The sequence below is a fragment of the Bos grunniens genome, chromosome 22 (genome assembly GCF_055505025.1).
Source record: "Bos grunniens cultivar Pamir isolate PY7600 chromosome 22, Bosgru_T2T1.0, whole genome shotgun sequence".
NCBI lineage: Eukaryota > Metazoa > Chordata > Mammalia > Artiodactyla > Bovidae > Bos > Bos grunniens.
The window spans coordinates 58,185,017-58,325,680 of NC_141186.1; the positions used below are offsets into that span (position 1 = coordinate 58,185,017).

Below are 140,664 nucleotides of genomic sequence, written 5' to 3' on the forward strand. Positions count from 1 at the left end.
ATACCCCAAACATCCACCACAGAACAAGATCTCAGCATCCCTAATTACTGTAGGAATGTCAATCAAAGAGCAAAGAGAAATCACATCCCACCTGTGATAACGGACATCCTCAAAACCTACAAACATTAAATGCGGGAGACAGCCGGGAGGAAAGGGAACTTCCCTAAGCTGTGGGTAACAGTGTACATTGGCCAGGTCCATTGTAATGGACAGCATCGAAATGCCACACACACAGAAATACTATTAAGAGAGGCTAACCTTAGGATCTGACCTTCCCATACATGGGCCTGTATCTTGAGAAACCGTCATTCAAAAAGACACTTGCCCCCGATCCTTCACACTCATACTACGTACAGTATGAAAACACAGAATCAGCAAATTCTCTGACAGATTAAAGCTTAAAGGACGGAGGTGCATAGAGATGACGGGGTGCCCTTAATCACAGCTGCCCTCAGGACATGCCCTGGCGTGAGTACTGCAGAAATAATTTCCAAACACAAGTGACTCAAGACACCAACTGGCACAGGTAAATTTTCTTCACACACTTGAAGGAAAAAAAAAAAAAAATCAACCGAAAACTCCACCACAGGGCCAGGTGCTCAGTATCCTTAATCCGTGCAGGCGAGCCAATCAAAACAATGAGAAGTCAAATCCCACCAGTCAGAATGGCCATCCTCACAAGTCTGCAGACAGTAAATGGGGAAGAGAGTCTGGAGGAAGGGGAACTCCCCCTCCACTCTTGGCAGGAATGTACACGGGCAACGCCAGTCTAATGGACAGTTTCCCAATGCCTGAAAAAAATATCAAGAGGGGCTAAGCCTAGGATGTGACACACCCACAGCGGGGCCTGTACCCCCCAAAATCCATCATTCAAAAATACACACGCACCCCAACACTCACTGCAGCACTGCTTACAATAGCCACGACAGAGAAACGCAGAATACGCACCGACAGATAAAGCTTTGGGACGCCGTGGCACACGTGTGTGGTGAACGATCACTCAGCCATGAGAAATGCCCCTGAAACTGTGAAATGCTAGCCGCTGGATGGAGTCTGAAGGCTCGAAGTGAAGTCAGCGAGACAGAGGGTGACAAGACCGTATCATGTCCCTTTGGGGAGACATGTAATTTACAACCAAAAACATGTAATTTACAACCAAAAAGAGTCCCTGAGAATCCAAAGGGCTCCCCCCCAAAATTGAAGGGTCCGATATTAATCAGGGTGTCGCAACAACGTAGACACAGCAGTCTGCAATCGTAATAGATAATCAAAAGGATTATCTCCTTCCTTCCATGTATACACAGACATCTGTGTCTCTAACAAACAGAAATCTGAAACTCTAAGAGATAATCCGCGGGATTAGCTCATTCCTTCCTTCCTTCCGCCCCGTTTTTGTAGTGCTCTACAAGGACCTGTGGCCAGCACTCTGCCCCACTTTCTGCAATGATCTCTGTGGTAAAAGAATCCAAACAAGAACAGAATCGATATACTCATGGATACATAATACCTCAGTCAGGCGGCTCTGCACTGACAAGGAGCACAGCTCTGCAAGTCGGCTGTCCTCTGATGGAGCGCTGGCATCAGGGAATGAAAGGCAAGCGAAGACAAGCAGTGGCTGCCTCACAGCCTCGGCCTTTTGACTCACGATCCTGTCCTGTCCTTGGCCCTGGCCAGGGTTTGGTGCCACAGCTGGATTGGGGTGGGGTCCAGACAGCCGGGCAGGGTGCCCTCAGTTGAGTCCCCTCTTAAACCTGTACAGCCTGGTTGGCTCTGGCTGGGACCAGAGTCCCCAGGGCACCTAAAGGGTGCTGGTCCAAACCCCTGGTCTCGAGGAGTTTGGGAAGCTCCACGGTTCCGGGCGTCAATTTCAGGAGGTAGTTGGCTCAGTCTTTTTGTATAAGTAGAAAGTCCATGACGATATGCTCAACACTGCAAATGATCAGAGTCATTGAAGTCAGATCTAAAATAAGGTATCAGTTGGCAGCAGTCAGAATGGGTTTCATAATAATGTCTACTACATATACCTGTAAAAACCGTGATTCCAAAAGATAGAGGCGCTGCAACGTTCACATAACTCTATTTAAAATAACCAGGACACGGAAGCAGCCTAGATATTCAGCAACAGAGTGATGGACAAACACGACGTGTGTCATACGTACAGTGGAATATTGTTCCTAAGATGAACCAAATCGTGCCATCTGCAGAGTTGTGAATGGGCTCAGAGACTGTCAAACAGAGTATAGTCACTCAGAAAGAGTAAAACCTACATTGCATAATGTTGTTCCTATGTGGAACCCCCCAAAATGATAAAGATGAGCTTTTATGTTAAGGAGAAATAGAGACACAGACACAGAGAACATGTGCAAGGCTGGGGCTGAGGGAACTGGGGCATTGGCACTTAAAGACATACACTCGCAGGAGTGAAGCTGCTTGGTCGTGTCCGACTCTTTGCAACCCTGTGGACTGTAGCCCGCCAGGCTCTTCTGTCCATGGGATTCTCCAGGCAAGGATACTGGAGTGGGTAGCCATTCCCTTCTCCAAAGGATCTTCCCGTCCCAGGAATCAAACCCGGGTCTCCTGTGTTGCAGGCAGATTCTTCACCGTTTGAGCTACAGAAAAATCCACCTGCAGTGCGGGAGACCAGGGTTCGATCCCTGGGTTGGGAAGATCCCCTGGAGAAGGGAACAGCTACCCGCTCCAGTATTCTGGCCTGGAGAATTCCATGGACTGTATAGTCCCTGGGGTTGCAAAGAGTCGGACATGACTGAGTGACTTTCACTTTACTTTTGGGCTTCCCTGTGGCTCAGCTGGTAAAGAATCCTCCTGCAGTGTGGGAGACCTGGGTTCGATCCCTGGGTTGGGGAGATCCCCTGGAGAAGGGAAAGGCTACCCACTCCAGTGTTCTGGCCTGGAGAATCCCGTGGACTGTATACTAAAGATATACACTGCTATGTATGAAAGTGGAATGAAAGTGAAGTTGCTCAGTCGTGTCCAACTCTTCGCAGCAAGGCCATGGACAGTAGCCTGCCAGGCGCCTCCAGCCATGGGATTTTCCAGGCAAGAATACTGGTTGGGTTGCTATTTCCTTCTCCAGGGGATCTTATAACACAGGTAACTAATGAGAACCTACTGTATAGCACCGTGAAGTCTACTCAATCTGTTCTGGTGGCATAACTGGGAAGGAAATCCAAAAATAGGGCATATATGGCCAATTCACTCTGCTATGCAGCAGAGACTGACATAGCATAAAGCGGCTATACTGCAATAAAAATAATTTTTATAAATGTCTACAAACAATAGTTGTGAGTGAGGACCTGGATAAAAGGGAACCCTCCTATACTGTTGGTGGGAATGTGCACTGGTAACCACCACTTTGGAGCAAAATATTTGGGTTTTTATGGAAAAACTAAAAAGACATCTACCCTATGATCTGGCAATCCCACTCTTGGGCATATAACCAGAGAAAACCGTAATTTGAAAAGACACTTGCTCCCCAACATGCATTGCAACACTACCTATAAACAGCCAAGACCCAAATGCCTCCTACGTGTCCACTGACAGCTGAATGGCAAGGAAGACGCCACGCACTCGCGCACACACACACACACACACACACACACACACACACACAGTTGAATATTACTAGCCAGAAAAGAATGAAATGATGCCGCTTGCGGCAACATGCACGGACCTGTGGATTACTATGCTAGGTGAAGTAAGTCAGACAAAGACAAATATTATGTGACATCAATTAAATGTAAAATCTAGAAAAATTGATACAAATGAACTTATTTACGAAACAGAAATAGGCAACAAACTTATGATCACCAAAGGAGAAATATGGGGTGAAGGGATAAAATAGGAGCTTGGGATTAACAGAAGAGCTAGAAAAACATCTGCTTCATGGACTACGCTAAAGACTTTGACTGTGGATCACAACAGACTGTGGAAATTTCTTTAAGAGATGGGAATCCAGACCACTTAACCTGCTTCCTGAGAAACCTGTATGCAAATCAAGAAGCAATAATTTGAACTGGACATGGAACAACGGACTGGTTCCAAATAGGAAAGGGAGTACGTCAAGGCTGTATATTGTCACCCTGCTTATTTAACTTATATGCAGAGTTCTGTTCAAGTTCAGTCACTCAGTCGTATCCAACTCTTTGTGACCCCATGGAGTGCAGCACGCCAGGCCTCCCTGTCCATCACCAACTACCAGAGTTTACTCAAACTCATGTCCGCTGAGTCAGTGATACCATCCAACCATCTCATCCTCTGTCGTCCCCTTCTCCTCCTGCCCTCAATCTTTCCCAGCAGAAGGGTCTTTTCAAATGAGTCAGTTCTGTGCATCAGGTGGCCAAAGTACTGCAGTTTCAGCTTCAGCATCAGTCCTTCCAATGAATATTCAGGACTGATTTCCTTTAGGATGGACTGGTTTGATCTTCTTGCTGTCCAAGGGACTCTCAAGAGTCTTCTCCAACACCACAGTTCAAAAGCATCAATTCTTCAGCCCCCAGCCTTCTTTATGGTCCAACTCTCACATCCATACATGACTACGGAAAAACCATAGCTTTGACTAGACGGACCTTTGTTGGCAAAGTCATATCTCTGCTTTTTAATATGCTGTTTAGGTTGGTCATAACTTTTCTTCCAAGGAGCAAGTGTCTTTTAATTTCATGGCCGCAGTCACCATCTTCAGTGATTTTGGAGCCCAAGAAAATAAAGTCTCTCACTGTTTCCATCGTTTCTGCATCTATTTGCCATGAAGTGATGGGACTGGATGCCATGATCTTAGTTTTCTGAATGTTGAACTTTAAGCCAACTTTTTCACTCTCCTCTTTCACTTTCATCAAGAGGCTTTTGAGTTCCTCTTCACTTTCTGCCATAAGGGTGGTGTCATCTGCATATCTGAGGTTATTAATACTTCTCCCAGCAACCTTGATTCCAGCTTGTGCTTCCTCCAGCCCAGCGTTTCACATGATGTGCTCTGCATATAAGTTAAATAAGCAGGGTGACAATATACAGCCTTGACGTATTCCTTTTCTGATTTGGAACCAGTCTGTTGTTCCATGTCCAGTTCTAACTGTTGGCTCCTGACCTGCATACATGGTATACAGAGTACATCATGCAAAATGCTGGGCTGGATGAAGCACAAGTTGGAATCAAGATTGCCAGGAGAAATAGCAATAACCTCGGATATGCAGATGATACCACCCTAATGGCAGAAAGCAAAGAATTAAGGAGTCTCTTGGTGAAGGTGAAAAAGGAGAGTGAAAAAGCTGGCTTAAAACTCAGCATTCAAAAAACTAAGAGCATGGCATCCAGTCCCATCACTTGATTGCAAATAGATGGGGACACAATGGAAATAGTGACAGACTATTTTTGGGGGCTCCAAAATCACTACAGATGGTAACTACAGCCATGAAATTAAGATGTTTGCTCCTTGGAAGAAAAGCTATGATCAAGCTAAACAGCATATTAAAAAGCAGAGATGTTACTTTGCCAAAAAAGGTCCATCTAGTGAAAGCTATGGTTTTTCCAGTGGTCATGTATGGATGTGAGAGTTGGACCATAAAGAAGGCTGAGAGCCAAAGAATTGATGCTGTTTAACTGTGGTGTTGGAGAAGACTCTTGAGAGTCCCTTGGACTGCAAGATCATCAACCCTGAATATTCACCGGAAGGACTGACGCTGAAGTTGAAGCTCCAACCCTTTGGCCACCTGCTGCAAAGAGCCAACTCAACGGAAAAGACTCTGATGCTGGGAAAGATTGAAGGCAGGAGGAGAAGGGGACGACAGAGGATGAGATGGTTGGATGGCATCACTGACTCAATGGACTTGAGTTTGAGTGAACTTTGGGAGATAGTGAAGGACAGGGAAGCCTGGCGTGCTGCTGTCCATGGGGTAACAAAGAGTCGGGCCCGACTGAGCGACTGAACACCAACACTATACATATAACAGATAATCAACAGTGTTCTAGTAAATAATTCTAGGAATTAAATTCAGTATCATGTAATAACCTATAATGAAATGAATCTAAAGAATATCTGTATCTATTGTATATATATCTGAATTAGTCTGTGTACCTCAGAAACTCACATAATGTTGTAAGCGAAGTATACGTCGGCTTAAATAAGAGGGACTCACCTGGCGGTCCAGTGGTTAAGACTCCACCTTCCGGTGTAGGGCCTGCCAGTTCTGTCCGTGGTCGTGGAGGTAAGATCCCACAGGGCTCACAGTCAAAGGAGCAAAACATAAAACGGAAACAAAATTGTAACAAACTCAGTAAAGACTTTAAAAATGGTCCACATCAAAAAAAAAAATATCTTCAAGAAAAAAATGAAGAAGGAACATCCCAGCCTGGCAAGAGTCATCTTTATTTTGGATCTTGTCACAGCTCACCTGCTCTTGAGTAATTCATGAACTCAAAAAGTAGAAAAGTACTTGAGCTTCCTGGGTGGCTCAGCAGGTGAGGAGTCCGCCTGCAATGCAGGAGACACAGGAGACCTGGGTTCGATCCCTGAGTCTGGAAGATCCCCTGGAGGCGGGCATGGCAACCTATTCTTGCCTGGAGAATCCCATGGACAGAGGAGCCTGGTGGGCTACAGTCCATGGGGTCACAAAGACTCAGACACAGATAGCAACTAAGCTTACACACACAGCCTCATTCTCCCACCTGGGCAGACAGCACAGACGAGACAGACGAAGGCCTGTGTGCATGCGGGGGCTCATATCCTCATGGAAGACAGTTTACCAGTGAGTGGGCCACCAATGATTCCAAGAGGGACAGGGGGCCCTGGAGGCTGGAACAACAGAGGGTCAAGGGTAAAGTGACCAGGGGGGTTTTAGCTCAGGGGGCAGGAAGGTGACACTTATGCTCAGATCTGGAGGAACAGTGTCCAGGCAGAGGACACAGCAAGTGCAAGGACCCCCAGGTGGACGGAGCCCGGTGGGCCAGGAAGAGAAAGCAGGCCAGGGAGGGGTGCGGGGCTGGAGGTGGCAGGGCGCGGTAGTGAGGCTTGGCTGGGGACTGCGGATTTTACCCTGGGTGCAGGGGGAGCCACTGATGTGGGTGAGCAGTGGGTCTGCTGTACGGAGCCCCTTTCGCCTGGGGGTGGGGGCCCAGGGACGCCCCTGAGTCTCTCCCGGGCCTCCAGGGCAGGAGGAGCCCAGGGGGCAGTGTGGACCTGGCTGGGGGAACCACGGCTCTGCGTGGGCAGAGCAAGTGCCGCCATGCCATCGGCTCCACAGGATGGTGTGAGCCCCATCTCTGGGAGGGGTGCAGGCAGGCCCTGGGTCACATCAGGCGCGTTTGCGTGGCTGGACCGGCGTGGCTGGGGGGCCAGACGTGTGCTCAGAGCACTGCTGTTCTCCTTAGTGCTGGGGGGGGACAGGCGAGGGGCACATCTGAGATGGGAAGGAGGTGTGGATTGGACCGGCAAGACGGAGAGGGGGCACTGGTCCTACAGCCTGGCTGTGAGCCCAGCACCGTCTGAGTGCTCTGCAAGGCTCCTTCTAACAGATGGAGAGGTCTACCTCGTTCTCGGACTGGAAGACTCAGTTTTGTTAAGATGACCACACCGCCCAGGGCAATCTGCAGAGGCAGGGCGGTTCAGTTCAGTTGCTCAGTCGTGTCTGACTCTTTGTGACCCCATGGACTGCAGCACGTCAGGCCTGCCTGTCCATCACCAACACCCAGAGTCCACCCAAACCCATGTCCATTGAGTTGGTGATGCCATCCAACCATCTCATCCTCTGTCGTCCCCTTCTCCTCCTGCCCTCAATCTTTCCCAGCATCAGGGTCTTTTCAAATGAGTCAGCTCTTTGCATCAGGTGCCCAAAGTATTGGAGTTTCAGCTTCAACATCAGTCCTTCCAATGAACACCCAGGACTGGTCTCCTTTAAGATGGACTGGTTGGATCTCCTTGCAGTCCAAGGGACTCGCAAGAGTTTTCTCCAATGCCACAGTTCAAAAGAGTTAGGGCAATCCCTTTCAAATTCCCAATGGCGTTTTTCACAGAACAAGAACAACCGCTTTTTTTTCTTTTTTTCCAGTTTGTATAGAAACACAAAAGACCCACAAAAGTTAGCCAGAGCAATCTTGGGAAAGCACGGGTCAGGAGGGAGGAATCAAGCTCTCTGACCTCAGGCAGTTCTACAAAGCTACAGTCTCAAAGCACAAGAGCACTGGCACAGAAAACACGCCTGACGATCAACGGGACAGGCTGGAAAGCCCAGCGATAAACCCGCACACTTGTGGCCAGCCAACGCACACCAGAGGAGGCAAGAACGCATAGAGTTAGAGCATTCTCTAACATCATATATAGAAATAAACTCAAAATGGAGTAAAGACCTAAAAATAAGATCATAAACTATAAAACTCCTAGAGGAAAACATCAGCCTAACACTCTGACATAAACCGCAGCAGTGTAGTTTTGGATCCATCTCCTAGAGTAATAGAGATAAAAACGAACATAAATAATGAGACCTAATCCAACTTAAGAGCTTTCGTATGGCAAAGGAAATTGTAAACAAACAAACAAAGACAACCTATGGACCGGGAGAAAATATTTGCAAACGATGTGACTGACAAGGAATTAATTAATTAATTTCCAAAATATACAAACAGCTCATACAGTTTAATATGGGGGAAAAAACACATCCAATCAATCTTAGCATAAAACATAGTTATTTCTCCAAAGAAGACAGATGGCCAACAGGCATATGAAAAGATGGTCAACATCCTTAATTGTCAGACAGAAATGCAAATCAAAACTACGGTGAGCTATCACCTTACACCAATCAAAGTGGCCGTCGTTCAAAAGTCCAGGGACTTCCTGGTGGTTCAGTGACTGGGAATCTGCCTTGCAATGCAGCGGATGCAGGTTCCATCCCTGATCAGGAAACTAAGACCCCGCAGGCCACAGGGCACCTGAGCCCACGCAACTCCAGAGCCTGTGCGACCAGCCAACTACGGAGCTTGTGCAGTGTGGACCCCACGTGCCTCAGCCTCCGTGCCTGTGTCCCGCCAAGCACCGGGCCTGCAGGCTCTGCAGCCCACGCACCGCAAAGAAAGATCCCACAGGATGCAACTAAGACTCCCAAAAATGGTTTGTTTTTTTAAAGTCTACAGATAATAAATGCGGGGAAGTGTGTGGAGAAAAGGGAACCTTCCATAAGAAGAATGAAATAGTATCATTGGCGACAACGTGAATGGACCTAGAGACCAGAGAAAGACAAACAGCTGATGATATCACTTACTTGTGGAATAATGAGCATACAAATGAAGTTATTTACAGAACGGAAATCCACTCAGACGCAGAAAACAAAGTGAATGCTTACAAAAGGGGATGAGGGGATGAATTAGGAGTTTGAGATTAACAAATAACATACACACCGATATATAAAATAAACAGGGACCTACTGTATAGAACTGGAGAAGGGAATGGCTACCCACCCCAGTATTCTTGCCTGGAGAATCCCAGGGACGGGGGAGCCTGACGAGCTGCAGTCCATGGGGCCATGGAGAGTCGGACACACCTGAATGACTAACACGCATTGCATAGCACAGGGAGCTGTACTCAGTACCTTGTAATAACCTGCAATGGAAAAGAATCAGAAAAGGCAAGCACGTGTGCATAACTGAATCACATTGCTTTATACTTGACACACAACGCTGCAAATTAACGATTTGTTGTTGTTGAGTCGCTAAGTCGTGGCCAACTCTTTTGCGACACCTCTGTCCGTGGGATTTCCCAGGCAAGAATACTGGAGCGGGTTGCCATGTCCTCCTCCAGGGGATCCTCCCCACCCAGGGATGGAACCTCTGTCTCCTGCATTGCAGATGGACTCTTTACCATACCATTGAACCACCTAAAGAAAACAAAAAATTCCCTTCCAGATTCTCCCAACGGCCTTGGAGGCGGCTGCATCGTCACGCCAGCAACAGAAAGGGGTGATTGGAGGCAGAGAGGTTACAGAGTTTACACAGGTAGTCAGGGATGGACCAGGACACAAACACAGGCCACGTGGTTAGGTGCCCAGAAGGGGCGGGGAGGGAGGTTTTACTCCAGCCTCGTGTCTGTGTCAGGAGTTAGGGAGAAGGGCTGTTTTTTGGGTTTCGCTTTTTGTTTTGGTCTCACGAGTGGGAGGAAAGACCCCTCAAGCCCCCTGACCTCGCACACTCACAAAGGTGGCTGGGCCAGTGGGCGTGAATGCTGCCCAGACGTCCCCTGCCCCGTGACCCCAGGGCAGCCAGCCGGTCTCCCTGTCTCAGTTCTCCCATCTGTACCAGCGGGCTGGGCTCACAGTTCCTGAGCCCAAACGCGGCGGCGCCAACCCTGACCTCGGGGTCCTGATGGCTGTCCCTTCTGAGGGCCCAGTGTCCGGGGCCCTTCCTGGCGGGGCTGGTCTCTCACCAGCCGCCCTGTGTTCAGCGCCCCCGGGCCGTGGCGATCAGAGCCCGACCAGGGTGTTAGTGTGGGGTGGTGCCTGGTGCCAGCGCGTGGTGGGCAGCACCTCCGATGGGCCCAAGGCGCTTTCGATCAGATGACCCCGCCCGGGCCCAGGTGATTGGCCCAGCCCTATTATTAGAAGCTGCTGAAGCCGACCAGGGATTCAGGGACTTGAGTTCCACTGCCCACACTTTCAGGGACTTCTGCGTCCTGAGGCAAACTGTCCCCTCTTGACTCTTTACTGCGGAATCTTGCCCCACGGCCACAGAAGCAGAGCCCAGAACCAAGGTCACCTCCGAAGCGGGCGGAGCCCCTTCGTCACAATTGCCAAAAGCCCCCCTGGGTATCACCAGCAGGCCCCCTGAGTGCAAACTAGGCAGAAACGCTCACCCTGGCACTCAGCCTGTGTTGCTCTAAAGGGTTTGTCGCTCAGTCGTGTCTGACTCTTCTGTGACCCCATGGACTGTAGCCCCCAGGCTCCTCCATCCATGGGATTCTCCAGGCAAGAACACTGGAGTGGGCAGCCCTGCCCTCCTCCAGGGGATCTTCCCAACCCAGGGATAGAACCCGCATCTTCTGCATCACAGGCAGTCTGTACCGTCTGAGCCACCAGGGAAGCCCCAACTAATCACCTAATGCCAGGAATTTTCTGTCTTGAGACTAAGAATTGGCTGCTAACCTTGCACGGGCTCTCCCTGGTCTGCTGGGGGGTCAGCCCTCTGCAGGTGCTTGCGGCGCCTTCATTATCTCTGCTGTCTGTTCTTAATAAACCCACTCCTTTCTGAAATACTCCGTGTCTGGAAATTCTTTTCCAACCAGAGCTGGGACTCCACGACATTCACCTCAGTGTCTCCAATCTGAGCGAATAACACGGCGCTCTGAGGAATGTCCCCGGGGCAGGGCTGAAAGCCCTCTGCAAACAGTAAAGAGCTTGCTAAACATACAGAGAAACGGCTGCGTCAGAATGGAAACCACACATTTCAGATTTTAAAAGGAAATTTTATTTTCATGTTATAAGGTGATTACAAACTCCTCTAAAAAAAAAAGCAAAGATGAATTTAAAATATTGATATACATATTTATCTAAAAAGCCAAAGAGGAAAAGAAACACCCTGCAAAATACAGGGGTTCGTATCAGAAAACATTTATACACAAAAGCTTGTATACAGCGAGACTGAATTACACACCAAGGATCTCATTCAAATACAAATGCTCCTCAGAAGAGTCTCTTGTTGCTTGATATATTTTTTTTCTTTTACAAAAGTTTAAAATATCTTAAAAATAGTTTGAAGTTTCAAAAAAAGTCCTGATGAACCAGACATTTCTGGAAGGAGGCAAGGACCCACGTTCTCAGCTTTCTCTTGTGCTAAATACAGTCACAGTTGCTAGGGATTTGAAAATTAATTGGTTAAAAAAAAAAAAATGAAGCGGACATCTCAATTTGAAGCCACATATATAATAAGATGCTTCAGCAGCCCCCCGCCCAGGGAACGCAGCAGAAGGTGTCTTCAGCGACACCCCTGGAGAGGGCGCCCCTCCGGGGACCAGGGCTGCTCCTGGCTGCTGGTGTGCACGCCGCTCTCCGAGTTTTGATGCCTGAGCTTTGTTGTATTGTGCTTGTTGGGTTTTTTGCACAGTGATATTCACGGCGTCCACGTGGATGGCCTGGCCCCCCGACCTTGGGTCTGAGAGCTGGATGGGACCTCTGGCCACCTCGACGGGGTTCCCTTGGATTCTTTCCTGGCCAGTCTTTGAGGCCTGGGGGTGGGGAGGGATGGGGGGTGTGGGGAGGGCTGGGAGATGCTGGCTGTGCCGCTGACCACTGTGTGGCACCTGGGGACATGGGGCAGTCTGGGTCAGGCTGAGAAGAACCCCCTCTCCCCTTACACTGCCCTCCTCCACCGTCTGGGGGACCTGGGGTGAGAATGGGGGACCAGAGGCTTTGCAGAGGGAGCTGCCCAGGGCCCAGAAACTATCCAAGGCTCTGTGATGGCTACGAATGTCCCACGTGGCCTCAGGCTAGATCCTGCCATCTCCAGCAGGATCTCCCAGGCTCCCAACGCCTGGCTCCTAGAGGCCTGCTGGGTGGGGGGCCAAGGAGGCCGGGGCTGCCTGTCCCACTGAACTGCAGCTTGGGGTCCAGCTGGCCCCTGAGGACGCTCACAGGGTCCCCGGACTCTGGGGACGGAGCATGCCCTTTGCCGTAAGGCTGGTCTTTGGTCTTCAAGGCGAACGTGCCCCTTTGCCAATGAGGGCGCTGACTGGGGGACCCAGGAAGCCCCTCCATCACTGGGGACCACAGCAATGAACAGGGCCCAGGCAGGCCCAGTTCCACGGAGCATCTCCCCGGGTGAGACTGTCCTGGGGCCCTTCCCCATTTCTGCACCCCTAGAAACATCCTTTAAGCCTCCCTCTTGCCTGCCTTCCAGATCTGGCTGCAAACATCAGAATTCCGTCCCAGGTAGAGCACGGCTGGGGGTGAAGGGGGGCTGCCCAGAGACGGGCGAACCAGACTCATGAGCCCCACGACAAGTCTCCTTTATGCGGAGACGTCAGAGGCACGCGTCATTACACCAGGTACTCACAGAGCTGAGTTCTACGGGAACACAAGAGCTAAGCGGTCAGGCAGGAGGCTCGAGGCTGGGGCCAGGTGCCCCGGACCTGGTTTGGGAGAGTGGCTGACCTTCCTTCCAGGTGGGGCCTGGGGACTTGGTCTGCGTGTGTCTTTGGTCTAGAATTTGGTCTGGGAATCGTAGAAGAAGGGGCCTTTTTCTGGCCATTTCCAGAATGTTGCGATTTGCCAACCATCCCAAAACGCTGTGGCCTTTCACCGGGGTCCGAGGCCCCCAAGCCCCTGCACATGACCTGTCCCCAGTCTCTGACAGTGGTTAGTTTACTAAGGTTCCATAAGACAAAGAAGAGGTCACATTGCTACTCGATAAAACCAGGAAAAAACAAAAACCACACCATCGACTTAGACACGGTGGCAACCATAAGTACACAGTGAGATGGGAACACAGACTTGCCTACGGTTTGGAACAGGATGGGGTGCTGTTTGGCAGAGTATACGCCGTGGACACAGGGGACTGCGACCACACGCCAAAGATGGGAGGTTCAGAGTCCCCTCTGCCCCCTGGGAGGGTGGCACCTGAGGCCCCAGCCCTGCCCGGGGTTGGGGAGGGGGGTCCCAGGACTCATAGAGCCCTGCTCTGAACGCTGACCCAGACGGCGCTCCACGGCCCCCGAGGCGATCACTGCCCTCGTGCGTGACGCTGTTCCGGTTTACTTTAGACTCTGGGCTTGGAAGTGTCTGTTTAAATGGCACAGCTTAGGTCCAGATGCGAGCTGGGCGGGATTCTAAAGGTGGGGTGCCTTTCGTCCTGGTTCAGAGTGGGCTGCCCGCCTGAGGGTGCCTGCCCTGACTCAGCTTCTGCCGCGGTCCCACCCACTGCACGCCTGACCCCGGCTTCTGCAGGGGAGGGGAGAAAGCGCTGCGTTGGCGCTTCCTCACACAGGTGATCCGCGTGGGCTGCACCTGTGCCTGAGCTCACAGGAGAGTGTGGGGAGCACCTCGCCCCGATGACAGCTTGCTCCCGGTGCTCCCTGCTAGGCGCCAGGGTGGCCCCGGGCCGGGGTCTTTAACAAGAGCCTCTGGGAGACGAGGACGAGCTGAGGGTGGAGAGAGGAGGGGAGGAGCACTCCCTCCCCCGACACCAGGCCCCCTCCCGGGCACCTGGGCGCACATCCTTCGGTCCGCTGGCTCACCCCGCACCCCTCACCAATCACGCTTCTCCTACAGGCAGCTTTGAGAGATGCCAGCTGGGGGGTCAGCCGGAAGCTGATAGGAGCCCCCTTCTAAGGCAACAGACCCATCCGTGTGAGGTCTGGAGCCTTGAGACCCCCCAGTTCCTGCGGGGCCAGCCTCCACTCGCTCCAGGGGACGCCCCGGGGAAGGATGCCTCTCCCTCTCGCCCTGACTGTCCACCCTCAATCCTGAAATAGAAGGGACCCTCCTGACGCAGGGGCTCCCGGCGCTCTCAGCATCAGACGTTGGCCTCTGGGCCCCTTCTGTGGACTCTGAGTCCCTTTACTTGAGGGGTTGGTTTACGGTTTGGGCACCTCTCTTGTTGGCTACGATAAGCGTCACTAGGCACCTTCCTCTGTCCAGCCCCCCGGGGTCTGGCCAGACAGCTGTTTGCTTCACTTGAACCAGGTCTGTGGGTACGACACCTTTAAAATCCCACCCAGTGTTCTGGTGGGGTGTGGGGGGCAGAACTTTCTGCCAGCTGCACAAGCACCGAAGAACTGCTTTTAAAAATGAGATCTATTGCTGGCAAGATCTATTCAAGTGGTAAAAGTGTTTGACAATCTCTATGTGTCTACATAAAAAAAAATACAAAGAAAATTTTACCAAGTCCCCATAAAATACATCTAATTCCGTATGAAAGTTCTGCCTTGCCCCGGACAGCTGCCCGTGGGTTTGCTTTTTTTGTACAAAACATCCCCAAATCAAAATGAAATACCCATACACCCAACACCGCACACGCATACACACACGTGCACACGCTCACACACACACACACACACAGAGTAACATTTTCTGTGACAATTGAAAAAATAAACAAAACCCTAGTGCAAATATAAAGCTCTGTAAACCTGGTCCTACGAGAATCTAATGTTAGTAAACAGCAGGAGAGCAGCCTGTCCACGGAGAGAGCTCACATCATGGTCTCCACGATGATGTGCGTGGGTTTCCTGAGCGTGTTGTTGACGGCCATGCGGGAGCTGTAGGGCATGGCCCCCTCGCGCTCCACGGCCCAGCGGTTGGGTTCCCTCGGGGTCAGCAGGTACTTGAGTCTCTGCAGAAGGAAGGGGCCGGTGTGGGGAGGCGGGCCAGGCCCTGCGGTTTCCCTCTTCACCCCGCGTCCCGCCGGTGTGCTTGACCTCCGCCAAACCCCTGCGCTCTCTGCACCTCCCATTTTTCATCCACTGGCAAACAGAGGCCTTGAACCAAGGCGCCCCAGGCCCTGAACGAGGGCAGAGCTCCCGGCGGGTAGCTTCCTTGGCCAGGTCCTGCTTTACACAGCTGAGCGCCAGGGGACTCATGCCTCCACACTCTTTCCCCCACAGAGCTGAAGCACGCCTCCTCGGGATTCTGGCCCTGCTGTCTCCCTGACTTGCAAAGCAGCTGAGTTTCTACAGTTTGTATGCCCGAGGCTGGGTGACTCTCTTGAACCTCCCACGGCTCCTTCCCAAATTCCCCCATCTCCACAAGCTACAGGTCCTGCCCTCTCCACGTCCCCGCTGGGGGCCTGGAGACCACGCTGCCTGTATTTGCGCTGCCCTGCCCATCAGAGAGGCCAGAGGCTGGACCCCCACCTGACGCAGGGCAGCTGGTCCTTCCCCAGGTTGCCCGATCACAGGATGGGTGAGGGGGAAAAAAAGCCCCTCTCAGGGCACCCAGAAAACCAAAGCAGAGCTGAGACTTGACCCAGGGCTCCCACCACCCAGCCCACCTCCTGCCAGGTGGCCATTCAGAGGCTTCAAGAGGAAGCAGGGTTAACAGGAAACCCTCTGTCTCGGCATTCACGTTCACTTCAGGTTTACAACAAGGCTCCAAAGCTGCTTGGTAAAAGCTACACTATTTCATTTGAAAATCCAGATTTCCACCTGCTCTTTAAAAACCACAAGATGTGGCAAGCCAAGGCCCACATCTCTTTGATAACCCGGGGTGGGGGGTGCACCAGAATTGGGAGCCTGACCACCTCCTGGGATGGTGCCTGAGACCCCGCCCCTGGCCCCCCCGACACCCCAGCTGGGACGGCTGCCTTCAGAGGAGGGGGCTTCGGGGAACAGTCAGGTCGGGTCTGGGGCATGAGGATCGGATGTGACCTGGGGGGTGGCCTCGAATTCCTTCTCGACACCAACCCCGCTCTGCCCAAACCTCTAAACTTGAGATGGAGCAGGATTTTAAAATTAGGCTTCCAAGGGACAGAAGGCAGTGATCTCTTGGGGCAGCTGTGAGCGCTGAGCACTCAGCACTGCCATCCAATGCCTCCAAATAACCCTCAGCCTCTGGGTGGCAAGAGAAATTCCTGGAAATTCCTGGGGGAGGGGCTGGATCTGTCCCAGGCACATTATGTCGGTGCTTTGATAAATGAGAGGGCTATTCAGCATTCTGGCTGAATCCTGGGGTCCTTCCTTGTGGCCTCTGAGGAAACACAATGGACCCAGTGCGGCAGGAACACCCCAGAGGCTTTCCTGGCCCAGACAGACCCCAGCCTCATGGCTTCCTCCCTGGCACACCCCTGCCTACTTCCTCTGTCTCGGGAAGGCCTGTCCCCTCCTCCACCCCCCGCCCCCGCCCCCGCCAACCCCCAACCAACGACATCTCCCCCACAACCAGTCCCCTGCCCACAAGGAAACTGCCCAGCCCAGGAGGGAGCCAGGGCCCCCGGACATCCTGGCTCCAGATTTTTAAGAGAATAACAATAAAAACAGCCCAGAACAAAACAGGGCCGTCCTGGAGCCAGCCCAAGCCCAAAGGTTAAGGGAAAGTCTAAGAAAAGGATTTCTTGGAAAGAGCCAGGGCCTGCAATCTCCAGGACTATTGGAGGAATTTCAGAGAGGATGGCGGCAGGATCCGGGGGGGTGGGCGGGGGAGTGGGGGGAGGAGACCCGCGGGGGCAGAGACCCCGGAGCCAGAGCTTCTGCGCGGTGCAGAGGGGGCTTCTTTCCGAGGGTCCGGCAGCAATCAGGGCCACCGGTCTGGGAAGGGGGACACCAGCGTGGGCTGGGCTCAGCCCTCCCCCCAGCTCCTGTCTCAGAAACAGCCCGGCCCCCCTGCCCTGGGGGTGAAGCCCTGGCTCTCATCTTGGCATCTGAAGCCGCTGCCCCCTGGCCTGCTGCCTGGCCCGCAAAGGTGCCGCTGCTGCCCCATCTTCCCACCACGCAATCTCCTGCCCGCAGCTTCAGCCACGCCGCAGGGCCAGGGAGGGGCCTGGGGCTCAGAGAGGGCCAGCGCGGCACCCCAGGGCACATAGCAAACCGACAGCTGTCTGGCCTTCAGCATCCTGCCCCTGGCCCAAATCCCCCAGGCTGGGGGGCCCTGGGTGCTTACCACGAGGAACGGCCCTTCGGTCTGGGCGAGACGGATGACCATGACCAATGGGACACACACCATGGAGGAGAGGGCCAGGCACCAGCCCAGCCCGATGGCCCAGGCAGGGTACGTGTAGACTTTGTTGTAGGTCAGGGGTACGTACTTGACAAGAGAGAAGATAAAACATCCCTGTGGGGAGACAAGCGGCGGTCAGGGGCTTCTGGGGCCAGGGTAGGGCCCACCCGAGGGGCCCACACTCTTCCCCGTCTGCTGACGGAGCAGTTGCCCTGCTCAGAACCCCCTGCCGCTCCCCAGGGCCTTCTGGACGCAAGCCCCTCCTCTGGCCAGCAATGCCTGGCCCCCTGCCCACTGCCCCCTCCTGCACGGCTACGCTCCGGCTCCCCTGATTCCTCCCAGCGTCTCAGCCCCCCCCCACCCCCCGCCCCCTGGGACCTCTGGGCAGGCTGCTCCCACCCATGGGACCACCTTCCCGCATCTTCTCTGCATCCCGTCTGCCCACATGGCTCGAGTGGTAGAGAGACCGCCTGCCGTGCCCCTGACCACCCGGGCGGAGCTGGGCAGGACCCTCAGGGTGCCCTTAGGATGAACCACAAACATGCACACGTGTGCGTATGCCCAGGTGCCAAGTCGCTTCACTTGCACCGACCCTGTGCGACCCCACGGGCTGCAGCCCGCCAGGCTCCTCCGTCCACGGGGACTCTGCAGGCAAGGATGCTGGAGTGGTGGCTGTGCCCTCCTCCAGGGGATTTTCCCGACCCAGGGGAAAATCGAACCCACCTCTCTTACGTCTCCTGCGTCGGCAGGCGGGTTCTTTACCACTGGCGCCATCTGGGAATCCCGCTGGCTGCTACAGTGGCTGGCATTTTGTGAGGGGCAGTTTGTAGCTCAGATGAAAAGAGGGCACAGCCGCTCTTGGGGGTAAAGTGACGGCCTACACAGTCACCGCTTCTCAGCCCCACATCGGTCGGCCTCCTTGTTTAACAAATGGGGACACGGGGGCCCCACAAAAAGGGACACAGTGGCCTGGAGACAGAGATCCCTGGGGGGGATCCCCCGGCACCCGGTTCCTAAACACGGGGGACAGTCTGCCCCCTGAGCTCCCCATGGTCTGAGTGGACAGTGGCAGCCCGGCCCTGGCCCTGAGGCCCTGCTGACACGGGTTTGTCGGAGGCCAGCACTGAACTGACGCCGAGTTCCCGATGGGCGGGCGGGTGAAACCGTCGAGCCCTGGGGTAGGGACGGCTGCCCACGGCCGTGTGGAAGGACACTCACAGTACAGAGAAGCGGGGTGACCACGGCCCAGCAGTACTTCATCCAGGGCCCCGGCCGGTAGCCGATCATGTCCTCAATACCATCGTAGAAGTTATCGCTGCCTGCAAGAGTCAGAGGCAGACGGACGGTGATCCGGCGTCCCAGACACAGCATCCGCCCTGGGAACCTCACGGCAGGGGCTCAAGGGCTGTGGGGTCAGCGTGGGGCGAGGAGGGGGTGTCTCCAGGGCCTCACCCAGCTGTGTGCACCTCCACAGCGCACAGACCCAGCACATGTTTATCTGAAAGGATCTGATATTCATGGGTCATTGGGTAGATACCGGCCACCTCAGGCAGAGTCCCAAATCCTGCTGTGGCCATCCCAAGGACTCAAGAAGGTCAGAATGGACCATTCCTGGACTCCAGGGGTGCTTCATCAAAGACAGACCCCTCAAAGGCCAAGCTCTGTGTCTGTCAAGGCATCCGGTCACACCTTGAACCTTCAGCCTGGGGAGAAGCTTCCACATGGCTACGGTCATATTTGTGGTGAAAGGGGAGCCTGGAGAGGAAGGGTCCAGGCAGGGAACAGCCTTTGTGTTTGACTCAAAATGAAATTCCCACGAGAATTCTGTTTCTGGAGCTTCTAAAGAAAGAAGCCCAAAGGGGAGACTCAAGAAAAGTAGGCAAACGTCTCTACTCACCATATATCCAGGCAATAGCAAAACATTCAAAGAACGCCACCCACAAAAGGCAGACACCGCTAGCTGCGTAGTAGTCAAAGAGCTGAAACACGTACATGCCACCCTGCGGAGAGAAAGCCAGAGGAGAACTTGCTACTTGGCCTCTAAGTCCCTCCATATATAAAGAGTTCTAGTCTGTCAACAAGAAATAGAAAGCCCAAGGCGGGGGGTAGAAATTGGGCAGAGGCCGTGAGGACCAGATAACTGTGTTAAAAGATGCCAGAAAGTGAAGTCACTCAGTCGTGTCCGACTCTTGGCGACCCCATAGACTGTAGCCTACCAGGCTCCTCCATCTATGGGATTTTCCAGGCATGACAAATTTAATTCAAAAAGTAAAAACTTAATTTAAAAACACACACAGAAAGAAACGGAAGCAAAACATGTCTTTCCTAGCATAAAAACAAATGGGTTCGCTGAAGCCTGTTTCCAACGGAGGGGCTTAAAACCCCCGGTGGCCGACAGAGAAGACTTCAGTGAGACCGAGCTGCTCGGCGTGTGAACCTGTGATCTGCCTTTCAGGGGGTGTTTCTTACAGACACTTAGAGAAACGCATTTGTTTTGAGTTCCGGGAAGGAAGACTGGGGACGTGAAAACCTGATCTGGGGGTCGAATGCGACCCTGTGCTGGAGAGTAAGGAGAGATGGGTGGTGAGCGCTGGGGGAGATGAGCCCGCGGCCCCAGCTAGGCTCACAGGCTCGGCTCCCCTGCAGGCGGGTGGGAGAAGGGCCACTGCCCACAGCAGTGAGGACAGAGCTGCTGTCAAAGGGGATTTCAGCCGGAGCGCCCCTTCCCTTCTCGGGAGGAGGAGGGCCGGGGGGGCAGCAGGTGGCCACGGTGTTGCCAGGGTAACAGGGCAGTGGTGCGGGGCGTCTGGCTGGAGGGCGGGGTCGTGAGTCACCGCCTGCTGCCCCTGGGTGGGGTGGGACCCCCAAAGGAGGGACGACCTCAGTCGGCCGGGCCCTCTCACACAGCCGCTGGGTGGGGCGGCAGGGGGGCGGCAGGGAGGCGGTGTGGTCCCCTCGTGCCAGGCGGGAGCCACCTACCTCCGTCACCATGGTCAGCCCCAGCAGGTAGCTGACGCAGCATATGGAGGCGATGAAGATCTCCCGGTGAAAGCCCTTCCTTAGCAAGGACGGGTGCAGGTCAACCAAGGACGTGATCTGTCCTTCCACTTCCACAAACTGGGGAGGGAAGGAGAGCCATGAGCAGCAGGCCAGCATCCCTGGGCTCAGAGAGGGGCGGGGTCGCGTCCAGGCCGAGGAGGGGCTCCGCGTGCTGCGTCCTGCCCCTGGGCGGGGCCTGGCGGGCTCCGCAGGGCTCTGTCCACGCGCCTGAGGCCCCTCCGCCCGGCACACTTGCTGACCGGTGTGTCAGCGCGGGCAGCCTCCCGCTTGGTCTGGCTTTTCCTGGAAGCCGAAGGTGTGCACCCCCATCTGGGCCTTGGGCACCCAGCCGGGCCAGGTACACAGCAGCACGTGACCTGTGGGTGGTGACCCAGGCAGGTCTGGGCTTCAGTTCCCAGACTGAAGACACTCGGTGGTCTTTAACCCTGCGGGGCCCGTGGGCTCCACGGGGGGATTCTGTACACGTTGTGTGCGCGCCCACAGGCCCATGTGTGTGAGTCCAGGGTTGCCCGCGACCCCCGGAACTCATCCCTGGGCTCCCAGAGGTGATGGAAAGGCCAGTCCATAGGTAACCTTCGAGGGTGACCCTCGGTCTTTCTAAACCTTCCCATCGTTGCACCCAGCGATTTATCCCGGGGTGGGGGACGTTCCACATCGGTCCACAGAGCCGCCTCGGCTCTCAGACAGGGGCGTTAACCCCATCCTGTGGATGTAGATCACAAGGATCTTTGTGGCTTCATGACCTCAAGTGAAGGTGCCCCGCAGACGGATTCCAGCCCCCGTGGCGGCCGACCTGGGCAGGACCATGTCTGTCTGTAGGCACCGCCATCCGCAGCCCAGTAGTCTAGAGGTACAGTTTGGGGTGAAAGGGCACGCTGACGCATTTTAATTGGAGTGGCCACAGCCAAACGGCTCGGCCAGGCAACACGCCCTCTGAGGCCATCAGAGTCCACTCGACATCCAAACGCTGAAACCTCAACCTGTCGGCTCTTCCCTCTGGGGCAGACACTGGGAGGTTTGCTTCCACAGCCTTCCTGCAAGACATGACCAACCGCCGACTTCTCTGGAAGCATCAAGAGAGGATCAGGGAACACACACACACGTGGGAGCAGGTCCCTCCCGTGAGCTCAACGGGGCCGGGAGTTCAGAGAAACAACGACCAAGAAGCTCTTGGAAGGGGTCCCAAGAGAACAGGGGGCAGGGGCTTAGACCTCTGATTGATGCCTCAGCCAAAGGGGTGCTGAGTCTAAACTGCCAGTGAACTAGAGCAGACCGGCAGCTTTGACGTTAACCTTGTAAAGGAGTCAGAGACAAAGGTTCTTTCCCTTTTTGAGATTTGAAAATCAAAGACGGCAGATCCAGGGTCACTGAGAGTCAGGGCCAATACCGGCATAAGCCCCTCGTTGCCGAGTCCGCTGCGGCCCTGGGGGGCACCACGGCCCCTCCACCAACCTCTCCAGACCTGACTCACTTAATAGGGACACAGCCCTGCCTTCTCAGAGCCTCCGCTTCCTTCGCTCTAACGTGAGAGCATCCTGCTGATGCTTAAAAGCCGGGTGGCGGCGGGAGGAAAAGGGGGTTTTGGTGGGGACAGACTTCCGTTTGGGAAGATGAGAAAGCTCTGGAGATGATGCTGGTGATGGCTACGACAACGTGAGTGTCCTTAATGCACTGAGCAAACACTTAGAAATGGGTGCTCAGTCGCTCAGTCGTGTCTGAATCTTTGCGACCCTATGGACTGTAGCCCGCCAGCCTCCTCTGTCCAGTGGGATTTTTCCAGGCAAGAATACTGGAGGGGTTTGCCATTCCCTTCTTCAGACAATCTTCCCGACGCGGGGATCAAACCAGCATCTCCTCCTTTACAGGTAGGTTCTTTACCTCTGAGCCGCTGGGGAAGCCCTAAACTTGGCTAAGAGGGTCAGTCTCACGTTATGGGATTTTCCCACACGTGACACGTGAAGCCTGGTCCGAGTGGACACCTCACAGGGTAGGGCCCTTATCACGGCTGGTGCTGGTGTATCTATAAAACCTTCCCCCACGTCTCCGAGTTCACACAGGCGCAGCGGAGGGATCCCAGGGCTCAAATCCCACCACGCCCCTTCCTGGTGCATCAATTAGGCAGGTCGTCTGGTGCTGCGAGCTCCACGCTCTGAACCAGAAGAGCTCGCTCAGGGCGACGCTGCCCTGGAGAGCTTCAGGCTTCCCGAAGTGAAGGGCCGTGGGGGGCCCGGCTCCGAGGCGCACAGCCTCCACCAGGCCCCACCTGCCTCCCAGGGGAAAGCTAATGAATACCCACCCATGCCCCTTCCACCGCCCAAGAGGCCAGTCTGGAGATGGCCTGCTTTGTCATTTATTAACCTCTTTCTGTTTTCTTTTTTGGGTTTTGCTGAGAGCTCTGGAAGAGGTTATAAAAGCTGGCTGCCGGGGGCCTCCGAAGGCCAAGCTCATTAACCAGGGGTGATGGATGGAGTTCTCTTGCTGTTTACACAGCTCAAGTTCATCAACAACCACTCCAGTTATTTTTGTTCCCGTCTCCCAGTTGTTTTCCTTCGGTCTTATCTGCTAATCCTGGTCTTCTTTCTGGCAAACCCTCCGCTCTGCTCTGGACCTTGCTAGCAGACCGCCCTCTCTCCCCTGCCTGACCTTCTGAGACTTCCCACCTCCCAGGTCCTGAGTCCCCGGGGGCCCATCTGTTCACTGGCTTCGAGGCCACTGCCTGAGAGATGGACGGTGGGCAAGGTTCTCTCCTGAAGGGGTGCAGCCCCCACTGCTCGCAGGGTCCCAGCTGACCAGACTTTTGTGAGGCATCCGGACCCCCAGCTGGCACACGAGGCTGCCTGTCAGTGACTGACCTCGGATAGAGGCCCCTGGGTGGCCCTGGGCACAGGACTAGCCCGCCCTGCACACCCCAACCATCCCCTCTTGGAGCCACACCTGTGTTCTCGATAAGGCCTCAGTGAAAACATGCCTATTTCCAGGGAAAGGTGTCCCAGGGGCTTGCTCTAATGTTCTCCGGGCTGACTGCTCCCTATCAGGAAACGCGCCCGGCGTTTCACATAAGGCAAGGAAGATTCAATCATACCCATTTACTGGATGAGGAAACTGAGGCGAGGGTGGAAGAAACGTGTTCAACAAAGCAACACCATGGGGGCAAGTGGGCCTGGGACTGAGTTACTCCAAAGGCAGACGCAGCCCCGGCTGACACACACAGACACACCCTGGGGAGAGGGGAGGCTTAAGCCCTGGAGGGCTGGGACATGGGGGTTAAGAGGTGCAGGGAATGACGACAGGGTAGCGGGGGGTCCTGCTTGTGTGGGGATGGCGGGGGGGGTGGTTAAGCGAGGTTCTGGGGGCTCGGTTTCCCTGTGGGGGTCAAGCTCGCTGACCCACGTGCCCCAGGAGGTGGCAAGCACAGCCCGGTTCCAGCTTCCGTGGCCACACTCAGGACTGTCAGTGGCCACTCGCACCCCAGACAGCCGTGTCGGGCGCCTGCCCGAACGGCCCGTGTGCTGGGTCCCGCCGGGGTCTGCCCGGGGGCTCCGTGCTCCGCGGCGCGTGCCACCAGCTGTGGTCTCACTTTCTCCTTGTACCCCTGGGCCTGCACCCGAGGCTGTCTCTCCCCCGCTGAGGTCAAAGGCTCGGGCTTTGGCGCAGATGACGTCCTGCTGCCGCCCTGGGCTGTTCCCTCCCCCGGGGTCCAGGAACCCTCGCTGGCTGCAGCTGCTGCAGGCGCGACGTGAGGTGCTGTGTGTGTATGTGTGTGTGTGTGTGTTGGGGGTTACAACCAGCTCATCACAGCGCAGAGGGAGGCTCTGCCAGAACCAGGTGTCCGAGGAGGGAGGCCTTTCCTCCCTCGCCCAGGGGCAGACCCGCCTGGGGACCATCCCCTCACCCTGCACATACCTGGCTATCCAGTCCAAGCAAGAGAAGCATAATGAAAAAAAGGATGGACCAAAATGTGGGCAGCGGCATCATTGTCACGGCTTTCGGGTAGGCGATGAAGGCCAGGCCAGGACCTAAGGGGAGAGAAGATGGGGGGGTGGGCAGAGGGGTCATCAGTGCCCGAGTTGCCCCGAGCCCCGGAGCCACACAAGACACTCGGGGTCTGGGGCGGGTCTCCCCAGTCCCCGATGCAGGGGCCCGCCTGGGGTGAGAGACCAGGCCTGTTCTCACTTGGGGTGGGACGCGCCGGGGCTCAGGCGGGGGCCCGTTTTAGCATCTGTCTCCTACGCAGCAGCACCGCTGGCCTTCCCAGGTGCCACGTTCCGAGTGGACACCGGTTATGGGGGTGGGAGACGGGACCAAGCTGGGACTCGGTCTGCCAGCTGGGGAAAGGAGGGGCTCCCCCCCAAAACCAGATACCCACACCAATGTTTGCTGGAAGGAAGCAAAACCAGGGAGCGCTCCGGTTATCTGACCACCAATCCCGGTTTGCAGAGAAAAGCTTTCCACTGAATCAATGAACGCGTGGCCAGAAAAAAGAAGCCAGAACCATGCCCTGCGGGGCCCACGTGTCTTCAGGATGCATCTGTGCACCCACCCGAGCACCATGACAGCTGAGGCCCAAAGCTGAGGGAGGGGTGAGCAGGGTAAGACGCCAGGCGGGCAGCCCCCTGGCCGCTGTGCAGTCCTCCGCCCAGCACCTCCTCTCTCCACATCACCACATGCCCTCAGGGGGCGGTCTCCCCGCAGGGGTGGGGGGCAGGCTCCCATAAGTGAACCCCAAGGAGGCTTCTCCTGCTCAGATTATCGGGTGCTGGGGCCACTTCCTTGGCAAAGGGCTCTGGTCTCCAGGGGGTGTTCTGACATATATGCAGGGAGAATTCCTACCAGCTCTGGGGGTGCCTCCAATTGCAAACATCCCCTCCCGCCTCCAGCTGGGCCTCAAAGAAGACAACCAGGGGAAGGGCTGAGTTGTAACCGAGACCTGTGGGTCCCCCAGAGGGTCGGGAGCCGCAAAAGAGAGAAGGGCTTGGGCTAAAGAAAAAATATAAAGTAAAATCCAAAACTAAAAAAAAAAAAAAAGTCAAGAAATGTGAAACAAGCAGGGCTGGAGGACAGGATATTTAAAACAGTAAAACGGGGTCGGGAACAAAATGAATGGTCTAAGAAAGAAAAACAAAAAACAACTTTGAAATGAATTGCAGCCAGAAACCTCATCGCACTGCGTTGACCACACGCGTGGTGGCGAGGGTGAGTCGCTTTACGCCCAGAGTCCACCCCGATGTAAGCAAAGTCCAACCATAATCATGACCGTGTCCTCAGAGGCGATGGTGGAAAACCCCCAGGAGGGGTGCGAGGGCGCTCGTCCCAGCCCCAAAGCCCTAGCTGCAGTAGGACCCTCGTCTCCACGGGGCTGGGGCCCCCTGGGACCCCCGCGTCAGCTCCGGCCTGACCGTAGGCGGCACTGGGAGGGGTCGACCCAGCCGCGTCGAGACAGATGTAAAATGGGGCCCCCACCCCAGCCCACCCCCGCCCGCCCGCCCGCTGGGCCCCGAAGCTTCTCAACAGCTACTTCTGTATCTCAGTGTGTTGCCTTTCTCGAGCCAGCCTCGGGGAGAGGGTGTGAGCACCCTTCTCGGAAAGCAAGGGGACTGAAGAGAGAGGACAGGGGATGTGGCAGCCGCTGGAGCCCCTGGGGCAGCAGAGACGCCCACGCTACGCTTCATTCGCAATGTCCACACCTCATGGCTAAAAGATTATCTTGTTCCAATGCACTTTGCTCAACGTGGCGCTTGATAAAAAGCTTATTAGCGAAATAATCACCCTTAATGTGTCGGCTGTTCAGACATCACCGTGGGGAATAAACGACAAGGTCTTTGAAGTGGACGGGAATAAGACACAACTCAGCTTGACGGTGAAGACTAGGTTACAGTACCTAGCTGTCCGCAGACAAGGATCTGTTTCATGTACCGACAGATGACCTCCCACCACTCAACTCCCTCCACGCTCCTGGCCATTCCCCACCAATCAGAATTGGTTGGCAAGCCCTCAGCTGAAGAAAAGCCATGTGCAAAGGGGTGTCAACTGTCTCCTCTCGGTCACTCTGCCAAACTCCCACACAGGCATGGCTTCTGCACTTCTGCAACTACTTCCTGTGTCCCTCAGTCTCTGGCCTGCCTCTGGGGGCTCCCAGGGAAGGAAACTCTGTCTAAAGGTCTGATCTGGGGCCCGGGACAGGGCAGAGGAGCATGGGACCAAAGCGTGGGCTTGCCAGGACTGCCCTGCGGCACCAGGTGCAGGAGGAGGGGGCCGGGGTGGGGGGAAGTGGGGCCTGGGGCTCTGAGAGGCTCACACACCATGGGCCAGAGGCCGTCACACACATGCAGGGTAGGACGGGGAGGCCGGAGGGGGCACCTCCTCACATGAGAGGGGCCTGTCCAGCCTCTGGTGGGCACCCTGCCCAGGACACCGCAGATCCGACCTTGAGCAGCCCTTGCTCTCAAGCTGCTGGTGGCAGGGGTGAAGCTGACCTCTGAATACACGATGGCGAGGTCCCGAAGCCCCAGTACTAGGGGCTCCGGCTGGGGAACCAGGACAGCATCCTGTGTTTCCAACAAGGGCAAGGACTCCAGTCTGGGCCCCGACAGTCAGGACCTCGCAGTCTCCTCTTGGCCCTGAGAGAAGCCTCAGCCCAGGGCCCTCACCTGCCCCTCGGTGACCCCTGAGGGGTCCTGGCAAGTCGGGAGGTCAGGCTGGGCACAAGAGCAACAGCCGCCCTCTGGGTGACCTGGGCAGGAGGGGAGGAGGGCAGAGGAGCAGGAAAGGCGGACCCTGGGGGTCCTGGGAGTGAGGTTCTCAGCACCACACGGAAGCCCAGCAGCTCAAAGCCGCGGGCCCAGGACCCGGAGCTCGTGGGGGGCACCTCTTAGAACTGGGCACCTAGGCTTCTGAGGCTCTGGGGTCCTGGCAGCTGAAGCCCTCACAGTTCTCAGGTTCCAGAACTATCTTGCTGGAACCCCAGGATCCCAGCCTCAGCCTCCAGGCTCTGCAGACTCTGACCCTAAGACTATCTGCACTTGCAGCTGTCTTGCGGGGGCGGGGGGTGTCCCACCCATGGAGCCCACACCCCCGAGGGGTGGAGGGGTCCCCACAACGTACCCCCAGACTGAATCTGTCACCGTCCCAGAGGGTGGCCTGTCACACCCGGTCCTTCCCCAGCCCGGGCAAAAACGGTGGGTGCTTGACACAGGGCAGAGACCGACCCAGTCAAACAGGAGACGGTGGTGGGGTGAATGAAGGGGTCGCTTAGGGCAAAGTGCAAAATACAGAAACCCAAGCTGAGAAGGTGGCGACGGGCTGCCGACAGGTGGCTGCCCTGCCCCTGAGCTAGGAAAGTGCTTTCTGTTGCTGAAACCAGGAGTTTGCTATAGGGAAGGAGAGGGAGTGGGTGGTGTAGGGCAAAGACCACTTGAGAAGTGCTGAATGTTCCCCAACTTGACCAGCCCCCGTGTTTCTGCCGTCCCTGGGGCAAAACCGCAGTGACGATGTTCCCAATTTAGCTTTTGAACTCTTTGAAACCTGGGGGACATCGTGGTGCGAGAAGGGGGTGGGGTGGGGGTTCATTTCAGAAACCAGGTTCATCCCCCCCCGCAAAGCCCCCTGGGCGGGGGTCTGGCTTCATGCCTGCAGTACTCGGCTCACACACTAGGTGGCAGCGCCCACCACCACTGCCACCAACACCACCATACCTGACTCAGCCACATCAGCAATGTCCACCCCTTGCTCTTGTGCCATGAAGCCCAGGATGGAAAAAATTGCGAAGCCAGACACAAAACTGGTACCACTGTTCAGGCATCCCAGCAGCATACAGTCCCTATGTTACACATATGTCAGGGAGCAAGTTAATTCACAACACAAGGAAGCCACGCTCCCTAACTTCTCTTTTTTCTTTTCTTTAAACATCATCACTTCTAAGGCCCACCAGGCCTGCCGGCGCAACACTTGCCTGTATGAGTTGTACTTGTACTCGTTGTAGCTCCCCAGCGAGGTCATGGCCCCCAGGCAGATGGCGTAGGAGAAGAATATTTGGGTCCCAGCATCGATCCATACCTGGAAGGGTGCGGGGGCGGGGGAGGGTGGCGAAGAAAAGACAAGAAGCGTCGTCAGAGCCGGCTTCCTGGAGGCGGCGGCGTGGGTCCCAAGGACTCCGCCTAGAGGTGTGCAGATTCTCCATGCGATTGGAGCATCTGTGCTGGAATCCAGGGTGCAAGCAGAACCCCAGAAGTCTAAGAGCCCCCCAACCCCAGTTCACTGAGCATCAGGGTTAAGAGGCCCTGCTTTTGAAGCAGAGGCACCTGGAGTCCAACCACGGAATCATCGTGGGGAAGTAAATATGACTCCCGGAGCCTCGGTTTTCACACCTGTACTGTGGGCTCCGCTCCTCTGCCCCACAGTGCTTTTTTTTTTTTTTGGAGGTTCAAAGAGTTAAGATTTAGCCTAGCGCCAGACACACGGTAAGGCTGCCATCCTTATGGTCACTGCTATTGTCTGGGGATCCCCGCCCAAGTTGGAAGTGGGAGGAATTCCCGGATGGATTATGCAGGCAAAGCCGTTCTCCAGAACCTTCGGCAGGCAGCCCCTGACGGCCGCCCAGCCGTCTCCCAGCTGTCCTCTGATGATGGCTGAGCCCTTGCCCCCAACCTCCCACCCAGGGCGAGAGGACCGTGGGGAAGAGACCCAAAGCGGCACAGGCCCTTGGGGACAACATAAAGGCTGAGAACCCTGGGGACAAAAGGTCCCGAAATGGGCCAGTGAGATCTCCGACCCCTGCGGCCACGTGGCTGAGTGCCTCGGTGGGGGGACCGTTAGTGTTTATCCCCTGACCTTCTAAGAGGTCACAACTCTGAACTCCACCCTCAGCCCAGGGCACCCCCACGATGCAGCCTCAAGGCTGCCGTGGGCAGAGGAGGAGACCAGCTTCCGGAGACGTCTCTGCCTTACCTGGCGCCGTGCCTAAAGCAGCCTCTATAATTGGCCCGCCTCGGGAGGCCTCATCACGAAAAGATACACACCACCGGGACAGCCAGCGGGCACCATGAACAACCCACCGGGGCCCAGTGGAAAAGTACCAGGGCTGAGTGCTCCCCGGCTCCATCTGGGCCAGAAGCACAGGCTTCAGTTTCCTCCCCGCATGCCGGCCCCGGGGGTGGGGGTGGGGGGTAGGGAGGCCACGCTGCCCCGCGGTACCTGTGGGTCCTCCAGGCGGCTGATGTCGGGGTACAGATAGAACTTGATGCCTGCGCCCGCGCCGGGCAGCGTCAGCCCACGGACCAGCAGTACCAGCAGCATAGCGAATGGGAACGTGGCCGTGAAGTAGACAACCTGCAAGGGGCGGGAGCCATTCAGCCACTCAGCAGACCCTCCTGCTGCTGGTCGAGCCCCAGCATCCGTTCCGAGGCAGGCGCTCCGGAGCCAGGCTCGGTCCGCCCTTGCTGAGGGACCTGGGGCGTGACGCTCACCCTCTCTGGGCTGCAGGCACCTCACCGGCAACCTAGGTGTAAAGCAAGTACCCACCTCACACACAGACTTACTGACACTCGAATCCTGCAAATATTTACGGGGCCCTGGAAATACAGAGAACCAGTCCCTGCCCTCATGGAACTGACATTCCAGTGGGTGGAAAAAGGGAAATGCACAATAAGAGTAAACGATCGTGGGTGAATGCCCAGGGGTTGGCCCACAGCGTGTAGTACGCATCAGCTAAGGTTCGCAGGGAGGCCTGGAGGGCTGCAGTCCACCGGGTCTCAGAGTCGGCACGAATGAGCGACTAAACATTCGCAGCGTTAGTATGACTTGTGGTTCAGAACCAGGTAAGTGTGGGTTCGAATCCTCGCTCCATCCCCTCGTGTGCTGTGTGACCTCGGCCGTGATGCTTACCCTCTCTGGGCCTGGGGCCTCGTGTGTAAAATGGGGATAAGAGAAACAAAAGGCCCTCACTAATGGGCAAGGCGAGGATGCAACGGAATGGCGCTCACAACGTGGTCAGAACAGCACAAGGCAGGTGGCTGCTTAGACGTGCAGAAAAGGGGGTCTTTTGTTGGCCGGGTGGTTGAGCAGGAAGCATCGGGGAACTTCTGGAGAGGAAACCAGGATGGGTCGTGCCTCACGTCCCCGGCAGGGTGAGGTCAACACCAGGCGGGGACCACAGATGACCCAGGCCACGCCTTTCCATCCCCGAGGGCCCTGCCCTACTTCCTCTCCCAGCCTGTCCCCAAAGCACCGGCCTTCAAACCTCCTGTGGCCTCCGTTTACAGATTGGATTTTCCCAACTTTCACTCCAGCACAAGAAGTCCTCAGGAGGGGGCATGTGCCTGAGCGGGGCTCAAAGGTGTCCGGGGGCACGGACAGTGAAATCCTGCTATTTTAGCCAGGCGCTGGCTGAGCCAGGTCTCCTGAGCAGCAGCCCACTCCATGCTCAGCACGTCCCCAAATCAGTGTGTGCTGGCCGCCTTGCTGACGAAGGACAAACAGGAGCCGGGCGGGGCTCCCAGACATCTTCAAACCACCACTGCGCACAGGGCATCTTGGTGTGTGGTGGAGGACATGCGAAAGTCCATAGTGACCATCAGAAATGCTGAGACTAGCTCACGGAGCTCCCAACTCCTTCTGAGGGGGCCGGGGGACCAGGGAGGAGCCGCTGCATGGCCAATGCACCCATTTTCCAGGTGTGGAAACTGAGGCCCAGAGAACAGGATGAAGGTTCGCGGCACTGGGGGAGAGGACAGTGCCAGGACAGTATGGGGCATCCCGGGACCCAGATAACAGACAGAGGCGGAGGGTGACAGAGCCCCAAACCTTGCCCAGCTGCCGCGGGAAGCCTGGGTGGAGCCAGTTCTCGGATGGAGCTGCCATCCCTTTGAGTAGAAACAACTAGAAGTGGGCTTTGAAAGGGCGCGAAGGAAGCTCTCAGGGCTTGCTGGGCTCAGCCGCCCTGGGCCAGTGCCAGCAGCCAGGGTTTACCGAGCGCTTCCTGTGTGCCAGCTACAGATGCCCGTGCAGTAACTGCGCTCAGTGGGTCTTGCCCTGACCCCATCCTGTAGATGGGGAAACTGCGGCCCACAGAGCCAGCCCTTGCCCACGGGTCACCCAGCACTCAGGCGGCAGAGCTGGATGGTCCAGAACCTGCTTCAGCGGCAAGAGCACAGCAGGAAAGAGCCCCTCGATGTCTGGCAGTTTGTCTGGTCTTCCCCAAGAGCAGGATCCCGAGGCTCCAGGGCTCAGGTCGGAGATCGGGCTCTGGGGCAGGCTGGCTGTCAGACCCTGGGCAAGCTACAGCCCCTCTCTGGGCTCCACGTCCCCATCTGAACCAGCCGGGCTCTGAAGTTCCCTCCAGCTCTGCTGAGGAGTCCGTATCCGGGGCCCTCCCAGAGGGGCGGCTCGGCCTCCGCGTCCTGGGTCGCCCGGCGGTGGGCCCCCCAGAGGACCGGGGTAGAAGGGCCGCCCTCCTTCCGCCCCCACCATGCCCTCCCTGGACGCCCCTCTCCCTGACTGCCCTACAGGCCGCTCCAGAAGACAGGAGAGCCCTCCAAGTCCCGGGAACCAGCGGGCATACGTGCAGGGCGGGGCTGGCCAGGAAGCCACAGAAGGGGCGAAAGAAAGATGGCTGGCCCGCAGGCTGCTCGGGCCCTGGCCCCGGCCCACGCGGAGAACAATGATGCCGACAGCGGTGGGCGAGGGCGGAGGGCAGAGGCTGCCGCTTCAAAGCGCACGGGGGCCCCGGGCTGGGCAGGCGGGCGGGGGCCGGGGGGCTTTGTGTCAGGGACGCAGGACGCCTCCCAGGGTGGAGGTGGGGGTGGGGGTGGGTTCCCTTGTTTCCACACGTTCGTTTCCCTAGCACTTCTGCAGCGCCTGCTGTGTGCCAGGCGCTGTATAACTCACTCATCCTGACGACTGCAAGGAGCAGACTGTCACCTACATTTTCTAGATGAGGAAACAGAGGCATCAGGGGCCCAGGGCCAGCCGGCGGCAGAGGAGGCATTTGGGCCAGGCCGGCTGGCGTGTGCGAGTGTGTCTGTATGTGTGTCTGTGTCTGAGTGTGTGTCTGTGTGTGTCTGTGTGTATGTCTGTGTCTGAGTGTGTGTCTGTGTGTACATCTGTGTCCGACTGTGTGTCTCTGTGTGTGTCTGTGTGTGCACGCTTTCTCCCCACGCCCAGGGCAGCACAGCCCACCTGCTCACGCCGCCGTGGCAGCCTCTCTGGCAGGACACCCTTGTTTTGCAGAATCTGCTGAGGCCCAGCCCCTGAGCGCCATCCTCTCAGCCTCCCGGTGACTCTCGGGATCCCCGTGGGAGCGGCTCTGCCAGCCGCCACCAGTGGGTCTCTGGCAGGGGCCCTGTGCCAGGATGCGGTATTTTTCCACTCTTGCTGGCAAACTTCCGTGGCTGCTCTGAGCCCGCGACCCAAAAGCCCTGCAGCCCAAGTGCGCTGGAAACTTACAAAGCCAGCGCCTCCTCCCCACCCCTGTGACGGTGGGGAGAGGGTGGCCGGCCAGGCACCAGGGGGACGCGCTGGTCTCTGCCGCCCTGGGCTTCCTCTGGGGAGGTCGTCTGGGCAGCGCGGGTTGCTCACCCCAGAGGCCCAGGGCCGTGGGTCTGCATCCAGGGCCTGGCAGGCCCCAAGCACCTCGTGTGTGTTTGGGGGGGGGCACCACTCATTTCACACAGGGGGAAAATGAGGCTCCTGGGGGAAGGGACTGGCCCCTGGTCATGCTGGCTATGGGCGCAGAGCCGAGACCCCACACCAGGTCTGGAGAGGCTGGCCTGTGCTTGCGTCTGGGATTTGAACTGCCGGTGGGGTTCATGGGGCCGCCCTTCCTGTGGGAGGGTCTGGATCCCTGTCACCCCCTGCGACCTAACGTGCTGTGAGAGCAGCAGCCACAGGAGGCGGGAGAACGCAGGGCCCCGAGGCTGGGCGCCGGGCTGCCCGAGCTCAAATGCCACCCGGGCTACCGACAAGCTGTGTAGACGTGAACAAGTCAACCTCTCTGCCCCGCCGTTTCCCCCAAGACATCTCCTCTTACCACTACTCCACTTAAAGCGGAGTAGGAGCCACGCATACATCAGACGTCAGGAGATTAACAGAGCTGATAATCAGAGCTGGGAACGGTGCCTGGCCCACAAGCAAGGCGCAGAGCGTTTGCACCACCATCGCAATTTCTTGGATGAATTGAGCAGCAGTGAACTCTGGGCCAAGTGTCAGACCCTCAGAAGGACGAGTGCTGTTACACACAAGGGGACTGACATCCAGAGATGCCAAGTGACCTGAACTCAGGTCTTGAGCCTCCCAGGCCGGGGAGCTCCCTCCTCCCCACCCCGGCCACGCTGGGGTCAGCCACTGAGCAAGGCCACAGCCAGGATGAGGCCATCCGGCCCCCACGGCGGCCACAAACCTGGTCTATGGCCAGGGCTGGAAGTCACGGCCAGCGGCGGCCGCTGAGGAGCTCGAGGAAGTCCTCGGATCCTCCCTGTGTTTGTCCTGGCTTCCCTGGGGGCTGGCCCCAGCCCTGCTATTGTTCTGGGGGCCACGCCTGCCCCTGGGGGCCCAGAGCCTCTTCTCTGGGGCGGCAGGGGGACCTCCAGCCAGTCACGTCCGTCAGCCGCCGAGGGACAGCTCTGCGTCCTCTCCATTTCGTTTGGACTCTGGGCTCCTGCCTCTGCACGTGTCTCGAGGGAGGCTCACGGTTCCTGGTGGACATCAGCTCCTCCATTGGACTGGGGGCTCCCCGGGGGTCTACCCCTCACTTCCAACAGATCTACGCCTCTAAGAGCCCTTCTTGGTGAGCCTTGCCTAAAACCGAACCCAACGCGCCTGTCTTCCTCCACCATGTTGTGCGCCCCCTTTAGCTCTTGTCTCTAGATCGTGACTTTACCTAAGACGCCCTTCATCCAGGGAGAACTCGCAGGGACTGTCCCTTCTCCCAGTGACGTCACCCGCTGCCCATCACTGTCCTTCAAATGCCACCTTAACTCAACTCTTTTGACCTTTGAGGACTTCTCTTAAAGAGACTGTCCCGGATGCAGATGCAAATGATGGGGGTCGGGGGATGGCAGACAGGGGGGCACGTGAGGGTAGACCAGCCAACACTTACGCTGTGGCTCAGTTAGTGCCCTGGGTTCACCCCGGCGAGCCCAAGGGAACCCTCTGTGGGGTCTTTCGCCACCAGGACGACTATGGTATTATATTGGCCGGTGTTCTGCTTACCAGGTCATCCATCACCCGGCTCTCACAACAGGTAATATTTCAGTTACAGGCTAACAGTTTCATTATTGACAATATACCAGCTACACCTAAAACCTGCGTCAATACGGTAACACGAATTTTCAGCTTCCACCTTTGACAACAGCTAGCGTCTTGGTCACTATGTAACATGTTAACCAGCAGCAGGTACCTCAGCGACAGCCAGCACTTCGGCTATGAGCAAACGACTTAACGATCGGTGAGAGTTCTCCTTACTAACTAACATCCTAGTTAACAGCTGAAATGTAAGGCCAAAATAATTCAGTTAATCTGGCTTAGCGGCAAAAATGCCAGTTGAGAAGTTTTGCTTCTCAAACCTCGGTGCACGTTTGTATTATCTGGGGGAAAAGTGTTCAAATGCAGCTTCTGATTCTGCAGGTCTGGGGTCAGCCCGTGGGTCTACATTTGTAAAGAGTCGATAGGGGATGTTGAGGTCGCAAGGGTCCCTGTGGCCGGTGAGCAGCTGGTAGCTAACAACACCGTTACCAGTTAACTTTGCAGTAGCATCTCAGGGTTTGTTATCCGCTAACATCCACACAACCCACCACTCCCTACTGGGGTACCAGTGGTGTGTCGGTGCTTGGAGAGCAGACTACTCCATTTCAGGAATCTTGCAGGCTGATTGTCAAACCATCAATAACTGAAATTGGACCCGCTGGGCCGGATTTGCTTCACGAAATGGGCAAACGCCACAACCAAGGGGGCTCCGGGTTTGCTAGGAGAACTGGTTAATTAGGACCAGTTTCGAGCAGGAGGGCCCTGGGGGCGCGGGAGCCGAGCCGACCCTGCAGAGGGCCAGGCTCCACGAGGCGGGAGGGGAGGGGAGCACCACTGGCTCCACGAGGCGGGAGGGGAGGGGAGCACAACTCACTTTGCCCGTGGACTTGACGCCCTTCCAGATGCAGAAGAAACAGACCAGCCAGACGAGGAGGAGGCAGAGAGCAAGGTCCCACTTCAGAGCGCCCGGTTCGTCAATTCCAGAAGACAAGCTCAGCACCTTCCGCCTTCAAGCAAACAGAGCCCCAAGTCAGACGGGCTGGCCTGGGGCTGGGAGAGCCGGCACCGGGATTCCAGCAGGCTGGGGCTCAACCCTGCCTCCAAGCTGCGGAATACCGCTGGTCTTGGGAAATCTTAGGTAACACCAGTCATGGGGAAGCCAACCAGGGGATGGGTTAGTCAGGTGCACAGGGATTCTATCCAGCCAGGCCTTGGGCAAATTAAGTTAAACCCCTAAGCCTCAGTTTCCTCATCTGTGAACTAGGTACTGATTCCCATGTGATCGATTCTCACAGACCCTTGCAGTGCTCCCCGTGGGCAGACACTGGGTTCCAACTGGGCTCCAGCGTGTAACCACTGACTTAACCACTTAACTTAACCACTGGGGGCTAGTTACCCAACTGCCTGCCTCAGTCTCCTCGTCTCTAAAATGGGAATAACCACCTGCCTGCCCCCACCCCGCCAGCCCACACGCTCTGTCCTGTCCCTTTTTTTGGATTTGCCCCCATTCCTTATCTGGGTCTCTCACTGAAGGATGCGTCTCCAGGGTTTTGGTTCTCTCTGCGGCTGCAGGACACCCACACGCCTCTCTGTAGGGGAGGAGGAAAGCCGCACAAAGTGCAGACGACCGGCCCTGGACGCTGCCAGCAGCCAGCGGACCGCAGCGGCCATCGCTGTCTCGGGGCTGAGACCCCAGGGCAGCTCCGGGCACCCAGGGAGTGCTGCTTCCTCCCATGCCCCCGGCCGGGGTTGTGACGGGCTTGGGAGGTGAGTGAATCGTCTGAAGGACAGTCATCACAGCCAGCAGCCCTACTCGGTCCAGAGCCTTGCTGACCAGGGGAGACGCCCACAGTGCTACTCAGACACGCCCCGAGGGGCAGACACCTCCTGGAATTGGGCTGGGGCCCCCAGGCTGTTGAGAGACCATGAAACTTAACTCCCAGAAACTGACCCCATGGTCCCGGAGCTCTGACTGCTGTGGCAGTGACCCAGGGCAGCCAGGCTGAGCACAGGGACACTGGTCCCCAGGGCTCTGCTGTCACAGGCTCATGTTCCCTAGGAGAAGCTGGCTCCCCCAGAGACCCAGCTCCCTGTTCAAGGGCCACAGTCTTGGGCAGGAGCGGCAAGAGGGGCGTTTGAAGCCACCCTCTGTCTCCTCTTCTGCAGAACACAAGCTCCCGCCCCCAGACCACCCGCAGCTCTCAGCCAGTCCGCAAGCAGGCCGATCCCCAGGCTCAGGGCTCAGAGGGCCCACTGGCCCAGGACACATCCTCACTGCTTCTAAGTTTTTTCCAAAGATGTTTCAAAGCGAGGACCTTGAATAAATCCAAGGTTCCCACCTCAACTAGCACTTGGGTGAGGCCTTTCTGCGGGTCACCCCAACATCCAGGGGCTCCCCCAGGTACTGAGGTCACATCAACGAGGCTTCTCTAATTTATCTCATCTGGTCCAAGGGCTGGAAGTCACTGGCCCCGTTTTACAGATGGGAAAAACTGAGGCTTGGAGATCAAATCACCCATGGACACACGGCCAACAGGTGGCAGAGCTGCCAACCTACACGGGGCTGTCCGAGCCTCAGCGCATGCTCTCGCGGTGCCACTACCTTTTTTGATTAACACAGAAAACAGAGCCTTCACTATAACAAGAATCGCTCCAGGCCTTGCTTCAGCAGGGCTCACTGGACCCTCAGGGCCAGGGGCCTCCTCACGAGGCAGGCTGTGCAGCTGGTCGAGTACAAGCACACAGGCCTGGCCCTGCGGTGGCTTTAGAACCAGGCCCTTCCCGGCGCCACCTCCAGGGCTCGGCTCCTTCCATGAAGCCGGGGCCTGCTGGGCAGCGGCCAAGGTCCATGTGAATGGGCAGCCTCAGGGAGGCCCCCCTCCGCCGCCAGGCTTCCAGGGAGGTCTCCCGCGATGCTCTGGATGCCTAGTGTCCTTCAGGCTCGCCGGCCGCCCCCTCACCCTGGACGTTGCCCTCGGGGGAGTCTGTCTTGCCTACCAGACCCCAGACACCCCGCAGAGGAGGCACACAGCAGGTGCTCAGCCACTGCCATGGGGTGTCCAGTCAAAAGAGGCCTTTCCTTTCTCCTCATGTGCGAGCTGACCAAGGGGACCGAGACCTCAGAGCCCCGATCCTGACCACACCCGATCCTGACCACACCCGCCCCCCGCTCAGGTCACAGGCACCCTCCTGCCGGCTCTCACTGCTGTGCTGGGCAAACCCACGGTGCCCACTACGGATGGGAGGGGGCCGCGTGGCCTTGCTTTGGCAGCCGCCCAGCCACGGAGGCCACAATGGGGAAACCGAGTCACGCACTTGCTTCTCCACTGCTGGTGGCAAAGCCCCTCCGAGGCGCCAGCAGTAAGCATTGAAGGCACCTTTCCTGTGATCCAGCAATTCTATCTCAAGACTCTCCTGGATGATATGACCAATGACAGGGTCCACCCCAAGCTGTTCAGGCTTCCCAGGTAGCCCTAGACCCCGCCTGCCAATGCAAGAGATGTAAGAGACATGGGTTCGATCCCTGGGCTGGGAAGATCCCCTGGAGGAGGGCATGGCAACCCACTCCAGTATTCTTGCCTGGAGAATCCCATGGACATAGGATCCTGGAGGGCTACAGTCCATGGAGTCCCAAAGAGTTAGACACAACTGAAATGACTCAGCACACACCTCAAGCTGTTCACCTCAGCTCTGTCTGCAGGCGCAAATACAGGAAAGCAACCATCCAGAGGGCCGTGGGAGGGGCCCGAGCAGGCGTGCAGCAGGCGCGTGGAGGAGCGTCACGCAGCCTGCGAGGCCTCAGGAATCTCCCTGCGCGCTGATAAGGGGCGATGTCCCAGGGGTGACCCAAGTGACCAGGACACACGAGACAACGGAGCAGTCGCTGGCCCGGGGGTGCAGGGGAGGGGGCTCCCTTACCAGGGAATGTGTTTCTCAAACCATCTGAATGCTGTTAATGGGCGCATATCACCTTCACGAAAATTAAGGTTCTTACAAAGGCTTGCAAGGGGCCGGCTGTGCAGACGTTCTAGGAACGGAATGAACGTCCTCTCGTCAATCAGGGGTTGTCATAACAGAACCCAATGTGGGCTCCCGGCCAAAGTAACCAACATCCTTTCCAAAGTCACCTCGGGGGTAGCTGGGAGGCTGAAGAGCGTGCAGGCCTATCGGAATCCCTCCTGAAGTGACACAGTTTGAAGGACCTTTTCCTGTCAGACGCCCACGAGGCACAGCCCAGGATCTGTTGGGTCTTCCCGCTCTGGTGCACGGGACTGCTCGGTAAACTGCAGAGTGCCGGGCCCCAGGGGCAGGGAGGGCCTGCTGTGGTGCTCTGGCCCTCGCCAGTGCCTCCAACCTCCCCGGAGGCTGCACAAGTTCCCCCAAATCCGGCTGTATCGCCCCAACCCTGCCCCCACCCCTGTCCCGGCCCCCACTGCTCCCGAGCGCTGTTTCAGCAGCCTCTTCGGTGACATTCCGGCCTCCACTCTCGCCCAGTCTGTTCTTATCAAGACAGAATCTGGCAACACCCAAGGCAGGTGACGACTGGCCTCTGCTCCACACCTCCCGTGGCTCCCACCTGCCTGCCCCATTCCTTCCTGCCTCCCTGAACAGGCTGGCCAAACACTCTGACAGACAGCTGCAGACATCTTAAAGAGACAGGGTGGTGCCTGTTAAGAAGAGGCTGGGACCACGGGCATACAGGGAACCCGTCCAGGACACGTTCCAGGCACAACCTCCTCATCCCCAGAGCCCCCGCCCCTCCTCCCTGAGCCGCACTGGCTTCTGGTGTGTGCCCTGAACAGGTCCAGCCCCGCCGGCCTCGGGACCTTTGAACTGGCTGCGCCCCAGCCCTTCACCAAGGCAGCCTTTCCTGGCCACCAGATGGAAAAAGCACTCCTGGCCACTCTCTTTCCCTCCCTCTCTAGGCTTTATCTTCCTTCATTTATCATTGCTTGTCTATTACAATGTTACTTGCACTGTCTGTCTGTCCCATGTCTATCTGTCCTATTAAAGCGTCATCTTCGTGGAGGCAGGGCCTGTGTCTGTCCTGACCGTTGCTGGATCCAGAACAGCGCCTGCACATAGTGAGTGCTCAACAGACATGAGTGGAGTCGATTAATTACACCCATTTGGTTGATGGGGAAACTGAGGCTCAGAGAGGTTCAGGAATTCACCTGAAATTACCCAGATTAAAAAAAAATAAAAACAGTCAACCCTAGGCCTGGTTCTTTTTCTCTGATGCCACCCTGGGGACCACTGGGTATGATGCTATCCTCGGTGAGAGGCCTCAGCACCCCAGGCTTCTCTGCACCCCTCACACAGAGAGGAGGTGAGCTGCATTCTTGTCCGAGAATAGGACTGATTCATTCCAGGGTGGGATCCAAAAAAGAATCGCCTGGACGTCTGTTTGGAGTCGGCTGCCCCGCTGCCGTCCAGCCGGCACTCAGAGATGTAAATACGTCCTCCGAGTGGGCCAAATCGTTTCCTTTTGAATGCCGGCCAGCCATTTATTGGCGATAGCTCTTCCCTGGAGACTGGCGGAGGCAACAATTATAAAACAGCCCGTCCGCCCCGAGAAGGAGGCCGCACCGGGCTCTCTCCATGCCGCCTCCGCCTTCTGACAGCTGCAGGGGGAGATTGGCTGAGCAGGGCTTGTTTGCAAATATGACTCATTTCTTTGATTCTAATAAAGTCTAATGATATGTGCTGAGCTCCCAGGGGACCCTGGAGGAACTGGGGAGGAAGGCATGGCTCCAGGCTGATGGAGGGCATCAGGCCAGATCTGACCCCGCCTGTCCTCCAGGGCCGGGGGGCAACAAACAGGACCCCCGGGACAGAGGTGACCTCAGCGCAGGGGCGAGCAGGATGGGGCGGGCTGCGGGCAGAGGCTCTGCCTGCCTATCTCTGAGCGACTCAAGGGTTCAATTCTAAAGCTGGCGTGAAATGACCATCTCAGGGTCCCAGGCACCCTTCAAGGGAGAAGGGCATCTCAGCGGCTCCCACCAAGGTTGGTGCCACAGTGAGCTGCAGACAGGGTGGGCTTGGGGATCTAGGCCAAGAGGAGACCCCAGGCGTCACACACACACACGCGGCACAACGTTACCTGTGCCCGTGGACTTGCCCTGGACTCACGGCCAGTGGGGACGCAGTCACGAGAGGTGGTGTTCAGGGATGAGCTCTCTGCTACACCGAGCTGCCTGTGTGACCTTGGGCAAGTTGCTTAACCACTCTGATCCTCAGCGTCCCACCTAATAAACCAGGCCCGAGGCCCGTGCTCTTTAACCCTCAGCCAGGCGATGAGGTGATGGGGACCTCGCTACCTCTGAGAACCCTAGGAGACGGGTGACTGCCCTGAGGCCAGGCAGCTGGGCCCCCGGGCTAGAATTATGGTCCCTGCTCTAGGATCAAGGGGACAGCAGAATGGCCCGCGGCTGTCCACTAGCTCCTCATGGAAAACCGGAGGCGGGGGGGGGCCTGGCAGGGATGAGCGTCCAGGCTCTTCCCTGTCCGGGACCAGGAGGAAGGCTCGGCTCCACGGCGCCTTGTTATCTAGAAGCCCAGGTGGCTCCCGAGCACTGTCAGGCCTCATGTGCAGAAGGAGCGGCCAGCTCAGGGTCCCACGTGTCTGGTGCAGCCGAGAGGGTGAAGGAAGCTAAGGCCAGGGCTGGGCTTTGGCTCCAAGGACCGGGAGACCGGCCTTGAGAAGATGCTCACAGCTCAGCAGCCCAGTGGGTACCAGCCAGCGACACCTCAGTCCCGTCCCAGCAAGCCTCTCTCTGTAAACACCCCAGAGCTAGTCACTACAAGGCCGGTGGCTATTCTGAGGGGAAATCGTACAAGCAGAGCTTCACCCTAAAGGCAAACCCATCTTCTGATGGCCGAGCCCCCTGAGTCCCTGCATACAGTCAGTGCTTAATATATGTGTCCCAGCCTGTCTCTCCCCAGTATGTTCCTTGAGCAAGTCCAGAGAATGCAGATGCAATCACGTGATTCTCCGCCCCTCCTCTAGCTTCTGTGGCTCCTCCTCCTAGAAAATGAAGTCCAACCTTCTCTGCCTAGCATCTAAGGCTCCATCCTTCTCCCTGGCTGCACACGTCCTGTATTCGGGCCAAACCAAGGACGTGCTGCTACTCACGAGCTTTACGACTGCCGCGCCTCAGCATGGCTGCTCCTTCTGTCTAGGCTGTCTTTTCCTCTTTTTTTGGCCTAGTGAACTCCTACTCATCCCCCAAAGCCCAGCTCACCTGGCCCCTGTTTGCTGACAGGGAAATGAGGCTGGGGCAAGCCTACGAGCACAGAAAAGCCAGGAGAGGCTTCTGAGCTGAGAGATGACGTGTCTGCTTCACAGCTGACTGCAGAGATGCACCCGTAACGGGGGAGGGAAGATGGGGGTCTTCCAGCGGGGCAGGGAGGACGGCCATCTGGTTATACTTTACCCAGAGAGCCTAGAGGACCAGACGAGGGTGGGGTCTGAGGCTGAAGCTGAAAGGAGTTTGGGATGACTCCTAGATGTGTTCCCTCCATAAAAGGCCAAGAGGGGACGAAATGCCGAGAGCAAGTCGCTGGGACGATGCTCACGGGCGTTCTCTCTCCTTCGCCCTCTTCACACCCAAGAGAAGGGGAGGCCCTTGAAGGCAGGCGGCCTCGGCCCCTCCGGTGGCAGGCAGGTCCTCTCGGCCAAGCCTCCTCCTCCAGGGACTACAGTCCTCCCTGGGGTATCCGTGGACGTTCGGCCAGGGCCCGTGGGAGGCTGCAAAGGCCGGCAGGGCGGGGAAGCCTGGTGGGTGGTGGGCAGCCTCTGGACAGAGCTGCTCTCTGTGGACCATGAGGGCCAGGGAAGGGAGCTAGGGTGCTCAGGATGGGGGTTCTGGAAGGCAGGAGCCCTGGAGTCCCCCAGCAGGGCCCAGGCTGGGGGACAGGCAGGGGAGAAGGCACGGGAGAGGACCTCACGGTTCACAAGGGCTCAGGCCTGAGACAGAGGGAACAGCCCCTCTGCGATGGGGGGTCACATGGGCATTGGGAAGGGGCCAGTCTTAGTACCCCCGAAGTTGAGCTTCAGGTGTCCCTGGGCGGGGGGCAGTTTCATCCACAATGGGGACACTAAGTAGACAGGGATGGCTCCCATTCATCAAGCAGGCTCTTAGGGCTGGCCATGCAGGGTCTCATTCTGTTGGTGGGCGGGGGGGTGTCCTACCACCCTGGGAGGGCAAGATTATGACCTCCCCAAGTACAGCTCAGGATACTGAGGCACAGAGAGGAAGAGGCACCAGCCTGAGCCAGTACTGGCAGAGCGAGGGCTCCCTCCCAGGCGGCCAATCTGTGCCTGAGGCAGCGAGGCCCTGGCGGGCACCGGAGGGGCTGGGTGGAGTGCCGGCGTCCTGGGTGGGGCAGGCCCTGGGTGGTCAGGCTATGCCAGGCACATCAGAAAATGGACAGGGTCCTGGCCTCTGGCCCCATTCAAGTGAGAAGAAAGAAATGCCTGCATTTCTTTATCTGCAAACTCAGCTGTCCAGGGTGTGAGGAGCAACGGATGGCGGGGGGATGTGCCTGTAGAGGTCTTTGTCTGCAAGTAGAAAACACCTCCGTGGAAAGAACCCATTTGCAGGAGTCCCGGGACGTGAGCACATCCTGAAAGCCTGAGGTCAGGAGGGGCAGGTGGATTACCTGGGCCAGTGGCTGAGTGACCCTTTCCAGCCTGAGTCCCCCACACTGGCCCTGACGATCGGCTGGGACCAGCCAGCGCTTAGCTCCCTCTTCTGTGGGCCGGCGCCGGGGCCAGATTCTAAGAGAGGGAGAGGCTCCTCAATGCAGCAAATAACACACACGAAGGAGAGGGAGTCTTGGCTGGCGGCGACGAGGCCATCCCTTAACACTGTTCCCTGCCCTGGCTCTCACACGACACAAGGCCTTGCCTGCTCCTTCCAGGGTCGGAGGGGCTGCTGAGCACCTGTTTAACAGCTCGTGGAGATCAGGGAAAGCAAGGCACTCACCCATTTTTGACGGGTTCCCAGCACTGGGTTAGAAGGACGACCCCGTACGTCAGCAAAGAGCTACCCGACCGCAGGCCTCCGTACTCCACCCTCCCCAAGCCTGGCCCCTGCGTACGTGTCTGCCGTCACTGGCTGTAGTGTGGGCAACTTCAAAACATGCCCGTAATTCTCCTTCCTCTCCTAACGAGTCGGAGCCTATTCCCCCACTTCTTGAGTCTGGGTTAGTCTCAGGCCTCTTTTTGGCCAATGGGACCTTTTCCAGCTGGTGCTCCCACACTGGGGCTTTCTGTGTGTTGTTTTGGGATGCTGAGCCGCCTAGGAACAAGCCCAGGCTACCCTACAGGGTGATGAGACCATAGGGACCAGCTGCCTGTGGCACCCCAGCCAAGAGCCAGCCAGTCTCCAGAAGAGCGACCCCATGCCATACAGCTGACCTACCAGGTGGGAGCCCAGCAAAGCCCAGAAGAACTGCCCAGCCAAGCTTCGCCCCCAACTGCCAAGCAGAAGGACCACGAGCCAAAGAAAACAAATGGCTGCTCCCATTTGGGGATGGGTGTCACACAGCAAATGCTAACTGATACATATGTCTCACTCTATCTACTCACCTGTGCACTTGAGTAACCACTTCAAGCTTCTATATGCTTTTTTCCCCTCCCTCTGGGCAATAACAGGTTTGATGTGCTAACTATATATTTTTTCTAAAATACATTAAGAAAACTATATCATTTTCAGACAACATAAGTACATATACCTGCCTTTGGGAAACAATCCTCACAGAGGTCCCATGGGTGTAGGAACGATTCATTGCCCTCATTTGACAGTTAAGGGAACTGAGGCTCAGAAAGGGGCAGTGACTTGCTGGAGGTCAAACAGCCAGTAAAATGGCAGAACTGAGATTCGAGTCCAGGCCTGTCTGAGACCAAAGGCATGGATTTATCTCCAAATCTGTACCCCCTCTTCCACCCACCCCACCCCAAGGGAGTGGCTCCCACACCCCTAGGGAGAAGACGAGGGCAAGGGTTGTCCTCTGCCCCCACCCCCACCCGCTCCTTCCTCCGCGAGGCCAGCCTTACTCCCAGAACTCGGTGACGGGGGAGGTGAAGTTGGTGGTGCTGTTGGAGATCCAGAGGCTCCGGTTCCTCCGCAGGGTGTCCTCCAGGCAATGGGGCGTGTTCCAGCTGTGGTTGCATTTTGCCCAGGGGAGCTCCGACTGGAAGGACTGGAATAGGTAGTACATGGCCCAGGCGAGGATGATGATGTAGTAAATGTTCAGGAGGGACACGATCACGATGGAGGCATAGCCGATGCCTACGAGTGGGGGCGAGCGAGACGGGACTCAGAGGGAGGCCAGACCTGCTAGGCCACACCCTCAGCCAGAAATCCCTGGGATCTGCAGGCCTGGGGCCAGGAGGGGCCCTTCACCAGGGACCAGCAAATAAGTGCAAGAGGCACGCATGACTGTATGGACGGATAGGTAAAATAATGGATGGTCAGGTGAGTCAGAGAGCTGAACAAACTGACGGATGTATGGAGGAGGGACAGACCAATGACTGGATGAATGGATGGATAGATGGATGGATGGATGGAGGGATGGATGGATAGAGGGATGGACAGATCAGTGGATGAACGGATGGATAGAAGGATGGATGGATGGACGGATGGATAGACGGATGGATAGAGGGATGGACAGATCAATGAACGAATGGATGGATGCCTAGACGGATGGCTGGATGGACTCAGGTGAATGGATGGATGTTGGAATGACGGATGGACACTCACTTTGTTGGATGGATGGTGGTTGATTGGAAGGTTAGGTAGATGGATGGATGGATGGATAAGTAGATAGAGCATGGTTGAATGGATACATGGATTGTGTAACTATTGACTAGTTTAATAAAAGAAAGGGTTAATGGATAGACAGATGGGTAGGTTTACACGGATGACTGAGTGAACAGACTCGCACATTCTCCCACCCCTGCCAATTATAATCATGACAGTATTATCTTATGAGGACATAGTAGGAACTAGGCACAGGACTAAATGCTACAACAATAACAAGTGTTAATCGCTCAGCTGTGTCTGACTCTTTGCGACCCCATGGACTGTAGTCCGCCAGGCTCCTCTGTCCATGGGGATTCTCCAGGCAAGAATACTGGAGTGGGTTGCCATTCCCTTCTCCAGGGGATCTTCCCGACCCAGGGATCGAACCTGGGTCTCCCGCATTGCAGGCAGGTTCTCTACGATCTGAGCCCCCAGGGAAGCCACTCTTTGGGCTTCCTCTGTGTACAAAGCACTTTTATGAGGCTGTGTCGTTTCCCTAGAAGTATGTGTATAGTGGGAAGCTGAGGCACAGAGAGATGACGTGACTTTCCCCCAAGTCACGAGAGTCAGCATAACGAGGGAGTGGGACTTGAAGGCAGACAGTCGGGCTCCTGAAAGCCTTCTCTTCTACACCCTACTGCTCAGCGGCTACTGGGCCTCCCATCCTTTGACAACCCAGGGAGGCGTGAGCAGCAGCAGCCGCCGTGTGCCAAGCTGGCCTGCGTGAGGCTGCAGTGTACCTGGCAAATAGTAGGTGCACAATAAGCGTTTGCTGAGCCGAGGAACACCAGGCCCCGGCTGACCTCTGTCCCGTACTCACCGGCAAACAAGGGGCAGATCTTTTCCCAGCAGGTGATGCCCCCTTCAGAGGTGTACTGGCCTATGATTACCTCCAGGAAAAACACGGGCAGGCCGCCCCCAAACAGGAAGATGAAGTATGGTATGAGAAATGCGCCTGCAGAGAGAGAAGAGCGGGTGAGGCTCAGGCTGGCCCAGGCCGGCACATTCTCCGTCCCAAACCCTCCCAGCCAGCCTGCTGGGCGTCTCTGTCCATGGGATTCTTCAGGCAAGAATACTGGAGTGGGTTGCCATTTCCTTCTCCAGGGGATCTTCCCGACCTGCGGATGCGAGGGTGAAGGGCAGACTCCTGGACCTGGCTGAAAAGTCTCGTCCAGCCAGCACCACCCTTCCAGGGTGCCATCTTGTCTCCTTCCAACCTACCCGGTTGCGTGAAGCCTCCGAGCCTCTGCTGAAGCTCTGTGCCTGCCTGTCTTCCCCAGGTCCGTCCCTCTGAAGAAGGGCCGCCCAGCCCTTCACACCCGGCTCAGATGAGCCTCCTGACTGCAGCCTTCAGCTGGCCTGCCATGGCCCGGCCAGGGCAGGAAGCTGAGAACCAGCTGGGAAGGGTGCTGGGAAGCGAGAGATGGGCCTTTCCAGCTGGGGGTGGGAGCCAGGGTGGGGAGGGGGGCAAAGAGTCGGGCGAGGGCTCCTACCTGGTGTCCGCTACTGGCTTCAGCGGGTCCGGACACCCTTTGAAAGTGTGGGTGACTTGGGCCTATGGGTACGTGCTTTGTTCCGGAGCATCTAGGGCACTCATCGGAGTCCCAGAGGCACCTGAGACCTCCCAAAGGTTAACAAACCAGGCTCAAGGGCAGGGTCTCCTGCAAGTCGGTTCTGATGCGGGCGGGCGGGCGGCACACACACGCCCGGCTCTGCTGGCTACCAGCCGGATCATGGGCCGCCACGAGGAGCAGGGAGGGAGTTCTCACTGCTGAGCTCCTACTGACCAGCAGGCCTCCGGGATGTGCCGCCCAGCCTGAACTCCTCTGACGTCAGAGGATGCTAATTCAGGGCCTCCAGCAAGTAAAAAAACACCAACAAACTAAAACCGAGAGAACAGACCAACCAACTAACCAACTGACGAAACAGAGAACTTACTTTAGAAAATACCATCGCTAAGCGAAAGGGTCAAAAAGGCACAAACTTCCGATTAGAAGATAAATTCGTCCTGGGCGTGGCGTGCACAGCATGGTTGCACACCAGTCACGACGCACTGGATGGTGTGTTTGAAGGTTGCTAAGGGGCTTCCCTGGCAGTCCCGCGGCAAAGGCTCTGTACTCACAATGCAAGGGGCATAGGTTTGATGCCTGGTTGGTGAACTAAGATCCCACATGCGGTGGGGGGAAAAAAAAAGAAGTTGCTAAGTGTCAAACTTTACCAGTTCTGATCACAAGAAGAAAAAAATACATGTGACTATATGAGGTGATGGATGTCGACAAGACTCACCGTGATCATTTCACAGTAAAGACATCAATCATCTGGTATGCCTTAAACTAAAACAATGCTATATGTCAATTCTAACTCAATAAAACTGAAAAAATTAAAATTAAAAACATCCTCGTTGTACTTTTTTTTTTTGGTCCTGGATACCCGTCCATTACCGCAAAAGACACTGGTTTTCTATTTAACGTGGGAAACATGAGACTTGTCTTTGAACTACAACTGGTTTAAGTTAGAAAAGCAAAAGCAAAGGGTAAAAACGTTCTGAAGTCAGGCAGAGTGGGGAGGTGCGGAGCTACAAGGCTTCGGAGGCTCGGGCCTGGCCCTGTGGCGGCCTTCAGAGAGGTAAACTGGAGGACCAGAGAGGGTGAGGAATCCGCTCAAGCTCACACAGGAAGGCTCTGATAGACCACCATCGGGTTCCCGGTCATGCTCTTCTCCCGCCTCTGAGGATCGCGGTGGGAGCGGAGGCGGGCTGACCTGGGGGAGGTCGAGGCCTGAAACGCTGGGCGTGGGCAGCCCCCTCGCTCTGCCCCTGCGACCCCTCCAGCCTGCCCTCTGCCCAGCCCAGGCTCACCTCCGCCGTTTTTGTAGCAGAGGTAGGGGAAGCGCCAGACGTTGCCCAAGCCGACGAAGCCACCGGCCACGGAGAGCACGAAGTCGATCCTGCTGGCCCACTTCTCCCGCTGCGGGGGCTTTCCCTCGGCCTCGTCCTCCGGCCGGGTGCCCGGGCTCTTCCCGGGGGACGGCTTCAGGATGTCCTTGTGGAAGTCTTTCAGACACTGCAGCTTCTCCTTGGTGGCCATGTCCTCCTCCTCGCTTTCTATGGCGGAAAGAGCAGACCCCGACATGCATCAGTAAGGGGCGGGCTGTGCGTCCTGGCACGACCCCGCGGGCCACCTCTGACCTGCCAGGCCTGAGGCAGAGGGCCGGCCACCCCCTTGTCCGTCCACTCCTCGGACCCCCCACCCCAGGTGATCGGGGGCCTGAGGACCTGGGGACCGACAGCTGCCATCCCCTAGGCACCCGTCCAACAGAAGCACCGTATCCACCAGCCCCGAATGCCACCCCCCTAGTCTGCACCCGCAGGGAGATGAACACGAAACCACCCAGCCCTGGCAGCGCCTCCACAGAACACACCCTCCACGCAGGTCTAGCACCGCTTCCAAACCACAGCCTGCCTGTATCCTCTGGAAATCGTCTCCGAATCTCAGGTTTGCAGAGAAACCGGTGCTGCGGGGCAGGCCCTGGCCCAGCGGAGGTGTCATCCCTCACGGTTTTAAAGAACAGAGCTTCAGGCTGGCATGTTTTCACGCTCCAGTGTTTCCAAGTATGTGTTTCAATATTTGGAAACACGGTTTCCGTCAAATACAGAACACGGGTACTTATAAAATACACTGGCAGCTTCTTAGCCAGTCGCATGTCTGCAGAATCAGGACAGGGATTTGCGCCGGCACAGGACTCTGGAAGGACTCTTGGCAGTTCCCACAACTCCAGCCCTCGATATCGGTGCTCGGGTCCACCCTGACCCCTGGACCATCCAGGCCCCGGCCCGCTGACTGCCCTGTGGGTTCGGCAAGGGGGCGCTGCAGGGTTATCAAACCTCTAAGCTGCTCACGCTCACCCTCAGCGCCCCCTGGCTCGGACCCCATCCCAGAGGAGGTCTACCACCAGCCAGTGCGGCAGCCCCCTCTCTGTACTGCGTCTGGTCCCCGAATCCTCAGTGTTCCCAGCAGCTTGACCTTGAGGGCAAGAGCATCCGGGTCCCGCCCAGCAGGAGAAGGCGTCTCCTACCCCCATGTGCCAGAGGACCACGAAGACCGGGGAGCCTCAGTCTCCCCAACTTCAGAATGAAAAGGAAGGCAGAGGCTGTTGATGCAGAGCCAGCTGCTTGTCTTTACAAGCCAAATGGGTGGCCAGTGCTGAACTCTCAGATTCCGGGGTAAAGTCAAGATTTCTAGGTTTCCTGGAAAAACTGGAAGGTGGACCCCAAGTTGGACTCACTCCTACAACGGTCATCCGCTGGACTAGAGGGGGCCATCGCCCTGGTGCTCCAGGGCCAGCTCGCCACCTGGACCTGTCCAGGGGCATCTGAGTCTGCACTGAGTTAGGGTGGCACTAGCTGAAAATGCCTCGGTTGCTTCCTTGCTAACAGTCTCCTCTCAACTAGAACAGGGGCTGCAGGGCATCGGGACCTGCCTGGCCCATGGCTGGGTGTCCCGAGCTGGTGCACAGTAGGTCGTCAGCTAAGGACGGCTGGGTCGATGGCTCCCAGAGTAGGTACGCAGGTAGCTGGGGCCCAGAGCCCCACCCCCCAACTCTGCTGCTTTCCAACCCTGTGATACCGCGGGGTCTGAAGGAGGTCCGGCCGGGCCAGGTGACAGTTGCCAAGGACCAGGGGAGGCGAGCAGGGCACGCTGGCCTGCCCCTGGCCCCGGCCCCTGCAGCCAGGCCCTCCGGGGCCATGCTCGGAGGAGGAGAGGCACGCAAGCAAAACAGAATCCCCGCTTCCCCCATGCCTCCTTCCTCTCCCTGGCTCGGGGTGGGGGACCCCGATTGTTTCGCTATCTGGCAGTGAGCAGACCAAGAAAAGGCTTCCTGGAGCCGCCGGGCGGCTCACTGGGCCTTCCTCTGTCTCCCGGAGCGCAGACGGCGGGGCATCCGCAGGCCTTTCTTCGCCTGCTCCCCTGGGGCGACGCGGGGTTCTGCCGAGCGCACGGCTACTGTAAAAATAGCCCGAGCGGCCAGCATTGTTCCAGCACGGAGCTCTGCAGCCCCCGATGGTTATCTCTGGGCCCATTGTGGCCCGGCTGGACGGCAGCATAATTGGAGGATGTGGGACTCCACTCCCTCCTGGTAGACATGTTTTCCAGGGAATGACCCTGGAGTCTCCTCATCAAGACGGGCCGGTGCCGCCCTTTTGGGCTCTCCTTGGATCTTGGGGCCGGAAGGCGCTTCACCAGGTCAGCCAGGCGGAGGGGGTGGTGACCGGCGGCTGCTCATACAGCCTGTGGGCGCTTGCGAAAGCCACCCTGAGTCCTGGCTCTGCGCTCTGGGCCCAGGCCCAGGGCCCCCTCTGGCTCTAGAGAACCCTCGGGAAACGTGTGTGTGCAAAGTCGGTTCAGTCGTGTTCAACTCTTTGCAACCCTCTGGACCCGTAGCCCGCCAGGCTCCTCTGTCCATGGGATTTCCCAGGCAAGAATACTGGAGTGGGTTGCCGTGCCCTCCTCCAGGGATCTTCCCGACCCAGGGATCAAACCCGCGTCTCTGGTGTCTCCTGCATTGGCAGGCGGGTTCTTTACCACTAGCGCACCCTGGGAAGGCCTGAAACGTGAGGCAGGGGGCAAAAAACCAAGTTCCCTGAGCCACTCGGCTCCAGGCTCTCTGGTTCCACGTAAGATAAGACTCCAACCCCTCTTTTCCACACTCAGGAAGGCATCTTACTGACGCCTGTAGCTGAGCCAGGAGCAGGGGAAAGGCCCATCACGTCCTGGTGTTCTGGGGTCCCCCCACTCCTCATTTCTAAGGTGTCCCCGGAGACGTACTTCAGGGACCGCCCCCCACCTGTGGCTGCCCCCATCACAAGCTCGCTGGCCTTCAGGAACACACAGCCCAGCCCTGCCCATGCTTTACTCGAGACGCACGCATGCCCGAATGAGGTCAGACCCGCGGGCAGGCAACCCCGACTCCCCCTCGGAGAGGGGCTCTCTCCAAGCCCCTCTGGAGCGTCCGACCAGCCCCGAGCCCGTGGAAGCCCACAGCAGCACGACCCGCAGATGTGGCCTCCTGTATGTTCCTGGCATCCACCCACGTGTCTCCATCACCCTGGCAACCAGCGGGCGCAGGCCCCACAGCCCTCCACGGGCATCCCCTGCAGCCTCTGCCCAGGTCCCCCCTGCTGCTACTCTGCCCACCCCACCCCTACACTCTGTTCTCAAAACGCAGCTGGAAGCAACTCACAAAGCACTTTCAGATCCCAATGCCCTCCTACCCAACGCTCTGTCTCTCCTAGCAGGAGACACACGTTCCCCACCACAGCCTTTCTTTGGGATGCTGGCCCCACGGAACCGCTTTGTGTTCAGCCCACTCCTCAGCCTCAGACTCCCTGCATGGAGGCCTCAGGCCTCTGCAGGCAGCCTGGCCCTGCAGGAATCAAAGCATGAGCCTCGGCCTGGAAGCTGAGGGCCATTTCCCAGCTGAGTGACCTTAGGCAAGTTGCTCAACCCCTCTGGGTCAGTGTGTTCAAGTGTGAAGAGGGATAACTGTGGCACCTCACAGGGATGCTGTGGGGGTGCCCGCGGCAGACACCCCTCCACTGGTTATCTGCCAGTATTCCTGGGCTTCCCAGGTGGCTCAGTGGTGAAGAATTTGCCTGCCAACGCAGCAGACATCAGACACGCAGGTTTGATCCCTGGGTCAGGAAGAGCCCCTAGAGGAGAACACGGCAAATCGCTCCAGTATTCTTGCCTGGAGACCCCCCACGGACAGAGGAGCCGGGTGGGCTACAGTCCACATGGCCGCAAAGCGGCAGACAGCACCGAGTGACTGAGCACAAGCATGCACGCCAGTATTACCGCCATCGTCCCCACTATAACTATCACAGGGTCCACTCTGCCCCTGGGGTAGGGAGGGCCCTGGTCCTACACAGGGCAAGATCAGCAGGGCCCAGAGAGGCCAAGTGACGCTCCTGAAGTCACGAAGCCGGGCGCGACGGCGATCGTGGTGTTCCGGGGCCCCCAGCTCTGCCCTCAGCGTCCCTCGGCCAGTCCAGCCCATCCATCTCGGCAGACTCTCCGTGCGGCTCGCTCACTGCTGCCCATCACCCGCCAAGCGCGCGCCCCCTGCTGCAGGAAGCACTTGGGGGCGAGCCCGCCCTGCGGGCGGCCCAGCGGCCCGCCGCCTTGCCGGCCAAGTGCTGTTTCCCTTGGCGCCAGGCCCAGGGCTACTCTGCAGCGACTGTGATACATGATTCCCCATTTTAAGAACTTCCTCTTTGCTTATTACAGCTACAAGTGATCAGAGAATCCACTTGAACACAGAGGCTTTGGGACCAGACTCCCACACGAGGCTCCTAGTGCCCCGTTGCCTGGGTGGAGGCCAGAACCAGCTGTACCTGAAGACGGATTTGCACGTCACCTCGTCCGCTGAGGCACGCACTCAGATTTCACCTTGCACCAGCAACGCTGTGGGGTTCCAAGACACTCCTTGGCTTCCTCCTAATTTCAAGCTACCAGAGTTTGGAGTCCTTAAAATCTGGGCTGAGCTGCCTATAAACAGTTTTCTATTCCTTCCTCAAACACCCTCAGCACTGCAGCAGGAATTTTTAGGGCCGTTTTCCAAACGGGGAGTCGAGGCGCAAGCAGGGAAGTGAGTGGAAGGAGGCTGGCGGCAGAGTGCCCAGCTGCTGTGCCCAGTGCTAGAGGCAGCAGGGCGAAGGTTATGGGGGCCTCTGCAGGGTTTGCCAACGGGGACAGTGAAGCCAGGGGGAAAGGTCTGCGGAGCTGGCGGGGGCTGGGGACCGCGAGTGCCCCTGCGCTAGCCAGCTGTGTCTTGCTGTGGGCCCTCCCCTCAACTGCGCTCAGAAGCTGGGGTGCTCTCTGCCTCGCCCTTCCCTGCAGAATCGGAACCTTCTCAAGTAAACAGTGTCCCACCCAGCTCTCTCCTCAAGGACAGTGAGCCAGGTCACAGACCTGACCCCGCTGTCACAGACTTAACCCCTCAGGAATCCCTACAAGTTTTTAAAGTAAGAGGGCAGGGACTTCTTCTGTTTCCTTTTTGGGGTACTTCCCCCACCCTAAAAGGGCCTAGCGCACAGCCAGGCTATTCGATCCATCTCTGGGCCTGACCTCTGGGGGGTTAGGCCAGCGACTCCCAGGATCCCAGAACGAGGTGGGGAGCTGGACACAGAGCCACTCATCTCCCAGGTCGGGAGCCTGCCAGCTGCACGGCCCCCAGCCCACTGGGAATCCATGGAAATAAGCGCACGACCGGACCCCTTGCCGGCCCTTTCCAGAGCAGGGGTCCCGCCTCCTCTCTCCCTTCCTCGTTCCATCGACCGCTTCAGAGCCGGTGTTCTGGACTCACAGAGGCCGCGACTCAGCCATGTGACCTGGGGCAACTAACAGCCTTCTCTGTGCCTCAGTTTCCGCACTGGTTAAAACACGGGGTTAAACCCAAAAGTCGCCTCATAGCGATCAAACAGAACGACGCCTGTAAGACGTGGGCGCGCGGTGCCTGGACATACGAGTGACTAATAAACATTAGCTATTATTGAAGAAAACACTGGCCACACTGGGACATTATTCCCTTACTGGCACCCTGAGTGTTTAAAGGAAAGGAAAAGAGAGGGCGCTCCGCTGACGGTGCTGGCGGCATGCACGCTCACCCAGCGTGCACGATCACCCAGCATCTTCGGAGTTAACCCCATCCATGGGTGCCTCTCGCTGACCAGGCGCAGAGTGGTGAACTTACTTGCCTGGGGTCACACAGCAAGTGAAAGGCGGCCTGAGCCTCCCATGGCTCCCAGGTCTCTTTTGGCCTCTCAAGTCCACGTTCTCAACCGCTCAGCTGTTTCGGATCCCTCGCTCTAGATTGGTCACAAGGGAAATCAGGTCTGGTGCTTTTATGGTCGGCTTCAAGCTACTGGGCCAGGCTGACAGATTAGGGAAGTAGGTGAAGACAAACGGGGAAGTGAGGGCCACAGGGCAGAGACTGAAGGGGCCGGGCCTGGGGACTGGGGCAACAGTCAGCACCCAGGGTCACAGGGCTCGGCTCAAAGGCTGGGGCAGGGGGAGCGGAGCCACGGACTGCAGGCTTCCTCTGGCAGACAGGAAGAGTCTCCTGAACTTCTCTGATAAGCTCTGAAGGGGCTCTTCTGAGCACTGACCCCACGGGCTCAGTGATGAGGCTGCCTAGGATCAGTTAAAGTACTGTCTGCCCCAGCACACAGCATACATACCATCCTGGCCCTGGAGAATGTTTACAACTAAGCACCAGAACAAACAAAGAAGAGGCGTGCTGAGAGCACTATTTCAATACTAGGGATAGCTGTTTTTGAAAAGAAAGCGAAAATTAATTTTACAGGGTTTTTAAAAATTCTTTTCCATGAAGAGGTATACCTTTTAAAGATCCAATCATTTGTTTGAAGCCTGTGGTCTGGATCCTTCTGTCTTGGTTATCCATTCCTAACTCAGGCTAACTCGAGCATGACAGGGGCTCAAAGGCCTCCGGGGATCTGGCAGGGACGGGGTTCCGGGGGGAAAGGGCCTGCAGAATACGGGAGTCTGGGCTCCAGGTGGCAGTTCTCAAGTCCAGCCACCGTGGTCGAGGCCTTTGGGATTGAGGCCACTGGGGTCAGACCCTCCAAATTCTCAAGAGGTAGTGAATCGGAGGCGTTTGTGCACATACAGCTCCCAACGGCTACAACACGCCGTTGTGGGCCAGGCACCCAGCCTGTCCTCTCTGTTCAGACCACTGTTCCTGGTCACCCAAGGCAGCCGTGGCGAAGGGCAGGACAGGCTCGGCTGGAGACGCTGACCGGCCCGGCCTCCGAGGTCCGATGGCTCGCCCCCATGAGGTCATCCAGGAAGCCCAGCATTGTTCTGCCAGGAACCAGGTCGAAACAATGAGCGAGGACTCTGCGGTCCTAGTGAAAGTGAGTTCTGCCCAGAGAATTGTTCTCCGCACGGCAGCTCCCGGGGACAGGGTTTGTGACCTCCTGGGCTCAGCGTCTGTGGGCGCGGCCCTCCCCACCCCCCATGGAGGCTCACGTCTACCCCCCCGGAGAGCCCCCACGCTGCTGAGAGCACCCCGAGACTGGCTCAGCCTCAGCCTTCAACCTGCAGGAGCGCTGACTTCGCCCCCAGCCTCGCGGAGCCTCCCCATTTCACAGATTGGGAAACTGAGGCTCAGAACAGGGCAGGGGGGTGGGGAGGGGGTGGGGAGGTGGCCCGGGGCGCAGGCCACCAGGCCAGGCCGAGACTCGCCCCTGATTCCAGGCGGGCGGTGCCACCTCAGGACAAGGCGGCCTCTGCACAGAGTAGAGGCCTGTGGGTAGAACGGGTAGTGTTTCTCCACCTGTGCTTTGCAGAGGAAAAAGTGGGCGAGGGTGAGCTGGTTCTGCAGAGGGCTGGCCTCCAGGACAACGCGGGGGTGGTGGGGGGGCAGGATGTGGGCCCGAGGTACAGCCTTCTTCCCCATCACCAGGCCTGCTGGGGGCAGGGCGGAAGGCGCGGTGGGCAGGCCGCTCTCTGTGGCCAGGCGGGCGGGGGTGGGACAGCCAGCGCTGCCCTCGAGGGGAAGGGCCGCTGGGCACCCAACATGCCGCAAACACGGGCCCTCAGGCGCTGGCCCTGGAGGCCGCTGAGTCAGGGCGCAGGGCAGTAGGCGAGGAGTCAGGAGGGCTGGGGCTGGTTCTAGGTCCAGCTCTGCGGGCCAACAGTGTCTGGGGAGGAGGGAAGCGTGGGCAGCTCTGGCGAGCAGGGAGGAAACTGACCCAGCGCCTCCTCCACTGGGTGCCAGGCGCTGCTCAGGGCCCGGGCCCAGAGGTGAGCCCTGGAGCTGACATTCCAGAAGGGGACCCAGACGCTAAACACACACATACACACACATGAGTAAATATTTACCACAGGACCTGGGCTGCCGAAGACAAGATAAATAAGCAGGAGGATGAGGACATGGGGAGTCAGGGCCCGCCCCCCTGCCCCACCGAGCGCCCCAACCCCGCTCCCCCTGCCCCCCCCAACCCCGAGTAGGTAAGGTTTTGTAACAGCAGACGCTCCCTGAAGCCTGCCTCTCTCTGGGCAGGCCCTATGCTAAGCCCTTTCTGGAACCAAGGCATCTATTCCTCTTACGAGCCTGGATGAAGGTATGAGGCTCAGAGAGAATTGCTTGCCCAAAGTCACACAGCAACGGGCTTCAGGGTCTGCGCTTCCCACCGCACGGCAAACATCCGGGGAGTGAGCGGGGTTCTCTGGGCAGGGATGGTGTGTGTGGAGAGGGCCACACGGGCTGTGGCGAAGGCCAGCTCGGAATGTGGAACTGCCCGGGGCAGAGAGCCTTGGGCTGCCCTAGGGACACAGGCTGGCTCCCTTCCACCCTGAGAGGGATTCAAGCTTGTGCTGGGCTTTGCTCTGTAAGATGCTCCCAGGAGGGAATTTCTAGTGGGGCCCTGAGTCCCGAGCCCTCAAGCCCCAGAGCCGCCAGTATCCTCAGGGCGAGTGGAGCACCGCTGAGACGGGCTGACACTGTCTTCGGCAAACAGGGGCTGACCAAGGGTGGGCGGCTGGAACTGCCACCCCGTGGCCAAGGGCCGTAACGCGGGGGACCCAGGGGAGAACTCGCCCTTGTGAGGCTGGACCCCTGTCCCCTCCGTGGCAGGTAAAGCCCACAGGACTGGCAAGAACCAGGGTTAGCCTGGACCCTACACCATCTGTAGGTTCCAGGGACATGTCACTTCCCCGGGACCCCTTCCAGGAAGGGCCCCGCCTGGACTGAGCCTGACCACCTCTCCTGCCCTCAGGATGCTAGTCTCCAGGGAGGCGGGGGCTCATTTTGTCACGATGTCGCAGAAACAGTCGTCAGTTCAGGAGGAGGACACAGTCAGGTGTCTGCTACGAGTGAGCCTCCGAGGACCCGCGGCCGGCCGGGCGGACTGGACCCCCTGGGGGAAGGTGCGGCTCCAGGAACAGCCAGGCTGCAGGGATCTGTCTCGGGGGGGAGCCGGGGCTCGGGCCCCAGTGCCACCCTGGAGACTGCCAGGACGGGCCATGACCGCCACTCGGGTGAAGCGGAGGGCGCTGCCGCTGCGGGGGCTCAGGGGCCTGTCCTGGCGCCTGGGGGCGGTGAATCAGCAGGCAACGGCCTCCTGGCCCTGACTCACCCGCCACAAGCCTGTCACTCTTTCCCCCGCCTGCCTCCCCGGCTCCCCCTGCACCCCGCCCCAGGCTCTGCCGGAAGTCCGGGTGTAGCGGATCAACCACGATCCGTAGATGGGTGCTGCTGAACCAGGCATCCTTGCTGGAGGCCACGGAAAAGGAGATGTCAGAAAACAAAGAAAGGCTCGGCTTCCATTTTCTCAAAAAACTTCCCCTTTCAAGCTGGAAGAACCCCTAAAGCCGCCTGCATCTCGCCCTGCCGGCTAAGAGAGCACACAGGGCGGCCGCTCCCCGGCTCTGCACAGATGCGGGGACAGACAGACAGATCAGGGCCAGCTAAGGGCTCACCTGTGGCCCCCCGCCCGCTCGGAGCCGGCCACTCCGACCCTGTCCCCGGGGTTCTGCCGGAAGTCACAGCCCCGGGAACACCCGCCGGGGCCGTGTGTTTGCAGCAAGGCCTTAAGCAAGTCACGGCCATCAGCCTCGGCGTCATCACGTGCCGTCTGCGGGGGAGGACAACTCCCAGTTCACCCGTGTTTGTAAACAAGCTCCCCGTCCTCACTGTTCCTCTTTTAACCATGTTTCTCCTCCTCACCCAGCTCCACATTTCACCTCTGCCTCGCTTCAAGGAGAGGTTGCTGCCTGGGGAATCAAACAGCCCGCGATTCAGCACAGCAGAGGGGGTGCCCACTAGCACGGCCGCCCCCACCGCAGAGGGAAGGGCTGGCTGCCTGCGCTTTCGCTTTCTGGGCCTGGAAGTTATGTTTCAAGTATCCTCCACCACCCAGGGCTTCCCTGGGGGCTCAGATGGTAAAAAATCTGCCTGCAGGGCAGGGGACCTGAGTTTGGACCCTGGGTCGGGAAGATCCCCTGGAGAAGGAAATGGCCACCCACTCCAGAATGCCTTGCCTGGAGAAGCCCATGGACAGAGGAGCCTGGTGGGCTTCATACAATCCATGGGGTTGCAAAGAGTTGGACACGACTGAGCAGCTGACACTTCCACTTTCCAACACCCAGAGTCCCCACCAAGATGCCCAGGGCCTCTGAACCACACAGCCCAAGCCTTCCCACACTTCCACACCTTGGCTGCTGCTGTTCCCTTGGCCCAGCACACTTTTCCCTGCGTAACCCACAGGCAACCTCCCCAGACGGCGGCCTGGCGGATCCCCGGTCTCCCCCTGGCGCTTTCCCGGACGGCACAGGCTACACCGCCTCTGCCCCACACTCCCTGGGCTTGCTCCCCCACTCACAGCACGAGGCTCGACAAACACGGATATCTGTCAGATGGAACATCTGGGGCTCAGGACGTGGGGGACCCTCGGCGGGGGAGTAAAGCTCTCCCACCTTGCAGCTGTGTGGCCGCCTTGACGAGGGTGAGGGAGCAAAGACGGAGCAAAGGGCAAGAGCAGACGTTCAGGGACATCCCTGGTGGTGAGGTGGACAGGAATCTGCCTGGCAAGGCAGGGACACGGGTTCGATCCCCGGTCCGGGAAGATCCCACGCGCCCAGGAGCAACAGAGGCCCGGGTGTCACCTCTACCCAAGCCCGTGCTCCCAGAGCCCGTGCTCTGCAGACAGAGATGCCACCAGGATGAGAAACCCGGGAGCCGCAACAGAGAGTAGTCCCCGCTCGCCACGGCTGGAGAGAAGCCCACACAGCAACGAAGACCCAGCGTGACCAAAATAAATAAAGCTAAAAAAAAAAGGAGCAGGTGTTCAGGACACGGGCAGGGCCGTGGACAGGGGAGGACGGGCCACACGCACCCTCCGCTAGGGACAGAGTAGGGTGTGTGTCCCCAGCGTCTGAGCACAGGACCCCCCAAAGGGTCAGAACCCCACAAAGCTTTGCCTTACACTGAGGGATGAGCCCCAAGCCTGCAGGATATCGATTTTCATTAAATGGTATGTTCTCTGAGCATCTTCTGAAGAGGATCTGAAGTGAGTTCTCCCTGGTCCCCCTGAGGGTCTGCCCCAGTGCTGGGGGTCCCACGGGAGGACCCTGCACACATGTCGAAGACTCCAGGTGGGGCCTTAGGGGTCGTGGCAGGCGTGAACGCGAGCCCACTTTCTAGATGGAAAAACTGAGGCCCCGGACCCACAGCGGATCAGCCGCAGGAGACACAGACGGGCTCCTCACACCCCCAACCCAGTGGAGGCCAGAGGCGGAGGGCGAGGGCCTTATTCCAAACCTGGGTGGACCGCGTTCGTGTCTAACACCGTCAGGTTGGCGAATGTTGGTGCAGCGGCGGCGGCGGTGGCGGCTTCCAGGGCTACAAGGTGGTGACTAAGAGCAGCTACTGCTGGGCTACAAGAGAAGGTCAGCATTAAAATCCACTCCGGCGCGGGCTCCAGGGAGGCCTGACCCTCCCCTGTGGCCTTCCCACATGCACAGACCATCTCCCAGGCAGCCCGGACAGATGGCTGCCACAGCCCCGACCTTTTCACTGCGATCCCCTTAGGCCTCCGCTCACACAGCGCCCCAAGACAAGGCCCCCCGCCGGCCACTGGGAGCTCCCCAGAGGTGTATCCGGAGCTCTGTTCCCACCGGCTTAGCCAAGCTTGTTTCTGGCAGACCACCCCCTACCCCCTGCAACCTGGCCTGCCATGTCGCCCTCAGCTCAAGAACCATCGGTGGCTCCCAGCTGCTTGGAGAACAAAGTCCCCTTGCCTGTGAAGGAGTTCAGCTCCGAGAGTGCATTCCCAAGTCCAGTTTGTTCTTGAGTCCCACCAGGTTAGCCTAGGAACACAGCTGACATAATGGGCCATACAGAACTACACTGCAACAGGCGTGTGAGACTCTTCACACGAATACTGCATAGAAACAACGCGAAAAGTAAAGGAGAGGTTTCTCATCTTACGGTACAGCACCCTGAAAGGCACAGTAGCCCAGGGCAACAGCTGGCACAGAGCGGTGGGCACCGGGCCAGCAGGCGAGAAGAGCTATGGGTGGGGGAGGGGGCGAAGGCGGCCTGGTCTGTGCAGGGCCGTAAAGGGCACAGGAGCCCATCCTCTTGTGGAGGAAGCACGCCCGTGCCAGCGTCCACCAGACGCGAGAACTCAACGCACGCGGCTGGACGTGCACACGCACGTTTGCCTCTGTGGAGGTCTGCAGCCGGAAGGTTGGAACGTAGGGGACTCACTGTCATCCACGCTTCCCCACCGGGACCCAAGGCCCGTTATACGTGCCCCATCCCCAGTCTCTGACACCTTCCCCCTCTGGTCCTGCATGGATCCTGGGGCCGCCTCGTTCTCCCCAGCAATACCCGCTTCCACTCTGTGCTTTGCTTGTGGGTTCCCTCGTGTTCAGGTGGATCCCACCTACCTTGAAAGACCTGGCTTAAGTGTCACCTCCTCCAGGAAGCCGTTCATGCCCGTCCCACTCTTTCCCTCCCCTCCTCTGGCCAGAGTCACCCTCCCCCGCCCCCCACACCCACATTCCCCAGGCCCTGGGCTCTTGTTCAGAGCTGTGCAGCTGTGGACAAAGTTCAAAGGTCTACTCGGGAAACCTCAGTTTCTTCTCCTGTAAAATGGGCCTCCTAATCTGTGCAGCCGTCCCTGGGAGATGTCTCTGGGCTCTTGGGCAGGGCTAGCAGATGCCCGGGACCCTCATGGGTGTTTGAACATCGGCATCACCCGGAGCGCTGGCTGAACAGGCAGGCACCTCCCCGGCCCCCCTAGTGACTGAACCTTCAACGCTGGTAAAGCAGCCCCCAGGTGAATCTTAGCATCATGTGAGGCCAGGGACAGCGGAGCTAATGGATTGGGAGGCTCTTGGGAAAATGCAGAAGAAAACCAGCCTATGAAATGGACTCAGCGATGACAACGCACGTGAGCGTGTGTGTTTCTGCACACGTATGTGGTCTCCTCTGCCCGACTGAGCAGCGGGGGGCTGGGTTTCATCTCTGCCAGCCCTGGGCCACCCCCAAAAACCATCTGGCCCAGACCTGATATTTCGTACTGTCACTGCTCCTTACTGTGTTCTGGGGGACGGGTACTTCTGCCCCGTTCTGCAGAGGAGGAAACGGAGGCTCTGAGAGGAGCCAGGACTGGCCCAAGATTACCCAGTGAGTGGCAGGCGGCCGGGCCTGAGCCCAGGGCGAGGCCAGCGCTTCGTGTTACCCGCTTGCTCAGTGAAAAGGGGCCTGAGCTGCAGGTGAGAGCCGGCGGTCATCACTGGGGCCTCTGGGGCAGGGAGCTGAGTGGGCACGTGGGATCCTGGGGGGCACGAGCCTCCGAGAGCCCCTCACATGGGCGAGGGGCACACACAGGAAGCTGGGAGCTGGCTTTGAAGCCTGGTGAAGGGCAGGGTCCAGCCAAGCAGACCTCGGGCCGCTTCTCCGAGGACAGGGCGTGCAAGGCACACCACCTGGGACTTGGGGACCCCTCTGGCCGTCGCCAGGCCAGTCACTGTTTTCCAAGGTGGAGGCAGCAGGTGGGGCCCGCCTGAAAGAAACCTGGGTCCCTCAGGTACCTGTCCCCTCTCCCCCCGATCAAGCCCAGAGCCTTGCGGGGCCAGTCTGGCCTATGACAGATGCTTGATCAAGGCAAGGCCTGCCCTCTCCAGGGTGTGGCTTAGACCCTCTGACCAGGAGACCCCGCCCGGAGGGGCAGTGTCCTATCCCTCCCGTGCACACACACAGCCCTATTGCCCTCAGGGAAGTAGAAAGTGGACAGCGTCAACACACCCTCTGTGCCTCAGTTTACCCACATGTAGAATGGGGGCAGGGGCGGGGCCTGCCTGTTAGGGCCGCTGAGATGGAACGACAGGTATGTACAGACCGCTTAGAGCAGCACCTGGACCACGTGCCTGCTGGGCGCGGTCAGGACGGTGAGCAGAGTCATCTACAGCCTCCCTGAGACCCGAGGCAGCCTAGACTCACGGCCAGGGCCCTGTGGGCTGTCTCCCAGGCCTGCTGGGGATTTGACAGATACGCCGAGGAGCCAGGCCCAGCGCCAGCCAGCTCTGAGGCTCGGGGCATCACCTACCACCCCGCCTTCAACTTCTTCTCCCATTCCATAGGTGGAAGGCGGGACTGAGGGGCCCTGTGTGGGTGCTCCCTGGGATCTGAGCTTGGCTGTGGACACCTCCTCACCTCCCTGGCCTAGTACTGGGGTGGGATTGGAGTGCATCTCAGGCGGCACCCTTTGGACCCTGGGGTGGGGGCACCGGCCAAGCAGGGGAGGCGGACGTTCCAGGGGAGGGGTCTGAACTTGACGGAGAGCAGACACGGCCTTTGCTGCTGAAAAGAAAGGGGCTGCAGCGTCACCCGACCACCACGTCAGGAACTGCAGACCAAGCTACTCAAACGGGGGCCGAGCAGCCCCCTCCACACCCCGATCACGGCCGGAGACCCTGGGCAGCTGAGAAGAAAATCTTCTCAAGGGAGAGGTGGCCTCGCCCATGTCCCCCAGGACGGCTGAACCTGCAGAAATCAGATTCTGTGATCCCTCAGCTCCTGAGAACCTAGAAACCTGAAGGGTCCTAGCTGGAGGTCCCTGGGTATCCAAGACCCTGCTTCTGGCCAACATTGGGTGACAGGTTAGCCCGGGAGCCGCTGCCCAGAGATTACAGACGAGGAGACCGAGGCCAGAAGGGGAGGGGGCTGGTCTCAAGGAAGGGCCCGGCAGCAGGAAGGTGAGGCAGGGCGCGGGCCTGGGTGCGGTCCCGAGCTCCTACTGTGAGCTGCCCAATGCCGGGCCCAGGCAGCCGGGGCAGAGCCGCCTGCAGCCCATGGCACGGTGGGAGGCCAGGCTTGCAACAGAAGGCACCCAGGACTCGCTCTCAGACACAGTACCTTCTGACACTACAGCCTTGCTGTCTGGAGGTGGGGATTAAAAGCATGTTTCTTTCACAACATTATGGTGAGAGCAGATGGTCACTTCCACAGAACTGCCCTGAAGTGAAGTAAGTGTGCTAGCCCGAGGGTGGGCCACTCCTATCCTTAGTGCCAATCCGGCTCCTGGCACGTACTAGTTCGTGAAACTCAGCGGCAGCATCTGACCCAGCGTGCCATTTTACAGGTGGGGAAACTGAGGCCCAGGAGGCACCAGCTTCAGGCTCCCAGGTTCAGCGCTGCACTCTGCATGACTAGCACCCTTTCCCTCCAGCCCTTACTGTTTGGGGGACCTGGACCAGCTTCTCTCCTTACTGATTCGGGGACCCCTTTCCCAGGCTCAGGAATTTCAGAGCCCAAGTCCCACAGAGACACCTGACCCCAAGGGAAGGCCCTGCTTCTTCACCCAGCGACCTACCTGTGGTCAGCTCAGGGGCCAAGAGGCTCCATCAGGCAAGGATTTGGGCTGAGGAAGTGGGTAAACAGAGGGTCCCACTGGTGGTCTGGGGTGGGTGACCTGGGTGAGCAGTCCCAGCCAGGGGAGCCATGGCCTGCTCCAAGCTGGACGCCTCTGAGGAAGACCCTGCTCCCACCAGGCCCCCAGTGGGACCACCGGGCTGGAACCTGGAAGCACCCGGAGGGCTCCCACATTCGTCCCTTGCTCCCCCTCCGAGGCAGTCTCCCTGAACACCGTCTCCGAGGCAACCGCCGCTGCTGGAGCCCTCACAAGCCTGGATCACAGAAGGCAGCCCAGCGTGGCTCTACGGGGACAGAGGCTCTGTGAGCAAACAGAGACGCAGGCGGAAACGTGTGGGTGACTCACCCAAGGCACTGGGAAAGGGGACACATCGGCGATCTGAGATGGTACAGATGTCAGGCACCTTGGCTCTGGGCCTCAGAATATCTGCTCGTGAGGTCACAATGGCCCTTCCAGCACCATCGAGGTGCCCGGAGACTATGTCTTCCAGAAAAATGCCACCAGTTGGGAACATCTCTTGGCAAAACTAGGGTCAGAGGGGTCTCCTTTCTCCCAGCGCTCACCATCTCTGTACAGCATCACCTGCGAGGCCCTGGACTGTCAGAGCTTGGTGCATTTCTATAGCTCATTCCAGGCCCTGGAACGCACATCACCGCTTCTTCTCCATCCTCAAAATGCCACCTCCTCCGGGAAGACTTCCCTGACCATCCCCTCCCTGCCCATCTCCAGTGGAATAAGGTGGTCATTCCTCAGCTGTAATCCTGGCCTCTTCCTCCCCTCCTCTGGGTGCTCTAGGGCAAGTGACCCGCCTCCTTCCAGGCAGCAGCGAATGAGGACCCTGGAAAAGCACTGTCATAGCAACCCTTTGTGCTAATTCCAACTGTTATTACATCCTGGAAACAATAATTGTGGCTGATATTATGTGTCAAGATCTACAAGACCTTCTAGAACTAACACACCCAAAAGATTTTGGGGACTGGAATGCAGAAGTAGGAAGTCAAGAGATACCTGGAGAAACAGGCAAGTTTGGCTTGGAGTACAACATGAAGCAGGGCAAAGGCTAACAAAGTTTTGCCAAGAGAACGCACTGGTCATAGCAAACACCCTCTTCCAACGACACAAGAGAAGACTCTACACATGGACTTCACCAGATGGTCAATACCAAAATCAGATTGATTATATTCTTTGCAGCCAAAGATAGAGAAGCTCTATACAGTTAGCAAAAACAAGACTGGGAGCTGATTGTGGCTCAGATCATGAACTCCGTATTGCCAAATTCAGACTTAAATTGAAGAAAGTGGGGAAAACCACTAGACCATTCAGGTATAACCTAAATCAAATCCCTTACGGTTATATAGTGGAAGTGACAAATAGATTCAAGGGATTAGATCTGATAGACCGAGTGCCTGAAGAACTATAGACGGAGGTCCGTGACATTGTACAGGAGGCAGTGATCAAGACCATCCCCAATAAAAAGAAATGCAAAAGGCAAAATGGTTGTCTGAGGAGGCCTTACAAATAGCTGAGAAAAGAAGAGAAGCTAAAGGCAAAGGAGAAAAGGAATGATACACCCATCTGAATGCAGAGTTCCAAAGAATAGAAAGGAGAGATAAGAAAGGCTTCCTCAGTGATCAATGTAAAGAAATAAAGGAAAACAATAGAATGGGAAAGACTGGAGATCTCTTCAAGAGAATTAGAGATACCAAGGGAACATTTCATGCAAAGATGGGCTCAATAAAGGACATAAACCGTATGGACCTAATAGAAGCAGACATACTAAGAAGAGGTGGCAAGAACACACAGAAAAACTATACAAAAAAGATCTTCATGACCCAGATAACAACAGTGGTGTGATCACTCACCTAGAGCCAGACATCCTGGAATGCGAAGTCTACTGGGCCTTAGGAAGCATCCCTATGAACAAAGTTAGTGGGGGTGATGGAATTCCAGCTGAGCTATTTCAAAGCCTAAAAGATGATGCTGTGAAAGTGCTGCACTCAATATGCCAGCAAATTTGGAAAATGTGGCAATGGCCACAGGACTGGAAAAGGGCAGTTTTCATTCCAATCCCAAAGAAAGGCAATGCCAAAGAGTGCTCAAACTACCACACAATTGCACTCATCTCACCCACTAGTAAAGTAATGCTCAAAATGCTCCAAGCCAGGCTTCGATAGTATGTGAACCCTGAACTTCAGATGTTCAAGCTGGATTTAGAAAAGGCAGAGGAACCAGAGATCAAATTGCCAACATCTGCTGGATCATGCAAAAAGCAAGAGAGTGCCAGAAAAACATCTATTTCTGCTTTATTGACTATGCCAAAGCCTTTGTGTAGATCATAACAAACTGTGGAAAATTCTGAAAGAGATGGGACTATCAGACCACCTGACCTGCCTCCTGAGAAATCTGTATGCAAGTCAAGAAGCAATAGTTAGAACCGGACATGGAACAACAGACTGGTTCCAAATTGGGAAAGGAGTATGTCAAGGCTGTATATTGTCACCCTGCTTATTTAACTTACATGCAGAATACATCATGAGAAACCTTGGGCTGGATGAAGCGCAAGCTGGAATCAAGATTGCCGGGAGAAATATCAATAACCTCAGATATGCAGATGACACCACCCTTATGGCAGAAAGTGAAGAAGAACTAAAAAGCCTCATAATGAAAATGACAGAGGAGAGAGAAAAAGCTGCCTTAAAACTCAACATTCAAAAACTACAATCATGGTATCTGGTCCCATCGCTTCATGGCAAATAGATGGAGAAACAATGGAGACAGTGAGAGCCTTTATTTTTGGGGCTCCAAAATCACTGCAGATGGTGACTGCAGCCATGAAATTAAAAGACTCCTGCTCCTTGGAAGAAAAGCTATGACCAACCTAGACAGCATATTCAAAAGCAGAGACATGACTTTGCTGACAAGGTCCGTCCAGTCAAAGCTATGGTTTTTCCAGTGACCATGTTTGGATGTGGGAGTTGGACTAAAGAAAACTGAGTGCCGAAGAATTGATGCTTTTGAACTGTGGTGTTGGAGAAGACTCTTGAGAGTCCCTTGGACTGCAAGGAGATCCAACTAGTCCATCCTAAAGGAGATCAGTCCTGGGTGTTCTTTGGAAAGACTGATGTTGAAGCTGAAACTCTAATACTTTGGCCACCTGATGCAAAGACCTGACTCACTAGAAAAAACCCTGATGCTGGGAAAGACTGAAGGCAGGAGGAGAAGGGGATGACAGAGGATGAGGTGGTTGGATGGCATCACTGACTCAATGGACACGAGTTTGAGCAAGCTCCGGGATTTGGTGATGGACAGGGAAGCCTGGTGTGCTGCAGTCCATGGGGTCACAAAGAGTCGGACACGACTGAGTGATTGAACTGAACTGAACTGATTATGTGTCTGGCACTGTTGGGCACTTGATATGATTCTAGCTAACAGTAACTTTAAAAAATCATGCTAAATATTTTACTTCTTTAAATCACTTTTCACTGATTATTGCTGCTCACTTTTCTTCTATAGCCAGTCCAAAGGTAATGGGACTTTAAAGCATTTTCAGAGAGCCTAAGAGAAGAAAATGCACTGTTGAAATGCCTCAAATGTATGGAAAAAGTCCTCCAGCTGCACAGTCAGTTCCAGAGAGAAATACCAGCTCCCTGGGCTGAGCTCACGGGTACCTGGGGTGTCACCTGGCACCTGAGTTCCATATTTTATCTGGTCCTTACCAACCACCCTATGGGATGAAGGATCTTACCCACCTCTGTGGCTCAGAGAGATGGATCGATTTCACCAGGTTGCCCAGACAGGAAAGGCAGGACTGGGGGCCCCGAGTCCTCAACCACAGGGCTCTGGGGCATCTCCTGGCCATGATCTTGAATTTTAGGAGGGACCCCTCTTCACCTGACACAGAAGGAAACTGAGGCCAGTAGGAGGTAGGGATGTCATTTTGAAAATTCACCAGCTAGGATTAGAACTAGGATTAGACTCTTGAGAGTCCCTTGGGCTGCAAGGAGCTCAAACCAGTCAATCCTAAAGGAACCTGAATATTCAATGGAAGAAATGATGCTTAAGCGGAAGCTCCAATACTTTGGTCACCTGATGCAAAGAGCTGACTCATTGGAAAAGACCCTGATGCTGGGAAAGACTGAAGGCAGGAGGAAAAGGGGGCGACAGAGGATGAGATGGTTGGATGGCATCACCAACTCGATGGACATGAGTTTGAGCTAACTCTGAGAGATAGTGAAGGACAGGGAAGCCTGGCGTGCTGCAGTCCACGGGTCACAAAGAGTCAGACACAACTGAGCGACTGAACAACAGGATTAAAATCCAGGTCTCCTGAGCTGGCCCAGGTCACACATGTCTTCACGACTAGGACCCAGTGGCCTCAACCACAGGACCGCAGTGACTACAACCTCGCACCATGGCGCTGAGCCTGGACCTTCCCATTTAATCCTGTACACCTGCTGGGCTGGGGAAATACCAGCCCCTCAGGCCAGCAACGGCTTTTAACCCTTTAAACTCAGACTGTCCCGATCTAAGGTCTGCGGACGGGCTAATCTCAGTGAACTGACGAGAGGAAGAGGAGGGTGTGCAGGGGCGCTGTCTGCTAGCCTGCACCCTTCCTGCATGTGGTGCCCCCGCCTGCCTGCATCTCAGCCCTGAGAGCACCCCACCACCTCCTCCGAGAGGGCTCACCCTCCCCGCTCCCCCGCAAGGCGTCCCAGGCACTGCAGTCTGGGACTCAGCTTATTCACCCTGCGCAGAGCCTGGGCCATCTGACAAAGACTCCTTTTCCTCCTGGAGGGGCAAGGATACCCGAGATCAGGGCCACAGCTATTAATACCTGAGAAACCTGTTGACCCCTTTCATTGACTCATCTCTCTGTTCGGTCAGTCGGTTCCTGTTGACCCCCAGGTGGCCGAGGTGTATATAAGGTCAGTGGAGAGGAAGGACCCACCTGGCCTCTCCAGCTTTGTTCTCTGAATTCTCCGAAAGTGAGCCTCCTGCCTCCTCCCCCAGCCCCGCCCATAAGACTGTGTTCCCCAAACACCCTTTGCCTCGTTCTACTTCTGCCTATTGTAAGCCACTGTCAGAGACTTCAGCTGGAGCCTAACTCTGTCCCTTATCAGCTGCAAGTCTGGTGCATCTCTTCCCCTCAGGGCCTCAGCTGTACCATCTGTAAAATGGGCCACCTCACGTTACCCAAGGGCAGGTACCAGGAAGTGCCTCAGTGTGTGCCTGGCTGTGCTCGCAGGAGAAACAGTCTGTCCCTGCATTGCGCGCAGCTAATCAGCAAACACGGACTGCACCCCTCGTTAGCATCATCCCGTGAAATGCTGGGAAAGGTAGAAGTGAACACCCAGGACTGGTCTGTCAGGCAGAGAAAATACCAAATAAACACTTTCTCCATCCGGTGTCCTACGTCCAGCCAGCAGCCGAGCCCCCCGGCACCACCATCCCCTCCCAAAACCCCGTGAGTCAGCAGGACGAGGTTAGACGTCTCATCAGAGTGGTCTCCTCTTGGGACCTCTGACCATGCCCGTGATGCTCCTACAAGCGGGTCTGGGTGAGGGCTGGGCTTGTCTGTTTCTCTTCCTGTGCAGAAGCCTGCTGTGAAAACAACTCCACAGTCACCACCTTGAAGGGCCATCGGGGAACACTAAGTAAGGACTCGGATCCAGGCTGGTCCCCAAAGTGAGCAAAGAGCTAGCAGGGCCCTTGGGGTCACCAGGCGAGACCATCACCCATGCAGCTCCTTGCCCGCCCCCGAACACGCAGCCCAGCCGCCCAGCCCCCTAGGACCCTGGGGGCCCGAATTCCATGTCACGCTTGGCCGGCCCTTCCATGGGAGGCTTCCTCACCCGGCACACCCTTCCCGTCTTGTGCCCACCTGGCATGGCTTTGTCACTCAAGGCCTCTGGGAAAGCGCTTTGAACTTTGGGTGCCCGAGCATCTTCAAGAGACCCCACCAATGGACGCCCGACTTGCAGCATCTCCCCGCTGGCCAGGCGGTTCCTAAGCTAGACAAAGCGAGGCTCATCTCTGGGGACCCAAGGCCCACCATGATCCCTGACCCACAGGAAAAGTCCATCACTTCCTGACAACTGAACGAGCAGACTTTCAATTCTCGGTTTTCAGATGCTTACAGGTTTTCCCCAAACTTTCCCTGACATCAAACGTTCTTACCTGGGCCTTCCCCTGACTCGACAGGGCTGGAACGGGTTTGCAAAGCATGCAAATTTCTTAAATGGACGGGAAGGACTAAAGAGAAGACAAAGGTCTGCCCCCCTCTGAGCCCTTAAGTTGGGAGCTGATACTCATAAGCAGCATGACACAAAGTAACGGACGTTAAGAGAACCAATCTTTGTAATTGTTTCATAATGCGTGTGAATCAAGCCACGACGCCGGACGTCTGAAACTCATACGCTGTCATTTAGTCTCAATAGAACTGGGAGAAAAACCCACCAAAATTTAATGCAATTTACATGTTCACACAGGCTCATCTACTAGACTGTAAAATTCTAAAACACTGACGCTATGTCTTCCTTATATTTGTATCACCAGCACTTGTCATGATGCTTATGAATATGACATAAAAGTAATTTATTTAATAAAGTCAGGGGGACCCTTCTCCCCAGAAGCCCTACAGGCTGGGTCCCCAGCCATGGCGCGCTCAGGCCCGGCCACGTGGGGGTCCAGGGTGTTGGGAATCAGTGCCTGGAAGCAGCCACCTGAGACACTCCAAGCATTTCCACTTCTGTCTCTTTTAGAGCAAGAGACTTCACCGGGTGTCTGCTCCGTTTAGTGTGACTAACCCCATCCTGAAAGCACTCTATCACAGCCGGTATTCAGAAGTCACGCTGATAAGAAATCATCGCCTCAACTTTTTAACACCCCAGGCTGCTTTCTCCTGTGTGCGCCGGTTCACCCAGTGGGCATCCTCACCTCAGTCCCCATTTGACAGATGGGGCAACGGAGGCTCACAAGGGGGATGGGACACTCCTGAGGTCGCACAGCCAGGAAGCAGCGGGGTGCGGGGGAGATGCCAACATCAATGTGCTGTGTGACCTCGGGCAGGGTGCCGCGCCTCTCAGATGCACCTGCGTTTTATCTGGCGACCTCATCTGGAAGGTCTTGATGTATGATCGCCCGCCCCCACTCATTACGCAGCACAGGACATGAGACCCAGTAAATACAGAATCAAACACTCTGGGTGCCTGGTCGGAAAACGTGAAAAGCGAAAATGTGAGTCGCTCAGTTGTGTCGGACTCTTTGTGATCCCGTGGACTGTAGCCCGCCAGGCTCCTGTGTCCATGGGCTTCTCCAGGCAAGAATACTGGAATGGGTGGCCATTCCCTTCTCCAGGGGATCTTCCCGACCCAGGGATCGAACCTGGGTCTCCTGCATTGCAGGTGGATTCTTCACTGTCTGAGCCACCAGGGGAGCCTGCCTGGTCTGAAAACCTCCACCCAAACATGAATGGCGTCACTCGGGACTCAGCGGCCACCACCTTCCTTAGTCCTGGCCCTTTCTCCCTGCCCAGAGGAAGCCTCCTGTCTGGTGGCTGCAGAGACCTTTCCCAGTCTTCGCAGCTTCCCATTTTTTCCCCTAGTTTTTCCAAAGCAGGTGTCTGCTCCCAAAGCGGGTCTGGAAGGCCCACACACACACCTTCTCCTCCCCCGCCCCCGACAGACATTACTAACCCATCACGGCCTCCTTCCCACCGAGCAGGACTCAGCCTGTGATTCCTCATCGGAACCAGGTGTCTCTGGGCCTCAGGAACTTAACAGAGGAGAGAAAGACGGGGTAAGGAGGTGGTCAGGGGCGGGCAGGTGCCCAGAAAAGACAAGGATGGCGGCGAGACAAGCAGAAGCTCACGGTACTTGACTCTGAAAACAGACCTAAGAGCCACATTCCCTTCACTGTGGCAGGACTGAGAGAGGGAGCCTGAGTCTCGGGTGGACTCTCAGAGCTGGGGAGAGGGGAGGGGGAGAGGAAGGGGGTGGGGGGAGACCTGGGGGGTGAAGAGGGGAGGGGTCCCCACGTGAGGCCCCACGGAGGCTGGGCCAGGCTGCCGTGGGGGCGGCCCCCTTCCTAAGGATGCAGACCCCGAGGGGCAGCGTGCTTTCAGCTCTCACAGAGAACACCCCGCTCACAGACGGGGACCCCTCACACTCGGACACCGCTCTGAAACGGCAGAGCTGACCTCCACGGGCAAAGCTCAGCACAGCCACCCCAGGGAGGTGATTCCAGACCCCCAGTCTTACAGGGCAGGCCCAGGGCCCAGAGAAGGGGAGGGATTTGTCTGAGGTGCCCAGCAAATGGGTAAATAAAGGAGGTACTGGAGGGGACGGCCCAGGGGCTGGGAGGTGCCCATTTTGCTTTAGGAGCCTGGGTTTCTGGACCTGCTGTCTGCTGCCTGAGCACAGACTAACAGATGACAATGTCTTCCAGAAACCGCTCAGGTTTTACTTCGGTGAGAGGCTCTGGTGTTTGAAAGGCCCCGTCAGCTTCTGTGATCTTGCGATGTATAATCAGAAAGATAAAGTTGGTCTTCATCCCAGGTTCCAGCACAGACTTCCTAAAACCCTAGGAATTTCCTAAGTGGCGAGAGCAAGCAAGGTGTCTTTTGTTATGTTAATGAGGCGACTTTGGAGGCGGCTAAGGAAGGGGGCCTGGTTGCCAGGAGAACTCGCCTGTGATTAGAGGGCTGGAATTTTCAGTCCCACGACCCCCCAGCTCTGGGGAGGGGAGAGGGGAGGTGGAATCAATCAGGCCTAGGTGATGAAGCCTCCAGAAAATCCCAAAAGGACAGGGTTTGGGGAGCTTCTGGTTGGTGAACTCAGGGAGATTCGGGGACACAGAGAGGGCACGGAGAGGACATGGAAGCCCCGAGCTTTCCCCACTCCTTGCCTGTGGGTCTCCCTTATCTGCTTCCTGTGTTACACCTTCAATCTGAAACCAGTGATTCTCTGAGGTCACTGAGCTGTTGGAGCCAATTAACCCAACTCAAGGACGGGTCATAGGAGCCTTGGAGTCCTAGCCATTCAGGCTGAAGGGTGTGGCGGGGGGCGCGTCTGGTGGGACTGAGCCCTTCCCCTGGGGAGTCTGAGCGTCTACCACAGGAGTTTGAGCAAAGTCCAAGAGACAGTGAGGGACAGGGGAGCCTGGCGTGCTGCAGTCCATGGGGCCACAAAGAGTCGGACATGACTGAGCGACTGAACCAGCACCACAGGAACAGCGTGAGTACTAACTCAGGCTGTGGGACACTCAGCCGGCGCTGAACTGCTTTGTGCTGTCGGGGGAAGAACCGCACACGTTATAGGAATCAGCTCTCTCCTGGAAGAAATCCCGGTGTGATCCCTGGTGGGGCTCACAACTGAGACGGGAAGATGCATCCAAGGACTCTCCTCTCAGCCTGAGACCCCGAGGTACGGAGGCTTCCCAGCAGCTCTGACTTCAACTAGAAAGCCGTGGCTCACCCCAGGCTCCGTCCCGAAATGAGCTGACCTCAAGCTGGCCACCGCCGCCTTCAGCCCCACGTCTCTCCCCTGCCGCACGGGGACAGTAAGAACTACGCGGTATGACACTGCGAGTATTACAGGTGGGAGGCCTTTTTGAGAACTGCAAACGGCTGCACACGCGATTGTCCACGTGCTCAGCCTACCCTGATGGAGGCATCAAAAGTATTAGCAATAATAGCAAGAGGAAGACCAGTTATAGTAAGTACCACGTGCAGTCACTGCCGTGCGCTGGCTGCTGTACTGAGAACTTTCACAGTTTTTCTCCCCTGATCCTCCCAACAACCGGAGAAGGGAGATTCTACATCACGTCTATTTTGACTGAAGACCCTGGGGCCCAGAGAGGTTAAACGACAGGCCCTGGGTAACACACAGCAAGGCAGAGGCCAAAAGACATTTACAAGTGCTCCGGTGGTTAAGAATCCATCTTGCAATGCAGTGGACATGCGTTAGATCCCTGATCCAGGAAAATTCCATACGCTGCTGTGCACCTAAGCCTGACCGCCATGACTGAGACCCATGCAGCCAAATAAAACAAATAGTTTAAAATACACGCGTGCTATGTGTGCTAAGCCGCTTCAGTCGTGTCCGCTCTTTGCAGCTTTATGGATGGTAGCCTGCCAGGCTCCTCTGTCCATGGGATAATCCAGGCAAGAACACTGGAATAGGCTGCTGTGCCCTCCTCCAGGGCATATTCCCAACCCAGGGACTGAACCCATGGTTCTTATGTCTCCTAGCATTGGCAGGCAGGTTCTTTACCACTAGTTGAGTTCAGTTCAGTTCAGTCGCTCAGTCACGGCCGATTCTTTGTGACCCCATAGACTGCAGCACGCCAGGCCTCCCCGTCCAGAGTCTACTCAAACTCATGTCTGTTGAGTCGGTGATGCCATCCAACGATCTCCTCCTCTATTGTCCCCTTCTCCCGCCTTCAATCTTTTCCAGCATCAGGGTCTTTTCCAATGAGTCAGTTCTTTGCATCAGGTGACCAAAGTACCGGAGTTTCAGCGTCAACACCAGTCCTTCCAATGAATATTCAGGACTGAGCTCCTTTAGGATGGACGAGTTGGATTCCCTTACCACAATGCCATCTCATATATATAAATACACTTACACTCAGCCTCACTGTGAGAACAGGTCTTAAACATACCTCTGCTCTCTCTAAAGAGTGTATTTATCAGCCTTGGAGGAGGAGGTCTAGGATTCACAGCATTTTTATTTCCTGAGTTCTTATGTTCTTCCCCCAAAAAGGAAGGCTGGTAGACAAGGAGCAGTGCCTTTGGGATTAAAGAGTGAAAGTGAAAGTCGCTCAGTTGTATCCAACTCTTTGGGACCCCCATGGACTATAGAGTCCATGGAATTCTCCAGGCCAGGATACTGGAGTGGGTAGCCGGTCCCTTCTCCAGGGGAGATTTCCAACCAGGGGTCGAACCCAGGTCTCCTACATTGCAGGCAGACTCTTTACTAGCTGAGCCAGCAGGGAAGCCTGGGAATACTGGAGTAGGCAGCCTGTCCCTTCTCCAGGGGATCTTCCTGACCCAGGAATCGAACCAGGGTCTCCTGCATTGCAGGTGGATTGTTTACCAGCTGAGCTACCAGGGAAGCCCCCTCCTCTGGGAAGAACTGGTCTAAATCTTCTGCCCTCTGAGACCCTGAAGGTACATTCCCCAGGGACGCGCCACCTCTCAGGGACTGCGGCTGTCACTGATGACAGCAGGGCAATTTCTGGAGGGTCAGTAATCTGGCATCGAGTGCCAGCATCTTAAAAATGCACGGCCCCTTCAGGCTAGACATTCCGATTCCTGACCAGACCAACGTGCACTGCTGCCTACAGTCTCGCGAGATGAAAAGTTCCGGAGATTGCCCGACAACGTGAACACACTCAGCAGACTGAGATGTAGACGTAAAGCGTAAAGACGTAAAGACGTAAAGCGGTCAGGACTGCAGGCTTTATGTTACGTGTATTTTACCACAATTAAAGATGGAAGGAAAAGAAAAAGATGTTCACAGCAGAGCAGTTTTCAAGAAAGAAACTGCACACGGCCCATCTCTCCTCACGAGGGGGTTACTTAAAGAAATGGTAGTTTGCCCAAACAAATGAAAACAAACTAGAACAGGGGATGTGCAAACGGCACCACCCCTGCCCCGCCAGATTCAGCACGGCTTTTGTAAATAAAGTTTTATTGGCACAGAGCTCCACCCATCCTGTGCCTGTTGTGTTGGCTGGGTTCTAGCTGCAACAGCAGAGGGGAGAGCACACGGCCCCCAAGCCCACAGTACATACTGGCCAACCCTTTAAGAAGTTTGCCAACCCTGGAGATAGAAGATCCAAGACCCCAAAAGACTCCTAGAAATAGTTTGGGGTGTGTGTGTGTGTGGTAGGAGAAACTGGCTCCTAAAAGCCATGTTATGAGTTCGGTTTGGAAAATTTTAAATAAGGCACATTACCCAAACGCTGATACATGCATGCACTCAATATGCCAGCAAATTTGGAAAACTCAGCAGTGGCCACAGGACTGGAAAAGGTCAGTTTTCATTCCAATCCCAAAGAAAGGCAATGCCAAAGAATGCTCAAACTACCGCACAATTGCATTCATCTCACATGCTAGTAAAGTAATGCTCAAAATTCTCCAAGCCAGGCTTCAGCAATATGTGAACCGTGAACTTCCTGATGTTCAAGCTGGTTTTAGAAAAGGCAGAGGAACCAGAGATCAAATTGCCAACATCCGCTGGATCATGGAAAAAGCAAGAGAGTTCCAGAAAAACATCTATTTCTGCTTTATTGACTATGCCAAAGCCTTTGACTGTGTGGATCACAATAAACTGTGGAAAATTCTGAAAGAGATGGGAATCCCAGACCACCTGACCTGCCTCTTGAGAAATCTGTATGCAGGTCAGAAAGCCACAATTAGAACTGGACATGGAACAACAGACTGGTTCCAGATAGGAAAAGGAGTACGTCAAGGCTGTATAATGTCACCCTGCTTATTTAACTTATATGCAGAGTACATCATGAGAAACGCTGGACTGGAAGAAGCACAAGCTGGAATTAAGATTGCCGGGAGAAATATCAATCACCTCAGATATGCAGATGACACCACCCTTATGGTAGAAAGTGAAGAGGAACTCAAAAGCCTCTTGATGAAATTGAAAGTGGAGAGTGAAAAAGTTGGCTTAAAGCTCAACATTCAGAAAATGAAGATCATGGCATCCGGTCCCATCACTTCATGGGAAATAGATGGGGAAACAGTGGAAACAGTGTCAGACTTTATTTTTGGGGCTCCAAAATCACTGCAAGATGGTGACTGCAGCATGAAATTAAAAGACGCTTACTCCTTGGAAGGAAAGTTATGACCAATCTAGATAGCATATTGAAAAGCAGAGACATTACTTTGCCAACAAAGGTCCATCTAGTCAAGGCTATGGTTTTTCCTGTGGTCATGTATGGATGTGAGAGTTGGACTGTGAAGAAGGCTGAGCACTGAAGAATCGATGCTTTTGAACTGTGGTGTTGGAGAAGACTCTTGAGAGTCCCTTGGACTGCAAGGAGATCCAACCACTCCATTCTGAAGGAGATCAGCCCTGGGATTTCTTTGGAAGGAATGATGCTAAAGCTGAAACTCCAGTACTTTAGCCACCTCATGCGGAGAGTTGACTCGTTGGAAAAGACCCTGATGCTGGGAGGGATTGGGGGCAGGAGGAGAAGGGGACGACAGAGGATGAGATGGCTGGATGGCATCACTGACTCGATGGACGTGAGTCTGAGTGAACTCCGGCAGTTGGTGATGGACAGGGAGGCCTGGCTTGCTGCAATTCATGGGGTCACAAAGAGTCAGACACGACTGAGCGACTGAACTGAACTGAACTGAGGTTGGTTATCTCTGGATGGCAGGACTAGAGACGAACTTGATTTTCTTCTTACGAGTTTTCTGTGCTCTCCGAACTTCTGTATGAAAAGCGTGTAACGTCTCCACACCAGAAGAAATCATTCAGTGATGGAGTGGAGGTGTTAAGTAAATGCTACAGTGACGCTCGTACCGCAACAGCAGTGGACAAAATCAAGACACTGCGCATCTTAAATTTACACTACCGTTGTATGTCAAAGGTGTCTCTGTTTTTAAAAAATCGTATAACATAATCAGGGAACAAAGACGTTTCTGTCTAGGCCCTTCGAAGCAGCAAGTTTGGTGGGTGGTCGCCGGTTGCCTGTACTGACACCCCTACCTCCGTCAGAGTTTACAAGCTGGGGTGGGGTGGGTGGGGATGGTTGAGGAGGCGCAGATGGAGAAGGCCCACAGGAACTCTTACGATAAGCCCAAAGAGACTCCCCCTTCCTCAGATTCCGGGGCACCCAAGAGGGTGGATCTGATTTTCAGGTCGGCGGGGTGGGGGCTGTTGTTCAGGGATCCCACCTGGGAGAGGAGATAAGAAATGCTACTTGGTTCTGGCACCAACTTTGTTACGAGCTCCAGCCCTCCCAAACCCCCTGGGAGGACCAGTCATTACCACTGACTCTCCACTGTCTCCCCCTCCCGGGGCTCTCACTGCTCCATTTCACAGCTGGGTAGGGAAGAGGAAGCTTTGAGAGGCTCGGCCAGTGACCGCCCTCGAGGTCACACAGCTGGCCAGGGTTGGAGCTGGCATTTGAGCCCGGCCTGGCTGACTCTCCAGCTCCATGGACTTTCCACTACATGGGTTGCCCTCCGGGTCAGGAATACTGCTTTTGGCGGGTTCATTAGTAACCCAGGGTCTGCTGACCAGCTGACAGACACACACACATTGGTCAGATCCTCGACTCTGTGGGGGCCCCTGAGTGATCATCGTGCCCTTTCTCAGGTGGGAACTTAAGTCCAGACACCCAGCGGAGCCGAGACGTCAGAGAAGGCAACTGTTCTCTAAAGACACCGCCCTCCAGACCCTGTTCCCTGCCAGTTCGCGGCCAGGGAGACCCAGCAGGAAGACTAAACCGGAAGGGCTGCTTGGAGGAGGCGTCAGATAAGCCTCTCTTGTCAAATGGGCTCCCACCAAGTGTGGACGGATCAGCAAGCCTTGGAAGAGAGGAACGTGTGGCCTGCCTCTGTGGATCGCCTCTAAGGGCCAAGCCCCTTGCACAAGAGTGTCTTTATCTGGAGCAGAACGCACATTCCAGCTTCAGGGCGGTAGGCACCTGGCTTCCAGGCTGCCCTGGGCTACTCATTAACCAGTGAGAGGCCTCGGGGCGGCGGGAAGGGCTGGACCAGAGTCTGCTCCAGCCTGGGGGAGCGGGCGGGGGAGGGCCCTGCTGGGTGGTGTTGGCACCAGTCAGATCGACCAGAGTTCATGTCCTGTGTGACCCGGGGGTGAACGGGCGGTCGGATCACCACTCTGAGCCTCAGTTTCCGCATCTGTGGGGTGGAGCACCACCATGGCACGGATGGTTACTGCGAGGGCAGCAGGCACCTGCGGTGCCAGCAGAGTCTGACACAGAGACGGCATGCAGGGCTTGGTGGTCGTCCCTACACAGGGCAGCACCGTGCCCGTCCCAGGGCCACAGCGGGAGAAAATCCACTATCGTGCAAACCCTCAGAGGCACAGTGGACGTTGCTAAAGAGCTCCGTCCATGTTCGAGATGATTCCTCTCGCTATTTATGGCAGTGATGACTCCGGAGGCTGACCCAGAGCGGGGGCAACTCCGTGCCACTTGGCAGCTGGTCAGGGAGGTGTCCAGAGCCACCAGGGATGTGCCAGCCTGGCTCTCTGCACCTGAAGTCAAGCCACGAAGGACAGGTCTTGGGTGGGGCCAGGGCCCGTGGCTGCTGGTGACAGAGACTCAGGGCTGGTGGCTTGATGGCGGGATGGAATCGGATCCACCAAGGGTCTTCGGGCATTTCTCCCAGTCCTGGCTTCCCAGGTGACCCCAGTCAACCAAACCCAGCCCTGGGAAGCTCGAACCGCAGGAGAAATTTCTGCCTAGGAAGCCAGGTTTTCAAATTCCAGACGAAGATGTACTAGTGGGTCATGAAATCAACCGAGGGGGTCAGGGTGATGGTTGATAAGAAGGCGAACAGGAGAGAAGAGAGTCCTACAGACGACAAGGCTGCGTGCATCACTTTGTGAAACTTTGGTTTCAGTCTCATGCGTGTGTAAGTACTCGCCGCAACCTGTCATGAAGTGTGCTTCTTACTGAACACACGACTCAAAGACTTCTTTGAAAACCCCTAGGGGCTTCCCTGGTGGCTTAGATGGTGAAGAATCTGCCTGCAATGTGGGAGACCCGGGTTCTGGGTAGGGAAGATCCCCTGGAGAAGGGCATGGCAACCCACCCCAGTATTCTTGCCTGGAGAATCCCATGGACAGAGGAGGCTGGCGGGGTCCAGTCTGTGGGGTCACAGCGAGTCAGACACAGCTGAGCATACACACACACACAGTGGGGATGTTTAAATCAAGGCTTAGAAGGCAACTGCAGAAAAGTGGCTTGAGTCAGGTTCCTGCCCCCACCAAACCCTTTTAACAAACACATTAAAAGCACTACTAAAGTCAGTCAGAAAGAGAAAGACAAATATCGTACATTAATGCACACATGTGGAATCTAGAAAGATAGTACTGGTGAACCTTTTGCAGGACAGCAATGGAGATGCAGGCATAGAAAACAGACTTGTGGAAACAGTGGAGGAAGGAGAAACAGTGAAAGTGAAAGTCGCTAAGTCGTGTCTGACTCTCTGTGACCCCCATGGACTACACAGTCCATGGAATTCTCTAGGAATTCTCCAAGCTTTCTCCAGGCCAGAGTACTGGAGTGGGTAGCCTTTCCCTTCTCCAGGGGATCTTCCCAACCCAGGGATCGAACCCAGGTCTCCCGCATTGCAGGCAGATTCTTCACCAGCTGAGCCACAGGGGAAGCCCAGAGGAAGGAGAGGGTAGGACAAATTGAGAGAATAGCATGGAAAATGCACCTCACCGTATGCAAAATAAACAGCAAGTGGGAATGCCCTGCGTGACACGGGGCGCTCAAGCCCGCACTCTGTGACAACGAGAGGGGTGGGGTGGGGTGGGAGATGGGAGGCTGACTCCGGAGGGACGGGACATAAGTGTACCTGTGGCTGACTCATGCTGGAATGCGGCAGAGACCAATACAACACCGTAAAGCAATCATCCAATAAAAAAAAGAAAAAAAGCATATTGTGATCCTAAACTGGGGTGGAGGCAGGGGGAAGTTCTGCACACACGAGACAATCAGCAAAACTCAAAACGCTATTAATGTCGATTAGATAACAGAACCGTGTCAACGTTAGATGTCCCAGGGCTGATCACTGTGGGCTTGCACGAGAACGAAAGTCCTTGCACTCACGAAGGGCAGGTGGAAGGATTAGAGGTAAAAGGCATCACGCCCAAAACTCCCCGCAGAGGCAACCGCAGTAAACGCAAACATGGCTGTTTTCACAGCTCGTGGTAAAGCCGTGAAGCCAAGGACGACGCTGCTCCCAGTGGGAAGATCCGACGGAAGGACACACAGGGCTTCACGGTAACAGTCTTGCAACTTCCCTGAAGGTTTTCCTCTTTTTTTAATAAAGAGAAAATGCAATGAAAAGATGACTGGGACGGCAGCCCGATTCCTCGAGCATCCCATCAGCTGGGAGCCCCTTTCACATGCGCCTGACCCCGAACCTCAGCATCGACCCTGCGAGGGCCCCCTCCGTGCCCAATGCAGAGCCAGGCGGGGAGCCGGGCCAGGACTCCAGAATCAGTGTACGCAGCTTTGCAGGGCTGTCTCCCTGCCGCCAACGCGCACAGGTGGCCAAGCCGGACCATGGACCCGCCATCCCCAGGTAACCTGTGGACAGGGTCCTGGACATCCGGAGGTGACCTGCAGACAGCGTCCTGGCACTTCGATCTGGGATCTTGCAACACATCACCCCCCCACCCCCATGGGTCCCTGCCACCCACGGCGAGACACGGCGACCGCGGGGAGGTCAGATGCCACTTACGTTTTGGAGGCTTCTCACAAAGCGCTGTTGCTCTGGACCTGTGGTGAGGGGAGGCAGCAGAGAAGGGAAGAAGAGGTCTGGTCGGCCGTGAGGCACGTAGGACCCTGGGGTCTGTTCCCCACGTGACCACCCAGCCCGCAACGCTGGGGGCAGCAACGCTGAGTCAGTCCCTTATTGAGCGTCTACTATGTCAGACACTGCTCTGGGCCCTGGGAACCCGTCCACATCCGGGGGGCACTTGATACTTCCACACACACTCACACACGAGTGCACACACACACTCACACACGAGTGCACACACACACTCACACACGAGTGCACACACACACACACACCACATGTTCACGCACGGGCACACGCTCACACACCCCCTGCCCGGGTGCAGGGTCCCTAAAATAGTCAGGGGCGAGAAGCAGAGCTGGGAGGGGCAGTCAGGAGGGGGAAAGCCTCTTCTTGCTGTCTGAGAATGGGTAAGGGACGCCCACCCCCAGCTCGAACCCCAAAACCTGCGCTCCTATGAGCTGCCCCCTGGCTCAGCCATGTGCCCAGGGCTGTGAGTGACTGTCTAGATGAAGAATGTATTAATAACACTCATCTCCTGGTTAGAGGCTAAGCTTCAGTGCTCCAGGGACACCTGTTGAACTGGGCTGAGTCAAGTGGTCCCCGGATGTGACTGACCCTCAAAACCTTTTTTTTGTTTTTTAAATAGACCACTTCGGTTCTTTGGGACTTGGTTTGAGAAACAAGGCAAGTGGGGGTGGATCACGTCTGCCTCTCATTTCACCTGCAGAGCTGTGCTGAAAGGCTCTCCAGGTTTCCTGAAAAAAATGCAGAAAACCAGGAAGTGCTTCCTTATCAAGGAAGGCGTCACGCTTCGATAAACAGTTAAATGGATTAGTGGGGGCGGTGGGTGGGGGGAGGGGTTGTTAGAGCAGAGAGGCCTCCAGGACTGGGCACTTACTTCCTCTTTGTACCTGCAGCCCTGCCTGTAGGGCCTCTTCCCCAGACTCAGAGCTGGGTTCCAGCAGTCTATGGGGCCCCCGTCCCCGCAGGCTCACACGGCCACCCGCTGTCCTGGACGCTGGGCGTAGGAAGGCTGAGTCAGTTATTTATCGAGTATCGACTACATGGGAGGCAGTGTTGGAGGCCCTGGGAGCCCAGTAGTGAATAAGACAGCTGAGGGCCTCGCTCTCTTGGAGCCTGGAATCCAGTGGCGGAGGCTTCCTCCTCTGGGTGGACACGTGGCTCTGTGAACTCTGGGTGGATTAGTAATGTCTGCAGTGGGTGCAGGCGGTGGAAACGGCATGGATGTTATCCAGGACCACGCCCAGGGAAGAGACACAAAGAGGGTGAGGAAGCTAGCATGTTCAGTGCACAATTACAGGTGCAGTGCTCAAGGAACCAGACACGGGGGAGGAAAATTTGGTCCAAAATGAGACCTTAGCAGGTACATGAGGCCGGCCCAGCTCGGAGAAGAGGGAAAAATGGCACCAAGTCCCTTTGCATCAAGCTAGCGTGCAGGCACCTGGACCCCTTTTTCTGGGGCTATTCCCCGCATCTGTTCTCCCTGGAGACCACCCCCGCTCCTCTCAGCCCACGGGGTTCTGGGTGGGCTAAGCCCATCTCCTACTTCCAGGGGTGGGCATGCGAGCTGGACTGAGCCCATCAGAGGGCTGTCATGACTGGCTCCAGGACAGGCACGTGACCAAGACTGGAGACTGAGAAGGATGACAGGCACTTGTGTGCAAAATCCTGGGAAAAAAGGAAAGCTCTCTCTAGGCTGAGGTGGCTCTGCTGGGGGTGGGGGTGGGTAACACGCTGTATAGCTGGGGGCACCCCAGGGAGAGTGGGGCCACCAGAGGAGCGACACGGAGCACAGGAACAAGAAAGAAACGGGGCCCCGAGACCTCTCTCAGCACCTCGATCCAGCCACACCTGAAGTGCGACTCTGGGCTCTTCCCTTAACGGAGTCAGAATATGTTTGAACTGATTCCTGCCACTTGCAGCCCTAGGACCCCAGACCCCATCTGCCTTGAATCTGCAGTGTGAGTTTATGCATGTCCCTTTCTCTCTCTGCCACCCGGGCCATCAGAAAAGGGAGCCACAGAGGAAATGACGTCTGAGGTCCCCTGGCAGCCTTGGTACTCTAGCCAGTTGCAGAGGTTAGAACTGACCCTCCCCCACCCCTGGATACTTGGCTGGAGATGGAGAAATCAGCCCTTCTCCTGAGTGAAGCCTGGAGGGTTTGTTAAAACCCAGAGGACTGGGCACTCCCGCCAGGGTCTGAGTCAGCAGGGCTGGGGTGGAGATGCTTGGGGCAGGGTCCCAGGTTCTGCATTCTAACAGGCTCCCCTCGAAATTCAGATTGCTCCCGCCAGTGACCACATTTCGAGGACCCAGACCCTAAATCTATTCCACTCTTCCCAGTTGTTTGGGGCAGGTGCCCAGCGCAAAAGTGAAGGCCCAGCCAGGTGGGAGAACATAGCCCTTCAGTCCCCAAAGCAGACCCCCAGTTAAGGAAAAGCGCCCTTGCGACTATGAGGAGAGGCCAGCCTTTAAACAACACACCGGGTCTCAGCTTCGGCCTGTCCCACTGCTGACCCTTCCAGCCAGCTCTCCACCCGGGGATTTATCTAAACAGCGGGGAGGCAGGCCCCACGCTGGTCTGCCAGGAGCTGTGAGCACCCCGTCTCCAGCTTCTCCCCCTACCAGGCCACACGCCAGCACCCCATCCCGCGCAGCCTAGCTGGCCTTGGCTCTCCCTGACTTACATCCGACTTGGCTGCCTTGAAAAGCCTCCTGGGGCTTTTGGACTAGGGACACCGTTCAACAGAAAACGGCTTCCCCGCTAACCGCCTTTCCAAGGTGGCACTGGCCCAGAGGGCCTGGCCTGGCTCACAGCTCCCAGCTTCGGGACCTCGGGCAAGTTACCTGCGCTCTCTGGGGCCTGCGCTTTCCATCTGCAAAGGGGAAGGAAGCTGCCTCTGGTGATTAGGGAGACGGATTCTCATAAGGTTCAGGACCTGGCTTACAGAGCATGCCCACCCCACCCACCCCAGACCAGCAGCCTTGCCAGCACCCGGGAGCTGGTGAGAAATGCAGATTCTCAGGCCCCACCTTCATCCTCCTGCCAGGGAAGGGGCGTTCTAACAAGATCCCAAGTGAAGCCTCCGCCTTCCGGGTCTGAGCGTTGGCACAGGGCTCAGCTACCACCCCCGGTTGTTGCAACATCCCAGGGCAGAGGCGACAACCCCCAGAGGCCTGGGGGACAGTGGGCAGGGGTCAGAGGTCATGAAAGGGTAAGCAAGGGGAGAAAAATCCTCCAGGTTCTCCCAGCCTCCCAACGAACGACAAGCCCCTGGATGGCTCAGGAGAGGGGAGGGGACATGAGGCTTAGCGAGTGGACCACTGGCCTTAACTCATGGTTCAGCCTAGGTAATAAAACAGCAACAACATTCCAGGTCTCAGCGTGGGGGCTTTCAGCAGAGGCTGGTTGTCTGGTCCTCTCTGCAGGTTGAACCTTTTACATTTAAGGAGGCGGATCAGCCTCAGTCAGAGCAGAGGTTGGCAGGGGGGCTGCCCTGAGAGGTGCCCACTGCAGCCAGGCCCAGCCCTGCCCCCTGGGCCCATGGAGCGGGGCCCAGGTGGAAGTGGGCAGGTGGGTGGGGGTGGCTGGATTCCTCCAGTTCCAGCCTTGAAACACCCCCTTGAAAGCACGAAGGGGCCCCTGAAAGGGCTGGGGGTTCCTCTACCCTTTCCACCCTGTCAGCCTGCTGAAGGAATCCAGCAGGAAGGCTCCCACCCGCCTGGGATCCACCAGCAGCTGGACTATACCTAAGAAGGGGTGGTGGGCTGGGCAGGCTTCAGAGTCCCAGGGGTGTGCTGGGTGAGGCGGAGGGGCTCTTCAGAGAAACTGAGCCGCCAGAGGTAATAAAAACATATCCACCTTGAAAAAAAATACTGGCTCGATTTTATAAAACCAAGTGGACAACTTAAAATACGCGGGCGGCCCAGAGCTGCCCCTTGGAGACTATTTTGCAGTGACTTCAGCAATACGTGAACTGTGAACTTCCTGATGTTCAAGCTGGATTTGGAAAAGGCAGAGGAACCAGAGATCAAATTGCCAACATCTGCTGGATCATGGAAAAAGCAAGAGTTCCAAAAAAACATCTATTTCTGCTTTATTGACTATGCCAAAGCCTTTGACTGTGTGGATCACAATGAACTGTGGAAAATTCTGAAAGAGATGGGAATACCTGACCACCTGACCTGCCTCTTGAGAAATCTGTGTGCAGGTCAGGAAGCAACAGTTAGAACTGGACATGGAACAACAGACTGGTTCCAGATAGGAAAAGGAGTACGTCAAGGCTGTATAATGTCACCCTGCTTATTTAACTTATATGCAGAGTACATCATGAGAAACGCTGGACTGGAAGAAGCACAAGCTGGAATCAAGATTGCCGGGAGAAATATCAATCACCTCAGAAATGCAGATGACACCACCCTTATGGCAGAAAGTGAAGAGGAACTCAAAAGCTTCTTGATGAAAGTGAAAGTGGAGAGTGAAAAAGTTGGCTTAAAGCTCAACATTCAGAAAATGAAGATCATGGCATCCGGTCCCATCACTTCATGGGAAATAGATGGGGAAACAGTGGAAACAGTGTCAGACTTTATTTTTTTGGACTCCAAAATCACTGCAAGATGGTGACTGCAGCATGAAATTAAAAGACGCTTACTCCTTGGAAGGAAAGTTATGACCAACCTAGATAGCATATTCAAAAGCAGAGACATTACTTTGCCAACAAAGGTCCATCTAGTCAAGGCTATGGTTTTTCCTGTGGTCATGTATGGATGTGAGAGTTGCACTGTGAAGAAGGCTGAGCGCGGAAGAATTGATGCTTTTGAACTGTGGTGTTGGAGAAGACTCTTGAGAGTCCCTTGGATTGCAAGGAGATCCAACCAGTCCAGTCTGAAGGAGATCAGCCCTGGGATTTCTTTGGAAGGAATGATGCTAAAGCTGAAACTCCAGTACTTTGGCCACCTCATGTGAAGAGTTGACTCATTGGAAAAGACCCTGATGCTGGGAGGGATTGGGGGCAGGAGGAGAAGGGGACGACAGAGGATGAGATGGCTGGATGGCATCACTGACTCGATGGACGTGAGTCTGAGTGAACTCCGGCAGTTGGTGATGGACAGGGAGGCCTGGCGTGCTGCGATTCATGGGGTCGCAAAGAGTCGGACACGACTGAGTGACTGAACTGAACTGTACCCTTTTCTTCAGGCCTAGGATGCAATCTTTGCAAACTCACCACTTCTACCGATGAGAAGTGGAAGCAGCAACAAATTCTGCTCAGTCCTCACTGACAGAGGCTGGAAGGGCAGGTCTTTTTTTTTTTTTTTTTTTTTTTTTAAGATTCATTCTAAGCTATATTCTTCTACCAAGAATACTGAGGGTTGATTTCCTTTAGGATTGACTGGTTTGATCTCTTCGCTGTCCAACGGACTCTCAAGACTGATGCTGAAGCTGAAGCTCCAATACTTTGGCCACCTGATGCGAAGAGCCAACTCGTTGGAAGAGACCCTGATGCTGGGAAAGATTGAGGGCAGGAGGAGAAGGGGACGACAGAGGATGAGATGGCTGGATGGCATCACTCCATCCAGTGGACTCAGTGGACGTGAGTTTGAGCAAGCTCCCGGAGACAGTGAAGGACAGGGAAGCCTGGTGGGCTGCAGTCCATGGGGTTGCAAAGAGTCGGACACGACTTAGCAACTGAACACTAACATACCTTCTATCAATGATGGAATAAAAACCCACTTTCTTCCCCCAAGGAAGAGTTTTTCATTAAAGACCTGTTCGACAGCTCTGAACAGAGCATCTCTGAACTCTAACTCCCGGATCAGGTGGCCCCTTGTAGAGCAAGGGCTCGGACATGCTGAAAACCGACGGGACCACAGCTGAATCCTTAAAGGGGGCCCCAGAGGCCCATCACCCCTATGCTGATGGTGTGTGCTCCCCAACAGAAAGAAAAAGGGTCCTTCCCAGCTTCACTCAGCAGGCATTTCCCTTGGAAGTGACGCTTCCTTACAGGTTAGGACCAGAGAGGGGGAAGGGCTTGCCTAGGTCACACAGCAAGCCAGGGCCAAGGGCTCCCAAACCCTGATGCCGTGGTGCCCTTTAACAAGTCCTTTAACTCTTGTGGTCAGCCCCATGAGGGCTCGAGCTGGTCTGCCCTGTCCACCTGCCACATGCCTGGGGCCCAGGACAGGGTCTGGAACTAACATTTGTTGGAGGGATGTATGGAGATGGGTGGATGTAATTTCCAAGGACCTACTCAGACGGTCAAACTGCAGGCTCTTATTTCAGGACAAAGGGACTCAGGCAGCACGGATGGCCACTGCGGCCTGCCATGCCCTCGGCCAGGTGACTGGACAAAAGGCAAGACCTCACAGGTCTGGGTTCCAGGCAGAGAAGAGGTCCTCCGGGGCTCAGAGGAAGGCGAGATTAAGCCCACCTGGATGCAGATCATCTCTGGGGGGGCTTATGATGTGCCAGCATCATTAAGGGGCTGCAAGAAGCCTTCATGAAGCAGGCGGCCTCAAGCTGGCCTGGGGGAGTGGGACTTAGGAGGGAAGGAAGGAAGGAAGGGGCTTTGGGGTTGAGGTATGGGGTGGGCTGAGAGCTGGAGGCTGGGCCTAGGAGCAGAAACCAGCCGGATCATAGGGCGGGGCGCTGAGATGTGGGAGCAGGAGAGAATATGCCCTGGGTGGGAGCCAGATCAGGTGAGGCCCTGAACACCAGGCTGGGGAGTTTGGACCTGATTTCACGAAGCATTAGGGAGCCCCTGCCGGCTTGGGAGCCAGACAGTGACGAGCTGCTGAGAGCCAACACCCCCATTTCCCAGCCCCCTCTTTCCTGGCAACCCCACAAACGAAAGCGAAGCCCAGGAGGCATGAGGCTGGGTGAGCAGGCTGTGGTCTTGGGCTGGGATAGCATTCGCCCCGAGAGAAGTCACCAGGTGCCATCGGGTAACAGAACGGCTGTTCTGAAGACCAAGGCCTGAGTCCACCACCAGGCACGAGCGGCCCTGGGTCTCCAGGTGCTGACTGGCCCTGGGGCGGAAGGGCAGAGCCTTTAAGACCGCCCCCTTCCTGAGCCCTGCCCCAAAGGAGCATGACTCGGCTGAAACCCAAGGCCAGCCGCACCCTGCACCCCCAGCGGGCAGCAGCACCCTGGCGGTGTTAAGGACTTTCTGCGCGAACCCCGCTGCAGCTCTTCCGTCCTGTATGGAGGGGAGAGTGGTGGGAAGGGGAAGACTCGCAGAATGTCCCCACCAGGGAGCCCGCAGAGACGTGGTCCCAGCCTCTGCTCAGGGAGGGCGGGCTGAGGGCCGAGCTGGTGAGGGGGGCGGGCAGAACCACAAGTTTGTGAACAAGGGTCTCTTGTCGATGGAGCCTTCCTTCAGACCTCAGTCTCCCCATCCATTAAATGGGTGGGTGGGGTCCGCTTAACTCCGTGACCCCAAAGTCTGCACACCCCCAGCCACCTTCCCTAGCGTTCCCTGCCCCTGGCGTGATGCCCTGGGATTGTTCATTAACTCCTTCCTGATACAGATCTTCTTTCCCCAGACTGGGAGCGCCTTCAGCCCAGGGGCTGGTCTATCCACCATCCCTCCCTCTGGCTTTTGTCCTAGGCCAGAAGCCTTGAAGACGCTCAGTGAAAAAAGCACATGCAGCAGGAGGAGGAGGGGCAGAGACACTGGTTGTCCTTCTGGTACCAACTGTGTGGTGGGCGAGAAGGCTCTTTTCTGAGGGTGGATGAAGTCTTCCAGAAGATGGAGGTGAGAACCCCCGAGTCAGGCACAGGGCTTAAACGCAGGAAGGGATTTAAGAGACCCGTCGGGGCTGAATAAGCATCGGTTCCGGCCCTCGGCGGCTTCTCTGCCCACTTTCAGGGTAAGTTCCAAGCCGTCGGGTGGGGGCATTTCATTCATTGAGCTGGCGGCTCTCGGGGTGAATAAGACAGGCCAGGCTCAGTCGATGACTCCCAAATGCAGACTAGCTGTTCAGAATGGCTGGGAGACCTGTACGTTCTGACGAACGTCGGCTCCACAGCGGTCTGCTCTTTGAACAGTGAAACTGGCAGAACTGAGAACAGGATGACGCCCCTGTCGTTAACAACAAAACAGAACCACAGCTCGCTCGCTGGACAGATCCTAACGAACCCTGGGTCCAAGGGGAAACCAGAACTGAAATGAAAACTGATCTAAAAGGGAATTAGAAGGAATACATGTCCATCTAGACATCTGAGGGGTAGAGCCAAAGCTGCATGCAGAGGGCAACGTGTACTCTTAAAGGCCTCACTGTTACTATAGGAAGGGGCAGACGGCAGGGACGAGAGAACAGAATGTCAGCCAGACGCACAGGCTGAAGCCCAGACTGCGCTTCTTAAAAAATCCTCTTCAAGAACCACTTTTACTTGGTACAGTGTTGTATTGCTTGAGGTCTACTGTTTCTGTAATTAAAAGCCACTCTTGACAGTTTCTCATAAAGTTAACAAATATCTACCCTATGCCCCAGCCGCTCCACTCTTAGAGAAATGAAAATATATGCCCACAAAGAGACTTGTACACAAGGGCCCATAAAAGCTTCATTCATAACCACCCCAGACTGGAGACAAGCCAAAGGTCCATCCACAGGAGAGTGGACACAGCAAACCGAGGGGCGTCCACCCATCCGTCCACTCCTCAGCAATCAAAGGAACCAACCACTGACACCCTCAACAGCGTGGATGGATCTTAAATCATCCAGCGGAAAGGAGCCAGACACAGAAGGGTATGTACCATATAAATCCACCCAGTTCTAGGCCTGGCAAACCTAACGGTGATAGAAATCAGAAACAGGTTGTCTCTGGGAGCAGGAGGGCACAAGTCCACTTGCCAGGGGAGCTGCAAACGTTCTCCAGCTTGACCTGAATGGTGGCTACACAGGTGTAGCGATCCGACAAGACTCAACAAACTGTAACAGAATCTTTGCATTTCACTGAATGCAAATCATATCTCGATTTTAATATATTTTTTTAAACAGTCACAGTTGAAAACTTGGAAACATACCGATGCCCAGGCTCCATCCCCTGGGGATTTGGGTCCTGTAAGTCCAAGCCTGGGAACCGGAATGTGTACCAAGTCACTCAGGTTAATTCTGCTACCAGACTCCGGTTGGGGTGACCTGCCCCCACTGCCTGCACACCCCCTCCCCTTTGCTTATGTTGGGTGAGTTCTCATCTGCAAGTCGGTGTTTAGAGACAGAAGAGCAATTTCCATCCTCTCTGCCCTCTCCCTGCCCCCCCACCCCTGCCCCTCAGCCGTGGTCTCCAAACGAAGCCTCTGAGCAGGTGAGGTGGGCAGGGACGCCCTGATCCACGCCTTGTCCAGGGCAGATGCACTCCAGCTCAGGCGCCAGGGCTACCTGCTCTGGGGAGGCCAGAGGCACGGTTAATGGCCTGTGTATCTGTTAAACAGCATGTCCGGGCCTTCACCCCGTGTTTACAAGAGCTCAGGGCAAGATTCGCTGGCATGGAAAATGCTTTTATGCCCTGACGAGCAGTAGCCTGGCCGCCTTGGATCCCGGACCTCTGCCTGGTCCCCCCACTCCCCGTGAGGGCCTCCTGCCCCCTCAGGTTGACCTGGCTTCTACGCCGCTGCCCCTAAACCCGGCCTGATGCTATTTCTATCTCCACGGCCCATGTGCCCAGTGCTCCACCACCTGGTTCCTACTCCTCTCTCCAGCTGGGTCCCCTGCGAGGCTTGTTCGACACACAAGCTTGTCTACTGCCTGCGCCATGCCTCTGCGCCCGCTATGCCCCCCTGCCTGGAATGCCAGCCCGCCCTGTCCCTCTGCCAGCTCCAGCATCACCTCCTCTGAGAAGCTGGAACGTCTCCTGCCTACACCCTTGGCATCTCACACCCAGTGAGAGCAGTCACGGGCGGCGGGGTCACCAGGGGCAGTCATCCTGCCAAGCTCCCTCCCTCTCTTTGGGCTGCGAACTCTTCGAAGGCCAATATTCTACTCCAAATCCAGAGCCCGGTGAGAACAGACCAGAGCAAAGAAATGAGGCACGTTTAAGAAAAAAAAAAGAGCTCCCACTCACACTTGAAAGCATCCCCCCCGCCCCCCGCCGGGAATTTCCGCACACAAGGCTCCTCCCCAGAGAACCTGTAAGTTCACTTTGGCAGAGATAAGTTGGCCATCACGGAGGAGCGAGACGTGACCCTGAAGACCCTCATTGATGACCTTTGGCAGAGGTCAGGAGGCAGCCCACACCCGCCCACTGACCCTGGGGTTCCGACCCTCACTGATGACCTTTGGCAGAGGTCGGGAGGCAGCCCACACCCGCCCGCTGACCCTGGGGTTCCGACCCTCACTGATGACCTTTGGCAGAGGTCGGGAGGCAGCCCACACCCGCCCGCTGACCCTGGGGTTCCGACCCTCACTGATGACCTTTGGCAGAGGTCGGGAGGCAGCCCACACCCGCCCGCTGACCCTGGGGTTCCGACCCTCACTGATGACCTTTGGCAGAGGTCGGGAGGCAGCCCACACCCGCCCGCTGACCCTGGGGTTCCAAGGCCAGCCTGAATTCCCACTCAGACCCCTCCCAGCTATAGCCTGGCTGCACCCCAGGTGTCCTCAGTCATTTATTTTCCAGCTCTTTCCTGTATACAGGAACGTGCTAAATGACTTGCGAGTGTCTTATCATTTCGGGACCTTTGGAAAGACCTTCAGATAAAGCCTGACAGGGTCCTGAATCCCTTGACAAGCTGACAGGTGGAGAGTGAGCCAACACCACCCTCAGAGCCTGCCAGCGGGGGTGGAGGGGCAGGGGGTGCTGACACTGGGGTAGGCAGGGCCCCCGGAGAGGCACAGAGAAGGCCGAATGAGTGACTAGGGGCAGAATCAAGGTGCTGAGGGGCCCACACACTCGCCCTCCAACCCTGGGGACCTTTGTCCTTCATGCTCCCCAGGTGCTGGTACAATTACAACTCTGCAGTGACGAAAGCTCCGCAGAGCCCAGACTCAAGGCTGGCTGAGGCAACGCTCCTGAAGCCTGACCCTGGTGCTGTCCAATCGAGGCCAAGTCCTCTGGGTAGCCCTCAGTTTGCCCATCTGTAAAATGGGCGCTACCCGCTCACCGGGGCCTGCCAACTACACAGCTGGTGCCGGGTCTCCCGAGGGTGAGATGGGCAGGACGGGGCAGGGCAGGGCGCCCGCAGCTGCACCACAGGTCGTCCAAGGGCAGCCCCAGAGGACACGAGCCCGAGGCTGCGCCTTGGCCCTTGCCCACACCACAGTGACCCGGGACCTCGTGACACCCTCTAATCGGCAGCTCCGAAGCCGAGCCCGGCTTTACAGCTTACCACAGGCTTATTCAGCCTCATCTCCCTCAATCCCCTCAAGGACGCCGTGAGGCTGGCTTGGCGTCCTTGCTGCCTGGACTGCGAAGCTGAGGTTCAGAGTGGACAGGGGAAATCACCCAAGGTCATCTGCCAGCTAAGACAGAGGCGCAGTCCTTGGTCTTGGCTCCCTGGGGACAAGCTCCTGCCTCTCATTCTCCAATAACCCCTTAACCAGTTTACTCCACCCATTTTACAGATGAGAAAACTGAGGCCCCCCCAAAAGGCTGCCCAAGGTCAACGGGGGCAGGGGTTGCTGAGCCAGGCCCAAGACCTCCAGCCAGTTCCCTACTCTTACCCTATGGGGGGTTCTCCTCCAGGGCCCGCCAGCCCCTCCATGCCATTCTGATGGAATTCCTCCCCCACTGCACCCCCCATAGCACCCCGCTCGCCGTGTGCCCACCCCACACTCCCCGGATGCCTCCCTGGTCGAGAGGGAGGCAGGCGGTTGCTAAGCGCTCACCACCCGCTCGCTCTCATAAAAATAAACTCCTTCTGGCTGGGATTCTCTGGATGAGATTCCCCTCCTTTCCAGCCAAGAAAAAATTAAAAAGAAATTAAAAAAAGATCTCCCCCATGACATTTATTTGAATGGCAGCAGTACCAAAGCAGGGGCCAATTCTCCCAAGTCCAAGGGAGCCACGCACCACTCAACCTCAGCCCCAAGACCCTCTGTTCAAGTGGCCGGGCAGTTACTGAGCTGATTTATTTCCCCAGGCAGGAAACGGGGGCCAGGGCTACCTCCCAAGCCTCTGGGGCTGGTCCTGGGGGAGGCCAGGATCTGGCAGAGCCTGAGCAGTGACCAAAATAGCCCGGCCCAGCACACACCTCCCTCCAAGTGCCCGGGAGGGCAGCCCACAGGTTCCCCTCTGGTCCAGGACGAAGCCTCAGCCGCCGGCGGAGGCCCCTGCGAGCCTCTCTCTGACTTCCCCAGGTGGGAGGGGGACCAGAGCCTCCAGTGCAAAAGAGGAACCCCCAGCAGGAAGGGAGAGATCTCGAGAAGGATGTGTCTCACTGTCCCTGCCGGCTGTCCCTGGGGGCCTCCGTCCTGCCGCTCCAGGTGGCTGGATGTTGGCACTGCCACCTGCCCGCCGCACCCTCAGAGCCGCGCCGCCCTGTCACCTCCACCTGCTCAGCTCTGCCCTGGAGAACCAGCTCTGGGCGCTTGGTCCTTCAGGCACCCGGGGACACTCCCTCAGGTACAGTAGAGGACACGCGAGTGTCCGCAACGGGGAGCCAGAGACAGAAGCCCCACTTGGGGACACACACGTGCACAGACAGGTAATCGGAGATACAGTCACACACACACACACACAGAGGTTCACACAGATGCACTCCAGGCGGCACAAGGGCACGCATCCCAAGACACGGACACACAGGTATCACAGACACACACACCAGAACCTCACACGCACTGCCCAGAGCACAGAACAGCAGACACACACGGGGACACCCGAGTGCTGGGAGAAACAGCCACCCCTAGAAACACACAGACACCCCGGGGACACGGAGATATCTGCAGACCCCCAGTGAGATGGAGACACCGGAACACACACACACACACACTCGCACACACACACACCTGGCTCCTTGCTCGAGATGCCCCAGCCCTTTCGCCAGGGGAACAATAACAGCCCCGCTGGGGGACGGAGCGAACGACCCTCCGTCCCGCCCTTGGTGGAACTGGGGGCCCCCCGGGGCGGGGAGGAGGTTGGGGCTGGCGGGGGCGCGGGGACTAGGCGGGGGCTCCGCGCGCCCGGCTCCGTCTCCCTCGGTACCTGGGGCGGCCACGGCGCTGCGCTCAACCGCGCTCGGTTCCGCGCGCCGAGGGACTGCCCGCCGGCGCGATCTCTGGCCCGCGGGGTCCGCGCTTCGGGCTCCCTCTCGGCGGGGCTCGACCTCAGAGCTCGCGGTCCTTGGGGCTCGGCGCTGACTAGTGAGCCGGGCTGCGGCCAGGACCCGGAGCTCGGCGCTGGTGGCGGCGCGGAGGAAGCAGTAATTTATAAGCGGCTTCTTCCTGACCTCGCGTGTCTGTTGTCTGAGCAGGCAGCTCTCAGCATCACCCATCCTGCTGGGTGGAAAAATACCAGCTTGGCCGGGCCGGGGGCGGGGCCCGGGGGCGGGCCCGGGGCGGGTCTGGGGCGCCGGCCACGCCCCCACGGGGGACACGCGCGCGCGCTCACTCTCTCACACACACACACACACGCACAGGCACACACCGCACACGCACGCGCGCTGGGGCTCGGACACAAAGAGCCCCGGGCTCGCCGAGCGCGCGCACTCGTGCGGCGGGCGAGCGCTCGGTCCCCGCTGCCCCAAGTGGCACGCGCCTTTCGAGGCACCCAGTTACCGCCTGGCGCCAAGGAGGGCGGGGCGGGGGTGCGGGTTGGAGGGCCAAGAAGGGGGGTCTTCAGCCCCCTCCTCCGGTCTTCCGATGAGGAGCGGGAGAGCCCAACCCAGCGCGAGGCACCAAGCCCACAGCTAGCACTCCACCTGGCTCAGGGGGTGCGGCCGGGGCTCCCCGAGACCTGTGGGGTCCAAACCACGCCTCTGCTTCCTCCCAGGTTCTCTGAGCCTCTGGATGCCCCCCACTCCCCAGTAAAGCCCCGCCCGACCACTTTGCCCTCCCACATCCTCCCCGGGGGCCTTAGCCTGACCCTGGGACAGAGCGCCCTGGCTTCTGGGCTTTGCCCCGCTCGGTGACCTTAGGCCACTGCTGGGGCTCCCTCCCTTGACTCAGTTTCCTCAGCTCTCAAATGGAAACACGGGGAAGAGGGACGGGGATAAATTTTCCCTGGCTGCGAGGAAGCCCCGAGGTGAAGAGTGCAGACAGCTCAGAACAGCAGCTCCCTGGCACTGAAGTGCCAAGCAAGTGTCTATTTTTAAATGAAAATGGGGAATGTGCCATTATTCTTGTCCTTATTTGCATGGATGGGCTGCAGAGACCACGTGCCCAGCCTGAGGGCCGCGCTGTGTGGCTTCCAGCCCGCCCTTCCTCTCTCTGAGCCCAGCGCTGACCTCTCAACTTCTCTCAGGCCGCCTCCTCAGCTGAGCAGCCCTGTGCAGAGAACCTTTTAGACTGAGGTTTAGAGAAGAGATACCCAACAGGGGTAGAGCCACCCCTGATGGCAGACCTGGCCCAGCCCGAATCCAGCGCCTGGAAGCACTCTGGAGCGCCCTCCAGAAAGCAGATGGTGGGAGTGACCCTCCAACTCTCCCCGGTCTGCTCTTTGAGGCCCCTGCTGTCCATCTTGAGTTTCTAGAGGCTGCCCCCACCCCCCAGCTCCAGCCCAGCCAGCCCCTGGCCCCTGCCTTCCCGCACCTTTCTCCAGGCCTTGCCTGACCCCCTCTGCTGACCCAGGTGCCCCTTCCTCCAGGAAGCCCCCAGGGGCTGGCAGTGCCTGCAGCATGGCAGCCGCCCCGGGTGGTGCCCACTCTTGGCCCCCTCAGCTCCCTCCTTTGAGTTCAGAGCACCTGTACCCCTTTTACAGGTGAGGAGACCAAAGTCTGGAGGCTGGGCGGCTGAGTGCCCACCCTGCTCCCCTCCTGGGGCGCATGGGGCTTGAGTTGAAGGAAGGAGCAGACACCCCGCAAAACCTCCCTGCAGCCCTGTGCATCACTGCACACAGCGCGGAGCAGCTGGTCCCCACGCGGGGAGGTGACTGTGGCGTTGAGGATTGAGCTGCAAGGAGGCTTGGACTGAGCCAGCGAGCATGGGCTGGGGGGGCCATTGACGCTGAGCTGGGCAGTGTCCTGTCTGGGGCTTCAGTTTGGAAAGGCTGTTGGGACAGCTGACCTCTGGGCGGGTCAGTGTAGCGCAGCCCGTATGGGCACAGGACTGCGGATGGGGCGCTTTCAACCGCCTGCTTTCTTCCTCCGGCCCACCCGCTCCCCGAGGGACAGGACCTTGTCCTGTGTGCCTTGGTCAAGCCCTGGGCCCGGCACAGTGTGCATTCAACAAATGCTTGTTGCATTTATCTAAGGAACCCTTGAGTGGCACTGAGCTACACCGCTGCCCACGGGGCACTGTAGATACATTTAAATGCCTTAACTTGCCGACTCCTGAGACCACACTGTCAGGGTGGCGTTAGTGATCTCCCCCATTTTTCAGAAAGGAAAACTGAGCCACAGAGAAATGAAGTCGCTTGCCAAGGGGCTAGTGGCAGAGCTGGAATTCAAACCCAGGCCACCTAGTTCCAGAGGCCACACTCTTAACTGAAAGGTTTGGGGGGGGTGGGGGCTGCTTCAGTGGCTGCTGGACAAAACCCAGCCCCAGAGGGCAGAAGGGGGAGACGGGGAGGAGAGCGGAGGCGGAAAGGTGATGGGAAGTGCTCCGACCTCCACCCAGGGCGAAGCAGAGCCACCCGGAGCCTGGAGACCCCCAGGGTCCATCCCTCAGCTTCCCCCCTCACCCCACCACCGCATTCTGTGGGCCGCGGGCCTGCGGGCCTGCGGGACTGCTTGCTGGGCCTGAGTGGATGATCAGAGTCCGGCCTCATTGTGACAACAGGTCTCAAACTTGGTTGGGGGTGGGGAGGTCTGCACTGACTTGGCCTCCACTGGACTTCAAAATATTTTGGGTTAATTGCTGTAAACGAAAAGTTGCAAGAGTTTTACGAACTGGAACATCTGCCTTCTCTGGAAATGGTGGCAAGATGGAGCCACCTCTGGCCCCTGATCTACGGTGGCTTGGAGCTCAGAGGTGTCTGCCTTCCCCTCACAGGGGGTGTGGCTCCCCAGGGGGCCAGTCCCCACCCGGCCAGTTCCCTGCGGAGGGCTGAGTGTGAGGCTGGGGCTTTGGGGGAGGCTGAGGCTCCGGGATCCGGCTGTGAGCACCAAGGAAGCGGACGTGTTGGCAGGAGGAGGGACCTTCAAGGAAACCTGGACAGAGGTTCCCTTTGGAAGCCCCATTCTGGCCTGAAATTCCCTGGGGAGTAACTTCCTATTCCAGGAACGGAAGGAAATCGACTGGGGAGGGCTCACGGAAGGCCCTGGACTCCAAGGGACTGGATGAGATTTTGAAAAGGCTGTTCTCCAATGCTTCCCTCTCAGCAGCTGGCAATAATAAGGCCAAATCGATCCAGGCCTTTGAACAAAACCCTTCGTCCCTGGCCAGGGAATGGTCCGTCTCATCCGTGTATCAGGCTGAGTTGTTGAGATACTGCTGGGGTCCAGCCATGCCGGGCATCAGGCCGGCGCGAGGGTTGTGTGGTGGGCTGCCGTGGCCCTCATTCCTTAGGAGAGGAAGGGATGGTGGGGCAGCAGCCGGGCGGCCCCCAACCTGGTCCCTCTCTCTCGGGCACAGCCGTGTCCACGTCTCTGGATGTGGATGGACAGATGGTGGCACCACGGAGGCTTCCTCAGCACATCGCAGCCTCGGGAATTGGCTTCCCGCCCGCCCACCCTCCTCCGGCCCACAGTCAAGCCCCGGCTCCGTCTCTCACAGGCTGCAGGACCCCAAAGGAATCGTATCACCTCTCTGCTTCAGCTTCCTGATCCGTCAGAGCAGACTGGGCAGAACCCCTGTGCCTGGTTGTCTTGAAGAGTAAGTGAAGACTTGAGCGTGCAGGGAGATGATGGCACAGAGCCCAGCCTTTGGTTAATCAGACGCTCGCCGACCCTTTCCACCTGCGTGCTCTGGGCTTCTCTATAGCCTGGACTTTGCCCAAGCAGTTCCCTGCCCCATGCTGTTCCTTCCCCCAGAGCGCTTTGCCCTTTGCCCTCCCGCCGCCAGGATCTCAGCCAGACTGGGAGCACCCAGAAAGAAGGCAAAGGTGCCCAGCCATGCCCGGCACATCCCGGGAAGCCCTTGCTGTGGGCTGTGGGCTGTGGGTGGCAGGCCTCCAGGGCACCCTTCCTTGTCTCCCTTGGTGGGAACAGCAGGTCTGCCCCAGGGAGGGGAGGGTGATGGTGCGGCAGACAGACCTGCGGGGGAGGGGGCAGTGCGCCCCTGTTCGCTCACCCGGCAGCTCGGCTGTCCAGCCCCCCAGGCCAGGCCACCCTTCCCCTTCATGCTGGTGACTTCAGGCTTCCTCCCCCATCGCCCTCCCGCTCAGCCCTTCTCCGCTGAGCAGCCGGAGGGGTCCGGGACTCCCCTCGCTGCATGGTGGGGAGCAGGAATGCCACAGAGGCTGCAGAGAACTGTTCAGCGATGCCTCAGAAGGTGAAACATCCGTTTAACTGAACCGCCAGTGCTGCCAGCGGCACCGACCGGAGAGAGAGAGGAAAACAGAGGCCCGCACGGGACTGTACAAGCTGTGAACGGCAGCGTTATTTCCGAGAGAGCCGAAGGCTGGGACACGCACAGGAGGATGCGAGACGGACAACCTGGCTGGGGCCCTCCTGACACCCCCAGACTAGAGGGGGCGTCGCAGAGACACCGGGCACCACAGACCACTGTTTAAATGGCCACCCATGTGGCCTCTAGGTCAGTGCTGTGAAGCTGTGGTCTTGGAAATAGGAGCAGTGGTGGCCCTTGGAGTGAGGGAGGGGTGGCCAGAAAGACCACCTCCTGGGCTGGAAGGCTGCCCTCTCCCCATCTGGTGATGCCCTTCCCCCCACCCCAGGGGACGTGTGCCTCTGCAGACACCCATGCTGTACATGTAGGGTCTGAATTTATCCCTCAGTGTGATGAATATTCCAATAAAAATCAAAAAGAAGGGCTTCCCTGGTGGCTCGGTGGTGAAGAATCGCGCCCGCCGATGCAGGAGACACCAGTTTGATCCCCGATCTGGGAAGATTCCACTAGCAGCAGAGCCAGCGAGCCTGGGCGCCACGACTGTTGAGGGTGTGCTCTGCAGCCCGCGAGCCGTGAACCCGCAACGAGAGAAACGCCCGCGCTGCAGTGAGGACCCAGCACAGCAAAAACAAATAAGTAGATAACTTCACCAGCTCCCTGCACATGAGTTTGAGTGAACTCCAGGAGTTGGTGATGGACAGGGAGGCCTGGAGTGCTGCAAAGAGTTGGACACGACTGAGCCACTGAACTGATCTAAGTATGTATTTTTTTTAAATCAGAAGTTAGAGCCACTGATGCACTGAGTTCCTCCTCCCTTGAAGCAGCCCATGCGTGGCCGGCTGGCCCAGCACCACAGTCTCCGCGGCCTCTAAGACCCCCAGCTCTGTCTCGCGCCTCTTCCTCCCCCTCCAGCCACACAGCCCTCCAGGCCTCCTGCAAACCCTAAGCGAAGGCTCAGGGTCTTTGCTGGCTGTTCCTCCCCGCAGAGAGCTTTGGCCCCAGCCCTCCGCAAGCTGGCTCCTTCCTGTCCTTTCGTCCAGCGTCTCCTCCCTCAAGACCGGGTCATAGGTCCACCCTAACTTGGCGAACCATGTCGGTGCCCCTCGACGGTTTTTATGTCCATCTGCTCATATCCACTTCCATGTCTAGGCTGCCAGCCTCTCATGGCAGAGCTAAGTCTGCCAAGTCTCAGGCCTAGAGCGGGACCCGGCCCTCGGGGTGTGCCCCTAGGCCTCTGCTGAGCAAGTGAGTGGGCGCGGAGCCACCCCCAGACGCCCTGCCACGCTTGCGCGGCCACCCTTCCACACACTCGGGCCCACAAATGTAAAACTGACCGTTTGTGGAACTGGGGCTAAAGCCCCTCGCTGAGCCCGTCTTGAAGACTCTGCAGTCAACCCTGCACGGGAGATCCTCCCTAGAGAGACCTAGATCCAAGCCCCTGAGGGATCCTTAATGGCCTGCTTCTCTGTGCCTCGGTTTCCCCGTCTACGGCACCATGGGCTAGCCACGGTGACCTCGACCAGCCCCTCAACTGCGGCGTCCACACAGTCTCTCCTGGGGACGGGTTCACAGGCAGTTTCGCTAGCAGGGCGAGGTTCTGAATTTCTGATGAGCCCACATGCTCCAGCTCCCCAGACCACACTTTGAGTCATGAGTACAGCGGGGAGGCTTCCAAAGGGTGACCCTCCCCACCTAGACCAGGAGCGGTGCCCAGGAGCTTGCGAGGAATGCCCAGCCCTCCCGAACCTGGAATTCCAGGCCAGGCCGGCCATTGTGACCCCCCGGCCCTCGGACGGGTGGTGCTGTGGGCGGCCCTGGCTCTCAGCCTCCATGCCCATCCTCCCAATTCACCCAGGAAGCTTAAAAACCTTCTTGTCTGGCTCCTACCCTCCAAAATCCTAATTTAATTGGAAACGAGATTTTTTTTTAAACTGACATTGTCCAGGCAATCTGGACGTCTCGTCAGAGTCGAAAATTCTTGCCACAGAGGGTGCTGGGCCTCTGGGAGCATCCCCGTCTCCCAGACATACCCAGGCAGGCCTAATTCCTCTGCATTCCTGCCCGGGCCGCTCACTGACTGCCTTCTTATATTTGGTTATTTTTCCCTCCCTCCCCAAACACAACAATTCAAAATATTCCCAGCTCCCAGACAATAAACAAAGCTGAGGAGGCAAGCTCCCTGACTGTTTTGTTCCCACTTATGGCCTGATCCAAGGCTGTCCTGATTGGGTCTCAGGACTGGTTGTCTGAGCCAGCCGGTATGGGCCCCCGGCGTGCCGGCCGCCCCAGCTCCACTCCTGGAATCTCAGAACCCGCCAGCTTGAGGTGACCCCAGGCGCCCTCTGTGGCCACTTCTGGGGAGATGGAGGCTCAGAGAGGGCAAGCGGCTTGTCCCAGGACAAACAGCAGTGCTGAGAAGGCCTCTCTCCTCTGTGGTTTCCAGCCGGAGGGCAGGCGTGTGGGCTCTGGGGTTCAGAGAGATGTGTGTTCGGTTCTAGGCTCTGCCCCTTACCAGCCGTGACCTTAGGCAAAGGACCAGTCCCAAACTAGCCTTGGTTTCTCCCTGGTGGTTCAGATGGTGAAGAATCTGCCTGCAATGCAGGAGACCCGGGTTTGATCTCTGGGTCGGGAAGATCCTCGGGAGGAGGGTATGGCACCCCGCTCCAGTATTCTTGCCTGGAGAATGCCATGGGCAGAGGAGCCTGGTGGGCTACAGTCCGTGGGGCCGCACAGAGTCGGACACAACTGAGCGACTGACATCTGTACTTTTCTCCATCTGTAAAATGAGGGCGGCGCTGGGGCCCCTCCCAAGGTTACTGTGAAGGTCAAAGTCAAGGTGAGTCCTTATGATGATTCCTTCATTCTGATCGTTTTTTTGCCAAGATGACAAAACCAGCTGGTGTGAGCGAGTGAGCAGACCCTGTGGAGGATGGTGAGAAAGGAGGTTATCGGTCAGATCTCTGGTCCCTAACTGGGCGTGAGAGGCTCGTTTTGGCGGGTGGGAGGGGGACACAGGCCTGGGTTACCCAGGAGGATCCTAGCCAGGCCGTGCAGGAGGACAGAAGCTGGTGCCCTCCTCATGCAAGTGTGGAACCCGAGGCAGCAAGGGCGGCGGTGGCTGCCGCGTGGGCCCTGAACCTGGTCTCCAGCAGTGTTATCACTGCCTGGGCTTGTACACTGTTTGCTGCTTTTAAGCCTCGTCTTCACCACTTGTGTACAGAAAGCCTTGTGTGCCAAGTCGCTTCAGTCGTGCCTGACTCTTTGTGACCCCATGGACTGTAGCCCCGCCAGGCTCCTCTGTCCATGGGATTCTCCAGGCCAGAATACTGGCGTGGGTTGGCATGCCCTCCTCCAGGGAATCTTCCTGACCCAGGGATCGAACCCACGTCTCTTACATCTGCCTGCAGTGGCAGGTGGGTCCTTTATACCTGGGAAGACCATGGAAAGCCTTGGGCCCAGGACATCCCTTAACTTGATGAATGTGCTGTCGTCTAGGGTCAGGAGCCGCGCAAACCCAGATGACACCAGGCCATCCCTCGCACCTGCAGAGGCCTGCAAGCATCTGTCCTGATCCCAACAAGCTACCCACCAGGCTGCTGTGCCGCTGAGTAAAGGCCAGCCCGCTCTCTTGCCTCGCCAGCTGTGAGCCAGGGGCCAGGTTGGAGTGAAAATTCCTCAGTCTCCTCAGAGTTCTACCCCACAAGTGGGGGCAGGGGAGGACCCACCCTCCGCCTGCGGCCGTGGCTACTGCCCCCGCTCCTGCTACCCCTGGCTCCACCCTCGCCCTTGAGCAGCTTTGCACACGACCTGTGTGGACATCCCGACCTCCCATTCCAGCTCAACCACACCCGCACCCCCTCAAAGAGCCCTCTTGTCCGCCTTGGGCCTGCTGCACACCATGGGCCTCTCCACCCTCAGGTGGATGGACAGGAGAGAGGCCGAGAGGGGACCCTGGGGTACTGGAGCGTGCCGGCCCTGTGTGTGCCTCTCCTTGGCTCGTGCAGGACTCTGGCTCATCCTGGCAGGTGGAGACAGTCAGTGTTTACGGAGCTTCTGCCACGTGGCAGGTGTCGAGCCAAACACCCACAGACACGACCTCGGAGGAAGGGACCCATTTCCCGGATGAGGAAACCGAGGCTTGGAGACGCTGAGCCATCTACGCAAGGCCGCACCGTGGAGCTGGGGCGTGAACTCGAGGGCATCAGACTCTACGTTCTAAGCCTTGCCAACCCTTACCCAGGCCAGAGCAGGCCGTGGAAGCTAAGAGACAAACGGTACCCGGGGAACACGGAAGAGGGTGGCCACCTGGCCAGATGAGAGGGAAGGAGATGCCCCGTGCAGATGTGCCCCACACTTGCTGTTGTTCAGCATGTGGCTGCGTGGAACAGAGGGCTTCCCAGGGGGCACTAGCGGTAAAGAACCCGCCTGCCAATGCAGGAGACCCAAGAGATGCCAGTCCAATCCCTGGGTTGGGAAGCTCCCCTAGAGAGAGGCATGGCAACCCACTCCAGTATGCTTGCCTGGAGAATCCCACGGTCAGAGAAGTCTGGCGGGCTACAGTCCGTGGGGTCACAAAGAGTTGGACACGACTGAGTGACTGAGCACGCACACATGTGGAGCGGGAAAGCTGTCTGCACCGACCCTGATCTTCCATACAGACAGTCCCATGAAGCAAGAAGTAAAAGATGTTGTGATCGTCACTTGAATTATAGCCCTCGGGGTGAGCCGAGTTGTACTAGCGTCTGACGGCCTTGAAGCGCGGTGATGATTCTGCAAGGCCTTCGCTCGGCTTCAACTGCTGCGGGATTAGGGCGGGCTGAGTCTGTCTGCTTGGCCCTCGGAGTTTACTGTCCCTGCTCTTCGTCGCTGTGCTCGGTCTGTGGCAGCCCAGGCCTGACCTGAGGCCGCTGGATGGGACCACGGAGTCTCCCGTGTGTGATTTGCCGTGTGCTTTCACGAAAGCACCCAGGAGTTCGGCTCACGTCCAGCCTTGGCCACCACTGCCGTGCGACCTTGGGCCAATCCCTGAAGCTTTCTGGGCCTCGAGCTGCTCAGGACATAAGAGGGGGTGGGTTTGGTGGGGGCCGATGGGTGGCCACCCCTGAATCCTGAGCGTTGGGAGGCGACTCAGGGTGAGATGTTTTCGGGCAGTGAGGGAGCTTGCCCTCTTCCGTCCTCCTTCTCTCTCTCCCACACGTCGAGTGGCCTCCACTGGGTGCTTGTATATCTTCAGCGCCCTTCCTCACCTGGTCATCTTCCTCTCCAACCAGGATGCCCCCAGATCAGAGCCTTCAGGCAACTGCACAGTGCTCCACCAGCTGGTTTTCATTGTCTTTACTTTTAAGGCGCCTTCTATTTCTGGAGAGGAGCGTGGCCTTGCGTTTATAGCAGCAGTGGGAGATTTACTTTTTAACAAACTGTGTGCCAGTTGTTTAAACGCGAGTCTTTTTGAAGGGGGAAAATTAACTGAGCGACGAGTTAGGGAGTATGTTAGCACCTCGGGGTCCCGTCATGAAGCACCAGTCACTGGATGGCTTCAAACCACTAACGTGTTTCCCCTCCTGTTTCTGGAGGCCGGAAGTCTGGGATCGAGGTGTCCGCAGGGCTGTGCGCCCTCTGAGGCTCTGGGCAGAATTCTTCCTTGCCACTTCCTAGCTTTTGGTGGTTTCCATCCACCTTTGCCATATCTTGGTTTGCAGTTGAATTGCTCTGACCTCTGCCTCTGAGGTCACCTGGCCTTCTCTCTGTGCGTCTCTGAGTTCACATGGCCACCCTCCTCTGCGGTCAAATTTCCCTCTTCTCATCAGGACCCCGGTCACTCAGACTGTTGTTGCTTATCTGCTAAGTCGTGCCCGACTCTTTGCGACCCCATGGACTGTAGCCTGCCAGGCGCCTCTGTCTATAGGATTTCCCAGGCAAGGATACTGGAGAGGGTTGCCGTTTCCTTCTCCAGGGGATCTTCCTGACCCGGGGATGGAACGTGTGTCTCTTGCATCTCCCGCACTGGCAGGCGGATTCTTTACTGCTGAGCCACCAGGGAAGCCCAGTCACTTGGATTAGGGCCACCCTAAAGCGTGCCACCCTAATGACTTCATCTTAATTTGATGACATCTGTACAGACTCTATTTCTGAATAAGGTACTGGGGTCAGGATTTCGACATATCTTTTTTGTGGACACAGTTCAATCCATGAGTTGTGTGGCCAAAGAAAAACTTGTACAGGGAGACCTAACTGACAAAGTTTGGGGAACTCTGCCCAGGTCAAAGCTGCACAGGAAGCGAAGCCAGGGACCCAGCAGCCTGCCCCAGCCCTGGGGTTTTCCAACTGGGTTTCTCAGAGTCCCAAGGGTCAAAGGAGGTAGGACTCCAGACTCCCTACATGACCACCGCTTTGCTCCAACCATTGTAGGGACAGTGGCAAAATATTTAGTTCAACAAAAAGGCACCGAAATAACCTAAAAGGTAAAAATGCTGAAAAACCATGTGGTTACTGGATCTGTGTGACCCTGACGCACGCTGATATTAATTTATTCTCCTTTCCTAGCCTTGACGCTCCCTTTTCTCTGGGAAGAAACAGCCTCTCTGCACAGATTTCGCCTGCAGGAAGGTCTTGGTCTCAAAACGCCCCCCTGAACCCCACCAAAGAACCCAGGGAGGCAGCTAGCCTTGCCCCAGTCCCCTGGGGACCTTTCCACTCCCTTAATTCCCTGAAGACTCGCTGTCTAGTGTCTCCCTGCCGAGGGACGCTGCCGCCCACGGTCCCCTCTGCTGGGAACCATCTCCTCCCCGCTTCTTACCCCATCAGCTTGGTCCTGTCTTTAGAGAAGTCTCCCCTGACCCTCCTAAACCGGCGAAGCCCTTCCCTGTTTTATAATCTCTAGAGGATGTTTCATGCCTGGCTACGCATCAGAGTCCTGAAATGTGATTCCTTTGGTCGGGTGAGAGGTGCAAGAATAACATTTGAAAACCTGCTCCCCACCTCATTCTAACACGCAGTCAGGGCAGAACTGCTGAGTAATTGTTACCCTGATCCAGAGGACCTCTCATCTGTACTTCTCATAGCCAACAATGTTTTGAAATGTGAAATGGGGTGGGGGGGGGGAGGCTGTTTTTTCGTGGGAAAACTTGAAATTCTATGAAACTATCTGGATACTTGAACCAGGTGTTATGAATAGACAGGCATTAGTAGAGAAAAGTCAGTCTGATGGGTTGGGGGGGAGGGGGGGGGCTGCTCCAGCTCCCAGGGGAGATGCTATGTACTGTAGGTACCACGTGGGTTTTCATATCCCCAGTCGCTCTTGGACTTGGGCTTAGAGACAGGACTGAGCGCCCTGGGCTAGAGCTGTGTGTGTGTGAGCTCAGTCTCACACTCGCGCACTCTTTTCAGCCCCATGGACTGCTGCCCACCAGGCTCCTCTGCCCATGGAGTTCTCCAGGCAAGGATACCAGAGTGGGTAGCCCTTCCCTCCTCCAGGGGACCTTCCCCACCCAGGTACCGAGCCTTTGTCACCTGCATCTCCTACACAGCAGGCAGATTCTTGACCGCTAAGCCACCAGGGAAGCCCCTGGGCTATATCTGTGGATGGCTAACATTTCTGGACGCCACTGCAGCTGCCCAGCCCGGGGAGAAGTACTGACGTGCTTGCCTTCTTTGACCCTCGTCCCCTCCCTGTGAGGAAAGCGTACCTTTTACCCCACATTAGGGAGGAGGGACCTGGGCCCAGAGCGCAGGAGCTGCCCGAGGCCTGACCCCCCTGGACTCCCCACAGGCAGGCTCGGAAGCCCTGCTTTTCTCTGCCTTGGCCCTCGGGACACACACGCTCGGGGAGCACCGGGAGCTCTTGGTGCCTTGGCCCTCAGGACACACACGCTCGGGGAGCACCGAGAGCTCTTGGTGCCTTGGCCCTCAGGACACACACGCTCGGGGAGCACCGGGAGCTCTTGCTGGCACCTGTGTGCCCTGCTGGTCTGGGCAGGCCCCATGGCCCCTGTCATCGGAGGCTTGGCACATGCCAGCTGCCCAGATTCCCAGAGGGAGGGGCCCCCAAGGCTGGAGCCAGGCAGCGGGTGGGGAGGCCTGCCCCTGGAGCGGTGCCCTGCTGCTTTGGCCACCCTTCAAGCCGCGGGGACGGATTTAGTGTCCTTAATCCTCCTCTTGAGTCAAGCGCCTGCTTGTCACCGGCCTGCCTGGGACCCCTCGGAGCACTCTCTTCGGCAAGGCCTGCCTTTCCCGAGCTCAAAGGCGCGGGGGCCTGGGTATGCAGAAGGGTCAGCAGGCTGGAGTCCACTCTGCGGCTCCGTCCCCACCAGCCTCCTTTGTAAAACGAAGGCTGTCTCCACAGCAGACTGGGCGATGCCCTTGATTCTCTGTAGTCCTCCCCATCAATAGGTGGCGTCTGCTGCTACTGCCTGATCTGGGGCTGCCCTGGGACTTGCTCGTGCTAATAGAATGAGGTGGAGTGACCACGTGAGGGGCCTTGCACGTTCTGCTCTTGCTGTCTCAGAACCTTTCCCCTACCACGTGAAAAATCCATCCATAGTTCATCAGGCACTCTATCAGATCTAGTCCCTTAATTCTATTTCTCACTTCCACTGTATAATTGTAAGGGATTTGATTTAGGTCACACCTGAACAGTCTGGTGGTTTCCCCACTTTCTTCAGTTTAAGTCTAAACCACCCAGCTGAGCCGAGCCCAAACTGCCAACCCACCAAACTGTGAGCCAAATAAGCTGTTAGTGTTTTAAGCCCTTTAGTTTGGGGATATTTGTTACGCAACCAGAGCTAACTACTACCCCCTGTTCCAATCCTGGGGAGGAACAAGGAACAATTTGGACCATGCCCACCATGGAGATGATGCCCACTAAGCTCTGGTCTTCTGCTCCTGAGCCAAAAATATTCAATAAAAGAAAGAAGAGGCGGCCTCTTGTGGACTTGGTGATTTTTATCACCTATTTCATCTCACCTGCGACTGGTCACCTTCTCCATATCTCGGTTACAGGGGCTCCTGTGGGTGGTTTGGCGACAGGTACCCTTCATACCCTCGCTGACTCGTGTTTTAGATGCCAGGGAATCTAGCAGGACACCCCGGAGAGCGTGTTGAGAGAGACGGGAACCCCAGCCTTGACAGGGCGGCTCTCGGAAGAGGACCGCGTAAACGGGGCTCAAGATGAGCGGGTGGATCAAGGGAGGAGGGCACGTTCTGGGAGCCCAGAGAGAAGCGTGTGAGCCATGAAGGACGAGGGGTTAACGGAGCCAGTGACCAGGATTGACAGTGACAAGTGGACATGTCCACCTGGAGACCAGCCACCGGCGGCCCTGGAGACGGGATTCCGTGGAGAGCAAGCAACGAAGTGTGGACGCAGTGGCCCGGGGGCTGAGCTGGTGGGCAAGTGAAGGCCCGTAGCACGGACACGTCATGTTCCCAAATATTCCTTTATGTATGTATTTCACCCCTTCCATGAGGAGCACCTCCAACCACCGGGGACCTGGGGTCACAGAAGTAAACAGCACAGTCTACATCTTCAAGGAACGCGAGGTCCATGAGGAGACACGGAGACCGTGGATGAGTGAATGAATGAACCGATGAATGGGTGACACTTTCTCGGGAAAACGCTCTCCAGGGCTAGCCCTGCCCCCCCCCCCACAGCATAGCCCTGAGTCCAGCCCACAGCCTCTGGGGTCGGACGGCCCCAGTTCCCGTACTGACAAGCTGTGTGAGCTGGGGCAGGTGGTTGCACCTCTCTTGGCTGTGGAGTGGGGGGCGGGCATCAGGCTCTCTGGAGGAGGAGCCGGGGGCCTGGTGGACGGGCGGCCCAGGGGTCAGCACGTGGCTGTGAGAGGCTCTTCCCGGCTGGCAGAGCTCCTGGGAGCTGTGTTTGATCTCTCTTGTTCTCATGAAACACACCTGACTGGGTCAGTGGCTCGTAGGTTTTGTTTTTGGTTTTGAAGGAGGGAAGAAGAAAATGGGGCCGGGTGGGGTGTGGGGTGGAGACAGGGAGGTGGGGTGGGAGGGACAGGGAGGGGGGCGGCTCCAGAGTGACGCCTCCCCCCAGCGCAGCCCCCATTCGCGGCTCTCTGATGGCATCAGTGCATTTAATCCCCACGGCAGCCCGGCGAGGCAGGTGCTGTGGTCATCGGCACTGCGCCAAGAGGGAAGTGAAGCAATCCGCCCAGCAATCCGCCCCGCGTGACAGGCCCCAGGGAGCAGGGCGGGACGGGAATCCTGGCAGCCCAATCCCAGAGCAGTCGGGAAAGGGGGTGGCGGTCTGAGCAGACCAGCCTCTGGTCGGAGCCCAGAACTCTCACGGACCCTGGCCGCCTCTGGACCAGAGAGGGGCGGAGCCCGGCTGTCCTGAAATACCCACCTCCCTTGGCCTCTTCCTCATCTTTGCTGGGGCTTTCAACACCCGTGCAGTGAGCCCCGAGTCAGCCCCTGCCTGCAGGCCCGCACACCCTGAGAGATGCTGTCCGCGGGAGGTGCGGTGCTCAAGGCCTGTCCCTGACTCAGGCCTGGCCTCCGTGGAAGCCTCCTCACTGGCTCCCCGGAGCCCCCAGGGAAAAAGCCAACTCACTAGTCCCTTTCTTGCTAACAATCTTCAGCAGCTCCCTGCTGTCCTCCAATCCCTCAGTCCAGCCCTCAAGGTCTCACTCAGCTAGAGAGCCTAACCGCTCGCCCCAGACAGCCCGCCAGCCGCACTAGACTCTTCCGACCGGTCACACGGAAGGATTCTCTTTCCTTTGGCTTTTCCCACTGTTGTGTCTGCTTGGGCAGCTCCTCCATGGGTCCAGCCAGCCCCCCAGCTCCCCAGGCCAAGCAGAGGGCTCCTCCTGAATTAGGGAACAGAGGTCGGCACCCTGTCTCACCACCATGCATTTTGCACCATTTAGTCCCGAGCTCCTTGAGGCGGGGGGTGGGGGGGGTGGGGGGGGTGGGGGGGGTGGGGGGGGCGGGTGTAGAGGCTGGCCCTCTCTGTAGCCCCTGCACCCCCGCACCCCCTCACAGGGAAGGCGGGATGGCAGTGGGATTTCGGCCCAAGGAGCCACAGGAAGCGAGCCCCCGGGGGATTCGCTGTTCACTGGGGACCGTCAGGCAGCCGAGACTGAGCACCTAAGGCCTCAGGGGCCCTCCGACCCTGAGCGAACCCCAGAAACTGGAGCCCCGCATCCTGCACCTGCCGCATCCCGGGAGACGCCCACCAGAGGCTTACCTGAGGCCGCTGCTGCCCGCACGGGCTCTGCCCTGAGAAGCGGCGCCCGGCACCCGTTCCCACGACTTGCAGCACCATGGCAGTCACGGCGGAAAGAACCCCGCTGCTCACCGACTCCAGGTGTTTCTTCCAAGGGGCAGGTCGCCCTGAGGGCAGGACTGTGGTGCCCGGGGCTTGGCAGGTGGTGCCTGGCACTGAGCCCAGCTTCCTGGCCTCCAGGAGGCTCGGATCCCTCTGCCTGGCCCCGGGGCAGTGGCATTGTGAAGAGGGAGCCCGGGCCAGGAGATGAGGCTGGGGGACCCGAGGGGCGGCCCGGAGCTGGGCTGGAGGGGAGGCGAGGTCATCGGACGCCCCTGCGGGTCCCGGGAGCCCTTGAGCTGGGCTACCGGACTCAGTGGGGCTTTCAGGCAGGAGGTCACACGGCAGCTGGGACAGGCGCTCTGATTTCTAGGACGCGGCGGCCAGGCTCCCTCCCTAGCTGTGTGCTGTGGAGGAGGCCTTCCAAATAACGAGACCCTCAGGGGGCTTCCCTGGTGGCTCAGATGGTAAAGAATCTGCCTGCAATTCAGGAGACCCGAGTTCAGTCCTGGTTGGGAAGATCCCCTGGAGGCGGGCATGGCAACCCACTGCAGTGTCCTTGCCTGGAGAATCCCTTGGACAGAGGAGCCTGGCAGACTGCAGTCCAGGGGGTCGCAGAGAGTCACGCACGACTGCGTGACTAACACTTTCACTTTCACAGGAGGTTGCAGAACTCGGTTCGAGGTGAAGCAAGCGCCCTTCTCAGCACAGGGCCCAGGGCGGGGGCGCCCCGGAGAGCTGCCAGGCCCTCAGTCCTCACAGGAGCCCCGCAGAGTGTGGGGACTGCAGATGCCACTTGGCAGACGCGGCCCCAGCACCCAGGAAGCCGAGACCTTCCCTGCAGTGGTCCCGATCGTCCTCGTGGTCTCCTGGCACCCCCCTCGCCCCTCCAGTCCTCTCTAGGCTGTCTCTGCTACGCTCGTGGCCCCCAGAACCGTCAGTGGCCCCCTGCCGCCTGCAGAACAAGGAACAGGTCCTCCTCCAGGAGCCTGACACCCAGCCGCCCCTCCCAGCCCGTCCCCTCCATCCTCAGGGCCCAGGTGTGCCTGCGCTCAGATCCTCCTCGCCCTGGCTGGTCCCCCACCTGACGCTTCATGCAGCCCCTGCTGAATCCCCTCCGTTCTCTGGGTGCCAGGGAGGGCCACCCGCTCTGGACAGTCTGCTGCGTTTCTCAGTCCCATAGAATTTCACCCCTTGCCCCCGGGACGTCCCGGACGTTTTGCCCACCCTGTCCTCGCAGCCTCTCCACTTACAGAGCATTTGGGGTTGGACCCCAAATTTGGTCCAGGACCCCGTAGGTCTTTGTGCCTCTCTGAGCTCCATCTGCCCATCTGTAGAGTGGGATGTGAGACCACCAGCTGCTCCCTCGGCTGGAAGAATGAACAGAAGGCACCGATGTGAGGTGAGTGTTGTCATCTCCAAGTTCTAGACGTGTGGGAAGGTCACCCCGGCGGGGTCTTCACGGTAGCCACCCGCTCTGGCCGGGAGGACTCTGCTCTCGGGAGAGGAAGCCCCAGCCTTCCCTCTGCCCACGGCCAGTGTCGGGTCTGGGCTGGGTGAGCCACCGGGTTCCAGCCGATGAGACGTAAGACAGAGGCTGCAGAGGGGCTCTGGGGAAAGGTTTTCCTCGTGGAGAGGGAGACACCTTGTGATTCAAGGGGGCAGCCGTGGCCCTGCCCCACCTCTCGCTGCTCAGGGCACCTTGCTATCTGGAGCCGCAGCCGCCTCTGTGTCCACGAGGGAAGGTACCTCTGACATGCCGAGGACGGTGTCATCACCGCGGGGGCAGTCAGAAGGTGCTGGCGTCCCTGCGACAGGGACTGAGCTACGAAGCCCCCTGGGGTCCATCGGAGCTGAGACCTGAGTGATAAGAGCCAGACGTGTGGCAATCAAGGGGAGGGGTGTTCCAGGCACAGGGACGGCCGGTGCAAAGGCCCAGGCAGGAAGGAGCCTGGTGTATCCTGGGCCAGTGTGCATGTGCGTGCGAGCGTGTGTGTGCCTGTGTGTGTGCACGTGTGCATATGTGTGTGTGCACACGTGTGTGCGGCTTGAGTAGGGACAGTGAGGGGGAGAGTGACGGGGTGAGGTCAAGGATGGCAGGGGCTGGGTGACCCAGGACCACAGCCAGAGCTTTAGATTTTATTCATCCTAACCTTAACTTTTGGGGCTTCCCTGGTGGCTCAGACAGGAAAGAATCTGCCTGCAATGCGAGAGACCCAGGTTCGATCCTGGGGTTGGGAAGATCCCCTGGAGGAGGGCATGGTGACCCACTCCAGTATTCTTGCCTGGAGGATCCCAAGGACAGAGGAGCCTGGAGGCTACAGTTCATGGGGTCGCAAAGAGTCAGACATGACCGAGTCATTAACACATACACATACACACACCCCTAACTTTTATCATAAAAATGTCCTAAAATTTGACATCTTGAAAGAATACGGAATAGATGCTCGTCTATATTTCACCTAAGTTCAACTACTATTGATATTTTGGCATATTTTCCTTATCTTCACATACATATGTCTTTTTTTTTTCCTGCTCAGAATTTGAAGGAAAGTTGAGGACTTCATGCCCCTGAATACTTGATCATGTGTCCCCTAAGAGCAAGGACCTTGCTCAACATAAGTACGTCACCACTATTACGAGAGAAAATTAAAACGATCCACTAATTCTCCATCCAGACTCAAGTTGCCCCCAGGTATTCCACGTGGCTGGGTCTTCCCTCTGTCCTCTTTTCTTTCCCAGAACCAGGATCCTCTTATTGATTTTATTTTATTTGGGCTGCACTGTGCAGCCTGTGGGATCTGTTTCCCGACGAGGGATTGAACCCACGCCCCCTGCACTGGAAGCACAGAGGCTCAACCACTGGGTCGCCGGGGAAGTTCCTGGAACCCAGGTCTAGAGAAGGGGTATATGTCGCACGTGACAACCAGGTCAGTCTCTTTAAGCTAGAACAGTCTCCCAACTGTTTTCCCCGACACATGACTTTGTGAGAAGTTTATTCATCAAATTCCCTTATGAGACTGAGGTCTGTTGCACATTACTGCTGCTGTTCAAGTCAAGTGGACCTGAGGAAGCATCACTACGAACAAAGCTAATGGAGGTGATGGAATTCCAGTTGAGCTATTTCAAATCCTAAAAGATGATGCTGTTAAAGTGCTGCACTCAATATGCCTGCAAATATGGAAAACTCAGCAGTGGCCACAGGACTGGAAAAGGTCAGTTTTCATTCTAATCCCAAAGAAGGGCAATGCCAAAGAATGCTCAAACTACTTCACAATTGTATTCATCTGGTGGCTCAGACGGTAAAAGTGTCTGCCTACAATGCAGGAGACCCGGGTTCGATCCCTGGGTGGGGAAGATCCCTGGAGAAGGCAATGGCAACCCACTCCAGTATTCTTGCCTGGAAAATCCCATGGACAGAGGAAGCTGATAACCTACAGTCCATGGGGTTGCAAAGAGTCGGACACGACTGAGCGACTTCACTTCACTTCACTTCACTTCACACTTCACATGCTAGCAAAGTAAATGCTCAACATTCTCCAGGACAGGCTTCAACAGTACATGAACTGAGAACTTCCAGATGTTCAAGCTGGATTTAGAAAAGACAGAGGAACCAGAGATCAAATTGCTGACAACCACTGGATCATAGAAAAGGCAAGAGAATTCCAGAAAAACATATACTCCTGCTTTATTGACTACACCAAATCCTTTGACTGTGTAGATCACAACAAACTGTGGAAATTTTTTCAAGAAATGGGAATACCAGACCACCTGACCTGTTTCCTGAGAAATCTGTATCCAGGTCCAGAAACAACAGTTAGAACCAGACATGGAACAACAGACTGGTTCCAAATTGGGAAAGGAGTATGTCAAGGCTGTATATTGTCACCCTGCTTATTTAACTTATATGCAGAGTACATCATGCAAAAATGTCAGGCTACATGAAGCACAAGCTGGAATCAAGATTGCCGAGAGATATATCAAAAATCTCAGATACGCAGATGACACCAACCTTATGGCAGAAAGTGAAAAGGAACTGAGGAGTCTCTTGAAAGTGAAAGAGGAGAGTGAAAAAGCTGGTTTACAACTCAACATTCAAAAACCCGAGATCATGGCATCCGGTCCCATCACTTCATGGCAAATAGATGGGGAAACAATGGAAACAGTGACAGACTTTATCTTCTTGGGCTACAAAATCACTGCAGATGGTGACTGCAGCCATGAAATTAAAAGACACTTGCTCCTTGGAAGAAAAGTTATGACCAACCTAGACAGCATATTCAAAAGTAGAGACATGACTTTGCCAACAAAAGTCCATCTAGTCAAAGCTATGGTTTTTCCAGTAGTCATGTATGGATGTGAGAGTTGGACTGTGAAGAAAGCTGAGCGCCGAAGAATTGATGTTTTTGAACTGTGGTGTTGGAGAAGACTCTTGAGAGTCCCTTGGACTGCAAGGAGATCCAACCAGTCCATCCTAAAGGAGATCAGCCCTGGGTGTTCTTTGGAAGGACTGATGTTGAAGCTGAAACTCCAATACTTTGGCCAGATGCAAAGAACTGACTCTTTGGAAAAGACCCTGATGCTGGGAAAGATTGAAGGCAGGAGGAGAAGGGGATGACAGAGGATGAGATGGATGGCATCACTGACTTGATGGACATGAGTTTGAGTAAACTCCAGGAGTTGGTGATGGACAGGGTGGCCCGGCGTGCTGCAGTGCGTGGGGTCACAGAGTCAGACACAACCAAGCGACTGAATGAACTTATCGTTGTTGTTCAGTTGCTCAGTTGTGTCTGACTCTTTGCGACCTTATGGACTGCAGCACGCCAGGCCTCCCTGTCCATCACCAAGTCCCGGAATTTGCCCAAGTTCATTGTCTCACACTTCATAAACAAATCTCCAGGATGAGGCGTGGGGGCTGTGTTCGCGTCTAGAGGGAGAACATTACCACCCTCCCAGAAGGCTCCCCCGCGCTTTTCAAGCGATCCCATGACGCCCAAGGAGGCCACGGGTCCATTCCTAACCACGCGGTTTGGGGGTCCTGGAGCTCCCTGGAGCTGGGGCCAGACCACGTGGTTCCCAGGCAGGCCTGCTTCTGCTCAGCCTAGTGCCTGCGGGAGGTATCGTGTGGCTGGGGCCTCAGCCCCGGGCAGAACACACGTTCCTGTCGTCCCGCTGGGGGCTTTTGGGGTGTGTCTGATGACCCTGGGTAAGGGGTACAGGGCAGCAGTGGTGCTGGGCTCCTCACGGTGTCTGCTAATGTGTCCTGATCTCACATGGCTGAGACGCTGAGCACCCCCCGAGCCAGGGCTTCGCAGCTGCCCCTGGCATCACGTCGCACCCAGAATCCCTGGAGGGCAGGCGGTGCCCTATATGTGATCTCAGGTGGTTGGGCAGTGGCCCAGGGACTTCCCACTGCTAAGGCAAGTTTCCGACCAGGGTCAGTGGAGCGTTTTGAGCAGGAGAGTCACGTGGTCTGATCCGCCGTTTGTAAGGACAGCTCTGAGCTCTATCGGGAGAAGAGGCTGTAGGGGGCAAGGATGGATCGGGAGGCCGAGGAGGGGGCTACGGCAACAGTCCAGCGCTGAGCAGCGCTGCAGGGTGGGAGTGGAGGGCCTGGGGGTGCCGGCAGCCCTGCCTCCCACGTGGGCCAGTCTGGGCTGAGCTCCCAGAGGGCAGGGGCTGTGGCTCACATATTTCTGCGTGCCCAGCTCCCAGTGCCCAGCCTGGGGCCTGGCAGAGAGGATGTCCCAGTCATACCTGGGTGTGCCTGAATTGGGGGCAACAGTGACTTGTGGGGTTTGATGCTGCAAAATAAAAGAACAAACAAACAAAAAAAAACAAAACAGAACAAGAGTCTGAACTGGTTACCCTGCAAGGCCTTCCAGCGGTTCTGACTGTTAATACTCCCGTCCCTCCCTGCAGACACCAGGAATCACCAGAGAGGCCTCCCTGCTATCAGGGAGCTCCACTCACATCGCCCCAGAGGGACAAACCACATTGACAAGGGTCAGATCTGCCTCCTGGGGATGGAAAGTTCCCGCTGGGGCCTGAGACGGACAGTTCTCCCCTGTCCCTAGGCCCACACCACAGCCCCCTCCCTGGCCCGGGGCCCAGGGGGTGAGGGTCAGGCCCCTGCGTGACCTGTGGGCGGTGCCTTCCTGAATCCTTCTGGCCCGAGGTTGCCTGGGTTAGTTACCCATCACTGTTACACATTACCCCCGTCATCAACAAATATGGGTCACAGCTCGTGTTTGCTGTGCGCCAGGAATTCGGGAGTGGCTCTGCCGCGTGCTTCTGGTGGCCTTGGGGGCTGTCACTCATGAGCTCACTGTCACCAGGAGGCGTGACGGGGGCTGGAGGCCCTGCTCTCCTGGTGGCCGACTCACAGGGCTGGCCGGCGGTGTCGGCTGCTGGCGGGAGGCCTCGGGTCCTCTGCACAGGCCGCAGACCCTGGAGGAAGTGGCCCCGGAGAAGCCAGATGACTCAAGCTCGGAAGTCTCGCGCCGGCACTTCTGCAATATGCTGCAAGCTTACACAGTCCTGCGTGGTGGGAGAGGCTCCCGTCAGGAGGGGAGAACGTGGGACTCGCCTGGGAGGCACGTGCGTGATCGATTGCCGTGAACGGGGCAGAACCTCTAACTAGACGTCCACCGTCCAGTCACACCCGTGCGCACCAGGCCCTCTGCTAGGCCTGGGCGTGCAGGGACGAGGTGGGCAGAGAAAGACCTCCATCCATTCAGAGTGTCCGTTAGGTGGGAAAGCCCTGTGGGCCACGCAGGATGAATGACCTACCAACCCTACACAGAACCTCCTTGGAAAGGGCCTCACGTACATGGCCGACGTGCCTGGAGTCCTGGGACGAAGGGCAGCAGGATCTAGGAGAGAGCAAGCTCCCAGCCCAGCAATCAGGGAGGGCTCCAGGAGCAGGTGGCATTTGCGAGCTGGCTTTGACGTCTAGGAGAACTGGGCAGGTGGGGGATACATAGTGTCACACAGGGGCCGGGGCAGGGGTGGGGCTCAGACCCACACCCCCGGAGACACCCAGCCCCCAGCACAATGGTTCACATGCTGCGCTCTGTGCCACGGCCTGAGCTGGCCACTGGGATCCAGCTGTGGACAAAACGGACCTCCTGGTGCTTCACAGTATGGTCCTGAGTCAGGGACAGGGCCTGGAGATGCCCTTGAGATTGTTACTAATGATCAGTAAAGTCACTCGGTTCTGGCCAAGCCATGTCCACCCATCATCTGATGGCCATGGGCACACAACCATATCCCCATTTGACAGATGAGGAAACTGAGGCTCAGGGCTGGAAGGACTGGCTAAGGTCAGGGAACCAGGCTTACTCCCAAGCCTTGAAAGTGGGTGCCCAGGGCCAGGCAGATGCTGGCCCAGTGCCCGTGGCCTGGCTCTCTGGGGTGTGCTGGTCTGCATGTCCTCCACCAGACAGGAGACCCCCCGCCATGCCCAGGGCTTCACACCATGGAAGGAGGGTGGCGTGGAGTCGTGTGGCTCAGCCTCCGTGCTCACAGTCAACCTTATGACCGATTAGCGGGGGCCCATGAGTCACATGGGAAGGGATTTTTGCGGATTGAAGTGAAGCAAAATGTCCCCAGGCCTGACCTCCTTCCACGGGGAGAGCCGCGGAGACTCTGGGCTCCTGGGGGTCCTGGGGGCCGCCCCCGCTTCAGAGCCCTGAGTCCCACAACCTTCTGCAGGCTTTCCCCTCTTCTGCGCCCCCTACTCGCAGAGAAAGCAGTGGTCAAGGCCGTTGGGGCTGAACAGGCACCTGGGCGAGGCAGGCAATGTCCCGAGGGTCTTAGGGGCATGACTGCACCGAGTCCGCGCCACCCTCCGTGCGGGGCTGTCCCCATTTCACAGACCAGAGGACTGAGCTCAGTGAGGTCAGGCCAGGCGCCCAAAGGCTCAGACGACCATGAAGCAATGCCTGCCAAATCCAGCGGGGAAGCAGCCCGCTCTCCCTCTCCTTAGCCACCATGCTGGCCCGTCCTTCTGGGTCACTCGCCTGCATGAGGCCCAGGCGGGACAAGGGACACGGAGACATCCGGGCACCCTAGACAAGCTGAACACACACCTCTGGGCGCCTCTCGGTCTTCGCAGAGGTAACCGGGTCTTGAACTGGGTGTTTCTTGTTCAAATGTATTGTTACTCTTTTCCTGTTAATACTTACGTCTGTGTCACACCAAAGGTCGCTCGTGTCTTCTGTTTTTATATAAAGAGGACCGCAGGGGCTCTGTCTTCTGGAGCTTGCCTCTTCTCCCTCTGCAGTGTGTGTCTGAGGTTCAGCGAGTTGCTACCTGCACCTTCAGGACAACCCTTCTTCTCTGCTCTATAGTACTCCGCGGAAAGGCTCTTACTCAAACAGCTGTTCCTGTTTCACTCCCACTGCTTCAGACGGATGTGATTTTTGGTTCTCATGTCACAGGTGAGAAAGCAGGCTCAGTGAGATTAAGGGGTTTGTCTGGCATTAGTCCGTTTCTAAGGGGCAGAAACTCCCCTGCTGAGTCCCAAATGATGGCGCTCAACCAATTCCTTTATATAAAATTCCCTGAGCAGAAGAAGAGACCACACAGCCGGACTAAGCCCTGGGGCAATCTCAGCCCTCAGGAGGTGGCCAAGAGGGAACCTTGATGTGACGCCCACTGGGACCATGGCAAGAGAGTCGGGAACCACCCCAACCCCACCCCATTGATGGGCCCGCCTCCACCCCAGGTGGAGCCCAGGGCCACAACACACAAGTCACACAAGTCAGGGGCGCTGCTTGGCTGCATAAGACCCCTCCTTCCCACACTGCCGAAGAAGCCAGCCCTGAGGCAGACTCCACCTGAAGCCTTGGTTTTCTCGCCTGTAATTTGGGGATAATCATGGTACCTGCTCTGAACTGTGGTTCAGACAGTAAAGAATCTGCCTGCAATGCAGGAGATCCAAGTTCGATCCCTTGGTTGGGAAGATCCCCTGGAGAAGGAAACAGCTACCCACTCCAGTATTTTTACCTGGAAAATTCCATGGACCTAGGAGCCTGGCGGGCTACAGCCCGTGGGGCCACAAAGAGTCGGACACGACTGAGCAACTAAGACTTTCAGGTTCAGAGCACAAGTCCAACATCCCAGAACCTATCTCCACTGAGACTGCGCAGACATCGTGATATGTGCTCAGAGGGAGGCCTGAGCCTTGTTCAGAGCGTCTGATCTTGAAGGATCTCGAGGTGCTTCTATTCCGGTTTTGCCCAGACTGATTAATTGGTTCATCATTCATTCGTTCCACAAACATGCGCGGGGCCCCTGCTCTGGGCCAGATGCTCGGTGGAGCCGTGACGGCCCAGCAGTGATGAGAACAGGGGCAGAGGGCGCAGCAGACAGGGCTTCCATCACAGACGGCGCATGCCGGCGGTGCCACGCTGGGCCGCCCCGCTGTCTCTGCACCTGTTTCCTCCCCTGACCCTTGCGTGCCCACAGGAAGGTGGACCACCTCTCCCCGCCCTGATCTGGGCAGAGGGCACGGCCCTGCCCAGGCCTCAGTGAGCACGCTGGTGCCCAGGGCTGCTGGCCGCTGGCACAGTCCCCACACTGGGCGGGCCCTGGGATGCGGCCGTGGACTCCATCAGTGGTCAGTGAGCTCAGGCCCCAGATGCTCAGGCACTTTGCCCCAAGGCTGAGGGCAGAGAAACCCCTCCCCTTCCGCCTCTGCCCTCCAAAGCCCAGGGGCAGGCAGCGGCTTCTCGGAGTTTCCACGGCCCTCCACCCACCTGCGCACGACAGACCCTCAGCCCTCGGCATCCTGCCAGCGGTGACCTCTGCCAGGGGAGCCTGCCCACCCTCACGTCGTCACTCAGGCAGGAGGCGCTGGCTGGACACAGACACAAACCCGGGCCCAGGAGCCGATTCAGGTCACCCTCAGAGGCGGCTCAGGGCTCCGCCCGCAGCAGGCCCGCGGGGAATTCATCTGGAGCATCACCAAGTGCCAAGGTCCCTCCACCCCGATCCTGTTGGTTTGTCTATTTAAGCCTCCGTCTCCTTCCGCCCCCAGGTCCCCAGTGCCTTCAGAATGACCCATTGAGAGGCGATTCAAGGCCCACCGCCCCCCCACTGCCACCTCCGGGACGATCGGGTCACACAGCCTGGGTCTGATCTCGCTGCTGCCATTCTTGGGGCCAACAATGCTCGTTTAATAGGTGGGCTGAGACTCCTGCCCAAATCTCCAGATATGAATCATGTCATAGCTGGAAGAAGCTTTGGGGTGCAATCCTGACCCGGATGGGGGAAACTGAGGCATGGAGCGAGCCACAGCTGAGCCGAGCGTCCAGGCCTCCTTCCCTCTGGGGAGGCCCTGGTAATGCGATCAGAGCAGCAGACCTTTCTCCAGAGCGGACACACGTGGGATCCGCGTCTTCAGTGTCTCGCCCTACCGGGGCCGGGAAGGAGTAGGAATACAGCAGCACCAGAGCCGTGGCCCCTGCGCTCAGCATCTCTGTTCGAGGTTCTCCTACCATGACTCCCTCGATTTCACGGCCGCTCTAGGAAAGCTGGAAGCACGTGCCAGTCTCCCCATTTTACAGATGAGGAAAAGCGAGGCACACGGAGGCTAAGGCCAGGAACGTGCACCTGGTGGCCCCCAGAGTCTTGCCCAGGATGGGGTTTGGCTCCATCCTTACAAAGAGGGGGCCTGCCTCGCCCAGGGCCACCCAGCTAGAGCTTCATGTCCTGGACCGCAGACTGGGGGTCCGAGGCGGAGAGAAGTGCAGGGCGTGGGGGGGCCTCTGAGGGTGCAGGTCAGAGAGGGGCTGGGTCGCGATGTCCCAGCGAGGCCCCAGCCCTGGCCTCCAAGGGTGGTCAGGGTCACAAAGGCCAAGAGACAGAGGCCCACAGGCTGCAGCGGCCCGACCGCCTCTCCCGGGTTGCCTCGGGTTCTCTTGCTCTAAGACTTGCAAGGAGCCCAGTTTTCACCTTAGCAGAGTCCTTGGCCCTTGGCAACCAGCCCCTCCTGCATGCCTGGGATTTAACTGCCGTTTCTAGGTTTAGCTGCTGCGGGAGCTGGAGCGAAGGGGGTTAGTTGGGGTTGGGGAGGCATTCCCTACCCCCTCGAGACTGGTGAGCGACCCTGGGCAGGACTCAGAGGCCTCAGTCGTCCCAGTTGTTGGACAAGGTGGTCTCTGAGATGCTTCCGGCTGGCTAGTTTCTGTCCTGGGGATGCTTGGATGTCTGGGAGGCAGAGAGCCACTGATGTCTGCCCCGCTTATCTCAGGGATGGGGAGAAGGAGAGAAGGAGAGGCAGACACAGCCAGGCATGGAGGCAGAGAGAACAGAGGAGGCCCATGGGTTGAGGCGTGGAGGTGGGGGTGAGAGAGCAATCAGAGTGAGATGGGCACAGGGGAGCCCGGCCGGGGCTGCCTCTCACCGACAGCAGGCACAGGGGCCCCAAGCTGGAGCAGCTGGAAGTGGTCGCTGAGCAGCCCAGCCTGCCAGGCCCTCTGCCCTGCCCACCACATCTGGCTTGGGCCTGGCAGGGCATGGGGCTGGGGAGGGGAATGGAGGGGCAGGGCAACCTGCCGCATATCCCCTATATCTGAGCAGCCTTATATCCCCCAGATCTGCCTCTTGTTGTTCAGGCGCTCAGTCGTGTCCAGCTCTGCGACCCCAAGCACTGCAGCCCGCCAGGCTTCCCTGTCCTTCACCGGCTCCCGGAGTTTGCTCAGACTCGTGTCCGTTGAGTCGGTGAAGCCATCCAACCATCTCATCCTCTGTCACCCCCTTCTCTTCCTGCCCTCAATCTTTTCCAGCTTCAGAACTCAGCCACTGCCCCTCCTAGGTGTCAGGATGGGACCACCTACTCGCTGGTCTCATTGCCCACATTCTCGACCCTGAGCGGAACCCACTGTCCGAAAGCCACAGCCCACCCCTGGGCCCATGGAAGAATCGTTTTCCCTGCCTAGAGTGCTTCAAACCCCAGTGCCTTTGCATGTCAAGTGCTGTGATGGTTCACTTTATGTCAGTTTGACTGGGCCACGGTACCCAAGTATATGGTCAACTGTTATTCTAGATGTTTCCGGATGGGATTCATATTTAAATCAACAGACCTTGAGTAAAGCAGATTGCCCTCCATTATGTGGGTGGGCCTCATCCCATCAGTTGCAGACCGGATGAGAACAAAGAGAATGACCTCTGCTGAGCAGGCGGGAATTCTCCAGTGGATGGTTTCCACACTTGAACGGTAACACTAGCTCTTCCTGGGACTCCAGCCCGCTGGCCCACACTGTAGATTGAGAGCTCGCCAGCTTCCATACTCACATGAGCCAATGTCTTAAAATAAATCTTTCTCTCTATACCTACTTTCTACTGATTCTGCTCCTCTGGAGAGCTCTGACTCATACAAATATCCTTCAAAGGACACCTCTTCCAGCAAGTCTTCCCTGATCCCTAAGCAGAGTCCTCTGCTTTTCTGGTCTATCTCGGCCCTTCATGCTGCCTCAGTTATGGCATTTGTCACACCATGTTCCACTGAATTTTAAGTCAAACTCCCTTCCTAGGGAGTAAGTTCTGCACATTAGGGACTGTAGACAATTTACCCAAGTTCTCAGCACTGCCCAGCACAGGGTCTTGCACAGACGAGGTACTGGCTGGCTGGAAGGATGAATAGATGAATGCGCCATGGGAGGAAAGCAGGAAAGAAGGCAGGGAGAGTGGACGAACAGGTGGAAGCACGGGTGGGTGGATGCACAGAGGTGCAGTGATGAGTAGGTGGATGGACGTGTGAATGGGTGGAGAGACGGAAGGAAGCGCGGGCAAGGGGTGGCAGATGGGAGCTTAGCTGTGTGGACAGGCGGACAGGTGGAAGGAAGGGTGGGTGATGGGCAATAGATGGATAAGTGTGTGGATGGGTGATGGACAGATGCGTGGACAGGTGGATAGGTGGATGGGTGGGTGATGGACAGATGCGTGGACGGGTGGATAGGTGGATGGGTGGGTGATGGACAGATGCGTGGACGGGTGGATAGGTGGATGGGTGGGTGATGGACAGATGCGTGGACGGGTGGATAGGTGGATGGGTGGGTGATGGACAGATGCGTGGACAGGTGGATAGGTGGATGGGTGGGTGATGGACGGATGCGTGGAGGGGTGGATGGGGTGTGTGTGTGGATGCGTGGAAGGATGAGCTGGTAGGTAAGTGGATGGATGAATGAACCCAAGTCTCTATGGTTAAGGAGCTCCCCAGTGGGTAAGGGGGTGGCTTTTGCTCACAGCTCACTTCCACCCCAAGCAGGAAGGCTCGGGGCCCTTACGAGGAGCCTGCAGATTCCTGGGGAGTGACCTCCCCTCAGTCAGTGGGACCCCCAGTCAATCCCTCTGCAGAGGCTCAGCCAGGTGCCGGCTTCATGGGCATAGGGTTTGGACTGTCCCAACCCTGAGCTCGGTTCTGCTGTGTCCCAGCTGTGTGGACAAGTCACTGCCCCTCTGTGGGTCTCCTGAGAGGTCATGTCACACACGTGGGCCCAGGGCGTGCGCTTTGGAGCCCGCCCGCCCACCCGAATCTGTCAGTCCGCCCCCCTGCCTCAGTCCCCTGATGCGTGACTGGGATGACGCCAGGCCCTCGCGCACGGCATTGTCCCGAGGATTAAATGGATTCACGCGCTGGGAACAGCGCTTGGCAACGCCATCACCCATGAACACTAGGCGTTGCCCATGTCACGGCACCATCAGGAAGGGAAAACAAGATCATGCAGGCGAAATGCTGGCTGGGTGCCTGGGGATCGCTCCGTAAATCATGCTTCCTTGATCTCCATCATGACCCCGTTTTTCCTGGCAGGGAGAGCCCGAGGCTATGAGAAGACGGGCGGCTTGGCCAAGGCTGGGCAGTGTGTGGGTGGTGGAGATGGGGTCCACACCAGGCCTGGCCACTCCCGGCCTCCAGCCCTGTCCAGAAAGCCCGAGGCGCTGGGGCAGGAGCAGGGAGAGCTCAGCAGGTGACAGGCCGGGCTGGCCCAGGAGGCCTGGGGCTGGAGCCCCAGCTGGAGCAGGTCTGGGGGGAGCCATAGGCCAGGGCACCAGGCTCAGGGCAGGGGCGGTGAGGAGACGCTCAGAGGTGGGGCTGGAAGCCGTGCTCCCACGCTCTGGCCTCGGTGGAGAGGGGTGACAAGACACGAGAGGTACCCCGTCGCCCTGCCCAAGTAGCTGCGTGCAGGCAGCGACGGAGGCAGTAGATTTCCATCCCTGCCGAGAGGCAACACAGTGCCAGAAAGCACCTGCAGAAGGCAGGGCCACCTCCCATCTCTCACCGATGGCGATGCCAGTAACACAGCCTCGGGAGCGCGAGGGGGCGCCGGGCCCCGCGAGGACAGAGGCAAGAGGGGGCGAGCGCTACTGTTCCCATTTTACAGATGCAGAAACCGAGGCAGGCGGAGGCGTGTGAGTGACTAACCCCCAGTCTGGCCTGCCTCTGCCAGCCTTCCTGGCCCCAGTCCACCTGCCACATGGCGGGTGAATCCCCGGGTTCCACAGTGTGGGATGTCAGACCCGGGGGGTGCAGGGACAGCAGAGAGCGGGAGGGGGTTCTGGGGGAGGGTCCCAGGTGGGGGGATGGGGAGTGAGCAGAGGAGGGTGCGGGGCTCAGTGGCGTCTTCTGGGGGCTCGCCACCAAGGGTTTGCACCATCGCCCAGCACAGTGTGAGGCCCGTTTTTGGGGTGACAGCTGGTCTCTTGCCCGCCCCCCCCCCTCACAGATGAGGAAACTGAGGCGTGGGTGAGGGACAGAGGGGACCGGGGGGGCTTGGGACTCAGGGTGGGAGGAGTGCGCAGGGCCTGAGAACGGCCGGAAGTAACAGGACAAAGCCTGGGAAACGTGGTTGCGTGTTTACCAGCCGGGAGATTAAACTCCATGCAGCCGGGGGCTCACTAGGGAGGCTGGCAGGCAGCAGCAGCCCTGCGGAGGGAGGCAGGCTGCGTGTGAGGGTTGCAGCCGCCAGGCCAAGCCCCAAGCACGCTCTGCGTCAACTCCCTTTTTAAACCGTCTCCACAGCAAGGGGTAACGCGCCCTGGGCCAGGCTCTGGGCACTGCACACACATCAACCTTCATAACAGCCCCCAGGCAGACGGGGGTCCTGAAGGCAGGGCAACGGAGGGGCAGAGATGGGATCTGAACCGGGACTGAGGGCCCAGGGCTCCTGAGCTCAAATCCTCTACTGCCGGACACTTTCGGTTTGCTGGAAGGACAGGACAGCCAGTGCAAAGGCGTCCAGGACGCCCCGCCCTGCGCCGAGCCTCTGCGAGGGCCTGCTTGGTTCTGCGTCCATGGTTGTTTTCATCTTTGAGATGGCACTGAACATCCCCACGTAACAGTTGACCAAACGGAGGCTCAGGGGTGTTGGTTACTTGCCAACAAGTTGGTTGCTTGTTGGTTAGGTTGCCCAGTCGGGGTGGGCTGTCATCTTATGAGAGGAGGCCGGGACCTTGGCCCAGGAAGGCAACTAACTCAGTCCTGAATCAAGGAAGACTTCCTGGAGGAGGTGGCGCTGACCTGAGCGTGAAAGAGGAAGGGCTGGCTTGGTCCCAAAAGGCTGGAGCTTCGCAGAGCAGGGAAAGAGCATGGACCTCAGGCTGTTGGGGGTGGAAGGGTGCACACGGGGGAACCAAATAACCAGCAAGACCCAATCCCTCCTTCTCAGAAAACAGGCACCCCTCCAAGGGACTGGGAGGCCCAGGGGTCCCAAGCCCCCTCCACATCTGATATCAAATCCCCACCAAGCACCTGGCCTTGGGCTGGGCCCCCAGCAGGTGCCCTTAACAAGTCTAGTCACAGAGCCGCAGAGCTGGGAGGGACTTCGTGCACATCTGCCCGTGAACAAGGGGCAGACGGAGGTGCAGAGAGAGTGCTGGACTTGCCAGGGTCACACAGCAAGGTGGGGACAGACGCGGGCTCACAGCCGGCTCCCTCACCCCTTCAGGCCCCAGCCCCCGGTTCCACCTCAAGGAGGTTGGCTGTCACTGTGTCCCTGCACAGAATCACAGGGCGCCTGCTCAGGTCCGCGCGGATCTTAAAGACTCAGGGCTGAATGATGACGATGATGATGAAGTACTAATAGCATTGCTGGGCTTCCCTGGTGATTCAGATGGTAAAGAATCTGCCTGAAACACAGGAGACGCGGTTCAAACCCTGGGTCGGGAAGATCCCCTGGAGGAGGGCATGACAACCCACTCCAGTATTCTTGCCTGGAGAATTCTATGGACAGAGGAGCCTGTCCGCTGCAGCATGGGCTGCAGTCCATGGGGTCGCAAAGAGTCGGACCTGATGAGTGCCTAACGCTTTCACTTTCAACAGTACCACTAGCAGTAATGGCTCACCATCCTGGGTACCTGCGGGGATGAACGCTTCTCCTGTAGTACTCCCCAGCATACTCACAAGCTTTGGGAGCTGAACGCTACTCTCCTCCCTCTTTCCCTGCAAAGAGGCCCGGAGAGGTAAAGTCACTGCCTCCAGGCCCTGCAGAGGTTAGTGGCCAAGCCCAGGTTGTCCAGCTCTGCAGCCCCGCCCCCGTGGAATCGAGTCTCTCTGTCCTCCCAGGCGACAGTACACCAGGACAGACAGACACACCCCAACTCTAATCTCGTGGAAGAGTCCCCGTTGGAGGAGACGGTGCTCAGCTGGCAGCAGCCAGCCCCCCTCCCGGAGGCTGGCGTCACCTCCAGGCACTGACCGCGCCGTGTCCGCCATCCACAGCCCTACCTTTTCCTTAATAAGTCTTGGCCCTGAACTTGTAGGTGCGTCAGAGGAGAGCAGAGACTGACAACACCGTCTTGGCAGGGCGGGGGCCGGCCCCCAGCCCGCGCCTGGCTCTCGAGGTTGTCACAGGCACCCCTCCACGCTCACTGCCCAGTGAGGGCCTGGGGGCTGGCAGGCGGGGCTCTAGGCCTGCAGGCGTGCTCTGCCCACACCTGTCTCCACCAGCCTGCTGGAATGTAGAGCCTGGCACGGCCAGGAGGCCCAGGTGTGGTGGGTGAGTCCTGCTCAGGGTGGGGAGGGGGGTGTCAGGTCAGGGGGCTGGGGGCGTGGTGGTAATGGAATAAGTGACAGCTGTGTTTGAACCCTGGGGCTCAGCTTCCTAACTGGGAAATTCTGGGCTGGTCTCTGTGCCTCTCAGAGCCTCAGTTTCCTCATCTGTGAAATGGGAATTCTGAAATCAGAGAGTTTGAAAAACAGCCAGCGTACGTCAATTAGATCTCAAGAAAGGTGGAATTTAATTACATGGTTAATTTAAAAATTATAATAAATAAAGATAAAAGCAACTGGCTAGAGCCAGGCATGTAGTGGACGTCCTGCATAGTGGCTTCCATCCCTGGGTGAACCAGATGGCTTTCCAACCTCATTCAGGATTCAGTCTTGAGGAGTGGGGATCATGGCTGGTAGGTTTTGAACTGTGGTGTTGGAGAAGACTCTTGAGAATTCCTTGGACTGCAAAGAGATCCAACCAGTCAATCCTAGAGGAAATCAGTCCTGAATATTCACTGGAAGGACTGATGCTGAAGCTGAAGAAGCCCCAGTACTTCGTCCACCTGATGCAAAGAGCCAACTCATTGGAAAAGACCCTGATGCTCAGAAAGATTGAAGGCGGGAGAAGAAGGGGACAACAGAAGATGAGATGGTCAGAGGGCATCAGCAGCTCAATGGACACGAGTCTGAGCAAGCTCCGGGAGTTGGTGATGGACAGGGAGGCCTGGCGTGCTGCAGTCCGTGGGGTCGCAGAGAGTCGGACACGACTGAGTGACTGAACAACAGCTTACTATCCACCCCCCTCCAGCCTCCCCTCTGTGCTCAGACTCTATACTCCTGAAGTCCCTTCTCTCTCTGGCCCCTGAGCCCTCTGTACGCTGTTCCCTCTGTCAGGAAAGCAACCCTTCCCCCCTCCCATCTGGCCAGTTCTCCTTCCTCTTCCTCTGCTTAGACCTCACCTGCTGTTTCTGGAACAGTCCAGATAGTGAGCCCTCAAGGGTAGGGCCCACATATGTCCCGAGCATGAGCGTGTCCACGGTGCTTCCTGGGCCCTGGTACACAGGAGGTGCTCAGTAAATGCTCAGCGAAAGGTTTGCTCACGCTTGCTCTCCTCTAGGGATGGAGCTCCGTTACTGTCAGGCAGCAGGGCCAGCCGTCCAGCCCGCCAGACTGTCTTCATGAAGCCCTTTTGTCTGCGCTCCGCGTCACAAGTCTTCGCCTGCGATGGCCGCCAAGACGCAGCAGGTGTCAGCGCTGAAGGCCCGGAGATCCATGCGACGCGGCTCAAGGGTGACGGAGCAACGGCTGCGATGGCCGGAACAGCGCGTCAGCGGCCACACCGTGGGGCCTGAGAGTCCTCATGTTCTGGACACCTGATTTGTCCGGGCCCACCTGGCAAAAGGAAAGAGGAACGAGAACCCAGGGTGAAGAAAAAGAGGAAATCTGATGTTGGCTTTGCTCACGCCAGCACCCTCCGCCCCGCCCCACAATTTCCTTCTGTTGCCTCTGCAAGGAGGGTGTGCATGGCTGGACCAATGAGACCTCCCCCCCAGAACACTCCAGGCCTTGGGTACCAGGCGGAGCCTTTTCTCCTGACGACCCTCAGAGGACGCGATCCCCAGTGGGCCAGGAGTACTGGGACCATTACCCCCTCTTCCCTGCCCAAGCCTCTTGAAATCACCTGTGGCCCCTCCTCCTGTTCCAGCCCTGCAGGGAGATTTTCGAGGTCACTAATACCCAGAGCTTTGAACTGGGGATATCTCCAGTGTGGACAGAAAGCTTCCCCCGGCTCCTTAGGCGCTTTGCTGAGCAGACTCACACCGCTAAGCTTTCCTGACCGAGTCAGAGCCGCACTGCCAACTGAAATACCAGCTGTAAGTCAGTGAGGTTGTGGACTCCTGACCCCACACGGGTGGCCCCAGTTAGCCGCTGACCTCTGTCACTTTCCTTTGCCCTCTTTTTGCCCTTGGTTTTTCCAAGAATAACTACAACACCTTCCCTTGCACGGGCTCGTCGTATGACATCACCCTGACACTCCTCTCTTTGAGGGGTAAAGTCCCCGTGTTCTCTTCCCTTGAGTCTTTGGCGAAGATAGAACAATGCTGAGCAGCTTCCAGGGCAGGTCATAGCAGCAAGGCACCATCCCCCTGGTTCTTCTGGGACACTTGCTCTTGGAACCCAGCTGCAGAGCTGTCAGGAAGCCCAGGTAATCTGTGGAGACCCATGTGGGGAAGCTCAAAGGCTCTGCCAGTTGAGCCGAAGGATGACCTGGAGTTGACCAGTAGGCGGGACGGGGAAAGGGTACCCAGCAGACAAGGGGAGCAGCATGTGCAGAGGCTCAGAGGCAGGAGAGAGCTTGGCGCACCTGGGCAGTGCCAAGAGGTGCAGGGTGGGGGGCAGGGCACGCCACGGAGGCTGGAGGGGATGGAGCGCCTGTGGCCAGGGCCCAAGAGGACTCTGGAGGCTGGCTGAGCGGGAGGGCCTGGGCAGCTGGGGAGAAGCGTAACACATGATGGCAGTGCTGTGCAACTTCAGCCGGGTGGGCAGTGCACTCAAGGGGCTGAGCCTGCAGGCGGGTGGGAAGAATGAGACCTGCTGGGGGCCTGGACTAGGGTGGTGGCAGTGGGGATGGAGGGAGAGCTTTGTGGGCGGTGGTACCACTGGGTCTCTCGGCCAGGCTCACTGTATTACTGCAGCTGGTGTGACGGCTGGGGGGAAGGGAACAGCCTCTGACCTATAGGATGGCTGCCTGGGGTCAGTCTTCGGCAGCAGGGCCATGACGGGGTCAGAGTGGCAGGCCACGTGGGGTGTGAATCCCAGAGGCCTGCAGCCCAGGCTCCCCCACCACCATCAGGCTGACAGGAACAACAGCGGTCCTTACCAAGGGCCTCCTGCACGCCAGACACTGGCGAAGAGTGTGGCATCCTCTCTTGTAATTGTCTATGAATATGAGGTAGATGCCCATTTTACAGATGAGGAAACTGAGACTCTCAGGTAAGGTAAGCCACCATCCCAAGGCCTCTCAGTTGGGAAACCGCAGAAGCAGGACTGGACGTCGGCACCTTCCTGGAGGCTGTGGAATCCGCCCGCCTTGGGGATGAGCCACCAGGTCTGGCATTTGCGGATTTCTGAGGAGCTTTGGGCGGGAGGCTGCGGGGTCAGAGACATCTCATTGGAATGTCAGAAGGAATGGGCTGAGTCAAAGTCCACTCAAGCCAAATTCCCCAGATTTTGTCTGAAGAAATCCTCCCACTGCTCACACAGGAATAAAAGATTGGAGAGTCAGGCCTGTGCTGACCTATGACGGGGTGAGGGGCCCAAGCCAGGTCTGGGGGTCGCGGCCAGGCCTCCGGCCCAGGAGCAGCTCCTGGAAGAGGCTCTGCCCCAGCCCCTGCTGCCTCCGTGCTGCCTCCGGATGGAGGTGCAGCTTTCTGGAAGTCCTCAGCCTAGGGTCTGGGCTTGAACAATGACCTTGTCCCTGGGGGGCTTCAGGGGCTACGGGTTACCATCTCATAGGCTCTGTCTCTCCTGGGCACATGTGTCCATCCTCCAGATCTGTCCTGCCAACCTGGCTGCCTGGCTGATCTACCGGGGAGCCTTATAAAAACTAACGCCTGGGGACATCCCTGCCGGCCCGGTGGCTAAGACTCCGTGTTCCCAAGGCAGGGGTACCCTGGTTCCACCCCTGGTCAGAGAACTAGACCCCACATGCAGCAACTAAGACTGAGGATCCCGCGTGTTACCACCAAGACCCTGCACAGCCAACAAAAATCAGAAAACCCAGCGGCAACAACTGACACCCAGGCCGCAGGCCAGAGCCAGCACCATCAAAGTTCCTCATTTGATCCCGACGCGTGGCTGGCGCTGAGAACAGCCGTGAAGAGCGTTGCCTTTGGGATCACATGTGTGCGGGCTCAACTCCAGACTCTGCTTGTGTGCTGGGTGACCCTGGGCACGTTTGGCAACCTCTCTGAGCCTTGTCTCCTCCTTCTATTGGGAGGGACACTCTTGTCATGGGCCTGAAGGGATTAAAGCATATGATTTGGGAGGGACACTCTTGTCATGGGCCTGAAGGGATTAAAGCATATGATTTGGGTCCATAGCTTGGAACTTAGAGCTCAAAAGAAAAAAAAAAAGGCACCTAAATTCATCCTGCTCACAGCAACATCGACCTTGCTGAGTGGAAGGGGACACTCTGACTCCTGATTTCAAAGGAGCACGTCAAAAAGGGACTTCTGGAACCGAGCTCGGAGGCTGGAACTGTTACGCTGAAGTCCCATCACAGCCAGACATGCTTGATGCCTTCCTCCTCGAGGATTCGGAAGTGAAGGCCAGTGTCGCTGACGTGGGCGGTGAATTCGAGGGCTACGTGGGCTTTCTGTCTGGAATCAGCGGGTCCTGCCGTGTTGGATGTTTCCCAGAGCAGGGCTGCGGCTCTGGCAGCTTGTCAGAGCCCCCTCTGCCCTGCCGCGCCTGCAGCACCCCTTCTGGGTCGCAGGATGGAGGAAGGGGCTGGGAGAGCAGCCCCCGCCCTGGCCAGGGTGATGCACACACCACGTGCCTTGACGAAACAAGCCGTGTCTGGCGCTCTCCGCTCGCCACATTCTGTTGTGAACACCTTGCATACCTTGCCTCATTTGCTCCTCCAAACTACCTTATGAGGTGAGCGTCCTTAGGCTCCATTTTGCAGATGGGAAAACCGAGGTGCGGAGCAGTCAAGCAAGCACCTTGTGCAAACCAACGCACGGTAAGTGGCAGAGGCAAGGGCTGAGCCCAGGCCGGCCCGCTCCGTGAAGCACGGAGAGCTCCCTGAGCTGTCCGCCATCAGGGTGGCTGCGCACAGAGGCGGCTCCACAGAGGAGGAGGCCGAGCTCTGGGGCTTTGCAGCCCCAGGGCCACAGGCCAGCCAGACTCTGCACCGGGCCTGTCTGACGTCAAAGCCTGGCTTTGATTAGCTATCCATTTCACATGCAGTGTGTGTCTATATCAGTACCAGTCTCTCATTTATCCCTTGCCCCCCAGCCCCTTGCTTCTCCCCCCGAGCAGTCGTGTTTGCTTTTGATACTTGTAACTCCATTTCTATTTTGTAAATAAGTTCAGTTGTTCCATATTTTTAGATTCTACATAAAGAATCTAATCTACCAAACAGCATAAGGCACGCTTCTCATTATTCTGTAATGACCTTTATGGGAAAAAATTTAAAGAAAGAGTCCATGTATATTCACTCTGCTGTACAGCAGAGACTAACGCAACCCCGAGGAGCCACTATACTGCAATAAAAATAAAACAAGAACTTCCTTCATCCTTTCATTCACTTATCATTTATTCATTCACTCTCTCTCTGTCTCATCAACACTTTAGAGCATCTACTGTAAACCTGGCCTTGGTCTGGGTGCCAGGGAGACAGAGATGAGACAGGCCCTCTGCCCCCAAGGCCGTCCCAGGCAGTGGGGCAGACTAACAAGCAATCTCCCTGGAATTTGGAGAAAACAGAGACTGAGAGGGCCTCCCTGAGGAGGAGGGGACTGAGAGGCATCACCCAGCTTTCAGCTGGGCGTCAAGGGATGAACAGGAGTTCACTCGTGAGGCGGAAGATAGATGGGTCCCAGGCTGGGCAGCCAAACCAGCAGGAGCGAGAAAGGAGCTGAGCCCTGCCCAGATGAGAGAGAAAATACCACATATTCCTCATTCCCAAGGTCAAGGACATCCTCCTAACTACGCACGCACAGAAAGGCTCCTTGGAGGTCAAAAGAGCGGGGGTATTGCCTCACAGTAAGTGATGTCAACGTACCCACCGGCCTTCTCGCTAGAATCCATCTTGGCTCAGAGAGAAGCACACAGGAAGACACCGAGACGGACCGAACACGGACTCAGAACCAGGTGAAGTAAGGGGACTGCCCACAGGAAACCCGGAAGAAGTGCCCCAGAAAGGCGAGCCAAGCCACCACGAGGGCGTGACTCTCTCTGACCTGCCCATGTGACTATGCACACGCACACGTCTTCCTCCTGACAAACACTGGGCTCGCTTCCCCGCTGTCCGCCTCTGTGTGGAGATTCACTTCCACACAGGCGACAAGCTGGGCCTCATCACTGGCCGCTGGTCCCCGGGGGTCTGGTGGCCAGGATTCGACGCGCCCCCTGCCACTGCCTGGGCTCAGTCTCTGGCCGGGAACTGAAACCCTGCTTCAAGTCGCTGCGGGCCGAGGCCACCGAGGTCACCGGGGCCTGGCCAGGGCGAGTGAATCATCTCACAGGTCACAAGACCGAGCTGGTGACCTTGGCGAAGGAGGCTGCAGGGGAGAGAGACGCTGCTGAACCTGGCTCCATCACTCCCTAGACAAGTGAGCGTGACTGAGTCACTTCCTTCTACGCCTCAGTCTCCCTTCCTGGAAAATGGGGGCCCTGGTGTCCACGCGTCAGGCTCCCCACCAGTTCATCACCCGGCCCTCCCTTCCTTGTTGGGGAGTGCTTGTGTGGCCCCTTTCTCTGGGACTTGCTTGTGCTGGGCTCTCAGTCCAGTCCCCCCACCACCACCCCAATCTCCCAGCTTCCAAGGTTTCACCTGTCCAATCCGTCGGGAGCTTTCTGGGACGCATTTCTGACGTGGTGCGTCCCCTGCTCAAATTCTGGGGCTCCCCATTGCTCCAGGATGAAACCCAGGTCCTTGTGCTCTGGGCCTTGGGGAGCTGGTCACCCCTGCCCTTCTGTCTCCTCCCCACCAGCGGACGTTGGTAATTTGATCTCTGGTTCCTCTGGCTTTTCTAAATCCAGCTCGAACCTCTGGAAGTTCACAGTTCACATACTGTTGAAGCCTCGCATGGAGAATTTTGAGTGTTACTTTGCTAGCGTGTGAGATGAGTGCAATTGTGAGGTAGTTTGAACATTCTTTGGCATTGCCCTTCTTTGGGATTAGAATGAAAACTGACCTTTTCCAGTCCTGTGGCCACTGCTGAGTTTTCCATATTTGCAGGCATATTGAATGCAGCACTTTAACAGCATCATCCTTTAGGATTTGAAATAGCTCAACTGGAATTCCATCACCTCCACTAGCTTTGTTCATAGTGATGCTTCCTAAGGTCCACTTGACTTGACAGCAGCAGTAATGTGCAACAGACCTCAGTCTCATAAGTGAATCTGATAAATAAACTTCTCACAAAGTCATGTGTCGGGGAAAACAGTTGGGAGACTGTTCTAGCTTAAAGAGACTGACCTGGTCGTCACGTGCGACACATACCCCTTCTCTAGACCTGGGTTCCAGGAACTTCCCCGGCGGCCGAGTGGTTGAGCCTCTGTGCTTCCAGTGCAGGGGGCGTGGGTTCAATCCCTCGTCGGGAAACAGATCCCACAGGCTGCACAGTGCAGCCCAAATAAAATAAAATCAATAAGAGGATCCTGGTTCTGGGAAAGAAAAGAGGACAGAGGGAAGACCCAGCCACGTGGAATACCCGGGGGCAACTTGAGTCTGGATGGAGAATTAGTAGATCGTTTTAATTTTCTCTCGTATTAATGGCGACGTACTTATGTTGAGCAAGGTCCTTGCTCTTTGGGGACACATGATCGAGTATTCAGCAGTCGGGAGGCGTGAAGTCCTAGCTTGGGCTTCAGCCACAGAGCACACGTGTTCTGTTCTGAGGAGCCCTCACTGTGGTCATGCCTCTGGGCTACCGCACATGCGGTTCCCCTGCCCGAGATGCTTGTCCTTGCTGGGTCTAACGAGATGCCAACCACCCAGGTTAAGGGCTGTGGAGATGAGATCTGAGGGGAGGGACCAGGGAGACTGGAAGGACGGGAAAAGCAGAGGCACGGAGTTTTGCCAACACTTTATGCCACAAGCAGGGCTCTCCTAGAAGCTGGCGGCCAGACCTCAGGCTTCAGGGGTGAGTACTAGGCCACCGGGAAGAGGCGAGGTGAGCAGGCAGGGCACGCAGTGCAGGGTTTCAGGCTGCCAGAAATCTGGGGCATACAGTTCTGTCTGGTCTTGTCCGCGGTCAGGAAAGGTTCACCGGAAAACAAACACTCTCATCCCTGATTAAGGGCGATGGTGAGGACCCTCAGGCCCTCTAACCAAGAGAGGCCTTACCCGGAGGGCTGAGCCTGGCCACATCCCTTGTCCTGGAGGCCCGCCTGGGCTGCTCGAGGGAGACAGGCCCCCACAGAGAGGTCTCCGCACACTAGACAGATGTTTTCCTCCAGATGCTGTTCAGGGACTGTGTTTCGAGGTGCTGGAGACATCTGAGAAGAGGGAAACGCTCTGGAAGCAGACAGATACCTCGGGGTGGGAGCAGGGGGGCGGGGGGCCTTGCCTCTTTCTAGAGCTTCCTTTGATGCATCCCTCAACGGCCCGTGGCCGGGAAGGGTTTTTTCCAGGACAGTGGGGGCTCCCGAGAGTTCCGATGGGCACGACCAAATCCAAGACCGCCTCCTCGTGCCTCTTTGTCCATCGTCTGCCTACATACCTCCCGGGATGGGAGGCTCACTTCCTGGCCAGGAAGCCCACACACAGTTCAGCTGGAACCGGCTTCACCCTCCCTTGCCGTGAAGGGTCTTGGGCTTCCTCGCCCTGGGGAGCCCCCTGCAGAGGCTTGGGGTCAGCAGTCAGCTCCCTGCCGCTGCCCCGCCCCTGGCAAACAGTTCCCTCCCTTTCCCCTCTTCCACCCCAGCCTGGAGCACCTTCATGCCTCGACACCCGGGCTGAGCTGCACCAGGAAGCCAGGAGAGTTAGTGGTATTGAAGCATGGTTAAGGGGGCAGTGTTAGCCCTACAGCCATGGGGTCTAACTCCAGCAGGACCACTTCCTGACTGTGTGTCCTAAATTCCCTGAGCCTCCACTTACTCATCTGTCAAATGGGAACAATGAGGCGCCTCCCTCACAGGGCTGAATAAGATAAGCTGGGCGGGCCTTTCTGCACCTCCCCACCACCCCGCTCTGGGGCTCAGCCTGCCTCAACGCCCTCCCCAGCCCGAAGGGTCCGCCCCTTCCTCTCTTTGCGCTCTGCTCTTTCCAGCCCCCAAGCTGTTGCCTCCGCCTGGTATGTCCACTCCTCTGCCTTCTTGGTTGCCCACCCCATTCATCCTTCAGGGAGGGCACTGCTTCCAGAGCCTCAGTCTCCCCACCAGAGAGGTTTTGGGGCAGGATGACTGGGATCTGGGGCCGGAAGACTGTCCTCTGTTCAGATCGTATGACCCTGCGCAAGACCCTTCTGCCCCTGAGCCTCATTTGGCCTCTTCTGAGAAATGGGGACAAGAACCAAGCTCTTGCCCTGTGCTCTGGCACGTCCTGGGAGCTGCAGAGGTGACCCTGGGGTGCAGGTGCAGCCGTGCAATTGTGCATTTCCTGGAAAAAGAAAGCAATTTGGGCCCAACCTTCAGGGCCTGAAGCGTTGCGGTTACATAAATTCCGAAACTTATTTTTCCCTGTAATTATGACAAACTCCTGGAGCCCCGAGCGAGTGGGCCCTGGCCTCAGTTCTCGCTTCTGCACTTGTTGGAACAAACCCCAGAATTAATTTAATTACCGTCCCGGGCTTCCGTCCAGGTGGGCCCTGCCAGGGCGCCTCCCTCTGGATTTCATTAAGTCCCTTGTCAACCTCACCCGCTCCGCACTCCGGGCTTCTCTCGGAGCCAGCCCACCGAGCCGGGGGAGGGACCGGCGCCGGCCCCAGCTCCTCAGCTTGGACTTTGTTTGCCTGGGGCTTCCCACAGGTCCCTCCCTTAATAGCCCTGGAGCCAGGAGGCTCCTTGGCAGGGAGGCGGGAGGCTGGGGTCTGGGAGCAGACACAGAGGCAGGTCCTCTGGCCATGTGGGCAGTTTTCAGGACAGTGTCTGGAGACAGAAGCTAGGTATGGAAGGCGTAGAGGCAGCTTCAGTTGGTTGCAGGGAGGGAGGGGGCTCAACAGTTCTGGAAGCTGTGTTCAGGCTTCCGCCTCACCAGGCACCCATGGGGGAGCTTCTGAGCGTAGACGCAGGCTGAGTCCTGCTCCAACTCTCACAGGATTCCTGGTCCCAGACACAGCCTGGTCACAGCACCGCCTCAGACAGAAGCCGAGCTGTGATGCTGCTCCTGACCTGAGCCTTGAAGCCACTCCCAGATGGAGCTCTGGTTCTGGTTCCAGACTGAGCCCTGAGCCTCGTCACAGTCTAAGGCCTAGATTTGTTCCCAGACGAAGCCCTGGTTCGGCTCGTAGACCTACCCCTCGACTCAGTCATGAACGGAGCCCTGGTCTCAGGGTGACTGGGCCGGGTCACGCTCCCACCAGCTTGTTTGGGAATTCCAGTCGCTCGCCTCCTTGCCAGCGCTTGGCATGGTTAGTCTTCTCACTTCAGTTCCAAAAGTACTGGTACCTCCTTGGGGCTTAGTTTGCATTTGTGACAAGTGATGTTGAACATCTTTCCGTGTGTTCCAGTTCAGTTCAGTCGCTCAGTCGTGTCTGACTCTGTGACTCCATGGACTGCAGCATGCCAGGCCTCCCTGTCCATCACTATCTCCCAGAGTTTGTTCAAACTCATGTCCATTGAGTCAGTGATGCCATCCAACCATCTCATCCTCTGTCGTCCCCTTCTCCTCCTGCCTTCAATCTTTCCCAGCATCAGGGTGTTTTCAAATGAATCAGTTCTTCACATCAAATGGCCAAAGGATTGGAGCTGCAGCTTCAGCATCAGCTCTTCCAGTGAATATTCAGGACTGATTTTCTTTAGGATGGACTGGTTGGATTTCCTTGCTGTCCAAGGGACTCTCACGAGTCTTCTCCAACACCACAGTTCAAAAGCATCCATGTGTTTATTGGCCATCATATATCTTTTGTTTTGCCCATTTTTAAACTGTGTTGACTTTTTAAAATTGTGGTAAGAGATATATAACATAAAGCTTACAATTTTATTCATTCTGCTTTCTGTCTCTGTGAATTTGACTCCTCTAGGGACCTTAACTAGGTGGATTCCTACAGTATCTGTCTTTTTATAACTGACTTATTTCATTTAGCACGATATCCTCCATGTCAATCTAACCTGGTGTCAAAACTTGCTTCCGGAGATCAGCCCTGGGATTTCTTTGGAAGGAATGATGCTAAAGCTGAAACTCCAATACTTTGGCCACCTCATGCGAAGAGTTGACTCATGGGAAAAGACTCTGATGCTGGGAGGGATTGGGGGCAAGAGGAGAAAGGGACGACAGAGGATGAGATGGCTGGATGGCATCACCAACTTGATGGACATGAGTTTGGGTGAACTCCGGGAGTTGGTGATGGACAGGGAGGCCTGGCGTGCTGCGGTTCATGGGTCACAAAGAGTCGGACACAACTCAGCAACTGAACTGGACTGAACTGAACTAAATATTACACTGGACATATGACCACATTTTGTTTATCCAGCCACCTGTCAATGGACATGTTCACCTATAATAATGAATAACGCTGTGAAGTACATGAATATATAAATATCTCTGAATTTATGTTAGATGGTTAGCCATTTCATTATTGAGTTATAGAAATCCTATTTTTGAATTAACAGTTAATTACCAACTATAGTTGAGAGACAGGCTTCCCAGGCGGTGCTAGTGGTAAAGAATCCGCCTGCCAATGCAGGAGGCTCAAGAGACTCGGGTTCGATCGCTGGGTCGGAAAGATCCCTTGGAGGAGGAAACGACAACTCACTCCAGTATTCCTGCCTGGGAAATGCCGTGGATGGAGGAGCCTGGTGGGCTACAGCCCACAGGGTCGCAAAGAGTCAGACACGACTGAGCGCACGCACAGTGGAGAGACAGCGAACTTCTTAGCAACTATCACCTTAGTTAACTGTTAACTGAGCAGTGTTTCAGCCAACACCTCAGTGATCAGCTAATATTTGGTCATTAGCCAATCCTAACTTTCAGCCAAGATCTTACAGGTAGGTTCACACCAGGCTGAGACCCAGCCGAACTGGGGGGGGAGCACGAGGGGGTCATAAGGAAGCGTGACGGTGTTAAGGGCAAACCCCTGAACGGATGAGGGAGGCCCTCGGCGCGTGCTTCGCTCACGTGAACCATAAACCGGGGACAGGGTGAGCCCTCTCCCTTCCTCTAGATGCTGTCCACGGGCGCTGAGCCCCACAAGGGGCCCAGCCCCTATTCGGTACATATTCAATGACCGAACTATAGGGCCATCCACAGCCCTGCTGGGGCAGGTCTGATAGGAGAGCTCTGAGCTTTGGGCCTCGATGTCTCCTTCCAGCAAATGGGCGGGCTGAGGCCTGGAAAAACCCTAACTTGGGGTGAGTGTGGGTGTGGGGCGGGGGGTGTGGGGACGCTGTGCGCCCAGCCTTGGAGCTCACGGGAGGGTGGGAGGGGAAGACAGAAGTGGCGGAGCTGCAGAAGAGGGTGAGATCCCAGGGGCTCCGGCCAGCTCGGACATCAGTCAGGGAGCCATAACACTCGGCGGCTCCCCAGGCCCAGGAGACGAAGCTGCCCTGTCACGCCCCCATCTCCCCGTCCCTCTCCTCTGCACCCCTGCATCCTGTAGTGCTGTCACGCCCTGACTCCCACCCTGAAAGCCACTCTAGCACACAGCTCTGCGCCTTTGCCGTCTGCATCCGATACCCAGAATGCTTTTCCCTTTTCTCCAAGAGACCTTCTGCAGACTTAGTTCAAATGGGATCACCACCTCAGGGGACCCCTTCCTGGGGCCAAGTCTCTCTTGGGAAATGTTTTTAAGGGCCTTGATGGGATCTGAGGCTCTGTGGCTACAAATAGGCTCTGGTTCCTGACTCAGGACCTGGCTCTCCATGAAACTTTTTAAATGAATGAATGAGTGAGTGAATGAATTAATAAGCCCATGAATGAGTGAATGCAAGAGTGAGCGAGAGAGTGGGTGGTGGGTACTGGGCCCCGTGCCTTCTCCCAGGCATAGCAGACCTCAGTCTCAGAGGCACACCTGGCTGACAAGCCACATGTTACTCAGAAACACGTGGAACCCGGTGCCCAGGCCCTACGGTGCAGCCGGCCCTTCTGAGGCGTCTGCCCTGCCTGTTCCGGGGTCTGGGCTCTGCTCCTCCT

The 140,664-nt window shown here is 57.1% G+C and overlaps 1 protein-coding gene and 2 long non-coding RNA genes across 9 annotated transcripts; all 3 read right to left on the bottom strand.

Moving 5' to 3' along the window:
- Positions 1-1,813: 1,813 nt before the first annotated feature.
- Positions 1,814-6,484, bottom strand: LOC147348729 (uncharacterized). Its single transcript, XR_015151906.1, has 3 exons — positions 6,402-6,484; positions 6,147-6,231; positions 1,814-1,929 (listed from the first exon to the last, which is right to left on the bottom strand). It is a non-coding gene; the product is annotated as an uncharacterized LOC147348729 (long non-coding RNA).
- An 8,602-nt stretch (positions 6,485-15,086) lies between these two features.
- On the bottom strand, positions 15,087-95,224 carry SLC6A6 (solute carrier family 6 member 6). 7 transcript variants are annotated; one of them, XM_086368776.1, is made up of 16 exons: positions 94,901-95,183; positions 81,676-81,713; positions 60,080-60,195; positions 48,594-48,839; positions 46,557-46,691; positions 44,989-45,223; positions 35,800-35,932; positions 29,880-30,014; positions 28,639-28,742; positions 28,382-28,506; positions 24,594-24,706; positions 20,610-20,747; positions 19,528-19,630; positions 18,849-18,949; positions 17,574-17,744; positions 15,087-15,312 (listed from the first exon to the last, which is right to left on the bottom strand). In XM_086368776.1, exons 4-16 carry the CDS (start codon positions 48,820-48,822, stop codon positions 15,172-15,174), a joined length of 1,863 nt encoding a protein of 620 aa, XP_086224902.1. In that variant the 5' UTR covers positions 48,823-48,839; positions 60,080-60,195; positions 81,676-81,713; positions 94,901-95,183; the 3' UTR covers positions 15,087-15,171. The 7 variants fall into 7 exon arrangements, 6 of the variants coding, with proteins under 6 accessions (XP_086224902.1, XP_086224900.1, XP_086224901.1 ...); XM_086368774.1 differs by lacking the exon at positions 60,080-60,195 and having other exon boundaries at positions 94,901-95,224; XM_086368775.1 differs by lacking the exon at positions 60,080-60,195 and having other exon boundaries at positions 48,594-48,835; positions 94,901-95,206.
- A 32,645-nt stretch (positions 95,225-127,869) lies between these two features.
- Positions 127,870-133,559, bottom strand: LOC147348731 (uncharacterized). The gene is made up of 3 exons (XR_015151958.1): positions 133,432-133,559; positions 128,600-129,032; positions 127,870-128,102 (listed from the first exon to the last, which is right to left on the bottom strand). It is a non-coding gene; the product is annotated as an uncharacterized LOC147348731 (long non-coding RNA).
- Between the last annotated feature and the right edge of the window lie 7,105 nt (positions 133,560-140,664).

Bases quoted from the DNA above. Each gene is read 5' to 3' on its own strand.
- SLC6A6 (XM_086368773.1), bottom strand. From the start codon at position 95,189: ATGGGTGATGCTGAGAGCTGCCTGCTCAGACAACAGACACGCGAGGTC. The intron at 48,840-94,900 runs GTACCGAGGGAG...TTTCCGCCATAG, and splicing joins CAGCGCCGTGGCCGCCCCAG to AAAGCGAGGAGGAGGACATG. The intron at 46,692-48,593 runs GTGAGCCTGGGC...CTCTCTCTGCAG, and splicing joins CTGCTACAAAAACGGCGGAG to GCGCATTTCTCATACCATAC.